The sequence below is a fragment of the Alexandromys fortis genome, unplaced genomic scaffold (assembly GCF_014885135.2).
Source record: "Alexandromys fortis isolate MF-2015 unplaced genomic scaffold, M_Fortis_MF-2015_v1.1 scaffold_39, whole genome shotgun sequence".
NCBI classification, from domain to species: Eukaryota; Metazoa; Chordata; class Mammalia; order Rodentia; family Cricetidae; genus Alexandromys; species Alexandromys fortis.
Window position 1 is genome coordinate 11,699,928 of NW_026067918.1, and position 113,982 is coordinate 11,813,909.

Sequence of the window (113,982 nt, forward strand, 5' to 3'; positions counted from 1 at the left end):
ACATATTCTTTAAACGTTCTGAGGTTATCTGTCTGCACAGGGAGTCCAGGGCAGACGTCCAGAGCTACTACTCCCTTAACACACATCTTTATGTTCTACTGCACTGGCCCGGTGTCCTGTGAGCGACCACCAGCCTCAAGTGGCTATTTGAATGTCAATGATGTAAAAGGAAATACAGTTTGAAATTCAATCCTTCAGGGTCAGGCGATCGCCAGTGCCGACCTTCATGCCCAGAGCCTGGGCCAGTCTTGTCAGACAGTGGCTAAGGACTCGCTTCCGCATCTAGCGGGAAATGCAGAGTAGCTGCTAATGACATGAATGAAAAGAATCAATCCTAACTCACCCTACTAATGCCAAAGCTGTGAGTCAGAAACACCACAAACTCTGAATCATACACAGGCTACATCGATCTCATGGCTGCATTCCAGTCAAGTCTGTGGTATTTGTTTCTCCAAATTAATTATCTTAACTACTCCATCTGGGTGTCCAAGGTTGAATAGATGGGGTGTGTGACAGACATACTTCAGGGAAGGGAACTTTTTCCCAGTATGTTCATATCAGACTCTTGGCTACTTCTTAGCAGACAAAAAGAGAGGAAGAGAGTTGTATTTTTTTAAGTTCTTTTTTGTTGTTGTTGTTCTTAAAAAATAAGCAATTGTGTTGGTTCCAAAAAAGGAAAGTGGGAAAATTGTAACAGTAAATGTTACATCCCCCTGGAATCCTGAAGCACAAACAGCAGCTGAAATGGATCCAGCCATTTATAGGATTACAATAAACACACCTTTGTACCCGCTCTACCATTTACTGCCCAGATGATCTGAACACAGACAAAAAGAGCTGGCTGCGAGACTGCAGCGGCTTCCTTCATGTTTGTTTCACCCACTACTGCACTGAAGCCCCTAAATGAGCAGTCATTGCGCTCTCCAGGAAAATGTCCCTTTCCCTGCCCCCTCTGTAAACAGTTGCGAGATCTCTCCAAAGCCTTGAGTGAAGGTGGCTGGTTTAACCCAACATCTAAACTGAAGAACACCCCTAAATCCCAGCGTGGCTCCCCGATGTTTCTTCTTAGGGCAGAAAACTATTACAACCAAAACAAATGTTTCTCCTCCGCAAATAAGTTCCCCATTACGTGGAAAGACGTTCCTACAAAAAAACGAGGCTGGATTTGCAGCTGTGTCCAAGAAAGAGGCAAAACCAGAAAGTGGATTTTCAATGGAGTCTACTTTATTGAGAGAACGCCTCCTTCGTCAAGACTTGCTTCAAAACTTACAAAGAAGGCTACTCAACGGAATTCATGTCTAAATGAGAAAATAAAAGAGCAACCTGGAAGGACCCGGGCCACCCCAACTTCTACCACTGGAAATTGATCCAAAGAACTTTTCTGGCAGAGCCTAGCGAGTTGTGACAGAATCCGAGGTCACACCCAGGTCTGCACACCGTCCCCTACAGCCCACGTCGACGTCACCAAAATAGTGAAATAAACTAAGAAAAAGAGCAAGTGGGTTGTGCCCCCATGCACACATTAAAAATCGAGGGTTAGGGGTCCCATTTTTGCAACTCTTTATTAAGAACTTGGAGTTCAGTCTTCCAGAGACCTGCTTTTTTTTCTCTCTATAGCCTTGAAGAGAACAACAATCGCTTTTTGGTGTTCCCCACCCCAACCCTGTATTTTTCTTCCACCCCAGATCCTGTAGTTTCGGGATGCACTTATAGAGGACTGGTGGGGAGCAGCGTCCCTCGCTGGTGGGGGCAGGAAGCGCCGCGTACTCCCCGCTTCGCCGCTCTCAACCCAAACAATGGCTTCCCGCGGGGACGTGTGATCCGAGGCGGTTAGACCCCAGGGTCCTCGGAACACGCAGCCTCTCCACGCCGCGCAGAGTGCGCCCAACCCCACGGACCGCTCCTCGCCGCCGCCACCGCGAACAATGCGCGCCCCGCCCCGCGCGCCTATTGGCGGGGTAGCTCCGGGGAGCCCAGCGCGGGCGACTGCGACGCGCGTGCGCGGGGCGGGGCGCGGCGGGGGCGGCGCTTTGTGTGCGACTGTGGGCCGGGGTCTGCGGGGCGCGGGCCGCGGCGGGCGGCGGCATGGAGGAGCTGAGCAGCGTGGGCGAGCAGGTCTTCGCCGCTGAGTGCATTCTAAGCAAGCGGCTCCGTAAGGTGCGTGAGTCCCCGCCCGCCCCCCGCGCGCACCCGGCGCTCTGCGCGGCTCACCGCCCGCTCTTCTCTCCCCGCAGGGCAAGCTGGAGTACCTGGTCAAGTGGCGCGGCTGGTCCTCTAAGTGAGTCCTCGGTGCGCGGCCGCCTTCCCGCGTGCGCCTCCCGGCCTGGGTGGGAACAGCGCGGGGACCCTCTCCTCTCGGGTCCGGGCGGGAAGTTCTGTGGCTCGAGACCCGGAGGACGCCGGCCGACAGCGATGCCCTTTGTTTACGAGCCCACGGGGAGCGGGCAGGGAGGCCTCCAACCCCGGTTCCCTCGGGCCCGGCCCTCCTCCTCCTCGCCGCGCGCTTCTGGCGCCCATTTGTTGCATGCGCCCCCGCCCTGGAGCCGGCCGTGGCAGGCGCGGGACACGGCCCCCTCCCCTTGCCCAAGTTACCCCGCTGTAACCTGAGATTCCTACTGGTAGGCGCCCCCCTTCTTCGCTCCACTCCGCGCGCTTGCTTTCTTCTTAATGAAGGGAAGGGACCCGGCCTTCCCCGGAAGGGGCTTCTGCAGCTGCCCCGCAACCTTCCTTTCTGGACTCCATCCCCTCCCGATGCCCCCCTCAAACCCCATTGCTCTGCCCGCGCTCTCTGTGGTGTCCGCCACATTGTTCTGTCTGCTTCCCCAGCTCCCCCTCCCCTACCTGTCTTCCCTTCCCTCTCTGGCTCAGGGCCAGGCTCGGGGGATTCCCTCAGCAGCTTTGCTCTTTGTTGGGTTTGTTTTCTTCCCAGGCGCTGACTGTTGAGTCCCCTTGTGGCCTGCTGGGACTTGGGGCTTGAGGTGGCAGTTTGCCTGTGGGTTTGAGGCCATGATGCTAACTAACTTCAAGGGCTTCTGGGACCTCAGAGGACTGCCTGGGCTTGGTGCCCCTTGCCCCCAGCAGGACTGTGGGAGCTGTCCCTGCAGCCCAGTGGATGCTGCTCACCAGCCCTGGTCTTTGCTTTTCCAGGCACAACAGCTGGGAGCCAGAAGAGAACATCTTGGACCCAAGGCTGCTGCTAGCCTTCCAGAAGAAGTGAGAACTTTAACAGCTCGGGGGGGGGGGGGGGGTGGAATTGACTGGTGACATGGTGGCCTGGGGGCTGTGGCATGAGGCCCCATAAGGAGCCTGTGCCTAGGCTTACTTGAGCAGCTACAGAGGCAGAGCACTTTAAGGCCCCCCGCAGACAGCCGGGACTTCCAAGATGAACCTTTGGGCAGACTCCAGTTTCTCTTGGCCCTTTCTGTGGAGTAACATCAGTGCTGATAGCAATTGGGGTTGCAAGCTTGCTGTAAAAAGTAGGCCTGTCCCTCTGTCCCCACCAGGATGGGTTGTGGCCCAGGAGAGGGCCCAGAGGGGCCTGAAACCCACAGTTCAGAGAGATGCGTGTGATGTTTTGCTCAAGCCCTGAAGCAGTGCAAGGCTTCTCTAGGATCTGCTTCGTAGTTATAGTTGACACTTCAGCTCTTAGGTGGGAGACAGAGGGTTGGGTGGGTTGGCGTCGGGAACGGTGTGTTATGGTCACCATCATCTGAGTGCCGAGGTTCAGGAACACAGCACCATGTGGGTGGCAGCAGAGACACCTTCCTGCTGCAGAAGCTGGCTCTGTCAGTAGAGGCAGATGAATGGTTTGCTCAAAAGCTTCTCCAGCTGGGGTCAATCTAGCCGGCTTGTTCTCTGGGAGCCCAGCCTGTGTTTCTCACTGTAACAGGACATTTTGCAAAAGGGGTGGGGAGGGGGTAGGTTTTGGCAAGGATGAGTGAGTGCTTGCACTTATGGGAACTTAGAAAGGAGTAGTAGTGTCAGTGCCTTCTTTTAAATTTATAGCTTGATCCTCTGAGCCCTGGAGGGATGGCATCCTTGGGCCAGGTGTTACTGCACACATCTGCAGCCCCTGCTGATAGAGAAGCTGAGGTGGGGGGGACCACTGGAGCAGGTGGGAAGCCAGCTTGACCAGTGAAGCAAGAGCCTGTCTCAAAGGCGTCGTCCTGAGGCAGGGACCTCTTTCACGTGGATTCAAAAGATGCCATCATGGGAATAGGATCTTTTACAACATGGGACAGAAAATCAGGATGGTGCGTGTTCTGTCTCTCCCTGCATCCAGACACATCCCTCTGGTGGTTAACTTCGTGGTCAGGGAGGAACCACTGTGTGTAAGGAGGTCAGAGTCACAAAGAGGATAGATAGGTGGAGGTCTTCCAGCAGGGCCTGGAGATGCCCCTCAAACTCGCAGTGGAGGTTAGCCTGGGGGTTTTCCTGAAGGTCTGTTCTATGTGAGATCACTTTCCAGGGCTCCAAGGAGATGGTGGTTGGCTATTTTATTTTGCATGTGTCTGTTTGCTTGGGGGAAGGGGGGGGGCAGGCATGTGCCATAGGCCTGAGTTGTTCTCAGTTTTTTTAAACATTTTTAATGATCTATTTATTCTTATTTTATGTGTGTCACTGTGTTGCCTGCATGTCTGTCTTTGTGAGGGTGTCAGATCCGTGGGAACTGGAGTTATAGACAGCTGTGAGCTGTCATGTGGATGCCGGGGATTGAACCCAGGTCTTCTGGATCCACTGAGCCATCTCTCCAACCCCCTGTTGTCTCTTTTCACCGTGTGGTTTCTGGGGATCAAAGTCAGGTTGTCAGGCTTAGCAGCGCGTGCTTTACCTGCCGAGCCATGTCACAGGGGTCTTTGTCACCAGGGGTCTTTTCAGATATACCCAGTGGGATAGCCTGAAATCTGAGCTTCCGTGACTTCACAGCCTTAGCCCTGGGTTGCAGGGGTACAGACTCTGAGGCCAGGTTGATGGGGGGCTTGATAACTTCCTCGCAGAATGCTGGAGGTGTGTGAGGAATGCAGGAATGGGGTGATATAAGTGAGCGAGTTGGCTTCGAGAAGCCTGACAAGCAGGTGTTAGCCACACTGGAGCCCTCAGCTTCTGGGCTAGCAGGTCATAGAGGGTACATACTGGAGGGCAGTCTTCATGGGAATGGACACATTAGACAGCCCCAAAGGCGGCTTTAGCTCTGTTCTCCTGTCCTCAGCTCCGTTTTAGCCAAACATGAGTGAAATGGATTGCCTGCAAAGATAATAGGGACCAACACCCCTGAGCCAGGGTCTGGACCTCTGCTACGGCTTTCCAATAGGAGTTTGCTGCAAAACTGATGATAAGCTGCTGCTAACTGGAGCTGCAGGAATCCCCCGGGAGCTGAGGGTGGAGGTTGGAGCCAAGGTTTGCAAGCAGGGCTTCTCAAAGCTGATTGGTGCTGTGTCTCCAGGGAACATGAGAAGGAGGTACAGAACCGGAAGAGAGGCAAGAGGCCCAGGGGCAGGCCAAGGAAGCACACAGTCATGTCGTCCTGCAGCCGGCGCTCTAAGCTCAAGGTGAGTGGCCATGGGCATTGTGCTCCTTACCCACCCATGTTTGGGTAGAGGTTCTTCAGGGGAGCTGTCGAGGTAGGCAGGCCTCTTTCCTGTTGCCCCTTCAGGCCTCTGCCAGTGGATGGCACCAGCAGGCAGCAGAGTGCATGTTCCTCCCATCCCGGGGCCTCCGTAGGTGCTTCCTGTCTCAGCCCAAGTCCATTCTGTAGTCTGGCCTCCCGGATAGCAACAGCAGACTTGGTAGATGCGCCCAACACCCTCTCGCTTTGGAAATGCTCCACCGGGGAAACCTGTGTGCAGTAAGTGCTCCGGTTTGTGTAGGAATTATGGACAAGCCGGGCACATCCAGGGCACCAGGCCATGCAGGGTCGACAGACAGGCGGGGGGGAATAGGGGCAAAAGCAGTGATGCTAAGCCCCTATTCTATGCTAAGCCCGTCTCGAAATGTCCTGTTGACGCTCCTTGCTATGATGATAGACAGATGCCTTCCACATACTTGGCATCCTCCCTCTTGCCTCCCCCGCCCCGTGACAGTTCAGGAGCGGAGCAGGACAGGGAAGGGGTTTCCGTCCATAGGCTCGAGTGTGCTTTTGTCTGTTACTCGGACTTCATTCCACAGGGCTTCACCTCCTGTCTAGCCTGACACCACACCATCTTTCCTCCTAGCAGAAATACGTCAGCCAGAGGGGGCCTGTGACTGAGAAGACATTTCTGTGGGTTGATGAAGCTGAGGGAGGGGGTCTGCTAGGGAAGCCTAGGGCCCCAGGGTTTGATGGGATCAGCCCCGACAAGCGTGGTCACTCCTCCCTGCCTGCTGGGACCTGGAGGACCCTGGTACCCTGGCTGCAGGACACCTGGTGCTACCCAGACAGATTTGAATTGCAGCCATTTATCTTTTCAGGAACCAGATGCTCCCTCCAAGTCCAAGTCTAGCAGTTCTTCGTCCTCCTCCACGTCGTCCTCCTCTTCTTCGGATGAAGACGAAGATGACAGCGATCTGGACTCCAAGAGGGGTCCCCGGGGCCGTGAGACCCACCCCGTGCCTCAGAAGAAAGCCCAGATCCTGGTGGCCAAGCCAGAGCTCAAAGATCCCATTCGCAAGAAACGGGGACGCAAGCCCCTGCCCCCAGAACAGAAAGCGGCTCGGAGACCCGTAAGCTTGGCCAAGGTGCTGAAGACCACCAGGAAGGACCTGGGGACCTCAGCCAGCAAGCTGCCCCCTCCACTTAGTGCTCCTGTGGCAGGCCTGGCAGCCCTGAAAGCCCACACCAAAGAGGCCTGCAGTGGCTCCGGCACCATGGCGACCCCAGAGAACCTGGCCAGTCTCATGAAAGGCATGACCGGAAGCCCCAATCGTGGTGGCATCAGCTGGCAGAGCTCTATTGTACACTACATGAACCGCATGAGCCAGAGTCAGGCTCAGACCGCAAGCCGACTGGCACTCAAGGCCCAGGCCGCCAACAAGTGCAGCCTCGGGCTGGACCTGAAAGTGAGGACGCAGAAAGGGGAGCTGGGGGTGAGTCCTCCGGGAAGCAAGGTCCTGAAGGCCCCTGGCAGTGGGGCTGCAGAGCAGCAGAAAGGGGGCAGTTCAGGGGGCCCAGGTTCCCAGCTGGCCCCCACTCAGGAACTGAGCCTGCAGGTCCTGGACTTACAGAGCGTCAAGAACGGTGTGCCTGGTATGGGCCTGCTCTCCCGCCACGCCACAGCCGCCAAGGCCATTCCAGCCACCAACCCAGCCACAGGGAAAGGTCCTGGGGGCGGCCCCACAGGGATAAACATGACCGGTACACCCACAGACACCAGCAAAGGCGAAAAACTGGCCTCCAAGGCTACAGCTCTGCCCACCCCTTCTATCAAGAGGGACAGTGTTAAGTGCGTCGCCGCCTCCGGTGGGCAGGAGGGCCACGCGGCTGCGGGAGAAGGCCGCAAGGCCCCTGCGCTGTCCGAGATGAGCACGGGAGAGGAGAACAGTAGCTCCGACTCGGACCCTGATTCCTCCTCGCTCCCCAGTGCTGGGCAGAACCTGTCGGTATCCATCCAGACCAACCAGGACTGGAAACCTGCCCGCAGTCTCATCGAGCACGTCTTTGTCACAGATGTCACGGCCAACCTCATCACTGTCACAGTGAAGGAATCCCCCACCAGCGTGGGGTTCTTCAACTTGAGGCCTTACTGAGACCGTTGCCGAAGTCCAACCCACCTTCCGGTCTCTGGTTTTGCTTTGATGCCTGACCCGGGGGCCTGCTCTGCCCTGTCTTGAGACTCAGGGCTGGGAACTCGTTTCTCTGGTGATTCTACCTCTCTGGGCCTCCATTCTACTCTGTCCTGTTGCCTCAGGAAATCTGGTTGGCCACTGGCTCAAGACTGTCTGCTTGAACAAGGCCTCATCAATATGTATCCGTCCTTGGCCTAGTGAGACCCTCCCCCACCTTATTAGCCCAACTACTGTCAGGTGGGTCTGGGGAGGGCCTTCTGATACAGCCCCCTCCCCAGCCCTGTGGAGGGAGAGACAGGGCAGGCCGGACCTTCTCCCAAGCCCAACAGTGACAGGGCCTTTGTGGTGAAGTGGGGATTCTGTTCTTGGCAGATGAGACACTGACCTCATCATAAAAGGATGATCGTTGTGAGATTTGATTCAGGGACCCTGCAGAAGTCTACAGAACCCTGTGTGACTCTTCGAGTTTCTGTCCCTGATGCGGGGTCGTTCCTGACCATAGCTGTGGCCCCAAAGTCCAGCCAGGGTTTGAAAGGCCTCATCCCAGCACCCAGATGTATCTCCGTGCTACTGGGTTTGGGAAGAGTCCAGTGCGGCTGCCTTCCCGCAGGCAGGCCCGAGCCCCAGTGAGAAGTGACCCTGTTCTGCTCTGGATCCAGACCTGCACCCCTGCTTAGGCCCACTAGAGTGCATTCCTCTGGGCTGCAACCCAGAGGAGGCTGAAGTAGCAGTTTGGAGTCCTGGGAAGGCGATCTTCCCCACTAGTTTGATTGCTAGGGCCAGGTAAGGCCCCCTAGTAGCTGCAGTGCAGGAATGCAGGTGCGCCTGCAGGCTTGCCACCCTGCTGCCTGGCTAGACTGGTGTCTCTTAGACTGTCGGGCAGACGTTTTCTGTAGTTGAGTCTGGTGCAAAGCCCTGCCTACTGAGTGGACCATTCTTGGGTACCATTTTCCCTGACAATCCACTCCCACTTTCGGGAGCTTGTGTTTCCTTCCTAGCTGAGAAGCAATATCCCTGTGCCATTTATGTGATGGGACAGTTTGACAGCCCACCTGGCAGGGGGGTCCTGATTCCTCCCCTTTCCTCCAGTTCTGAGCCCCTTTCTAGATGCCTTCTCCCTGTGCCCCTTCCCAGGTAGCTGTCTTAAAACTACCTTGTCAGATTGCTGGCCAATGTCAGGACCTCTGTCCTGGAATATCACCTTGTGGCCATGACAATCTGGTCAGTGAGTCTGTGATGCCAAAAAGTGGGGGTGGTGTGAAACCCTTGTTTCTGCTTCTGCCATTGACTGGTCAGCCGGCAGGTGTGGTCTCCTCATTCCTGTTGCCTTGAAGGGAAATGTCCCCTTCCAGAACCAGCCGAGACAGTGGGCTGTGGTGTCTGGGACCTGCCACACTTTCAAAGTGCCCCCCCCCAGTAGTTCACCCCACACACACCAAATAAGAGATGGTCTTTATGCGACCAAACTGACCTCAACACTGTGCCTTTTGGAACAGACCCATATCCATGGCTCCTGAAAGAGGCTCACGATATGCAGCCTCTGGATCCAGCACCAAGGGACCTTGCTACTGCCAGCAAGAGCTGTCGCTGGAGAGACTCCAGGGCCAGGAAGCAGGTAGCAGGGGGAAAGAGTTGCCTGCTGGGCCATTGGCCTCTCTCCCTGTCTTCAGCCAGGGTCCTCTGCTTCCTCATCCAAGGTTTGCAGCTTCTTTTGTACCACACACTGCCTTAAAGGCACCTCCATATCTTTTGGGGGTTCCGTGAGCTGTTGGAGAAGTGACCATGACTGGGGATCTAGTTTGACTGACTTTGTTCCCTGCTGCCAGGTCTCCAAACCCCGATTAGGTGCCTTTTATTTTTACCAGCTATTTCAGTCCCAAAGGTGAGATCTACAAATACCTTCCTCCCAGCCACTTTGCCTTCTTGTGGTGTTTTCCCTGGTGCTTGTGACTCCAGTGGTCGATTGTTACAAAGCATATGTGTGTAGTGTGCCCACATGAGAACCCGCTGGAGAGGCACACCACATGCTCTGGGTAGAGTTCTCGTGTTTACCAATCAATAAAAGTAGTTGCTTTTTAATGGTTTTTTATTTGCTGCTATCTTGCCCCTTTGTGTGTGTGTGTGTGTGTGTGTGTGTGTGTATAGCTAGCGTGAGTCCCACATCTTACAAGATTCTAAGGGTCCCAGATGTTCTGTGCCACATTTTCATGCCAAATGGATGTTTTAGTCCTTTCAAGACAGGGTCTCTTCCTGCCCAGCTTGTCCTTGAACTTCTGGCAGCCCTCCTCAGTCTCCCTAGTGTCAAGAATACAGGCACCTTTTTGTCTGTTTCTGTACCTGGTAGGAAAAGTGACCAGCCTGTCTTCCTTGGGAGTATTGGTTTAAAAAAAATAATAATCTTTGGTACCAAAAACAATGCCCCTTCTTGGGTATACTCCAAATTCCAGTCTTGGTTGGAGAGCTCTGGTCCTGAGGTTTGTCAGGAAGGAAATGTTGAACTCTGAGCCGGTGTCAGTCATCGGCTTGGTTTCTTTAGACGGTTGTTTATGTATGCCCCCTTAAACGGGGGGGGGGGGGGGGGGGGCTTCCTTTCNGGGGGGGGGGGGGGGGGGGGGGGGTTGCTACCTTTCCTAGGGAGTGAGCAAAGAACCCTGGGAAAACTTAGGATCTGTGGTGTTGGAACAGAACAGTCCAGCTGCCAAGGAAATACCTACCCCCAGGAAGTCCCTCGGGGTGTAGGGTGGAGTGCGGCCCGGTGGTTCCCTGATAGCCATATTTAGCCAGATGCATCTCACAGTTTTCGGGTTTCTAGTGGCACTAGCCTAGATTATAGGGACTTTGGACCGGTGTTAATTTATTTTGCCAGGGAAAGACGGTAAATGATTTAGGAAAATTCATGTCTTTTTGCTATTCTTAGTATTAATAAATATTTTTGTAAACTTTTGACTTGGTGTACATTGTAAGTAAACAAAACAGTCCTTCGCCCCCCCCCCATCATGGGGCAAAACGCCCATCTGGACATGCGCAAAGTGGTAGCATTGGAGGAAAGAAATGGAAATGGCTTAGCCAATCAGAGGTGGGAGGGAGAAAAAGGGGGAAGGGCATCCTTGCAAGGAAGGGGCACTGTTTCAAGAGCAAATACCAGCGCCTGTGATTGACTGCGAGATCGCAGGCTGAAGTGTCTGGAGAAAGTTGGCCATGACGAAAGGTGCAGCCTGCATCTAATGCATAGAAACCAAGAGTGCCGCTTGGCGGTGGTGGTGCACGCCTTTAATCCCAGCACTTGGGAGGCAGAGGCAGGCGGATCTCTGTGAGTTTGAGGCCACCCTGGTCTACAGAGCAAGTTCCAGGACAGGCTCCAAAGTTACAGAGAAACCCTCTCTTTAAGTAAATAAATAAATAAATAAACCAAGTGTACCACACAAAGTTGTCGCCATACAAAAGTCCAGTTTCTCGGAGCATCCAAGAAGCTAAGTTTGAGAAAGCCTGGTTTAGTGGGAAAGATGATGTATAATTTTTGCCCACTAATAACACTACTGGTCAAAATGAATGCTACAGGCCTCCAGCCAATACAGGGAGCGGCTGTGCTGTGCTCTAAGGAAACCAACAGCCTTACCTCCACCGTCCCAGTGAGGCCAGTTGGGAAGACACCAGGAAGAGCAGGAGGCTTTAATCCAGGAACCACTTAGGCTCCTAACCCTAAGGAAGGATGAGGAAGGGGATGGGTGCTTATTCCCTACCCTCCCTAGTTCAAGACTCTCCTTTCTCTCTTCGGCATGAACTTATTCAGAATTTCCTCTGCCCTCCCAGGAGAATGGAGTTTTGGAAGTCTAAGGAAGATGGACCTGCAGACCCACCCCCGGCATAAAGACTGTTGGGATTAGGGTTCTCTGGACAAACTACTGACAGAAAAGCAAACTTTGCTGCAGAAAGACCATTGTGTGTGGAACCCAACTCTTGATTCTTGCAAAGCAGGCGCCTGGCAGTTTGGTTTCTCTTTTGTTGTCTTCAGTGCCTGTTTCATTTTGGAGAAGGTGGACTAGGGCAGTTGGATCCCATATCTCTCCTAGGGGAACAAGCTAGCAGGGCAGGAGCAGGTGCTGGCCCTGGTTGGTCAGCTGGGCTCTTTGAGAACCTATGTCTAAAAGGACAAGGTCTCCAGACCAGAGTTAGGGGTGAGGCTGGTCAACATTGATCATTATTCATTTCTGTGCTGATTTAATCAATCCACCGCTAGAATTAATGGAGGGGACCTGGGAAGATGGGTGCAGCAGGGCTCTGGACCAGGGGACACCACCTTCCCGCTCTCTACCCGTAGTGGTTGAGGCGGATTCCCAAAGGCACAGAGATGATGCCCCGTGATGTGGCGATGCGTGGTAGGTGGAAAGGAGGCTTTTCTTTGCGCCTATCCGGAACCAGAGAGGGGGAGGGGTGGCACTAGGGACAGGCGCTGAGACCGTCGCCTGTAGAGGGCGCCCGCTTCCCACGAAGTTCGGCCCGGGATTTTGAATGTTGGTGGGGAGGAAGGAAAATGTGCCCGCTGTCCTAGACTGTCCGGAACTCAGTTGCACACTCTACAGCTCTGCTGCTCCGAGCAGCCCCCAATCGACTCAGTCTCTGGCCGCGGAATGAAAGCCCAGGCTTCAGCCTATGGCTTCTCACTACTGTCAGCCAAATTTCCATCTTTGATGGCACCCAGACCCTTCGGGCTCCCACTCACTCCCACCCTGGGCTCCGCTGTATCCGAGCCACCTCTGACCTGGAAGACTTTTTGGTGAAACGAAGAAAGCCGTGGATTCACCCGCAGAGAGCTGGGGCAGGCTTGTAAACCATGGGCGTCCAGGGCACAGCACCGGGCCTCCATCAGAGCTGCGCACTATGAGCATCAAAGAGTCCGAATAAAAACGGCTCTTTGCAGAGCCATAAGTATTCCATTCAACCAGTGTTTGTGTTGGGCCAGGCTCAGCTCCTGCAGTGGCTCGAGCAGGTCCTGCCAATGAGGACATAGGGAAATCCGCCTGGGCAAAGGCGGTCGTGGGCCAGGGGTCCCCATACCCGGTCTTTGCTCTGCGGGAGAATCTGCCCAGAAAATTTGCTCTGAGTCCAAGTTAAGGTTGGCGGTGACCAAAGAAGGGCAAAATCGTGCAGGGTCAGTGAGGGTCTCATCCCTATATTCAGGTGATAACAGTGGTGGCCCCGACTGTAGGGCTGACTGCTGAAGTCACTAGACCCGGACCCAGCCACCCCACTACTTTCTTGATTCCCTTATAGCCGTCGCCTTCCGGTGGGCCCTGAGCGCCTTGAGGTGGCCTAAGAAATAGACCTTGGACCTCTTGGCGTCTGAGACCCTGCTCGACAAGCTGACCGCTCAGAGTCCGAAGGGCACTCGATGCTCAGTGACCCCGCTGAGGCAAATTCAGACCTCAGGCGTCCACCCAGGGCCTCCCACGCAGGCCACTGAACTTGAGAAGGGAGCCGACAGGGCTCTGCCAAAGGCCTGGCCACTGCTTACTGGGCCAAGGGCAAAAGATGTGACCTGGCCCCCATCGGGCCTCCCCTTGGGCTCTGCGGGTTCTGACGGATTGCGATGGCTTCTTCGCAATGGAGCGACGTCTGCCCGGGAATATAAAGGTAAAACCAGGTTCACTGTGAGGTCCTCTTCGGGAATCCGGAGTCGTGTGTGCAGCCACCTTGCCCCCCCGCCCCCCCCCCCGCAAGAAATCTGCAGCCTAGAGGATCGAGAACACCCACCACGAGCATCCCACTCTGTGTTCCCCCTCGACAGCCCCTCATCCAACCTTGGGGTATCTTCTGGAAAGAAACCAGGGTCTAAGAAGCCTTAAGGACTGGGGGTGGGAGCGCAGCGCGGGACTGAGGATGGCGGGCGGCTCCGGGTTCACTAATCACATCAGCGCGCTCTGCGCCGGCTCCAAGCAGGCAGTTGCCTAGCAATACCCGCGAATTCAATTCCTCAATCAATAGATAGAGGCTCCGCATTTCGGGGACCTCTGGCGAGGCTGTGGAGGTCTGGAGCACAAGTCCCATGACAGCATTGGGGAGCAACGCTTAGATAGCCAGCAGTGAGTCTGCAAGGCTCTTGGGTGTCAAGAGCTATGGACCGCTGACACAGAAGCGGGTGTGGTGTTGGGGAGCAATCCTCCATCAGGCGGAGTAAAGGAGCCCAGAGGTAGAGCATATCATCTCAGGGATCCCCGAATTCTGTCTGGGTCCCAAAGAAGTACAGCCAGTAGTGAAGACAGCCTCCCTAGAGAGCTGAGAACAGTCATGACTCCTCTCCCTCTGCAACCCACCTCCCCTCACACTCCCACAGAGTTTCCTAATTGGGAAAGGGCCTTTTGGGGGGAATCCAACCCTACTTTAGAGTATGGGGGGGAGGTAGGGGCACCAAGTGGGTAGTGAGAGAGGAGGCAAATGTCATTCCTTTCCAGGAACTCTACTCTGTTTGGGGAGGAATGATAGATAGATAGATAGATAGATAGATAGATAGATAGATAGATAGATAGATAGATAGATAGATAGATAGATAGATAGATAGAAAGAATAATGAAAACCAAGACCCATGTTTATTTACAAAGTATATATTTAAACACGTAAAAAGTGATACTGGATACAGACACATTCACAACCCAAGAAGAAGATAGGTACCGAAGTTTCACTCTTGAGCTGAGTCGCGATCAATTCGAGATTTGTATATATCTGAAAATTCAAAAACCCAACACGTGCTCTGCCCGTCTGCATTTGCAGACTCGGAGCCATGTGGCCCCAGACCCCTGTCCACCCCCCACCCCCAGGTCAGCCTCTCAAGAGCGAGCTAAGGAGACACACACAACGGCCATGAACAGATGGCAGGACGCAGGGCAGTGAGGGCAGAACCAGGAATGCTGAAGGGAAGGAAGGTGCCAGAGTGGGGAAGGAGAGAGAGGAAGTCGTCGGCAGTCAGGTAAGGGACTCCTGTCCCACAGTTACGGTCCACGCGGTCACAGATGTGCCCTCCAAAAGCAGGTCTACCTGAAAATAGGGTCGACATCTAGACAGACACACGGTCAACGGCGCTTCTTTATACAAAGTCGAAAACACCAGTTTTACAAATATGAGCAGATAAAAATCCCCATTCCAGGGGCTTCTCTTTAGGCGCAGTTTGATTTTCAAAAACAAATAAAAACACATAGAATACACCGGGTTTTTTTTTTTTTCTTTTTTTTTCCTCCCTCTATTTAAAGGCAAAGAAAGTCTGGCGGGAGGAGAGACTGAGACGCTGGAGATGGGGAGCCAGGATGAAGGACAAGGCTGGGGTCTTTCTCAGTTCCTCCCCATTACCAAGTTCCTCTAACCCAGCCCAAAGCCCCCCCTCCCCCCGCAAGTCTGTGCTTTGTCCTACAAGCAGAGCCTCGCGCCCCTCCCTCCAAAAACCCTAGAAGTTAGATCGCCTCCTGGCCCTTTAAGGGCGGGGAGGGCGGAGAGGCCGCAAGATCCCTGCTGAAAGGGGCAACCGTAGGCTGGGGGACGGATTTGTGCTTTTGAGTCCGAGCTGCTGCGCGTGGCGCCGTCCGGAGTGGGCCGAGACCAGGGTCGCAGAGGGTGGAGGGGCGCCTCGTGTCCCCAGCCGCGCCCGCTCCACCTCGCGCTCCCCCGCCCTCTTGGCCGAGTCTGAACGTCGAGTTCACATAGCGAGCACTCCGAGAATCGAAAGGGACTATAAATTACAGCTTTTGCTTTTAAGAAAGAGGAAAGGGGGGGGGGGTCTAAACTTCTAATGCACATTCTTGGATGGGATCCCTTCCACCCAGAGCCCCACCTGACCAAGTTCCACTTAGGCTGCCACCCCGGCGCTCAGCTCAACCGGCCGGGTGCGCAGCCCGCTGCCAGCCCCGCGGGGTGGCCTGGCGGCCGTTCGTCCTTCGGAGAGCAGGGCCCACCCTCACCCGACGAACCAGGCTTGTCCAAGTCTTCCTGGGAGGTGGGGCCGCCCTGTCTTCTGGCAAAGATAGAGGACGCGCAAAGGAAAAGTCCACCCGAACATTTTTCTTGTAAAACAACTGTCTGGTGCTCTGGGCACTGACACGCAATCCTCCCAATTTATCCTGGCATTTCGGGAATGTAAACAAATTCGCTGGATTTCTTTTCCTCTCTGGAAAGCAAGGGAAGGAATCGAGGGAACGGGGAGATTGTTGTCCACATGACACACACATACAATCCTCGTGTGCGGCACTCACGCCTCCCATAAAGTGCTTATCCTTGTGTGGTTATGGGAGAGCTGCGCCCCACCCGCTCGTGACTTTTTCTACCTTCAACGACACGCGCGAAAAAGTTATTTAAGTTAATACTTTCCCTCTAATTGACCACTGAATCGAGAGAGAGAGAGAGAGAGAGAGAGAGAGAGAGAGAGAGAGAGAGAGAGGAAAATAGAAAAAAAAACTGGGCTGACCCCACCCCCCTTTTTCTGATTGGGAAGCCAACCTTTTGTTGGCCTAGCTGACCAATGGGAAGGAGAGCAAAAATACAGCCTGGGTGCTAGGAGCCTGGCACTGGGAATCGGCGGGCCGGGCCAGCTGAGCCCCAATGCATACCCTCCAGAATCCCAGCACCCAGGCCCCCAACTTTCCTAGTGTCCTGTACCAGCTCAGTCTGTCTGCCCCTACCAAACCACAATCTCTCTCTCTTTCCTTGTTTAAATAAAAGAACTTCAAGAGTTGAAATATATATATTTAGATATTTTTCTTAAATAACATATTTACATCTAATAGAAAATAGAACTCTAGATAATTTTCCAACCAGAACTGAGGACGGAGGAATGAAAGGGACTCCAGGGGGACGGTGTGAAGTTAAGGACAGGACCAACCAGAAGGCCACAGCCACTCAGAAATAAAAAAAGCACTAAGCCACATTGGAGCTCACTCTCCCCTGCTCTGGTCCTGGGCTCCCCGTTCCCAGCAATTCATCTTTTTTCCTTAAAGAAGCCTTGGTCCGTGTTACTCTCCTTTATGGTGACGGTCAAAAAGTTTGAGGTCACATCTGTGACAACCACCTTCTCCAGGTTAGTCAGGGAGGGGCTCCAGGACTCTTCTTCTGGGTCCCCCAAGATTCTGGCCACTGGGATCCTGGCGATGAGGGAGGGCCTTCCCCCTTGAGCCCCCATGTCCCGATACAGGCTCCCCACTGAGCCTGGGGTACCTGAACTATGTCGGACCCTGGGGCCACCAGGATCCAGGGCACCTTGGCCTTTGGCCTCCAGGAAAGCAGCCCTGTGTTTTATCACCCTGGCTGGAAAGGTGTCCACAGCCAATTTGCCTGAGGCCTCTGCCGAGCTAGGACTGGTCACACCGTATTGTACCAGGTCTGAGTCCTGCCTTCGAGCAAGCTGGATCACGCTGTGGCCGGCTGGGAACTTTCCTGTGGCAGAAGAGGTGTTATCTAGCTTCCGGCCTTTCAGGTATTCTCCAAGGCCATCACTGGGCTCTCCCAATGGCCTCTGGGAAGGGTCTAGGAGCTCCTTCCGGGGCTTGGGTCCTCGCTTCTTGGAGCTGTCCCCTGGAGAGTTGGGCTTGTCATCTACACGGCTGGCACCTCTTTCTCGATCCCTGTCCCGGTCCCGAGGCGGATCTGCCCTGCAGGCACTGGTGCTGCTCCCTGGTGGGGATAGACCTGTGTTCCTAAGGCCCTCTCGGGCCCTGGATGTAGATGCCAAGTCCTGGGGTGATCGGCCTGGGTACGGGATCCGGATGCCTCTGGCGGAATCACTTCTGAATTCATAGGTTTTGGCTTTTGCCTTGGCCTGGGCCTGCAAAGAGAAGGCAGTGAGAAGAAGGAAGCAGAGCCCCGCCCCCCACGTCCTCCAGTCTCCACTGCCCAACTTCCCCCAGATGCCTGGGAAATTCTAATTGGGGTGGGGAGGTGGGCTTAATGGTTGTAGTCTGGGGGAGGGGAAAGGGGGTTTGTCTGGAAGCAGCCATTTGCAGCCAACTTGTAGTTCATTATAGGTCTACTTGGGATGGTTGGAGGGAGAAATAAAGGTCTTCTGGTGCGGCTAAGTCCCACCTCCCTGATGCTGCCACTGACTTGATCAGAAGACTCCCAGGTCACAGACAAGCATAGGGTATGGACACCCACTGATCGTTTCACAAGCCCTCCAGGTCCCCTTTGAATGTCACACTCCACCGCTGGAGACTACCACATACCTTGAGAAGAAAGGTTTTAGGCTTGGGTCCTCGCTTTTTGGGGCCATAGAGCTCCATCTCCCGTTCCCTAAATAAAGAAAAGGGAAAAAAAGGGGGTGTGTCCTGGCGGCACCGAAGTCAGCCTATATGGGTTCCAGGGAGTAGCTGGGCTAAGGATCTGTACCTTTCTTCAAAGGCTGCAAGCAGGCGAGCATCCAGGATATTTTCTTCGGGCTCCCACGTGCTGTACCTATAGGAAACCAGGAAGAATCTGGCATCAGTCCCTGAAGCAAGGAGAGAGAGAGGAGGGAACAGAGGGCGTGTATGTGTGTGTAACTTTTCCGGCTGCCTTGTGTTGTATTCCAGTGTAAAGGGGGAAAGAGGAAGAAAAGAACCCTCCTCAATATCAGCGTAGGGTTGCGATGGCATATAACCTACTTACTTCTGCGACCAGCCCTTCCATTTCACGAGGTATTCCATGCGTCCCTGTGGATGCAGAAAGGAAAATGTATGTGTGTGTGTGCATGGAGAGGGATGCAAGACGAGGACACAAGAAATACACGCGAAAATGCATGCACCAAATGAATGCTCCGAACACTACCGCCAAAGGCACCAGCCCGCTGCAGCACCCCTGCAGAAACGCTGCACAAAGTGTATGCACCGGCATTCATTCCCCCACCCCGCCCCCCATCCATGCAATCTGTGCACCGCTGCAAGTCTAAGAAGAGCGCAGGGGCTGAGCCGCCGCCGCCGCCGCCGCCACGGCCGCGGCCACTGCTGGGACCTGGGGGAAGGGAGGCTGGGCTGCAGCAGGGGGAGGGAGCCCGGGCCCTGGTAAGGGAGGGCCCGCCGCGCCGCCGCCCGCTGTCTCCGTCACCTACTTTGCGAATACGCCGCTTCAGGAGGGCTTCGGCCGCGAACACCCGCTCCCCCACCGCCGAGAGCTCCATGTTGACTCGCCGCTTCCCCCCTCGGCCGCTTCCAGGAGCAGAAAAGCAGCAGCCAGCGCTCGACAGCCCATAATACTCTCCCGCTGACGTCAGTTCTCCTCCCTCCCTGCTCGCCCTCCCTCCCTCCGCCCCCGCCCGGCGCTTCCTCCCGCCCCACGTGTTGCTAACGACGTTGCTAAAGCCGAGCGGCCTAGGCCGGTTCTGCAAGCGCTGATTGGACCAGCGCCCGGCCACGCCCCTCTCCCCGTCTCCCCCGCGTTGCTACGTGACCCGCGTTTCAATCGCCAAGGGGCGGAGTCTCCGGCCACTCCAGAGACCAGAGGGAGGTGGGGGGGGGGTTGCCGTCAGCGGAAGTGACGCGAGGCAGGGCGGGCTGGGCCGCTGTCAGTCTGCACTGCTAGCCAGGGGGACCGCTGCCCTAGGCTCCGGCCCCCGCCCCCCCCTGCCCTGCTGCCCAGCGGTTCCACGGGTGCGTGGCGTGTCCCCGCCGAGCCCTCTGGGCTCCACGCTTAGGTCCCAACCAGGCGCCGCCCTTCTGCAGACCCAGACCCTCCCCACCGGCCTCTGCCCTGGCCGGCGACATCCCCCCCCCCACACACACACACACATCCCCCGCCGCTAGTACAGCACAATGCACAGGTACAGGAGCGCAAAGGGCGCGCCCGAATCCCCCGACCTACTGCGCGCTCGCGCCGAACCCACTGGTTCCCTGACCCCTCCCTTGCGGCCGCGCACCCTCGGTCTCCATGGCAACGCCCCCTCCCTCTATCGCCAGCCCCATCCCGCTAACAAATCGATGTACCGGCTCCGGGTCTCCAGTCGCACAGCGTTGCCCGCGCCCACCCTCCGGGCCCGGCGAGCCAAGCCGGCGTGGGCACTTCCCCGGGCTCAGACACCCAAAGCAGACTAGTGCCGACTAGTGCATTACCACCTGAGCCCACCCTGGGCTGAGACCCTGCAGTAGGGGTCGCGTGCCTCCTCTTCCCACCCCCATTGTCCCCAAGTCGCAGCCACCTGCCCCTGCCCCAGCCTTCTCCCGCCCACTCCACTCCTCGGCTGTGGGAGAAGCCAATCCTGAGCACGCCTGTCCCGACTTGGGTGGATTTAGTGCACGGATGACCACCGAGGCAGAGCGTAGAGGTTGACTAGTTCGGTGGGGACGAGCTGCTGGGGGCGCGGAGGGCCTGCTCCAGACCTGGGTGCATAGCTAGAGCACTTCCTGTCTCGGGCTCTTCTCGACGACCTGCGCAGAGGACACCCGACAAGAAACATCGACGTCGAAGTTGAGGAGAGTAGTGGTATCTACTGCGGCCTTGAAGAGAGGGTCCCCCACGCGAAGATGACGAGTCCCTGGTAGGAGGCGAGGGTCGCGCAGAAGTGCCTAGTTCCCTCCCGCACGTGCATGCACTTGCTGACCCCTCATCCTAAGCTCTCCTTCCTCCGCGCTTGGTAACCCCTGTTGAAGCCTGGAGGTTCAGCAGCAGCTACCCCCACATTTCACTTTAACCACCCAAGCTCCAGATCACAGAGCCCGACTCCTTGGAACACACAATTTAGTTAAATCGCGATTATCAACTTAACAGCAAGCAAGTTTCCCCCCCCCCCCCCGGCCAGGGAGGAGAGAGAAGAAAAGGAGAGAGAAAGAAGAACGATGAAGACGGTAAACCAAGGAGCCAGAAGTCTGGTTCGAAGGGCAGGAAGCCCAGAGCGCAAAGTTATCCTCAGGTTCAAGGCGCTGCGCACCTCACGCGCGCGAGGGTGCTGGCCTTGGGGCAAGCGCGGAGCTGGGCTCCCTGCACGGCTCCTCCCCAGGGCTCCTCTTGCCTCAGCGTCTGGCCTCCAGTTTTTGGCCTCGCTCCCTGACAGTATAAAGTGTGCTCAGGTGAGGAGTCCCATCTCTCTGGTTCTTAACGAACAGCTCATCCACGAAGCCCAGATCGCCCCGGTGACCCACTCCCGCCGCCTTCAAGAGGCCGCCGACGGCCGCGTCCTTAATCATAAAAAGTCATTCCCGGTAACAAATAGTTTCGTCGGCCGGTGCCAGCGATACAGCTGTTTCTGTTTAAGCTTAAATACTTTCCAACAGTTTGGGCAGTAAAAATAAAGTCGGCCTCAGCCGCCTATAAGTGTCTGGTTTCCCCGCCCAGAGAAAGCCCACCCTAGCCCTCGGCCCGGGTCGTTCTAGTCGCTCCGCCTGCCCGCGCTAGGAATCCGCTGCCCGCCGCGGGCGTTAGCTGTCGGGCCACCCTAACCTTGAGCTTAGCGGGGGGCCGCGGCTCTGCAAGTCTGCTTCGGGGCCACCTTGAAGCGGGAAGCAGGGAACTGCGTGGAGGGGTGAGGGGGGACGGAGGTCGGGGGCGGGAGGGGATCAGCTCGCCTCATCGCCTTTTCCCACTCCTGGGAAGTTTGCCCGACAAGAGGAAAGTAGTGGTTTCCCTTCAGCTTGGGTTTCAAGGAGAACGCTGTCCCCAGGTTGTGCGTGCCCTCCAGTGCCTTCCCGGACCCGGGGTTTTCAGGAGGCTCATCGGTTGCTGGTTTCAGTTTCACCGAACAATCTCCAGCTCTCTTTCGCTCCTGTTGTTTCCCCCCTCCCTCCTTTCTCTCCTCCCTCCTCCTCCTCTCATTCCCTAAACTGTACTTCTTTACTTAATTAACCTGAGAAGTTGACATGAAGGAAGAAAGTCCCTGGCTTTTGCTTCCCCTGATGGAATAGTTAGTGATTACCTTCTTAGCTCCATTTTCCCCTAGTCTTTATGCTTGATGGTAATTCTTGCCCAACAGCTTGCTCAGTACAAAATTAGTGCTTGGAAGTTGTCTGGGTTGAAAGCCTGGGGGTTCCCGCAGAGCCCATTGCAAAGTTGGAGCTGGATTCAAGAGCAAAGGAAAGGCACAGAATAATCAGAGGTCGGAAGAAACTTGGTTCCTGTCTGTAGCAGAAGAGTATGGTCCTTCAGCGGATCTTCTCGGAGGAGGTGGGGTGTTACTTTTGCACGGATGCAACCGTGCTTCCAACTGCAGGAGCTGGAACAGGGTTGCAGAGGAGTCAAATCAGGTCTCAGGGTGGCCTCACCCCTGGACAGTTTAGAAACAAAGGGAGAAGTGGATATCTGAGGGATGGGGTCCGGTTAGGTAAGAATGGGAAGATGCCTGTGTGTGCCAGGAGGGGGCACTAGTATATGCCCTCATTCCAACCAAGTGTGGTCGGATTTGGACAGCTCAGCTCTTAGCGCCATCCTTGGAGCCAATGCAAGAAGGCTTGCCCACAGCCCACCTTTTTCTTTTTTTTTTTTTTTAATTGAAACCTCCCCCACCCACCGGCTCAATGCTCCACACCTCCTCTCTCCTCCACACAAGGCCTTTTCTCTTTCAAGTTAGAAACTTGTGCACCTCCCAAAACTAAACAAAAGTTTCAAAGAACAAGAACCCGCTGCTGTTAATCCCACTTCTAGGCAGTTGCTGCTGCCAGGTTTGCGTGCGCCGCCTCTGCAGTAAATAAGGTAACTGCTTCCTATTACTTTAGCCCATATGGCTGCAATTTGAGTGTCTTTGGAGACAGTGAGTGTGTAGGAGCGGGGAGGGGGAAAACCCGAGGGGGGGAGTGAAAGTGGAAATCAAATGCTCTTAGATCGCATTTTTAGGAAGGAGATTGTCTGCGAGTCTCTTAACAGCCCCTGGCTCCCAAGATGAACTGCCCTGGTTTTTTGTTGTTGTTGTTGTTGTTGTTTACGGAATTGCAGGCACCCGCTTGCCTGGGGACACCTGCTACCGCGACATACACCATACACACACACACACACACACACACACACACACACACCCCGCCCCGAGCCTATTCCTCACCGGTTTTGGTGGCTGAGTTTGCCACTGCTCTTCTCCCCCACCGAGAGCTCTTAGTAGGGACAGGGTGCCCGCCCTTCCATCCTCTCCCTCCCAGCCCACTGAAGTTGCCTAGACTCCCCTAGAGTCCAACTTGCACTGCAGGCCTGCGTCTAGGGCCACTTAGGCCTGGATGTGTTCGCTGTCCAGCGACTCAGCCTCCCGGGAGGAAAGCCCGAGGTTGGTGCGGTCCAAGGGAAGATGGGCGCGCCGGGTTGGGCGCTCGGATTCTGGGTCCCCGGCCAGACCAGCAAGCCCCAGCGCGTCCTGCAGCTTGAGGCTGAGGCCAGGCCTCGGCTAGTTCTTTGGGTACGTTTCAACTGCGCGGCTTGGCGGGCGTCGGACCTGCTCAGTCTTGGCCACGCGCGCACTCGCGCGGATTTGGAACTGTGAAGTGAGCAAGAGCGGTTCTGAGGCGTGCCCATGTGGAACATGGCCTCTGCAGGGCCCATGGCCCGTGGCTGACCTCCTGCCAACCTGGAGCAGAGCTTGATCTGCCCGCAGCGTCCACTCCTGCCTTGCAGTCCCACAGCCAGGGCTGTGTGCCTGCTGAGTGGATTGCCGCCTGCCGCCTGAAAGTGGTAGCGACTACCCGATGCTCTAGACAGAGGTCCGAAGGCCTAGTCTGTGCAGGCTGACTGGGATTTCTGGGGGAAGCTCGTTTTTAGTTACCAGAGCAAATCTGGCCTTTTTTGTTTTTTTTTTTTTTGTTTTGTTTTGTTTTTTTTTTTTTGGTTTTGGTTTTTTTTTTTTTCTGTTCTACAATCTCTCTCCTATCCCAAACTCCTAGGGACGAAGAATGGGCAGTGCTAAACAAGAAGGGTTGACCACCGATAGACGGGGCCTCCACACACAACCTTTCACACACACACACTCACACACACACGTACATGGGCACTCGGACATAGAGACATCCAGACACACACATAACCTTTCCATGGGAGAAAGCACCACAAATTAAGCCCATCTATTGAACAGTTGCTATGGCCCTAGCCCTTGCCCCAGCCACTCAGGGAATCCAGGGAACTCAACTCTCCAATCCCTACCTATAGGTAATACTGAGGCATGCTCAGGACAAGACACATGGCACAAAGGTGCTGCTTGGGGACTCCTAAGATGGGTAGCTCACACCCCCTGCACAGTAGGGTCTTGAGGACTCCTAAGATGGGTAGCTCACACCCCCTGCACAGTAGGGTCTTGGAACTCTTGGGACATTGTAACTCCCCCTAGGCTTAAGGAAAGAATTGGAAATAAGAAAGGGCTTGAGGTCAGGTCCTGGGTTGGTCGCACAAGCCCCTTAGCAGAGCCCTCAGCCATAAGGTGAGAGGTTCTAGAAGCCAGCCGATCAAACTGGAGGCTGGATGTGACAGGAAATCTTCAGAGCTGCAACTACTGTGGGCTCTGAGACCAGTCTACTCTGCTAGCTGTATGCCTGTGTAGGCAAGTTATTTGATCTGCTTCGGCTTCTAACAGTTATTTCTGGAGACAGAGCTCTGCTGTTTTGCAGTCTGTAATCAAACTTGTGATCCTCCTGCCTCAGCCTCCCAAATACAGAGATCACAGGTGTGTCCCACTATATAAGGCTCTCACTAAGGTTTTTATGTTTGGTTGGTTGGTTTTCAGTTTTTTGAGACGAGGAGGGGGGTCTCCCTAGCTGTTCTGGAACTCGCTGAGTAGGCTGTCGTCGAACTCACCAAGGTCTGCCTGCTTCTGTCTCCGAAGTGCTGAAATTAAAGATATGCCACATCAGCGTGCCCTGGCCCTCACCAAGGTTTTAAAAAGCGATGTTAGCATGCTTGCCCAACAGGGTGCACAGAATGGTTGGTTACATGGGATGCAAAGGAAGGATCACACTGTCGGACGCAGGGAAACACACCAAGACATGTTTATCTGTATGACGACTGCGGCTGTTACTGCTGTTCTAAAGGCAGGTGGTAGCTAGTTGCCAATGAGGGTCACCCACCCTTCTTGGAATCTGTCTACGCACCTCTTGGACACAGTTTAGATTCCCCGGGGAAGGTGGCTAGCCAGAAGAAAAACTGGCGCTTCTCCTTCGAGTGCCTGACCAGCGCGTGCTCAGGATTGGCGGCGAGAGCACGCGCACAGCGGCTAACCCAACACGCATGCGCGATGTGGGGCGGACCCTCCGCCCCCCTCCCCCCAGTCTTTTCCCGGGAAAGCAGCCTAGCTGGCGCTGGTTGCGAAAGCCGTCCCTTGAAAGTCGGAGGCTCCCTAGGCGTTCTAGAAGAGGCGGCTCAGCGGCGGCCGGAGGAGTGGCCGCACGCCACCCACGTGCTAGGAAGGGCGCCTGTGCTTGAGTCTGGGCCCTCTGTTCCCACCGCCTAGGCACAGGGGTTTAGACGTGACGCTGTAGAGCCAAGTCCAGGGCGAGACCGTTAGGCGAGGAGGGGGTAAGGCGGTGAAGTGAGACGACAAAACAATTTGTGACAAATGGTTTGGATATAGTGCTTCTGAGTCCCGTCTAAGATCAGAAATGTATCCGAAGCCACTTTCCCCACCTGTGATATGACTCTTAGGCTGTCCCTAACCACCTAACCCTTTGACAGCAAGCAGCCTGTGACTCAAGGAGCCCCAACTGTAGAGTGACCTCAATTCTGTTTGCAGAGTCAGCCTTCACCCTGGTATGCGTCATGACCGGTGCCCATTAGGAAGGTAACTCCCACCATCCCATGGGAAAACAGAGTTGGAAACCTGGCCAGGGATGCTGGCACCAGAACTTGAGCGCAATCGAAACGTCTGGCCCTCTGTGCCTCCTCAAGCCGTAGTTTGGTCACAGTGACACTTCAGCAGCCAACTACGCTGGACGGTGCAGTCCAAATACCACCTCCCCACACACACCACCAACTCCCAGTTGCCACACAGGCTCTGTGTAGTCCCAAAAGAGCTCCAGAAACGGGTGAGGCGGTCTGCTGCGTCAGATTTTCTCTCTTCCTATCCCGCCCCCAAGCGGAAGGAATTGAAGTGACTTTTTCCAGAGACGTCGGAGACCTGTTCCTGCCAAGTGCCACTGCCTCCAGAGGTGGTTTGCATAGAGAGCCGACGTCCAGTGTCCTGTTTTAGAGGTCAGAAAAATCGAGGTGCTGGAACTGCCATTCGGAGAAGCACAAGTAGTCGGTACGAGGCTGAGCTTTCTCAAGGTCACGCCGAGCAGCTGGACCCGGTGGCCTCCCGCCAGCGGCGACGTAGGCAAAGCTACTTGGGTCCACGGAGACAATGCAATGCTTTCCTAGAGGGCTTCGCAAAACCTCAGCCTCCCACACTCTTCTGCATCATTCCCTGCGCCCATGAGCAGGGTTTCCATAGAACTGCCACACACGTTGTCCTAGAAGGAGGAAACACTTGGCGGGCGTCGAGGCCAGCGCTCCACTTCCCCCGAGCAACCTAGATAGTTCCAGAGTTGCCAGAACTCATTGGGCCAGCGATGGCTTCCCCTTCCGCTCCGGGTGATTCGGTCCTCCGAGAAAGACCTAGAAAACCACTCGGGCCAAGAAGCCCTGAAACGAGCCGCCCATCGCCTCGCTTCTTCCCTGGGCAAAGGAAACCTGCGCCCGCCCCATGCAAATACACGCACACACACATACACACCCTCCCTACTCTAGTAAATCAGATTCAGGGAACGTAGTACCGTATTTACGCTCTCTGCCTCCTCCCTTGACATTTTGCACTCCCGAAGTTGGGGCAGAAGTAATTATGCAAACATCTGGGGCTGTCCTGCGTGCCTACCCGAGCCTCTTTCATTCACTCGGTGAGCCCAACTCCCTGATTTGCATATTAATGGCTTATCTGAAATAAGACACCAATCAGGCAAATTAATTTTTTCTTCGACTCATCCGTGAGACTCTAGAAACAAGCTTAGGGCTACAGAAGCTGATTTTGTTGGGGTGTCCGGTTCTTAGGACTAGAAAGAGAAGAAGTTTAGAAGCAAGGTTCCCTGCAAGTTTCTGTGTTTTTCAAGTTCCAACCTTTCAAAGCTCAACTACTCCATAGACAAACGGTGAAGGGCGCAGCCACTGGAAGAGTGGCCTATGACCCCCTGTCCATTGCTCTTTCTACGATGGAAATTTCTAATCGGGGTGTGGTTCCAAGACAGAATCAGTGTGCTTTGTGCATGGGCAGGGGTGTTATAATTAGACACTGAGTGTCAAAGTGGCCTGATGGGAAGGGATGGACTCAGAGTCTGTCGGGAAAGGATGAGAGAGGTGTCTAGGGACTAGGGCGAGGTGCCCTGTCTACAACCTCCTCAGCTCAGTTTCGCACTCTTTGAACAGCTGGTTGGGGATAGTTACCTCTTCCACTGTGGCAACAGGAGTCCTTGGATTCAAAGCAGAGTAGACGGGTGTGTGGGCGGTGATGGGAGCATTATGGGAAGCAACATCTTTTACACATTAAAAACCTTCTTGATCTTTCTAAATATGAAGAGGAGTGGGAGGGGGAAATCCGCAAATAAATAAGGTAAATGAATTCGGACCAGAATTGTAATCCAGGGCCACTTGGACGATTCTAAGGGTTGCTTCTCCTTCTCCTCCTTCCCCTTCATCTTCCTCCTCCTCCTTTTTCTTCTGCAGAACTCCTCCCCTCCACAGCCACTATATTCCCCTCCTCCCCTTGGCAGTAAATACTAGGAGGGGTAAAAGAGCTGGAGCGTCATTTTGCCTCCCTGGACCCCTACTTCTACAGAAAAGATAGAAGTGTTGTGTTTAATGACGGGAATGCCCACAACACAGGCTTGCAACAAGAAATCAGAGATGATTCTTAAGTTCCTCTAAAATCAGTGTCATGGAAGTCATTGTTGGGGTGGGGAACACACTGCAGGATGAGATGGGAGGCAGGAGGGAATTCGGCAGAGGACAACGGACCCACCATGGAGGATGGGTCCTTTGAGTGATTGTGGGAGCAAGGAAGGAAGGGGGCTGGCTGCAGAGCTGGCATGGAACTGTTTCCCACATCTCCTTTTGCAATGACTTCTTGATGTTTGCCTGGTTGGTGCAGTCTTACCTTGTAGAAAGGGAACTGAGGGGAGAAAGAGGGAGGGAGGGAGGGAGGGAGGGAGGGAGGGAGGGAGGGAGGGAGAGAGAGAGAGAGAGAGAGAGAGAGAGAGAGAGAGAGAGAGAGAGAGCTCACTAAAGCACATTACCACAATTTCCCTAAGAAGAATGGTATTCTTGGGGAAGGGTACCTTGGAATACTGAAGCAAAAGCTCCAAGCCACCCCCAAGTCCTGACCTACCCAGAAAAATGCTGGCTGAGTTGGAAATTGGGACCCTCAATCGCAGACAGGTTTCATCCTTTTGAAAGAGAATACTCAGGATTAACAGCAGAGGGGTAGATAGAGGGGTTCTGCGGGTTTCTATTCTCCCAGACCAGAAACTTCTCACATCTGCACGACATCAGCACATAACCTAGTTCTCTTAGCTGAATGTTCCTGGAGTCTCCAGGGCTGTCCTCCCCACCTCCATCCCAAGCTGAGCCCAGTGGTTGGCCCTGTCCTAGTATGTGGGTACCACCCAACCTAGGACCAGAACAAGTGCTTCATTGCCCCAGAGCAGGAGCCAACTGAATTCAGCCCAAGAAAAAGGAAGAATACTCATGGGGAGGTAGATCACAGGCTGACCCTGACCTCAGGGCAGGGCTGGGAGCTAGAGGTCTTCTGTACCGGTCCTCACTGTAGCTTCCCGGAGAAGGCAGCGGGGTAGGTAGGCAGGCTTCCTTTTCAGCAGTAGAGAACCACTCAGTACAAATCCCTGAGTCTTGCAGGAGAAAAGTTTGTGCTCAAGTTTGGTCAACACTAATAATGCCCAGTAGAAACAGAAATGGAAAAGGCGAACACAGGTTGATAGACACTGGCTCTGACCGGGCTTTCAGGCTGCACTCTCTGGGGAGGGAAGGGCATTCAGAAACCATGGGGAGCTCACAGACAAAGTCAATGTGTGGCATGAGATCCCGGGACAAAGGATGATTAGCTTTGGGGGAGAGACGATATCAGAGTGTGTGTGTGTGTGTGTGTGTTGTGGGGTGGTGGCAGCAAGACAAAGCCACTTTCTCTACTCTTTTAAGTGCGTTAACCTTAGTGCTCTCCTCCGCCGCCCCCCCCCGCCCCTCTGCAGATTAGCGGCTCTTCCTAATTGTAGGGTTCTAAACTCAGCAAAATCCAGGAAGAACCTTTAGTACTAGAACCACCAGGTCATGTTCCCATCTCCCAGACCTGCAAGCTCTTTTCCACTCTGCTGCTGGGACCCATTCTCCTTGGGTCTGCAGTAAGCGTTCTGAATCCCAGAGACTGGGGTCCCTTCACACACACCTTTAAGTTCCTACGCTGAGCAAAAGGGTCTTGGGCTCAGCTGCCCTAGAACAACACAGTGCTTCTTCTAGCTCAGACACTCCTTTCGTTGGAAGGAAGCTCCTGGAGCTACCACAACAGCCCCGAGGATACTATAGAAAACTCACACGGGAATGTGGGGGCCGTTGCAGGAGCCAGCCAAGGAGAGGGGAGCACAAGTAAGACAGGAGGAAATTATGGAAGAGTGAGGCAGTGGCCTGGCCGAAGCTGATACCCATCACCACCTTAGCCCCTTAGCAGGGAGAGCTTCTAAGGAGTGCTGAGTGCCAGTGCCCACAGGTATTCCCCCAAATGTGGCATACAGCCTGGTAATAAGAGGGTGTGCCGGAGAGGATGTCTGTAGCTCCCATCCCTGAAATGAGGGCTGCTCCGTCATAGGTTCTGTGTTCCATGCATTCTGAACTCGGCTTTTATTCCTCATTCCGCCCTTTGATAGGTGCTTGTTAGCCGTGTTAAAAAGGAGAGGAGACGCAGAGAGTCACATAACTCACTGGTGAGCACATTAATCTGAGACACAGGCTTGGCCAAGAAGTGAAGGGCTAAGATGGAAGTGTCAAGGTGGCTCTGTCTGCTATGGACCGATCTAGTGACCGCCAGCCTCCTCATGGCTGTAGAGAACGACTGGCTGAGATCAATGGTGGAAGCCACCTTTAGTCCCTAAGCTGGGGTTCAGGCCAGCCAACATGCCATGTTGGCTCAGCCCGCACATCTCTGGCTTGCTAAGTTGTTCTGGACGTATCATTTTGTCGTGATCTCCGTTTCTCCCTCGGAAATGAGCATTTGGAGCAGCCCCGGCTCCATGTGCATCAGGGGGGCATGTAGGCAGGTTTATTGGTGCCCCAGAGAATACTTGCCGGCGGTTGGCTGCTGACCACAGAGGCACACAGAGCAGCATACAGAAACCTGAAACATGGGGATGCCTAGTAGGAGCAACTTATCCCTGTCCGAGTTGTCCCAGGTACAGGCGTCACTTTCCCCCAACGATACCTAGCCAGCTGAGAGCTGCCTACCAAACACCGAGAAGGAAGGGTCCAGCAGGAAGTCCAAGTGGCCAGATCACCTGCTGTGTCCGAAAGGGCTACTCGGAGAGGACCATCCCACCCCAGCTCTACACTACCGCTGGTGGCTAGCTCAAGTCAGGCTAATTCCAGGTGTATGCTATAGGTGGCATCGTGCTACTGGAAATGGCCTCAGTGGAGGATGAGGCTCTCTCTGAGGCATCTCCAGGCACTGGGGATCCTTGGGGAGGTAGATGCGGCCTCAGGCAACACGACAGAGAGAGGGAATGTGGAGAGCTTCTGCAATATCTATATGGGGACCACATCCTCAGGACCACTAGTCTCCTGCAGTGGCTTCTCCTGGGCCACCCGCCAGTGGGGACCGGAGAGCTGGGAAATCCAGGAGTGTCTGCTGTCAACAGTGGGAGGGGAAAGCCCTCAGTCCGCACTAAGAGGGGGTGCTTGATGACCTACCTCAGATCTTTAACAGCATTTAACACTTTCAGGTTTGCACGGGCTGGGTGGGAGAACTGGGCTAACTGGGCCCAGTTAGAAATCCTTCTGCCTGAACGCAGTCCTTGGACACCCTGGCTCCAGACCGGTCCCACTGTCCATACCCTCCCTTCCGATTCCTTCCAGTTGGAGTAGGCAGAAGTCCTCCCTGCTGGAGCATGGATGTCACCAAGCAAAGCAGGCTCAGAGGACGAGCAGGGTGTGAACGGGATCCACCTGGGCCAACTGCCTCTTCTTACCCTGCACCATTCCTGTCCAGGTGGCCTACTCCCTGAACTAGGTTCAGTAGAGCCTGGCTCACCGCAGCTCACCGGGAAGTAGAGCTGCCAGAGCAACAGGGAAGGGAGGTGTGATGGCCACACCTCTTACTTCTTCCTTCTAAGGCCTGACTGGCTGCAGGCCTTCCCTACCCTTCCCTTGGCTCAGTTTCTGGCCTCCTCAAAGTGGCAGCCACAAGTAGCCCTTGCTGTTGGGCCTGGGCCACGGCCATCAGACAGGCCTGGAGCCAAGGGACTGGAAAGGTGGGGTGTTGGGACTCATGACAGAGGGACAAGCCAAATCCTAGGAGACAGCTGAAGGGACTCTGAACCCCCAAATCCAGAATTAGCCCTCCCCTCTCTCCAGGCGTTTGGCTAGATTTCTGGGACTCAACTCCCACCTCCCACCTCGCACGCAGATTCGCTCCCCCCCCCTTTTTTTTTAAACAAAAGCAATTAGATTTCAATCCTGATTCATTTGCATTTGCACCTCAGAAACCCGGTGCGGGAGGGAAGGCAGGAGGGGCGGGGGGAACCGCACCACAGCTGGCCGAGCTGCCACCGGGCCGGCCACATCTGGCCAAGTGCAGTGGCCACTGCGGGCCTCCCGCCGCCAGCTCCCAGAGCCTGCGCACCGCAGCCGCTCGGCGGCGCCCTCATCGATCGCCAGGCCCGGAGCGGAGAACAAGGTATAGCCTGTATTTAGGTTCCTGCCCTTATATGGCGATGTGCACGAGCGCCAGCAGAGCGGCCGCACCATATAAGGACATGCGGCAGGCGCCAGGCTGAGCTGGTGCGCGCTCATTGGCCGGTGCGTCTCTCGGCAACCGGGCTCTCACGAGTGGAAAGGAGCCAGCCGCCCCCGCCCGCTCCCCGCCCCCTCCCATTCTTTCTCCCTTGGCATCCCGGCTTCTCGCCTCGGCACCCCTTTTCCTTGCCTAGCCCTCATTTTTGCTCGAATCTTCTTCCCAATTTTTCTTCGCCCGATTCTCCCCTCCCCCTCGCCCTCGTTGTCACTCCTCCTCCGGGGTCCGTTCGGCGTGTCTTCGCCCAGCCCCCCCCCCGCCCGCTTTGCTCACATCCACAACGCACGAACCCCCCTCCCCAAACCCAGAGAGCAACGGGGATGGGCGGGAAGCCCCGGATGCGGGAGGGGAGCTGGCGTGTGCGTGTGTGTGCGTGTGTGTGTCGCTGGCGCAGTAGCTTCTGCAGCATCAGGTCCACGCATGCACACACGCACCGCGCTCTGGGAACAGTCCGAGAGCAACCCCCTCCGCTTCGCTGCCCCCCATCCGTTAATCAGAGCAATTAGCTTCGGAAGAAAAACGCTTGCGGGGCTAGCGGTGTGTAAACCCACAACAGCAGTGGGTACCACCAAATTAGCATCTCCCAGGGCATCCCTTCGGGCTGGATTTCTGAATACAATCATGATAATGATAAATCGATGTCTCATTTAAAGGTTACTTTAAAAAAAAAAAAGCCTGCCAATTGTTAGGGGCGAAAAAGAAACCCAGCGAATGGGAGTAAAATGGACTAGAAGAGGGACTCTCGGTTTTGCAGGGAAAATGCAGTGGAGAAATGATTGTGGGATGAAGGTCAGGTGCCCAGCGCTGGGCCCACTGTGGGATGAGAACTGGCAGAAGCAGAAGGTGTCGCTATGTAGCTAATCCTCTAGGGACGAGACTCCCAATCACCTCAAACTCAGGCAGAAAAGGGACCTCTGTCTAAGGGCGCTTCGCCCCCTCCCCCATCCGCACGGGTGCGCGCACGCACGTACAGGTGTCCGGTTGACCCCCTCCAGGGCGATCGCTAACGTAGGGGAGGGGGGGCTCTTTTAAGCATGCCTAAATGCTGGAACTACCCTTCGGGATCCCACTTTTGTCCTGGGAAGAGGAGGGACCCAAAGGTGACATCTAAGACAATGGGTGCCCTAGAGCCCTGGGGACTTTGCCTATGATCGAGCTCGGTTCTAGGGATGCCCCCTACTGGACAGCCTGCTCTAAAAAGAGCAAGCAGGTAGGGTCCGCTACGGGGAAAGATGGGCAGCGAGGACAGGGAAGGATAACCTGCCCGACCTCTAGGCTTGGGAGGTCCTCCCCAACTCCCCCTCCCTGCCATCCCATCTCAAATCTTTCAACCTTGTCGCTCCGGAGGGAGGGTGGTGACGGAAGTGGGTACAGTCAGGGAACACAGGTGCGAAATTGGGGAGGGCGTTGCCCGCTGGATCGATTTAGCTTTGGCCCTCGGCGGCCGCCTCTCTGGTTTCTGCAGAAGGAAACAGTGCTCCGGCCCCACCGGCTTCGGTGCCAGCTCTGTCCCCTCTCTGACCTTGCAGGTGATTTGCCGTGGAGAGGCTGAGGGTGTCTTAGGGCAGAAGGTTTGTTCAGGTCTGAGCCCAGCTTCAGACCGCTGCCACTGATGAAAGAGGTCTTCAAACCTGGGTTGTAGCTTGAGTACCCCCACCCCACCCCGGGCGCACACAACCCACCACGCCCTTCACCTGCGGAAGCCCATTTAGCGAAAACCTTTACATTAAATCCCCCAACCCACGTTGCTGCGTGCGTGGACAGTACGCCCAGGTGTGTGTGAGGGGGTGCGGAGAACCAGATCTCCAACTTCTCCCTGGTCAAGGACGCGTTTTCTTAAACACGCTTCTTCTCATTTGCTGAAACCCCAGCTGCAAAGCCGATACCGAATCTAGAACTGCCTGCTCTTATAACCTGTTGGCTCCTGTTCTGGCCATTGCTCTCTTATTCCTGGACTTTCAATTTCTCAGTCTCTGCTTGGTGAAATCGACAGACGTGGAGAACGCGGCTGGCGGGAGGGGTAACCGGAGAAACTTACAGATAGGAAGGAAAAAAAATCAAATTCACACACCTCTCCCAGTGCGGCCCAGCCCGCTGGGAGCCTGGATATTTTTCGAGTCAGGGGACCAGGGGGCTACAGATTTGCGGAGCTAGGTCAAGGAGTCCGAACTCTGTAGCCCGACCCCACCCACGGAGCCTTGATTCACACTTTTCGTTTATTTCTGAGATCTCAGTCTTGTAGCACCAGGGGCAATTTTCTCCCCTTCCCTGGTGAGCCTATCCAGAAATCAAGCCCCTAGCCAGGACGTCCAGCTCGCCCTAAGCGCCCCTCCCCAAGATTTGGACTCCCCTTGACGCAAGGAAAAGGGTGTTTGAGCCTGGCGGCCGGGCAGAGGTGGTGTTGTCAAAGGCACCTCCGCGGGGGCCAGTGGTTTCCTGCTGTGCTCAGGCGGCGGGGGTCGGGTGCAGCCGCCCGCGGTGAGCGTGGTGGGCGCAAGGCACCTGCTGAGCTGCCGCCGCCGCTGTGGTTCATGGCGCCCCGGGATCCACCCGGATCTTGTCGGCTTAGTTCCGGGCTTGGGTCGTTCTGTAGTCTGTACACACGCAGCTTTATATATATATATATATATTTTATTGCTATTTTTTTCCCTTCGGGCAGCATTTGAGCTGGCCAGACCTTTTCAACGCCAAGGGCGCAAAGGGTCTGGAGGATGGGGGTGGGGGAAGTAGCGCTATCTAGATGGGTGGGGTCCAAGCGGTCACTGAGGTCCAACGCCCCATTAACATTTCCCCACCCGGGCACTGCGACCTCACGAGGACACTGGACACGTTGGTGGGGGTGGGGACGCGAAAGTGCCCTTCCCGTACTGTCTCCCTCCACCACCCCCCACACCCGGTAAGCCCTCGCCGGCAGGTAGACGCCCTTCCCCCTCCATCTCGCCCCCACGCCCCGGAATCCGCGAGGGTCTGGGCTTCAGACGAGTCCCCTAAAGGGGGCGGGGAGCAGGGTGCAGGACTGCTGCGCGCCCCCCGCCCGGGGCAGCGTGGCGACTGGCGCCGCTTTGGCAGCCATTTTCTGCAGCTGCCTGGGTCGGGGCTGATCGGAGCGAAGCGCGCGCAGGCGGCGGCCAGCCGGCGCTGGGTCCGGGGCAGGGGGGCAGCTGGGACGCCAGGAGACCCCGGGACTGGTGCTCGCCCCCGCCGTGGCGCGGGTGGAGCGGGCTGCTGCGCGTGCAGAGCGCCTGCGATCCCACCCTTTCCCCGCCATCTTGTACCCCGGCTGGCGCCTTCCCAAAGAGGAGCAGCGCAGACAAAGCCGCGGCGGGCCGGCGGGGGCCCCTGCAGCCCACCCAAGCTAACCGGGCGGGCCCGGTGACCCTGGGGCCAACACACTTCCCTACCCCTCCCTCTCCTGAGGCCGGCGCCCCCGGCCAAGGGAGGCTCCGCGTGCTGCGACCACAGCCTCCGAGGATGGAGGGACCGGCTCCCTCCCTCGCCTCCCCCCGCGCCCCGTCACACCAGCTGGCCATGCTAGACCCGCACCTCAGCCCCAGCCTACTGGGGTTGCGGGAAAGGGGTCCCACAGCGTACAGAAATGAGGACTTGTCACTCTGGAAGCTCCGGGTCCTTCGCTTTCTGATAGGGTTGAGTGAATCACTAGTCCTAAAGTCCCTACAACCCGTTGTAGTGACAAACTAGGCTCCTCGGGTTGATTTCTCCCCCCCCCCCCCCACACACACACCTAGAAACCACAAAGAAGATAGCAGCAAGGGAGGCTTTCAAGACAGCTCTCAGCCCTGCTCCTCAGCCCCTGCAGACCTCAAACTCGGTACTCCATTTTCTGCGATAGCAGTGTTACTGCCTCAGTCCCTTAGCCTGCTCAACCTTTTCTCTCGACGCTCCTACACTGGGACTCCAGACCCACGACGCGGGAGTGGGTCAAGGGAGTTAGGGACCCCTTTCTCCTTCCAGAAACACCCACAATGTTGGCACTTGCCAGTCTTATGGGTCAAATGCTATGCTACTTCTGAACGGAGAATTTGCTCCTTAAGACTCCATTTTCCTGTCTGCAAGTCTCCAAAGCCTAGCAATGGGATGGGAGCGCGGGGGACGTTCCTAACCCCTCGCTGGATTTCTTCCAAACACGGAACACTGGTGAGCATGGACACTGGCTCTGGGCATCCTCCTCCCTCCTTCACTGACCCTCTGAAGTTCCCATCCCCCAGGCTCCCAGGAGTATCTACTACCAGGGACAGTGATAGATGAAGAAACTGAGGCTGAACGAAGGGTGTGCACATGGCTAGGGTGAGGTCTTCCTGCAGGTTAGGACAGAACTGACTCTTCTACCCAACCCCCAACCCCAAGATCAAAAGGCCCAGGCTCCAGGGTACTCCCCAGTGTTAGAACGCGTGTCCAACATTGCTGAGCTGGTGGGGGCTGGGCACAGCAGCGGGTGTGGGGAGCGGCCAGTCTACTGACCCACACTTGAAAGCTGTTTCCCTATCTCCATGCCTGCCCTTCTCCTCACCCTAAGGGGTCGGAAACAAAGCACCCCAGGGTGGCCTGCCTGTAAGCCACCCTCAGGGTTCAGTCCTTGCCACCAACGCCTGCCAGCCCGCGTGGATCCCGATTCTGGCCCGGAAACCAGTCTGACCGCTTCGCCTATTTCCCAAGCCTCGGTAGAGGGTGGGGTGAGCCCGGCTCGGCTTCGCCTGGGCTGCCCTGCACTGAATGGGTTTGCCCAGAAGGCTGGCGTCAAAGCGACGCGCCCGCCTGCGCCGCTGGGAGCCTAGGGCCGCTCCCCCATCACGAAAAACAACCATTTTCCGCTCCACTCCCGACCTTCGTTGCCTGACAGCCAGCTCCAAGCGATTCCTTGCCCAACGTCCTGTGCTCACCTGCGGAAACGCAAGCTGCCCCAGCCATACTTACAGTGTGTGTATGACTGAGCTGAGTCGGGAGCAGAGTGGCCGGTCATTACAAGGCAGCCAGACCCGTTGTGGAGGCTGTGTGGGCCCAGAGTGCCTCAGTGAGTCCCGGGCCGCCGAATTTGGAGGAACTAGGGGTAGAGTGGCGGAAAATAACCGGTCATTGGCGCATGAGTTGAGTGGGAAGTTGGACATGTGGCCTCGCAGTCCACTTGTGCACGTCTTTTGATGGCCCACGGGCTATGCTGCGCGTCTTTACAAGAAAGCAACTGAGCTTCCACACCCAGCAGGAGGCTCCTGTCCACATGAATCGCCAAGCTGCCCGGGTCGCACCCACTGCGTGGTCACTGCCTTCACTTTATAGGTCACACGCTAAATCCCTAAAGATCCCGGATGGTGCGTGACCGCGGTTGGGGGGAGTAGAGCAGGCGGCCGCGACAACATGCGGGTCTGAGTCCTGGCGCCACCAAGACCAAGAAGGAAAATGGCTTGATTTTCCCGTCGCCAGGGCTGCGGGAGGACAGGCAGGAGTGTCCAAAGCGGGGGCGCCAGTCTTTAGGACACAATCACACGGGTTCTGCTACCCGAGTGTCCCATTGGACACTGGAAATCAGTCTGCTTAGTTAGTAAGGACCAACGCAACCTGCTGGGCTTCCCCTCCCCAGAGTTCCATCCTCCTCCAGCTTGGACCTGGAGGACCAATGTCTATATTCTGGAGACAATAGAACAGGCTCCCCTCTAAGACAGTGTTAGGGTAGGGTTTAGGATCCATCTCCGATGCCTTCCCTTCCTCTTCACTTGGGAAAGGTGCAGAAGAAAGCTACCCAACGACGAGGTAGCCATCCGGTCTGCAGACATCCTTGTAAGCAGGGGTATAAAAATGCTTTAACAAGCAGCTGTGGAGTGGAACAAACCACGGTAAGCGGGGATACTGTCACTCCACGCTAGGCAGAGGCTGCTCTTCCTTCTGAAAAGGGTTGCCAGGAAATGAAACTTGACAGGCTGTGTCCAAGTGACGGCTGGGTCACCTGCCAAAGCTGTCTCTCCTCCAGCAACCTGGTCAGCTCTCAGCCTGGCCAGGAACACACCTGGATGGGAGGGGGCAGAGGAGTCGAATGTGACTGAGGAAAGAGGAGCAAGCAATCAACCCCTGGAATGACCCTGGGAGATATGAAGGATTTGGTGCTTCTGTAGGAGGCTGACCTGACTGGCTCCCAGCGACTCCACCCAAGGCCTCAGAGTTCCGGGAAACCAAAGCAGTGTGGGTCTGCAGGCATTAAGAGGATCTGTGTTCTCCAGGCTTTGCTGGCCCCGTCTGCACAGGAAGGACACACGGAGCCTATGAAACGACACCAAGGTTCCTGACACTTGAGTAGGCACTACACTAGTTAGTGGCCTGAGGAGAGCCTCATTTCCGCAGAGAATCCCCGTCCCATGTCCCACATCACTCCCTGTACTTACTTACATCACTCCCTGTACTTACTTCTGCTGGTGGCACTGCTCTGGCTTCTGCACTGAGGCCTCAGAGGGCACTACAGGGTCTCAAGCACTTCCAGCCCTGATGAAGCAGCAGAACCCCCTCTCTTCCGAGACTCCTCCTCCACTCCATCCTTTGCTGTCAGTCCGTCCAGCGTTAGCTAACTATTCCCCTACAGACTTCCTAGGAAGGTCAGTGTTGGCCAAACATTCTGGTCAGGTGAGGGGTGTTTCCTTCAGGGGAACCAATTCAGCTTCTGCCCTTATCTTACAACCTGAGCTGGGAGGAGACCAGAAGCCACGTTACATCATGGACAGCTGAGAAGTGCCATCCCAGGGAGCCCTGTTTGCTGTTAAGGGCACAGAATAAGTAGGGCATACCTGGAGGGGGTAATAGAAGTAGATGACCAGCCACATAGGAGATGCCTGGCGAACTCAGGCACTGGCTAGAACCGTAGGGCCCACCAGATCAGACCTAACAATAGTGTTCACAGAATAGCACACTAAATTGACCAAGATTAGCCAAGATTAGTGACAAGCACACTAATTGTAGCCAAGATGGCTAACAATACATTCATCAGCTAAAACAAAATTTAAAAAAATGAAAACAAGAACAAAACAAAAAACCCACCACACGTAGGGGCTGAGTGTGTAGCTCAACTGCCTGCCTAGGTGTCCTGAAGTCTCAGCACAACCACACACCTCCCGGACAAAAACCCTCCCAGGTTGAGAAGGGACAGTGTCTACTCTTAATGAGAATGCTAACAAAAGGCATGTGTCACACAGTGAGATGGCTTGCAGTTTCTCCTGGAAGCCACTCCACCCTGGAGTTGAGCACACCCTGCGAGGCTTACAGGGCCTTGAGTTGGTTTCGAAGCAGGTCTCAGCCAGGCCTTTAGCAAATCCATACCACGGCTCCTGGGCTCAGGGAACAAGGCTGCTTATAGGGCAGCAGACCCTAGCCAGCCTCTATAAAATGAGCCTCCTCCCCAGGGCTTTTGCCAGTTCCTTTTTGGAGGGAGGTGGGTTTTGTTGTTGTTGTTGTTTTGTTATTGTTGTTGTTGTTGTTTTTCGAGACAGAGTTTCTCTTTGTAGCCCTGGCTGTCCTGGAACTCACTCTGTAGACCAGGCTGGCCTTGAACTCACAGAGATCCACCTGTCTCTGCCTCCTGAGTGCTGGAATTACAGGCATGCACCACCATTCTTATGTTGACCCTATGGCTCTGGAAAGCTATGCCCGCTGTGGAGTTCACCTTGGTCAGCAGCAGAAACCCCTGACAGGCAGGCATTGATGGCTATGCTGCCCCTCTTGCCAGGGAGGCATCATAGTCGGCACAGGCCTTCCATATAGACTCCAAGTGGCAGCTGTGGGCCACTGCGGTTAGGAGCCAGCTTCCTCTTCCCCAAGCTCTGCTACTCACTGCCAGTGTGGAGTCTCGACACCTTGTGGTTGGGAAACTAATGCAAACAATCCCAATGTGCTGCCAGAATTGGAGGAGAGAGAAAACCAGCAACGACACACGCATGGTGCCTGGCTCAGGGGTCCGCCTGCAGTTATGAGTGACGGGCGGGAAAGGGGCACAGAACCTGGGCAGGAGTGTGCGTTGCATTTGTTACCCTGACGATGAAACCGTGAGCACGAGATGCCATGAGCAGAACACTCCACATGCTACAACAGGAGCTGCTTCCTAGTGCAAGAAAGGTAAAGGATAAAGCAGACAGAAGAAATACAAAGAGGGGGGGGGGCATTACTTGACGACTCCAGGATATTCCCTGGTAGGTGTGTGCCAGGAATCTGCCACATGTAGTCCCCAGCCGCTGGGATTCTACTCTTTCCTACTCTAGCAGTGGGGACTAAGAACCTTATCCACATGCCTCATTCTTTCTTTATCTACCCGGGGTTTCCCACACACTGTGTTGTGCAGGCCTTATGGAGAAAAAGACACAGCCCCAACAATGAGGATACTGGATCCAGCAGTCTAAGGGAGATAAATGCCCTGAATGGTGTGAGGGAGACGGGGCAGGGCTTTTCCAAACACAATGCCTAGGTTTTGAATCCTAGACGCTGTCCTAGTTTCTGGGTGGAGGTGGCACACTAGCAGGAGGTTCCCTGGGCCATTTCTGAGCAGCTGCAAAGACCACGGAGGGGTAGAAGCAACCCAGTGGCTGTGGAGAGCCAAGGGTTCTCTATCTGAGGGCAGACTCCTCTACCATGGGTTTCTAGGAGACTGGACAGTGCAAGCAGCTCCACAGGCAGTGCAGAGAAGCCATCCATCCATGCATGGGTCCTGTTCTGTCTTCTTTGTAGCTTGGACTCTTACAGTTTACTCTGACAATGCTGGGTGGTGGTGGCACACGCCTTTAATTCCAGGCAGAGCTCTGTTAGTCTGAGGCCAGCCTGGTCTACAAGAGCTAGTTCCAGGATAGACTCCAAAAGCTAGAGAAACCCTGTCACCAAAACCAGAACCAAACCAAAACAACAAACATTTACTCTGACAGGGAGAAACCTAGCAAATTTGTTCAGTTTCAGGGAATTCCTGAAGCCTCTGCTTAGTTATTTTCCTCTCTGCTAAAGGAACTTCCAGCAGGATGCCATGTTTTAATCCTGGAGGAAACTGTTCCACAATATTCTACCTCTTCCTCTGGCTCTTACACCCTCTCCTCTCAGAGATTCTTGAGCCTTGAAGGTCACTGTAGATGTCCACCTAAGGCTAAGAAGTAGGCCACCATGGCACAATAAGAGTCACTTGTTCTCACTTGCTTCACCAGTGGTTACGAGTTGATGCTGATAACACCAGGGGCCTAGGGGTGTAAACACGCATTTAGAAGGCAGCCAGACAGGCACATCACATGCATCTAGTAGAACCACAGACTTCGTTTCCCCGTGCCCGATCCAGCCACAGGATTTTGTCTTGGTACTTTGTCTTCCGGTACCAGATATAAACTCTCTCTTGCAGAACAGGACCTTAAATCCAATTGGATGGCTGCTGGTTTTACCCACAATAGCTGAGCCGCTATTGCACAAGCAGACACAGCGTGCCCAGCATGTCAGCATTTTAACATTCAGATCCAGAGCCAAGCAGGACTGTTGGTCACAGTTTCTCCAGCAGCAGCCTGCATGGTTCCTCTGGCACCACGAAAGCCAGGCATCAGGGTGGGAGTTTCCAGTTTGGTCCCAGCTTAAAAATCTCCATGTCCTGTAGTCAAAGCAGGCACACGCAGTGTCTTTGGGATCTGTCTAGTTCTGGCATACTACCAACAGCCGTAGTAATAGCCTTCGTGGTTTATGGGGCCTCGGGAGCTTTACAGCTTCACAAGGAGATAGCCCGACCCTGGCACTGGGGTTTTCATTCAGTAACCTTACAGCCTCTAGGCGTGTCTTTCCCACCTATGTACGGTACACCCTTCTGGATTTAAACTCTGCACTTTGTAGCTATGGTTTTAACACATTGTTCCTTTTAATTAATTGGCTCAGGAAGATTGTAGGTGGGGAGAAGTACCGGTGTGCCTGTCTGTCTCTCCAATGGCTTTCCAAATCTGCAAGATAGTCACAGGTTAGCATCATCTATACAACAAAACCCTTTGCAGAGGGTGGGCGGAGCAAGGCAGCATCCTGAACCCCCAACACACAATGAATAGTGGGTTACAAAGGTAACCATGGGGAAGCACTCTGAATGTCTGTGGTCACCTGTCCTCGGCAGTGTCAGGTGACCCCAGAGGTCCTAAAATGGAACATTACAAGGTCCAATAGAGCACGGGAAGGTTCCATCTATTAGTATCAATTGCTTTTTCTGCACATCAAGCCTGGGCACGAAGCATGGACAGGCAGTGCTAACTTACTTAGCTCCCTGTAACCCTTGGTGACTGTCTCTGAGCCGTTAAGTTTCCTCATCCTGAGCTCTCCCATGGAGCCGCCCTGCATTTCTCCACACCTGGAAAACTCAGCGGACTTGACTTCATTTGGTCATATCTACTCAGGGTCAAAGGTGAACGTGGCTCTCTGCCTTCCCCTGTGGCACATACTGACTCCCTGGGTCAGAGTGGCCCTTGGGTTGGCTCAATTCACCAAATCTGGCCATTCGGGGAGTTCCTGACTGGGCAAACCACCTCCACATAACCTTTAGCTGGAGGGAAATGTACCCTCCTTGCCCTGAGGGAGAACTACCTGCCACTAAGACAGGCTTGATGGTCTGTCTCCAGACGTACTGTTCTACCACGGGTGTCTTTTGTGAACTGCTTCTCAGGCTCCAGAAACCTCCAGAAGTTCCTCAGCACACAGCCTGGCAATCATTTCCCGCCTCAGGATCTTCAGCTTGACATAAATCTTGCCACAGTTGTCTTCAAATAGCGCAGGCAGATCTCCTCCTCCTCCACTTACCCTTCTGACTACCTCCTCTAGGTTGTCTCGCTCTTTAAGAACTCTGTGTGTGTAGTCTAAGCCACTGAAGTCTGCCAAAGCCTTTCCTACTTTATAAAGATCTTGTCCCACCAACAGACTCAGCAAAGCCACCGATGCTCGTGGGGTTCCAACACAGCTTCTCTGAATCTTAGCTCCCTCAGTAGTGCCTGCCCTTCCTCTGTGGTTCTCTTGCCGTTTACGGGGAGGCCAGATGGAGAGAACCAAGTGTTCCCAATGGCACCGATAAGCCAGTCCGCCAGAGACTGATTTCTTCTCTCGGGTTATGCAGTCTTTGCCTTAAGGAGGGGTTGGTAATTACATCACTTGTGTTCCTGCCTCCACAGTGGCCAGACTGATCCCATCACTCCCATGTCCCTCAGCGTCACGAACCAGGCTGCAGGAGGCTCTTCCGTTGCTTGCTGAAGAATCTTCCCCAATTCTAGCAGCGCAGATGATGACTACTCCCTTATTGCCATAGTTTCTTGCACAGGACCATTGTTAGTGCCCCATCTGCAGGCTGGATTACAGAGTTTCCCTTCCTTCTATCCAAGGCAGGACCTAAAGGGGATCTTCTATTGTTCTTCCATATTCTCCTCCTCCTCAGTCTCTCAATCTTCCCCTGGGATCCAACTCTATGGATTCCAGGAAGGGCTTTTGAGCACAGGTCCAACTTGAACTGTCCTTTTCCTTCTGGCTCCCATGCTGTCTGTCTGTCTGTCTATCTATCTATCTATCTATCTAGTATTATTATATATATTATATACAGATTATTTTTATTTTACATGCATTGGTATTTCACCTGCATGTATGTACGTGTGAAGGTGTCGGACAGATCCCCTAGAACTGGAGTTACAGACAACTGAGCTGCCATGTGGGTGCTGGGAACGGAATCTGCGTCCTTTGGAAGAACATTCAGCGCTCTTAACCACCTCTCTAGCCCCGTGGCCCCCAAGCCATAACAAGCGGCAAGCCAACACCTCCATCTCAGCCTCTCATTTATCTAATTTGCTTGCCAGATCAAAAACTAACATGGAGCTTCTTGTTGAAATTGCTCTTTTACACAGACGAGTTCCTGTCTGGCCACCATCTTGGCCTCAGATGCATGTCTAACTACACACAGCGGAGGCCAGGCAAGCCCTCCGCCGCTGCTGCCGACAGTCTTCCTCTTGTGCAGTAATCTCAAAGACTGGAAAATTTCCTCCAAACCTTTCACTGTTTCCAGGGTATCGACCCTACTCACCATGCAGGAAGACTGCCATCCTGGGAGTCCTACAGACATTCCTAATCCTGATGGCTCGGCCTTAGTTCCATGTCTTACTACCATGCAGCAGCCGGGTATGATGAGCACACCTTTAACCCCAGCACTTTAACCCCAGACACAGGAAGGAGGATGTCTGAGTTCGAGGCCAGCCTGGTCTACAGAAGGAGTTCCAAGACAGTCAGAGATACACAGAGAAATCCTGTCTCTAAGGAAAAAGGAGGAGGAGGAGGAAGAGGAAGAGGAAAAAGAAGAAGAACCATGCAATTGCTGCCATACCAAGTTGCACTAACACACACAGCATACAGCCAAGGACAAGTCTAGCAGAATGTCCTCCGAGGATGCTCCTCTCGGGCTTCTCAGCCTCAGGTGAACCCCCCCTCCTTGCACTCACAGAGCTCCATCTGCCTCTGCCTCCTGAGAGCTGAGTGATCGAAGCCCTGCACCACCATTCTGAGGTTAACCCTACAGCGAGGACCACACACTCCCTCTTCCCCAACTCCCCTTTGACGTGCTCCTCCTCGGGTACCGGTTATGTTATGTGACGACACTTTTCCTGGAGAGACAAGACACACTCCTCTACTCACCTCGGATAGGGAACCCACAACAGGCCAAAGTACAGGAACCACCAAAGTCCGACTTGGAAAGCCAATGAGTTCTATTGGACTTGCAGGAATATGGGTGAGGGGTTAGCCACAGGGGCAGACCTGACTCAAAGGCAACTGCGCGGTCAAGGGCCACCCCAGCAAGGGTGACAGCTCACCAGTGTTGCAAACCTGGAGCACACCGCACAGCCTGCAGGCAGGTCTAGGGTGTCCTTTCCAGATGCTTCAGTTGTCTTAAATCTCTTCTAGGCAGCTCAGTTTCTGCAGCTTTGCTTGCTTCAGAGCGTGGATCTTAGTAGTTATCTGAGTCTTCTTTGCTGCTGGGCTCTTATTGTTTACTCTGGCAAGGAGGGGCCTAGTAAGTCTGGTCAGTTTCAGGGAGTGCTTGAAACTTTTTTTTTCTTTTAAAGTTGTTTGCATCCCTGCTTAAGGAGCTCTCCTGCAGTATGGAATGTTTTATCTGAGGAAACTTACTCAACAGACCCCAGGCTGCTTTAGGAAGGCCCCTGGAGAAAGCGACATCTATAGGTCAGCTAGCCCGTGTCATCTTGAGGACCAGATTCAGGAAACCAAGTCATATGTTACTTACTTCCTTTGTCAGCGACCCATTCAACATAGCAAACCCCACACCTGCCGCACGTGGCATGGCCACACAGAAATGGCTTGCCTATACATGCCCAGCTGAGCCAAGAGAAGTCACGGTGTGGTTTTCTGCCCAGCTTGGGGGTGGGGTGGGGGGCCAGAGAGAGCAGCAGTAGCAGACTAGGGGAGAGCCTCCAGAGTTGTCAGAGTTAATGTGGCTCATCGTTGCAAAGAGCCAGCTCTGAAGAGCTCGACTGGCGTGTGTGTGTGTGTGTGTGTGTGTGTGTGTGTGTGTGTGCTGCCATCCCTTCTTGTGTGCATTCAGACCTTCCCACTGTGTCAGGGGGCAGGCTGGGGCAGCCATGGACAAGCCTACGTCCCCAGAGGCTTCTCTTCTCCGAGCTCTAGGCAGCTCCCTAGCTTGGGTTCTTCTCTTGGGTCCCCCCGACACCACACACACACACCACACACACACACACCACACACATGGCTGGTGGGAGGCATTCTATTTGAAGCATTCAGTTTCACGCTGTAGCACTGATTCTCAGGGAGCTGGCTTCTGAGGGACCCCAAGATCAGGCTTAGGCGATCTTGTTCAGAGTTTCCAAATAGTCCATGTGTCTGGGGACAGTCCTAACCAGAAGCCACTGTGTCCTGTTCTGCTGAAGCATGCCATTCTTTCCTCCCTGCAGCAGCTGCCAGCGCCCAGCAATCTACTGATTTTCTCATTACCATTGCTGCTTTCCCACCGCGGGAAGCTAGTGAGGGAGTTAGGGTGGCCAGCTTCAGAAGGGAACACTTAAGCACAGGCCTGCAGAACTGGGGGCCTGGGGTGCTCTGGCTTTAAAATCTATTTGTGGGGGCATTTGTTTCTGGGGTCCATGCCATCTTTGGGAACTGGCCCCATACTTGGTCATATTACAACAAAAAAAATTCAACCCTTTTCATATACCCTTTCTAAATGAAACAAAAAATGATCAGGTGGCCACATTGGATGGAGACACCAACACCAAGCAGGAACAAGCTTGCTAGGACCTACTCTGGGTCAAAGTCTTTATGTCTGTCCAGGGCACACTGTGTGTGAAGAATCTGGTAAAAGAATTAGGGATTCCCCTCCCTCCCTCCCTCCCTCCCTTCCTCCCTCCCTTTCTCCCTCTTTCCTTCCTTCTTACCCCTTCCCTCTTTATTTCTATCTTCCTTTCTCACTTCTTTTCCTCTGCAGATAGCTCATGAGGATCTTAGCCGTTCTAATTACGGAGACTGCTGAGTGAGACCTACTGGGATTTGCTCTCTGTGTTTATGTTCTTAGGGGCGGTGGGCAACTCACCACCTCAGTTGGGGACTAGGAAGGGGGAACCTCAACTGAGGAGTTTCTGTCGTCAGACTGACCCATAGGTAAGCAAACCATTTTATTGACTAATGATTGATGGGGGAGGTCCCAGTCCACTGTGCATGGTGCCACCCACAAGCAGGTGGTCCTGGGCTATATAAGACAGCAGGTTAAGTAAGCCATGGAGAGCAAGCTAGGAAGCAGTGTTCTGCCAAGGCCTCTGTTTAAGTTCCTGCCTACAGGTTCTTGCTTGAGTTCCTCTTCTGGCTTCCCTCAGTGATGGGCTGTGACCTAGAAGCCCAAGACAAACCTTTTCCTCCACATGTTGCTTTTAGCCACAATGTTGATTGTAACAATAGAAAACTATCTAGGACGAGGCCTCCCTCTCCAATGAAAACACAGAAGCTAATAAAATAGAGTCTACTTTAGGCCAGGGGTGTGAGACAATTTCTCTCAAGAGGCTGAATTCTGGAGACTAAATGGCAAGATCTGAGCCAATTTTAGGGAGCTCCTGGGGCCGGAGTCATGAGCCCCAGGGCACAGAGCTGTCGAGAGCAGAGAAGACACACTCAGCCGGTTTACCTGGCTCACTAATCCTTGCTCTGCCGCATCCTGATGCTTTCCTGCGCCAAAGAAGAAGGTTGGGCTCAGCTAGATGGGAGGAGCCAGGATTGCCAGGGTGGTGTAGAATTAGGCCATGTACCCACCTGGACCCTGATTCTTCTGTCTTGAAGTCATGGGGTGAAGGGCAGGAGAGCCTGCTCCTCTGGGGGCTGCTGAGGAGTCTCAGGCTGATGCCTAAGCTCTGGGTTCTCAGCTTCTCCCAAGTAGAGTTCTTAATGACTTCTCCAGTTAGTCTGTGAGGTTCCAGGGTCAGCGCTCGTCCCCAACCCCAGGGACTCCTTAGAAATCTCAGTCCAGGGCTGGAGAATGGCTCAGTGATTAAGAGCTTCTATTGCTTTTGCAGAGAACCTGGATTTGGTTTTCAGCACTGGGAGAATGGACACCTCTGGCTTCAGAGGGCACCTTCATTCATGCATACAGACACAGATACAGAATGTTAAAAAATAATAATGGATAATGAGCCAGGCAGTGGTGGCACACACTTTTAATTCCAGCAGTCTGGAGGCAGAGGCAGACAGAGCTCTGTGAGTTCGAGGCCAGCCTGATCTACAGAACTAGTTCCAGTACAGCCATGGCTGTTTCATAGTGAAATACTGTCTCAAAAAAAAATCCAATAAAATAATTAGTAATAATAATGACAACAATTTCTTAGAAATCTTAGTCAAGAGCCAAGTGTGGCCACGCACACCCTTAATCCCAGCACTGGGGAGGCAGAGGCAGGTGGATCTCTGCATCTCTGAGTTCAAGGCCAGCCTTCTCAACTACAGAGTGAGTTTCAGGACAGCTGGGGCCACACAGAGAAACCCTGTCTCAAAGGGAAAAAAGTAAGAAAGAAAAAAATCTCAATTGAGTATTTTGCTAACTTATAGAAAAATGCAAAATTGGTAAAAGAACATCTATTCAGTGTTGTTTTGTTTGTAAGGTGTTGGGGAACCACCTCAGGGCCTTGAGCTTGCTAGGCAACTGCCCTATCACAGAGTTGCGTGCAATGCATGTTTTGTTTTCCTTCTATAATTTTATTTATTGTTGTGTGTGCGTTCACATGTGTGTGTTTTAATGTATATGTGTGGACACATATGTCATGGCATGTGTGTAGAGGTCAGAGGACAGCTGTGTAGACTTGGCAATGCACTTCCACCTTTATGTGGGTTCCAGGGATTGAGCCCAGCTCTCCAGATTGGTGTGCTGTCTTAGTTATTGTCCCATTGCAGTGAAGAGACACCATGGCCAAAGCAACTCATAAAGGAAAGTATCTGCTTGGGGACTGGCCTGCAGTTTCGGAGGGTGAGCCCGTTATCATCATGGAAACAGACAGGCATGGCGCTGGAGCACCAGCCGAGAGCTTTATAACCCAGTCCACAGGCCACAGGCAGAGAAAAAGGCTGCAGGCATTCAAATTATAACCCTAACGGGACCGTTCGCCCACTGAGGCATCTCATCGACCCCAGTGTGTGTTTGGGTCATACATATACATGTATAATAATACATGTGTGCTTGCGTGCGTGCGCGCGCACACACACTACACACACTTAAGTAGTTGGGAACTTGAGTTTTTGCTGTTGTTTCATTTTGCTTGGCAGCAGGGTTTTGTTCTCTTGCCCAGACTGGTCAGGGAATTCTCAGTGTCCTGCCTCTGTCTTCTAGAGGGTGAAGGGTTAGGATTACAGGTGTGTGACATCACATCTGTCTTCAGTCGGGTACTTTTGCTATCTTTTGCGCCTAGTGGTTTCAAAGCTCAGAGCATTCTCCTGGGGGACTGTGGTACAACTATTAGAACCTAGCTGTTTGCATCCACCTGGTGCTCCCAAGTTACCCCAATTCATATTTAAAACATGTCGGTCCCCTCAGAAGCATCCATTGCTGTTAGTTCTATTCCCGCGTGCATTCCCAGAGCCGGCATGGTGAGTATCCCAGCTCCCTCCACTGGGCAGGGCCTTGCTGTCTCTGCCTTCCCCATCTCTGTGCAGGATCTTCATGCCTTTCTCTGTGCATGTCACCAGGAGGCCCAGGGTGCTGCTGGCTGGTTTCTACACGGCCTCTTGGACCCTTCTAACTCATTTTACTTGAATCCCCCTGTTTCTCCCTGCCCTTGCTTCAGCCTCTGGACCTCCTGCCCAGCCTGCTTTGGTTTCTCTTCTCGCCTGTTCCTACCTCTCTCTTTAGGTTGGAACCACACACCGTCTCTTGTCCTAACTCCAATCCGTCCTCCCACCTTTTTATAAAAGGATTTTATTATGTTTTACTTAGGTATTGTATATGTGTGTGCATGCACACACACAAACACAACCAGTGGGGCGTCTCAGCAAGTGGGGTCTTCAGGCTTGGCAGCAAGCCCCTTTAGCCACTTAGCCATCTCACCAGCCCTCCCTCTTCCCTCTCTTTTTCTCCCCCTCCCCTCACCCCTATTCCCCCTCTTCCTTTTCTTTCTCTGACTCCTCCTGGCTTACTTCTCTCCAGGCTTCCTCTGTCCTTTCTGTGTTTTGTCTCATTCTCTTCTCTTCGCAGTCCCTCTACAAAATCAAAGACTAAGCACCACTTAGACCAAGCCTCAGGTCAGGGCTCCCATAGCTGGCCACTTCACCAAGTACAATCTCTTGGTTATATCCTTTCTTGGGGGTAATCAAAGGGAAATACAAAGCCCCCTTTTGTCGGGGTCCGATGCCCCAACATAAACCACTCTTCCCCTTTCTGGACCGGTGTGGAAGCACGGGAAAGCCTACACCCTTTAATAGCAGGGCCTTGGTGATGTAACACCTGCCCGAGGTGGAGTCGCACAAGCTAGGACCTCATCTCCTGGCACAGACTTTAGGGAAGGCCCCCTTCCCCAATCCAGCTGTCATTTGCTCATCCATTGATGCTCTCTCACCATAGAGCACACAGACTCCCAGCTCCCCTCTAGGCTAGGGCCGAGGTTCACTATCGCTTCGTCAGGGCTGAGCGAACACTGTGTTTCTCCCAAAGCCAACTGACTCAAGACTCTGAGGTTAGTAGGGCCCTCAATCCCCCACTTGGTGGTGACGAGATTGGAAGAAGCCCAGACCTTCACACCTGCTCTTTAGGTTAGGGCCCAAACACAATCCAGGAAAGAGAATCTAGTCCAGAGTACTGTGTAGGCACATGTGACCACTCACTTCCCCCGTGACATTGGACTTGGAGTCCATTGCTTATCTTCTTATAGACGTATCATATCCCCACACAGCCGTGTTAGAGGGAGTGGACCCAGACAGACACTTGTACACAGAGAATGGTCTCTTGGGTGATACGAACAGTTCACCTTGCTGTAAACTTTGGTTTTGGAGAGGCTCAGTTTCCCCATCTGCAGAGTGAGGGGCTTGGAGCTGAAACTCCGAGGACTTCGCTTTCTAAGCTTCACCCACCACCACAGTCAGCGGGGCTGGTCCTGTCTCCCCCGCAGTACAGATGGCTTCATCTTCCCTCAGCAAAGCCGATCTTGCTCTGGCCTGCTTGGGACTGATCATTCCTGTGTTTGTGTGTGTCTCTCTCCTGGACCAGCCTCGGGGACTTTCCACCCTTCCTGTTCCTCTGCAGACATATTTGTTTTCATCTGTGGAACGAGACAGCATCAAGGACTGTGCTGAGCAAGAGACAAAGGAAAGGAGCATCCCGGCCACCCAGCTAGTCCTTCCTGCTGGCCCAGGGCTGGGCAGCTTCGGGCTCCCCAGCAGGAGAGGTTTACCAGGGAATAGCCCAGAGGCCAGGGTACCCTCTGCTGTGCCTTCTTGGGTGACACAGGCTCAAGAGATATGAGAGCCACCAGCAAAGGCCAGGAAATCGCACACCCCACCCAGTCTCTTGTTCTGCAGCTGAGCCATCCCAGGCCCCAGGAAGGGACACAATGGCCTCTGCAGCATCAGAGCTGAGACTCAACCCCAAGGCTTCTGACTTCCACTTCGCTGCGTCTTCATCTGTCTCCCTTGGATCCCCAGCTTACAAACTGGATAATTCTCATCCCCAGACCTGTTGGCAGGCCAAAGGAATAACTCACGTGAATCAAAAGCAATTTGCAAACATAAATAATTTTTAGTGCCAGCAGAGGAGCCGGCGGGAAGATGCATAGAAAGGGGAGGTGATCACAGCTGGTCTGGACTCTCCTTCACCCTGCAGGGTCCTTCCCCTGCTCTTTTCAGCTCTGGTGGGAGGCTGGGGTGGATCAGCGTAAACAAAGCCGGAAATAGCTATCCATGCTTCTACGCTGTCCACAGGAGGGGCTCTGCTCACTGGTGTCTACCCTCCCTACCCCTCAGCCTTTTCATGTTTTGTAGCCCTAGCATCTCAGAGGCTCATGGAGGCATAGATGGTTCTCTGCACACTTAGGAACCCTAGGCTTCCTCCCCAAAGGCTGCAGATTCCTTTGTCCTCAACCCACAGCAGCTCACAGCCTAAAAGAGTAGAGGAAACACCATAATGTGTGGCCCCCCTTTCCTCGCAGCCTTCTCTTCCAAGGGAATGCGCTCCACGGCTGCTCGTCCATTTGGAGCCTGCTTTGGGAAACCGAGTTGATAGCATCTCTAACTGTAGAGAGCTATTTGCTTCTGTCCTTAGGACAGGATGGCCCATGCTGCCCTGGCAGTGGCGCAGCCTCTCTTCAGAGGCTCCAAGGACAGCAGAAGAGGGTGTGGAAACGAGCGAGCGAGTCATTTTGGAAGGCCCAGAGCATTAAACACACCTTTCCAAAGCCCACCCCGAGAGGCTGTCTGAGCAGAGAGAAACAATGAGAAACCAGACACCATGGCATTAGTGAAGAATTTCTCAGATGAAACAGGAAAGGGAGGAAATCCAGGGAGGTTTACAGGGCACCTGGCGCAGGTTGAAAGGACGGGGGGGGGGGTTGGTGATATTAGGCTTCCTGATATAGTGCATTTGAAAGGGTCCTGCACCGGGCCAGAGAGGGGAGAGGCGTTCCTGCCAGTGCAGGTGGTGGCGCTGTCAACCCTCCTGCAGCCCAGAACACACACACACACACACACAGGTGTGCACACACATGCATGCGTGTTCATCATTCTAGAACATAAGGAATCTCAGCTCCCTGCCCCAACCTAGATATAAAAACTTGCAGACAATTGCAGCTGCAGTGTAGCGAGCTCTACGTTGCAGGGTCTTGTGCACACAATTCGTAAGGATAGCAACCCAAGTACAGAAGGATGTGTGTGCATATCTGCACGGAGGGAGGAGCATCCAGCATCCTGAGTCACACATTCAGACTCCATCCGTAAGGATGAGATGGCTGCCCTGCTGCGTGGAAATTAAACTATGGCACTTCCCGCATCTTTCTCCAGGACTCTCCTTAGGGCCTGTTTCCCTAAATCCGATTACTACATAATTACCTGGAGCCTCCAGAAATCCTGACCAACCACTCAGGTGGAGTGAGCGGGTGGTGGGACCCAGAGCTGCTGAGCACAGCATGTCTGCTTGGCTCCTGGTGGGGAAGAGATGGGCCTGGTGTCCTTGGGGAGCTGAGCTGCCTGAATCCGGGCTCCTGGGCAACCTTTGGATCAGGATGCTGTTAATGGTTAGCAGCGCAGGCGTCAGTGTTATTGTCTGAGGCCCTGTCCCATACACACAGACTCATATTTGAGGTGTCAGCATCTAAGGGGTCCCGTTAATAACTGTGTGCAAGGGCTGGAGAGATGGCTCAGCAGTTACAAACACCCACTGCTCCTGCAGAAGACCCGTGTTTTCCCAGCTCCCAACTGAGACAGCTCACAACTGCCTGTAACTCCAACTCTAGGGGATCTGTGCCTCTCTCCTCAAGCTTGGCAAACACTTACACTCAAGCGTGTGTGTGTGTGTGTGTGTGTGTGTGTGCGCGCGCACATGCATGCGTGCACACACACACACGGTTAACAATAAGAACACATTATTTCAAAGAGCTGCACACAAAGGGCTGGGGAAGCAGCTTAGTTGTGGGAGCATGGACACAAAACCCCGAGTTTCGCCCCAGCCCATGTGCTGGCCCATGCCTGTAATCCCGACATCTGAGATGTAGAGACAGGAGGATCAGAATTCAACAGAAGTTTAAGGCTACCCTTGGAGCTATAGTGAATTTGAAGCCAACTTGGGTTCCATGAGACCCTGTCTTAAAGAAGAAGCAAGAGAAGACCTTGAAAAATACACAGAGAGCACAGTACCCCAAGGCAGTGTTTCTCAACCTTGTTGGGTCCAGACCTCTTTGGGGGGGGATGTCAAATGACCTTTTCACAGGGGTCGCCTAAGACCATCGGAAAACATAGATATTTACATTACGATTCCTAACAGTAGCAAAATTAGAGTTATGAACTAGCAACAGAAATAAATGATTTTATGGTTGGGGCATCACAACAGGAAGAACTGTATTAATAAAGGGTCGCAGCATCAGGAAGGTTGAGAACCACCGCCCTAAGGGATGTGAGGCCCAGAGAGAGACACATGGAGGTTGGCAATCGTTTGGCACCTGCCGCTGGCTGACGGTAGTGGACAGTGAACAGCAAAGATCTTAGGAGCGCCAGTGGAAGGCGCTATGTTGGAATAACATCGCCTCTACAAGTTCAGAGAGGCGATGGAATCTGGGCCTGCCTTTGAAGCACCCATTAGCAGACTCTGGGAGGCAGGTGTGTAGATTCCTGACTCTTAGCCCACTGTCTGGCTCTTGGACTCGGGACAGGTTAGCCACCAGGCTTTCCTATTACCACCTGCAAAGCAGGGATAGGACTGCTTCACAGAGGTGAGGGAAGCTGACGCAATAATCCCCCGAAAGGCCACTGTTCAAGAGCAGCCAATACTAACTTATCATTTACTGTGGAGGAAAAGGCCAGCGGTGGGCAGGGAAGGGGTGGGTTTCAGAACGAGGGGCCACCAGAAGCAGACACTGGTATCCAAGAATAACAGTCTTCAATAGCAATTTCCTCTTTAGAGTCTTCACCTCAGATATACAGCAAGTACTCTCAGGGGACCACAGAATCCACTTGCTTCAAAAACCATGAGGTTCTGGCTTTGTTCTAGGGCAAGTTTTCTATGAGACCCTCGTCCTGAGTCCACAGCCCCAGTGACGTTCTTAGACATCCACTGTGAAACCAGGAGGGTTGAGATCCCCAAGATGTCAGCAATTCACCCTGAAGGGAATGAGGTCCGAGCTGGGGTATGAAGCTACATCTCCATCCATCTGTCTTTCGGTCAAGCTGGGGCTGCAGGCAGAAGCCCTTGAGAGACTCTGCTTTGACATGGGCTATTTAATTGTTCCCTGGCCAAAAAGTGACCTGAGTGTTTATGTAGGGTAGGGTATTACAAAATGCTCAAAGCTGCCTCCTGACATACTTCATCCTCTCCCTGCATAGTTCAGCCTTCAAGATGACATTTTTAAAAAGGCACAGGAAGGTAAAAAGTTTTCGATAAAGACTGTAGGCACAACCAGTAGATCTGCTGTTCTCGTCGGTGTCCTGGGTGTTTGCTGACAAAGACCAAGTGTCAAGTCTTCCCACGCCTTTACCTTAGTGTGCCACAGACCCAGAGAATGCCCAGCTCACCTGCCCAGACCACTCGCAGGTGAGGGCCCCATGCCACCCAGCAATCTCTCTATGCCACTTAACTACACAGCCGAAGTCGTTATTATAACCACCTTACAGGACGGGTGGTTTTCGGGCCCCTGTGGGTAGGGAAGACACAGTGATTATTCAGGACTGAAATAAGAGTTTCCACACCACACCTAAGGTACTCAGCTAAATTTCATTGTCACCTAAAAAAAAATACAACATTTTCCTTTGCTTTAGAAGTCTCAAATATTCCATGGGACATATATATAGTGCTGAGGATGTACCTCAGCTGGCAGAGTACTTGCCCAGCATGCAGTAAACCCTGGGTTCGGTTCCCAGCACTATCACAAGTATGATGGGTATGACTGTGATCTCGGCGTTCATGAGGAAGGAGGAGGAACAGCATCCCAGGGTCATCCTCATCCTCTGCTAATGAGTTGGAGGCCAACCCCCCCCCCCCCCGTCAGACACACACTTCTAGAGGACCAGGTTTGGATCCCAGCACCCACATGACAGCGTGCAACCATCTGTAACTTCAGTTCTGGTACCCTCTTCTGACCTCCACAGGCACCACGGTGGTGAACAGACAGACATACATGCAGGCAAAACACCCACACACATACAATAAAAAGAAAGACAAATAAACCTTTAAAAGTATTTATTTATTTACATGAATTCATATGCATATGTTATTCAAACTGAACTGAGAACCCTAGATTTTTCATTGGCCTGGTCCTGGCCACTCTGAACCCAAACTATGCTGGACCTGTGGGACATCCCCAACTAGGGTGTCCAAGGATGGAATAAATTCTGTGTGGTTGAACTTGGTTCTTCTAGAAGTGGGCAGCTTCAGACAGGAGGGTTCACAAATAACCCTGCCCTTTGCACGGTCAGCTCATGTGGCTGTGAGACTTAGCCCCATGAGAAAGGCTCATTTGGAGAAAAAAAAAAAGATATTTGGGTGTGTGGAATGCAAAGCTTTCCTTTTCTATCTTGAATTTGAATTCTCTCCCTCAAAGAGAGGGTTTGGGACCCTGTTGTTTATAAAGTGCTAGGGAGGGCTGGACCTTCTGAACCCTCCCTGCCTGAATGCCCTTGGAGGAGGAACTCTTGTCAGGGCCCTGAACTCTGTTTCTGTGCCTTGGACATGTCTTCTAAGACTAGTGCCAAGGGCTCAGAGGGCAGAGTCCTCTGCAGGATTGGTCAGTTTGGTTCCAGAATAAACACAAGAACCAGGCAATGCCACCAGTATGTCAAACCTGTGTCATAGAGAGCTGTCCTCTTGGGAACAACGTAGGCCAAGTTAGGTCAAGTTGCCTACAAGAAACTCAGTAAATGACAAACTCTGTCCCTTTGGGGACAGATGGGGGTCTTGGCAACCAGGCTGGGCACCTTAACTACTCCCTTGGACCTCTACACCACTGTTTACCGTGGGGCTCCAGATTTGCCCAGATCACCCCAAAGACAAGGCATCCATACCCAGCTTCCAAGGCTCCAGGGTACCTGCAGACCAGGCTTTTCCGGAAAAGTAGTGGACCAGTGTCTGTCCCTATCTTCTAGGAGTACCACCTTCTGCCTTTTCTCTCCTCTCCCCAGGCGAGGCGGGGAGGTGGGGGGCACACTGACTACCAAGGCACCACCACTGCAGACCTGCTGAGGAGTGCCCGCAGCATCTGGGAGTTTTCAGTTCTCATGAACTGGAAAAGCAGGGGCTGAGGTTCCTGCCTGGCACGGGCCTTTGTGCACCCGCTAGTGAAGGACAGGCCCAATTCTAGCGCTTAGCAGGCAGGTTGCCAGAAGCAAGATCAGCCTCCTCCGCTCACAGGGTGGCAAAGGGCGTTCATTACAGAGGGGAGGGGTGTTTAACTCACTCTGAGGGGGGCTCCCGGGGATGGGGTAGTGGGAGGGACAATTCACAAAAGCCGGGGCTACAAACTCCCAAAGGCTTAAAAAAAAAAAAAAAGCGGCTCCCTCCCCCTCCTCCCCTCCCCCGCCCCGCACCCCTCCCCCAGCCCCAGCCGCTGATGGCCTGCAGCCAACACTGGCCACTCTGCGCATCCAGCCTCCCGCCCTCTCGGCCTTCCTCTCCATCTCCCCTAGCCTTCCCAACTCTGTCCCTCAAGCTACCTCAGCGCACACACACACACACACACACACACACACACACACACACACACACACTGTCATCTTCCGCCCTGGTGCCACTTTAGGCTCGGCTCTGGTTCCGGACCCGGGCTTTGCAAACTGGGAGAGTTCTGGAGCTCACTAGATCCCCAGGTCCTAGGCCCCAGGGCCTGCTTAGCCACGGGAACCAGGAGAAAGATCGCTGTGTCTGCAGAAAGTCGGCCGCTGGTGGTGGCTTCCTGGCCCGCTGAGCCGCACCCCTAGCCTAGGGGCCATTAACCCCTTTCTTCCCTCTTCCCACCACACCTAGCACCTCAGTCTTGCCACCGCCAAGGAGATGAGCAACCAGTGGCAGCTCACGCAGCTAAGGAAGTGAGGGTATTAGACCAACCCGCCTGTCACCCCCTCCCGATCCATCCCGCAGAAGGCCCTCGGTCCCCCACAAAGCCGTTCACTTGCTCCAGCGGTGGCCTTTGGCCTGGTGGTTTCCGGGGAGAGAGCCAGGCAGAGAAAGGGCCTCCGCTACTTCCTTGGAGGGGCGGGGCCGACAGTGTGTGTGGTGGGAGACAGGACAGGGCCCTACAGAGTGGGGTCCGCTCCGCTAGTATCCTAGTCCGTGACAGGGAAGGTTAAGGAACTTTCAGTCTCTCTAGGACCTGGCTTGGGGTGATCCCCAGTCTGAGAAACAAGATCCAGGAAGCGGGGGGTACACCAGTTACTCACCAATTGATCACCCCTGCCTGCACCCCTCCTCCACAACCCAGACTTCGAAGAGTTTGCCAGGTAAATGGGAATCACCAGCCAGAAAGTTCTAGGGACTAGGGTGCCTCTTCCTCCACCCCAGTCTTCCAGTCCAGCCCCTCTCAACTCCCCCACATCGTGTCACCAATGAGGGTGCCTCTCTGGAGACACCAGACCCCATATTTGGCTTGAGCAAAGGCTTAGCTCAAGGACAACAGGCTTTCTCCATGTGATCTAGGCAGAAGTGAGGTCCCCAACGTCCCATGTCCCCGACTGAGCTAATCTCGGACATCGTATCACACTGTCAACATTTCCATTTAATATTTACATTCAAGCAGGTAATAATTGGAAGCTTATAGTTCAGACATTTCTATAGCAGCAGGTTCTAGAGAGCTCTTTAGCCTTTTTAACAAACTTTTTTTTTTTGCACATAGAAACAACACACCCATGTGTACAGTATCAAAAAATATATACCAAGGTTACTGGTGTTGCAGTTCCTGGAGAGGAGGAAATGAAATCGAAATACTGGATGAAGGGAGAAGGCCAACTGAAAAGAGTTTGTCTGATATAGAATATAACATGATCTAGAGGAAACTCCATAAATCTAGGTTTTTATATTTCAATATATAAATACCTACAAATAAATATATATATTTATATATATATATCAGCCCGAAAGGGGGTGGGGGTTGGTCGGGCTTTCTGAGCTCAAACAATACATTTCAAGAATAACACCACGTACAAACCGGGGTAGAAGTCAGCACTTGACAAGTTAGCACGGTTAAAATATAATACTATAACTCTGAGACCACCTTGGGGCTTCAGGGTCAGTTCTGGAGGTCCATGGGGAGGGCTCAGGGGTCTCCTATAGGAAAGGGGAGGTGGCGGCAAGACCGCAGGCACCGAGTGGACAACTCGAGTAATCGGGATCCCAGGGAGTGGGCAGAGAGCCCTGGCCAGGCGGCTGGGGCATCTTCTCCTTGGGAGCCTTCTGCAAGATTGCAGGCGCTGAGTCCCAATGGGTGCGACACCTTCCCACTACACCGTTACATACTCCTTGAAAGTGACCGTGAGGCAGTTCGCCGTGACGTCAGTGATAATTATATTCCCAAAGAAGGGCTTGAATTCGCTCAGGGGCTCCGCGGGCTCGTCCTGGGCCTCAGCCGGAGGCTTCTCTGCTGCAGTGGTCGGCGTCACTACTGCCGCCACCGCCGGAGCCTCAGGCTTCACCTGAAGAGAGCTGGGGGGTTCCCCAGCATCGCTACGCATCTTGACACAGCGCAAGTCTATGGGCTCATCCAGGTCTGAGTCCAACAGGATGACCTCGGGCTGCGGCAGAGACGTTGCAGTGGGGGACACGTTGACGGGGTGTTCGGAGGCTGGGCTGCCACTCAGGCAGGTCGGCGTGCTGATGCTGCGGGCAGTCAACCGCTTCTTGCAGGGCTCACGCTCGCCATGGGTCTCAGAGAGGCAGCGCTTGCGCGCATGGGAGAGGTTCAGGCCCACCGTGTGGTGGTGATGGTGGGTGGGTGGGTGTGAGCTCCTGGCTGGGTCCCAGGCCAGCAGGTCTGGCTTGGTAGTGAGCTGCAGCGGCTGCTCAGCAAAGGCCTCCTTGGTCGGGGAGCGCTTTCGGGACCCTAGGTCCTGGGGCTGAGGGTCCCCCGACACCAGAGCCTCCTCCTCCCTGCGTTTGCAGGGCACTTCTGTTTTCTTCTCCTCAGCAACACCGGTGGCCTTTTTAAAAGTCCTGTCGGCCTGGGGATGGCGCTCCTCGGCAGCACGTTTCTTGTGGCTGGGGGAGCGCGCCTCGCTCTCGGCTGCCTCACCCGACTTTATCTTCACCGCCTGCATTCCGTTTTCCATATACTTGCTCATCACGATCACGATGCGCCCATTCTTGTTCTTGTTCTTGACGATTTTCATCTTGCCCCCAATGCCATTTCCGGTCACTGCCTCCTTAGGGGCTGGTGTCAAACCGTTGGGAGGGCCCTTTTCCGAGCCCTTGCCTGGAGCTCCTGCCCCTCCCCCCAGGGGCTTCACTGCCCCGAGGTAGCCTTTGGCTGCAGCTCCGTGGGCCCACTTGTCAGGAGGGTGGCTCTTGGCGCCCAGGTCTGGGCAGGTGGGGCTGGGTGCCTCCTTGTGGCCACCCTGGTACTGCAGGTCGTACATTTTGGGGTCTGGCTGGTAGGGGTGGTGCTTTTTGCTGTTTAGCTGGTAGTAGTACTTGCCGCTCTTCCCTGGTGGCGGTGGTTTACCCGATCTTTCCTTGCTATGCGGCTGGTACTGGTGGTGCTTCTTGCTGTTGAGCTCATACTGGTGCCCCTGGCCCTTGCCCTGTGTGCCCAATTCCAGCTTGGCACGGTTGTCAGCGGAGGAGTCTTGAAGCCCCGTCAGGACATTGGAGCGTCGGGCAAAGGTGGGTACCTAAGGGGGAGAAAAGAGAAAAGAGGGGAAAGGTTGGCCCTATAGCATGCCGGGAACATCAGGAATGCTCCAGCTCCCACAGGTGGAAATTGCATCATAAGGGGTGGGGCCAGGAGTTCTATAAGAAATTAAGTATAATTGGGGTGCTCCCTCCAGGAACTTTAAGTAATTTGGGGAGTAAGGTCCAGGGAAGGGCTTGTGCTGGGATCCCAAAGTATTCACCTGCACCACCAGCGGTTTGGGCTTGGGCCCTCTCTTTCGATATCCCATCAGCTGCTCCTGCCGCTCCCTGGGGAGGGAACAGGGTCGCAAGGTTAGTATCCTGGCTTCCCTGAGGTCTATAGCACCCTGTTCCCCCATGCCTCCTTCCCTGTGCTACTGAAAGGAAGGAACCAGCTGGAGGCAGAAGGTGGCCAATGTTGCCAGGTGGGTACCTTCCTTGAAGTCCCACCCTTACTTCATCTGCTGAAGGGGTCCTACCCTCTCACATGTAAATCTTCTCCTTCCTCCCTACCCCCCCCCCCATCCCAAATGCTGCAGCCCAGTCTTTGTGTCCAGAAGGTTGCTGCTTGGAGCTGACTCGCCAAGCCAGGGCAGAACTTTGGGTCCGGGGCATGCTCTTCAGACACATTGCTAGGTTTGGGAGTCCGAGGAACAGGAGGTGTGCGCTGACCTCCTGGTCCTTCCTGGTCAGAAGTGTGGACGCTAACTGTCTCATTAAGACTCAGATAAAAAGGGCCGCCAGTTGAAGGGAGGGCTCCTTTTCTCCAAAGGCATCAAAAGCGGAGGAACTGCGCCCTTGTTTACATAGCGGCAAATAAGCCAATTAGGGGCTGGGGATGACTCGGAGGCCAGGCTGGAGCCAGGTTCTCAGCCACCTGGTGATCCAAACGTGGCACAATTCCCCCCTCCCATGAGCCAGTGGGTGGGGCAGGGGTGGCTAGTAGAAGGACCGCCTCCTTAGAAGAGCAAGATCCTTTCCACGCAGATTTCCAAATTATCACTACAGGTCAAGGGTAGGGGAGCACTGGTCACTATTACCAGGCTTCGCTTGGTCTGACCACCTAAGGAGTGATCGACTGTCCCAGGCCCTATCCAGTCCTCCAGGATTCCACCACCCCTCCAAAGTTGTCAGATTCGGGATCACAGACCCCACTCTTCAGCGACCCGAGTTGCCATCCCCACCCCCAAAGCCCCTGGGCCAACCCGGGGGAGTTCTGCCATGCCCTGGGGCTGAGCTGGGGTCTGATTCCGACGTTGCACGGCATTGCAACAGCCTGGATTATAATTCTTCGGGGACCCATTATGCAACATGGCATCAGCCGCTGACATGGTTACAGGGTGGTGAAGTCCCAGGTGAAGTCGGGTCAGGTTCCCTGTCTTACAACCCCCGTGTCCCGGGAAAGCACCTTTAGCTCTCGGGATCTAGAGTTTACAGTTTTAGCGGCAAATGTGCCACAGGAAATACTTCAAAATAAAAGGATAGAAGGCTGCGGGGTGGCGCGGTTCTGAGGACTCTTTCCCCTCCTCCACGCCCTTCCCCCTCTACCCTCTCCGAAACAGAGAACCACAGCTACCAGTGGTGAATCCAGCTGCAGCAGCTGCAGCGTGGCATCTGTCTGCAGGAGGATGGGCACCCCACCCCACCCCCAACCACCAGGCAGCGCTCACTCATGCCCCCTGACCTGAAAGGGCAACTTGCTCCACCAAATACAGCAAAGAGGGTTGTAAGAGCTCAGGCTCCAGGCAAGCATCAATTCCCCGACACCCCCAGCTCCCTGGGGGTCGGGGGCGAAAGGCCCCGTCAACTTTTATTCGGCCGCCAAGAGGTTAAGTTCAGTTCCATGACGTCTGGGGCGGTTTCACAATGCCAGCTCCTTCAGAGCTGCCCCGGGAGGTGCCCGTGCCAAGCGGGCAGTGGCTGCAGGAAAGCAACACCTAAGCTCCGGGGGTGGGGCTCTAAGGTTGCCAAGGAAGGGGGCCACGGGGATTCAGGCACAGCTCGGAGTTTTCCAGGGCAGTCCCAGGGTCATCCACACACTCTTGCAGCAGTTTCTCCAAAACACAAGCCTACCTTCCTCGGCCCTACCCTGCCCCCACTCCCAAGCTGCAGCAACCGCCAAGGACACTGGTTAGAGAAGTCCAGGCCGCAGCCTTGCCCACCCGGGTTTGCTGGGGGTGGGGCTCCTGCATGCCCCCTCCCGTCCCTTCCCCCTTTCCTATTACTGCGACTAGTCATCCACTTTACTATCCCCACCTATGGCCAGGGCAGCAGGCTGCTAAGGAAGGGATGCTCACCTGTTCTGGAAGGCGATCAGCAGCCGGGGATCCAAGATGTTCTCTTCTGGTTCCCACGTGTTATATCTTGCAAGTAAAAGAGGAGGGGGGAAACGGTGTAAAAAAAAAAAAAAAGAGGGGCGCCGGTTGGGGAATGACATAAGGCCCTATGTGGTTTCCTGGGCCAAAAGCTGTGATCTGGAGGGTAGACAGTAGGTTTCTGAAGGCCTAACTCGGTTCTTGGTTCCCCCCCCCCAAATTAAAATAAACACACAACGGCAGGAAGAAAGCGGGTGAGGAAAATGAAACTAGCAGTTTATTTGGTAGTCATCAAGAATTCTAAGCATGTTACTGCGACGTGTTCCAAGGCCACTGTCCTCACCAGGAACCCTTCGTGCAAATCAGTCCCAATGCAAAGTCGCAAGCAGTCCCCTCCTATCCCCAGCCTGAGTCTCCACTAGGGCTTCAACCGGTCTGCAATGAACCCCTAATCCGATAACCCACGGTCCAGCGGCCCCCCCACACCCCCTCGAGGCCCAGAAGACTGCTGTCACTGACAAGCAAACCCCAAATACTCAGCAGTGCAAAAATATGCCTCTCTCTCTGAGTGTGTGTGTGTGTGTGTGTGTGTGTGCCTGCGCCTGTCTCCATCCGGTGCCTTCGCATTTCAAATTAAAGAAAAAATTCCCCTCCGAAAGAGCTGCAGTGACAGTTCGCAACATTTTCTGCCTTTTTTCTTCCCTATCCTGCACCACTAGGAGGGAGGACGCACACAATTGCATTTTCGTCGCTTTTTAATTTTTTTTTTTTTTTTTTTTTTTTTTTGGTTTTGCAATATGGAGCCGTTCGGTGGAGGGAAAGGGGAAAGGAGCCATTTTCTGCTGCACATCAGTCAGTGCCTGCGCCCTCCCTCCCTCCGCCGGCCTCCCGGGCTCGGCCCCGCGTCTCTCCAGCTCCTCCGGCTCCTTTTAGCGCATAAATTAGTGATGGCATTTCCCGGAGAGCGGAGCACAACACAGGGCGCCCGGCTCAGGCTCGGCGGCTCGGCTTCCCAGTGCCTGCCACCGACTTCCCCACCCCCTCCTCCCTCCACCCCACCTCCACCCCGCCTCCCGTCCGCTCCCCCACCACCCCACCAGCTACACGGGTCCGCCGGCCTGGGGGCCCCGTGCCCTGGCACTCGGCCCCAGCCGCCACTTACTTGGGGGACCAGCCTCTCCATTTCACCAGATACTCCACTCTACCCTGTGGAGGGGTGGGGGGGAAGAGACAGCACTCCATCAGCTTCCGCGGGATCCCCGGCTCCGGCCCGCAGCCTCCCCACCCCCTCCGCGCCTCTCGCTCGTTGCTCCCGCGCCTCGGCGCCGCCACCCGCGCGCCACCCCTACCTTGCGGATCCGCTTCTTCTCGATGCTCTCCACCGCGAAGACGTGCTCGCCAACAGCTGGCAGCTCCATGGCCGAACCCGAGCGCGCCGGGACGCGAGCGGCCGGTGCGGCTGCAGACACAGCTGGCTCCCGCAGGCGCCCCGATGTGGTCCTGCGCAGGGACCTCGCCACACGCTCTGCCCCCGCCGCCTCTACTCGCCCCTCAGCAGCCTGGCTGCCACCGCTGCCCGCACCAGCCGGCTCTCGGCTCGCACTCGCACAGACAACTGAGCCCGGGCCGCCGCTGCACGAGAACTCATGCAAATCCCGGACGTCAGCGGGCGGGGCCTCGCAGGGCCCAGCTCGGCGTCAGGGGGCGGGCCGCGCCTCGGATTGGCGCAGCCCGGCCTACCGGAGGCCCCCGGCCTGGGCGGCAGGGGGAGGAGAAGGGCGCAGGAGGAGGCTGGGGAGGAGGAGGGCGCGGGAGGTGCAGGGGAGGGATCTGCGAGCTGGGAAAGTGAGCTGGGGCCGCGGAGGAGAGGTGTGTCTGCCTAGGCGCCCAGGGTGGGCACCTCGGCTGGACCTACCTTGATCCGCAGCTAGACACTTGGGCCTCTCCCCAGCCCACCCTCGGCCGCTGGTTTTCGGTGTACGCGGCCCGGCCCGGGGATTCCTGCTGGGGGCCACAGAAGCATTCACTGCACTTTACAGTTGCCACCAACTACACCCCGTTCGAGCGTCTAGAGGCATAAGGGAATCTCCGGCAGGGGGCAGAATCGGGGTGGGGACAGATCGCGCCCCCACCCTTGGTGCCCACCGCCCCGCCCCGTCAGGCTCCAGGCATTTAGGAAGGAGAGAAAGAGCGAGAAGACTGAGGACTTGGGTGAGACAAGGAGCACGGAGAGTCAAGGACAGGGACAAAGGAGCAGCTGGCCCCCTCAGCAAAAAGGGGAGCTGAATCCGATCCACCCAGCATTCTGAATGACTTCTAATTTACACTTGGCCCACTCATTCGCGGGGAAGGGGCAGTTTCTAGCAAGCCCCCAAAATGTGAGAGGCTGGAATGAGAGAGAGAGAAAGAGAGAGAGAGAGAGAGAGAGAGAGAGAGAGAGAGAGAGAGAGAGAGAGAGAGAGAGAGAAGACATGGGGATGTATGAGTCTACCTGGAGGCCCAAGCAGACTTCGTGGGGGTTCATGGGATTCCAGAAAGGGCCTCAAAAGAGAGTGGAGAGGACCGGGAAGAAGCTGAGGCTAAAAGGTGGTGGATGAGTGGATCGCGAGAAGAGGAGAAATGGAATGGCCAGGGAAACACGTATTCTTCATGAATTCCTGTCCCCTAGTATCTGACAGCCAAGCCCTGCTGACGCGGCCATTGGAGCTCGGGAGTGTGAAGTTTAGCACCTCGGAGCCCGGCCAGCCAGCACGTTCAGGGGTGTTCAGTCCTAGCGTCCGGCTGGGGGAGCTGCTGCGCCAGATGTGACCTTCTGAGGGCGCCACCGGTGGGCCCGCGCGATCTGTGGGGTCGCAGTGGGCAGACCTGACCGAGAGCATGCCATTCTAAGTGGGAGAGGCAAGGGTGCGCCTGGCCTGCCTTGTGTCCGGGCCCCAGCTCAGGGCTCCTGAAGGACATGGAGCAGGAAGCTTGCGCAATCCCTTGGCTGAGCGTTCACAGAGACAGAAAAAGCGCAAAAGAGGAGAGTGGATCGGGGGAGGGGGAGGGCAAGGAGCCATCCGAGTCTCTTCTGTCCCTGCTTTTATTGCAACCCAGAATGCCTGGTGAGGACACCGGGGAGGTGATTTTGGGAGGGCCAGATGCAGAAGAGAACCCCCAAAGTCTGCCAGGGCTCGTGTTCTCCCAAGAATCTAGGAGAAGTCTGCAGACCGTTTGGTGTTGCGCACACACGTTGACTCCATGCACCTCCACTTTGCAATACCCGGCTTGGGCTGTTGCTTAGCGGCAGCTGTCTGGGTGTTTACTCTCTAAGGAATGTTGGGGTGGAGGGTCATCTTCTGGAGGCAATAGAGAGGGGCTCACTGTGTGGCGACTGGTCTAACTATTCTGAGGCCCAAATCTAAGAGTTCCTAAGAAGAGAAGAACCGCAAGATGGGATGTGGGTGATCACTCTCGACCCAGCTCTTGGGGCTGGAGGGGCACTGGAAAAGGGCCACCCCCTCCTGTATTTGGATGTTCCCTCTGCCCCTAAGGTGCCTAACGTGTGCTTAAGAGAAACTGTTTGTGGGACAGCTCAGTCAGAAAAAGAGGGGTCCTCGAGGTCACTTGGTGTAGATCTGTCGACCAACCGCACCCACTCATGCTTAAGTTGCCCAGATCGTCTGCACAGTCCATCATTCAGAAGATCTGCAGCAACCTTGTGTAGGCCAGTCCCTCTGTCTGGGAAGCTGAGTTTCCCGACATTGCCGGTCTCTGTACTCGAAAATCCCCAGGAAAATCTGTTTACTCTGGGTGTTTCCGCGCAGCCCAGAACCCGGGCTCAGGGGAGGGCAGACAGCCGATGCAGCCTTCCCGCCACCAGGGGCGTTGGGCTGTGTGGCAGCCTGTTTGGCTGGTTGGGTCCAGGGGCCCAGATGTGGTCCTTAGGGGCCACTGAGGGAAACTTGGTGCTCAGACGCGGAGTTTGCGCAGAAAGCACTCTGCAGGCTGGGGAAGAAGAGCTAGCGCTCTCTGGCACAGAGACTCTTTTCTGGAGTTGCACATGGTCTTGCGAGAGGAACCTCCAGACTCCCTCAACTGCGAAAGGGGCCGCCTGGAATCACCTCAAGCGCCGAATGCCACCCGGCACTCCCCGTGCCTCCAAAAGCCAGTTCTGAAGGTGCCTGAAACACAGAAATACCCGCCAATGCAGCAACTCTCTTCTCTCTGTTATTTACCCCCGTGGGGGCTCCGATCCCTGTCCTAACCAGAAGGCGGGTTCTATACCATTCCTCATCTGACAGCTGGCATAGGGGCAGCTCAGATCCACCAGCACGACTAGAAGGCTGGGGGGTTGGCCGGACAGGAGCCCGGGGTCAGCCATGAGGTCACTTGATGTGCCCAAGTCCTTCTTAGAAAGCCTCCCCTGGGGCGGCCCCTACCTTTCCACACCATGTCTTGGCCCCTGCGAGGAAATCACAGGAGAGACTGACTCCAAACCCGGGATTCCCAGAGCCTTCTCCTGGGGCCCCTGTCCTCAACGGGAATGCCCGGGGGGCCACGGGAACCTTTATAAGATTCCTTAATTCAGTGAATTTGACACCGCCCCCTTCCAAACAAGGTGGGTAGTTCGGTCGTCTGTCTCCGCTGGGAAACAGAAGCCCTCCTAATACCACCGTCTGCTGGGGCCCCTAGGGGCCTTCAGGGGCCCCAAGAGAGGAACAATGTTCCTTCGTCCAGTCGTAGGCTCATAGGGCAAAGGAACAGACTCTGGAGAAGCCGAGAACTTTTTAATGACCGAAGTTTGGAGAATGGTTACTGAGAATCCAGTCTTGGAACAGGCATGACCCGTGCCGACCGGGGGAAAATAAACTTCTTAAAGGAGCCGTTTCGGTGAATGGGTTCTCCGCCCAAGGGAGTTTGGCACCGTTGCTCCCTGACCCCAACTCTCGCCTCTGTTGGGAAGAGGGAGCCTGAGGCTTCCCGGACTAGCTGCTCCCGGTGGATTTCAGATAGCTGAGGGGATTTCAGTGGAAATGGCTACCAAACTGCAAGGGCTCCTTTCTCTGCCACGTCCTTAGTAGGGAAATCGTCTTTGACTGGAGCGCTGACGTTGGTGAAACTGTTTTTAAGCGGCAGCTTAGCTTAGGGGGAGCTGACCCGGTGAGGCTGCTGGGGGGGGGGCTGGCAGCACTCCTTCCCCTGCACGCTACAGGAAGAGCGGCTTTGTTTATCAGGGATCCCCTCAGCGCGTCTCCCCCACCCCCATTTTTGCCCTCTATCACACCACCCGCGAAAGATTTGTTTTCATTTGAACCGCGAAGCCCCCGACGTCCCCAGGTTCCACTCCAAGAATCGTGTGGTACTGGAGTCAGGGGTCCAAGATAGGCTAGGGCTAGCAGTGTACATGGGTGGGGCCACGGGCCCAGAGTGCCGGGGCAGCGAGGCGGTGGCCCTTTGGCAGGACCTGGGTATCCTCGGGGCCACAGAGGCCCTGCAGGGCCGCGCCTCCGCATTGCGGCACGCCGGGGTCGCGGGGCGCCGAAGCGAGACGCGTGGGGAACTGCGACGTCCGCTGGCCCATTTTCTCCCAACATCAGGCGGCAGCCTCAGGCTGGCCTGGAGAAGCCCACCCGTCCCCCGCCCCAAGCTCAGTCGCGAGGCTTCGCCGGCCTGGAGATCCGCGCCCCCGGGACCATATTTCATATATGATCTTTGGAGCCGACACAACCGCCCGCCGCTGCTGCCATCACGCGCGCACAACGGCCTCGGCGAAACGTGTGCTTTTTATTTGGGTTTCGTTAGCCCACGGTCTGTCCGAGGGTTCCCTCTGGCCTGGAGGTGCGCCCTGACACACCCACCCCTTACATTTTGCTCCCGGGTGCCCCCCGTCGCGCGTGCAAACCCAGCGGGGCCCACACACAGGCCAGATTTCTTTCTTCCTTTTTTTTTTTTTTTTTTTTTTTTTTTTTTTTCCCTTTCCCCAACCAGAGCTAGCTGCTGCAGCCAGCCCCGGAATGAAATGAAAATCGCTCCGGCGGACCCCGAAGTGATCGTCAGCCGAGGCACCACCGCCTCCCTGCCCCCACCCGCCTCCCCTGCTCCAGCCTCGCGGCGTGCACAGGGCTATGCGCGCGCCCGAGGGGGTATTTGGAGCCAGGGTGGGAGAAGAGGGGGTGCCGGGCGCGGCAGGCAGAGTAGCTGAGCTCGCTTTCGTCTGGTTCCCCCAAAACCCGGGGCAGAGGGGCGGGTCGGATCGGAAGGGAGGATCCGCCTCCCGGGCTGGCCTGGAGCCCGGTCTGGCCGCGGCCCGGAACCGCGAGGACGCTGTTCTGAGGCCGCGTCCTGCGCAGCCAGAGCGGGGGAAGGGGCGGAGGCGAAGGCTGGGAGCCGGGGCTGCGAGTCGCTGCCAGCCGATCGATCCCCTGGGGCGGGAGCGCCGCAAGCTACGCTGAACACCTGGGGGTGGGGGGTGGGGTTGTCCCTGAAGGACCGAGGACCGAACAGAGACCGTGGTTGGGGATCTTATGGCGTTGAATGGAGGATGGTAGGGCCCAGCCTGCTGCCTGGCCTGCGCATAACACCTTGGGCACTCCCCCATCCCCAAATTCTACTTTGTGTTTGTCGAAAAGGGCTTTGGACACTTCTACAACCTAATCTGACCCCGGTGCAACGTCGTTCTTCCTTGTGGAGTGCCCCCCCACCAACCCGGGTCCGGGCCCCACCCCCACGCGCGTTCGACGAAGTCGTAGGACGTGGTGGCCCAGTCCAATCATCTGGCCCTCCTGAATCCCGAAATGTGTGGGTGTCCCATTGGTTCTACCTCCAGAAAGAGAACCTCGGTCAGGAAGTCCCCTTCCCCAGTTCATTTCACAAAGATGTTTTCCTCGGGGGTCCCTGAAGACTCCTGGGACATCCGTTTGGCCCCTCACCTGCAGCTGCAGGGCTCATTCCTGCGAGCTGGGGCAGGGGTGCAGAGAGGCCTGCACTTGCTGAGCCCTCCCCTAGGGGGCGGGCTCCTCCCGGGCTGGCCCCAGGCTCCGAGACTGCCCCTGCAGTCCTTAAGCCTCTTCGAGGGTCTGCTGGGCCCTGTGTGAGCCTCTCTGATGCTGGGGTGGCTGAGGGGTCTTCGAGTGAGCGCCCTGCCTCCTGTGCTCCACCCCGTCTTTGTACTCCTAAGCCTTCGGATAGAAACTACCAACTTCTGAGGGACTTTGAACCCTAGGAGCCCCTGAACACCCAGGACGAAACAGGTCACAGGTGAGGGCCATTGTTTCTCCTGAGAGGCCCCAGGGCAGTGACCTTCCAGACAGGAGTCTCCTGAGAGGCAAGCATTGTTAAACTGAAAGCATTTTAAAGGAAACCAATGCACCACAGCACCCCTTGTTCTGTTCGCAAAAGAACTAGGAAGAAGCAGAAGGCTCCTGAGGGGAGCCTTGCAGCCAGAGGTGGGGTCTTGCGTGAACTAGAAAAGGTTAGCTCGTACCCTTCTCAAAGAAACCCGGAAGGCCGTGGTGGCACCTATCTCTAATTTTCGCAGTTGGAAATTGAGGCTAGGTGAGCTGGAAGTTCAAAGTCAGCCTGGACTATGTGAGATGCCATCTCAAAAATAAAGTGCCTCTATTTTCCCTACCAATGGCTGCTTCCTGCTGGCTGTTATTGAGACCAATGCCCCAAGAGATACTCTAGGTAGGGGGAGGTGACCCCAAGACTTACATGAAGATAAGATATGAGCGGGCCAGACTTTGTCTCTTTTATGGTTTTTATTTGTTTTGAGGCAAGGCCTTATGTAGGCTGCAAACACCTAATCCACTGGCCTCCACCTCCTGAGTGCTAGTGTTACAGGCCTGGATCATCATATCCAGCTACGGATTAGGTCTTGCATATTATTTATAGTCACTGGGTGGCCTTCTAGATAAAGCTCCGCCCCCTAGTCATTGGCTGGAGGAAATCCTGTGAGTGTAGCTGAGTGTGGTTGAGACACGCGTGGAGCATCCTGCAGGTCTCCGTTTCTGGGGCAGTGTCCACTCTGCCTTTCCTTTCCTTTCTTTTCTTTTTTTTTTTTTTTTCCCAGACACGGTCTCCTGTAGCCCAACCAGACCTCAAACTATGCAGCTGAGGATGATCTTGAACTCCGGATGATCCTGCCTTTGCCTCCTGAGTGCTGGGATTGCAGGCATGTGCCACCATACTAGATTTGGGGCAGTGTTCAGGATCAAATCCAGGTATTTGTGCATGCCAGGATAGCACTCACCAGCTGAGCTACATACTCAGTCTTAATTTCTTTTATTTTTTCTTTTACTTGCTTGTTTGTTTTTTATTTGTTTTTGTTTGTTTGTTTGTTTTGAGACAAGGTTTCTCTGTGTTAACAGTCCTGGCTGTCCTGGAACTAGCTCTGTACACCAGGCTGGCCTTGAACTCACAGAGATCTACAGGCCTCTGTCTCTCGAGTGCTGGGATTAAAAGTATGCGCCACCACCATCCAGCCTGTTTGTGTTTTGCTTTGTTGAGACAAGTTCTTGCTAGGTAGCCTCAGCTAGCCTGGAACTCCCCATGTAGAACAGCTGGCTTTGAACTCACAGAGATCTTCCTGCCTTTAATCACCCCCCTGAGTGCTGGGATTAAAGTGTGTGTCACTACACTTTCATAATTGGTCATAAATGGATCATAATTTATTTTTAAAATTATATATTTAAAACTTGTGGCGATCTCAACATGATGGTCCATGCTTGCAATCCCAGCTACGCAGGAGGCTGAGCCAGGAAAATCTTTTTAGTTTGCTTTCTTTTATGTGTGTGTGCCTAGGTGTATGTATATGCACGTTCTCTGCCCACAAAGGCCAGAGGAGGAGCCCCTCCAGCTGAAGTTACAGGAAGTTGTGGGTCCTTGATAAGGGACCTTAACCCTCGTCCTCTGGAAAAGGAGCATCTGTTTCTTAATCACCAAGCCATCTCTCCATCCCCTGAGGCAGGAGACTCTCAATCCCCACCCCAGACAGGGTTTCTCTGTGTATCCCTGTGACTCCTGGAACTCACTCTATAAACCAGGCTGGCCTAGAACTCAGAGATTCTCCTGCATCACCCACCTGAGTGCTGGCATTAAAAGTGTGCACCACCACCGCCCTTCGAGAATCTTAACAAGGCCAGTCTTGGTCACTAGACATCTGCTATAAAATAAAGAAATAAACACACACACACACACACACACACACACGTGAACCACTAGGCTGAGGACATGGCTCAGTGGTAAAGCACTTCCAGCACATAGGAGTCCCTGCATTCCATCCTGGCTGTGGAAAAAATGTGGTAAAATACATAAAACATAAACTTTACCATCCTCATTTTCCAATACACAGTTAGTTATGCCAAGCTGATGTACACTGTTCAGCGGGCTTCTCCGTGCTCTTGTAGAGGCTTTCATTTCCCCACGCAGAAACCCTGTCTTCATCAAATACGCAGGGTCTCCTCCTTCTCCTCCTTGAAGCCCCTATTCTTCGTGTCCTCTGTGAACCTGACTATTTTGACAGATTTATTTTAGCTTGTGTGCGGTTCCTGTATGTGGTTTGTTTGGTGTGTGGATGTATATGTGTGTGTGTGTGTCTGCGCTGTATGTGTGTGTTTCTGTGCACACACGCACACACACCAGACTTGGTATCTTTGGAGGTAGGAAGAAGGAATTGGATCTCCTGGAACTGGAATTACGGATGATCGTGTGTGGACACTGGGATATGAATTAGGGTCTTCTGCGAGAGCATGCTAAGAAGAGATGGCCTTAGTCACTGAGCCATCTCCCCAGCCCTGCACCTGACTGTTTTAAGGCCTCTAGAGGGGGGATCCCATAGCGGCGTCTCCCTGTGTTCTGGTTACAGCACCCGTGGTCTTCTCCCTGTTGTAGCAGGTGTTTGAAACCCCTTCCTAAGGAAGGCGGAAAAAATATTCCATCATAGGTAGATATGTTTTCTTTTGCATCAGGAGCACAAATGAGGTCAAAGGGACTACTATCGCTTTCACTGTGACCTGCTGGTGGCCATGATGCTAACAGAGGTGAAGGGGTAAATGTTTTTTTAAAGACAGGATCTCTCTGTGCCACCCTGGCTGTCCTGGAACGTGTACACCAGGCTGAACTGAACTCACAGAGATCTGCCTGCCTCTGCCTCTTGAGTGCTGGGATTGAAGGCGTGCGCCCCCACGCCAGCTTGGCGATGGCATATTTAGTGCTGTTTCATGAGGGCTGACAGACTCGGAACCCACGAAAGTCATAATGCAGCCCTGGCTTTGGCCAAAGAAGGATATCTCTCCAGCGATGTGGTGAATCAGGCTCCCAGCCTGGTCCACGGGCATTGCCTGGCCATTTCCCCTCCCTGCGGAGCAGCAGAACGGGCCAGGCAGGAGTGCCAGGCCTACTGCTCTCCCGACCCCTCACAGAAGCAGCTCTGCCAGTACCAGTTTCTCCCGGATGTCCGTCTGGCCTGTGTCAGCGAGCTGACTGCCCTGGGATTTGACAGTAATGATTATAATGGGGCGATTCTGTATTCTTTGACTCGTTTGAATTGGAAGATTCAGAAATGGGTCTCCCGCCCCCACCCCCTTGCCTGAAGCTGGTGTTATCTTCTGCTAGAGAGAATGGAAGTGCCGCGGAGAAGGAGCACCACAGACAGAAAAGATCCTTCGAGTTTCCAACCTGCTGGTGGTGACTAGATTTTACTTTTTCACCCCAGGGACCAAGAATTAGTACAATAGCCAAGGCATATTGCATAGAGCCACAAAAACCTTCCGCTGGAGCGGGTGTGAGAGAGCAGGCTCTCTTGGAATTCTAAAAGGCAGCCACAGCTGTGAAGTACACAGAGACGCCGGCCGAGGATTCTCTCCCACGCTGCAGTGGCTTTTTCATCCCCCTCTCGGTTTCCCAGCGAAGGTGCCTTCCCGTTTGTGCCCCACCTGCCTTCTGCCTTTTTCTCCCCAATTAGGATCTTGACAGTCAGACCTGGATTCAATGCTTGACAGTCAGACCTGGATTCAATGCTGTATGGAGCTAAGCTACTGAGCCATGGGTACCTGGGCCCAGATGGTTTGCCCCTTGCTCTTTAGGCTGATCCAGGGGTCAGAGTCATACCTGCATTGCAACTTGCAGGCATTGAAGGGTCAACAAGGAAATACCTCTGTGTGTGTGTGTGTGTGTGTGTGTGTGTCCTATAGCATACATCCCATGCTGCAGGCAGCCCTGCTCCTCTGTGAGAAAAGGCAACATTTGTGCAAGCAGGCCCACGCAGCCCTGTCCGCTGCTCTGAGCAGCATTGATTAGCCACTGTCATTTTCATGTTTCTCATTAGAGGGCTGATTAGTAGTGACATACGTCAGTGACTTCCACCTCAGAGCAGCCCCTCTGGCCTTCAGATACCACCTCTAGAGCAGCCTGGTCTTAACGCTGAGCATCCACTTCAGGAAGCATGGTTAGGGGTTTTACCGTGAGGTTCCTGGGCCTTGAGAGGGCTGGGGGGGGGGACACAAAGGGGGCCTCTTTCTGCAGACTGGAAGTATAGCTACGGATGAGGAAGGGAGGGGCCCCCACATTCTGCCCCTGCTTGGCCCTGTCCTCTCTCTCCCCGTCTTATGGAGCCTCTGAAGATGTACCTTTAAGACACAATACCACCGTGAGGTCGCCGTGCTCTTGAGGAACGGGCTTCAGGTTGCCAAGGTGAATTTGTCAATAGAATATCGAACAGGCCTGGACTGAGCCGCCACAATTGTCTGCATCAAGCAGCCAGCCAGCCTCTGTTCCTCTCACTGTGCAGAGGACCACAGCGTCAAAAACTGTGCCCTAGACTCCATGAGCCCACTGGAGACCTATATCTTGAAAGCCCCAAAACTTGGGGTTCTTCTCCGTCGTTCCCACCCCTGTTTGGTGCCACAAAAGACACATCACAGCTCCCCAGAATCCACCCATGCAAATACTTGGAATGTGACCTTGCCCCCCCCCCCGTTTCATTTCAGTATTGGGAACTGTGCATGCTGGGCAGGCTTCCTGTTACTGAGTTATGTCCTCTGTCTCCTTATCCATTCTTTGTCCATACGACCCTGCCCATGGGGAACCCACTTGTTAGATTTTTCTCCATCTCCTGGTCAGACAAGCACAGGCAAGGGCTGTGGGTTCATTTTGCAAGGCACGATAAGAGTGTGCAATCCCACGTATGTCAAGCTTCAGGAATGACTTCAAGATGGCTGTAGGTGAAAGCAGAGTGCGACCAGTCCAGGGGGTGGGTCTCACCACCCATGACGTCATCCTGTCCTTCTGCTAGGCGGCAGTGTTCTCCTTACGCCTGTCCGTTGCCTCTCCCTGTGTGTGACTTCATCCCTGTCTGCTCTCTGCTTCCCTCTGTCTCCGCCCCCCACAACACATACGTAAGGCATTTCAGTCCAGCAGATGTTCAAAGCGGGGAGGCTCCCCCATGGATTTCCAGAAACTCTAGTGGTGATCCCGACATCGGGTGCCTAATTCTGGTCCTGATACCCGTGGAGCTGCCCTGTGAGTTCTCATATAGAGGAGTGGAGAGTCTAGGGGCTCTGGCCCTTCTTGGTAGGGTGAATGGGAGGAATGGGGGCCTGTCGACCCCTACTGGCAATCCTGGGCATGGAGACAGGAGTGTCAAATGGTTAGAGTCAAGGCAAGCACCACCCTGCCTCCCCTCAAATATGTGTTTTTCTTTTTTTGTTCTGCATTTTAAAATGATTTGTTATGTGCATTCACGAGTGTTTTGCCTGCATGTATGAAGGTGTCAGATCCCTGGAACTGGAGTCACAGACAGTTGTGAGCTGCCAGATGAGTGCCGGGACTTGAACCCAGGTCCTCTGGAAAAAGCAGTGGATGCTCATCACCCTGAGCCATCTCGCCAGGTCCAAATCTGTGCTTTTCACAGTCACCTCTGTGAACTGAGACCTCAGTTTATCCCACTGCAGAACAAGGAGATAAAGACCTTGGCCTCACACCCTCCAGAGCGCCATCCCAGCCCCTTCCTGGTTTCCTTCACCGCACGCCCCATGGCGGCCACTAGGGCTGCAGCCGCTTCACTTTGGGCCTCAGCACTACTGGTGCCTACAGCTTGGAGTGTTCTTCCTCAGGTGTCTGCAGGGGTCCTTCCTTTTCACTTAAGCTTTGCTCTGATGTCTGTCTGCCTTTTTATTTATTTTTTTTTTTGTTTTTTGTTTTTTGTTTTTTTTTTAAAGAGAGTCTTGTCGTGTAGCCCAGGCTGGCCTCCAAATTGCGATTCCCTTCCCCCAGTCTCCTGAGTCAGTCATCTTTTCCTGGAGCATGTTATTCTCCTGCCTCTGCCCTGCTTCCACTAGTTTTTCCAGATCCCTGCCCCGTCACCAGAGTGCGTTCCCACTGATGGGGGCAGAATCATCTGCAGGCTGACAAATCCCCTGTATCTCTCCTGGGGCAGAGCGAGGCCAGTCTCTGGTGTGTCCCCAGCCTCTAGGGCTGTGCTAGGCATGCACTAGATACGGGCCAGCGGGTGCTGGATAAGCAGGGTTTTGTCCAGGCTAGGTACATATGTAAGCGTGCCAGCCTGGCACAGGCTGGGCTTGTAGGAGCTCATGTCCTTAAAGGCAATCAATTCTAGAAAGTAAAATCTTTAGATTTTCTATTAAGTAAGTTATATGAAGAACAAAATAAGACAGACAGTGATGGCGCACACCTTTAATCTCAGCACTAGGAGACAGAGGCAGGTGGATCTCTGTGAGTTCAAGGCCAGTCTAGTCTACAAGAACTAGTTTCAGGACAGACTCGAAGGCTACAGAGAAACCCTGTCTCCAAAAAAAAAAAAAAACAAAACAACTCACACCCCCCCCCAAAAAAAAACCAAAATAAACAGTGTTCAAAAACTGAGACTGGTTAGGAGAACTTCCTGTGTAAGTACGAGACCTAAGCTCAAATCCCCAGGACCCTGTTGTGCAACCAAACTTTTCATGGGGAAATGCAATACACATGGGCACTTAGCTTAGACTGGGAGCCTACAGCAGTACAAATACCGCTGAAGTCCGACTTGGTGAACCAATGAGTTTTATTGGGGTTACTCACAGGAATATGGGTAAAGGGTTGCTTTCAGGAGCAGAAATGACTCAAAGACAGTTTCATCACCAAAGCCCACCCCAGCATGGGAGACAGCTCACAGAGCTGGGAACCTGGAGCTCACTGCACAGCCTGCAGGCAGCTCAGCAGGTTGGAGAGCGTCCTTCCCAGGTGGCTGTGTTGGCCTGAGCTTCCTGCAGGCAGCTCTGGTCAGGTCTCTGAGTCTTTTTTGCAATTCAGCTTCCTTCCATTTGTGGGAGATGCTCAGCTTTTATTGCTTACTGAGGCAGGGAGGGGCCTAGTGAATCTGGTCAGCTTCAGGAACTTCCTGCTTAAGAAGCTAACTGCAGGGTGGAAAGTGTTCATCTCAGAGGAAGCTGTTATAAACAGACCCATATAAAAAGCTGGGCACATGTGTTTAGGTGCCCGTGGAAGTAAGAGAGGAAGGCTGATCCCTTGAGCTGGAGGGTTCAAGTGGCTGTGAGCTCCCTGACATGGGTGCGAGGTCAGACCTCAGGTCCTCTGCAAGAGCAGCAAGCACTCTTAACGGCTAAGCCATCTCTCTAGCCCCATTAGATGTGGTTGTGTAAAGCCTGCTTAGGTTGGATGGGCAGGGGCAGCCTCCTGGACGAAGCTAACTGTCAGGTGCATCTTTATGGGGAGGCAGTGTACCAGGGCAGGGACAGCAGGTGCACAGGCCCTGGGGCCAGCGTGCGATGCCTGAGAACCAGAGGGAGGCAGAGGAAGGGAGCAGATGACACAGATGGGGGGTGGGGAGCCTGGGCGATAGAAGGGGGGGCAATAGCCTGAGGGGCTGGAAGGGGAGTGTGGGCTAGAAGACCATCGCTGCTCCTGGGCCTTAGAGAACTGAGCACCTGCTGAGGGCCGAGAGCACCCGCTCTGCTACCGTCATCAGCGGCCCCTTCTCCTTCTGTCATCTTCCGGTCTCCGAGAGCATGGGTCAAAGGGCAAAAGGAGGAGCTGAAGTTAGACTGTGTAGGCTCGCACCCAGGTGGGTCTTGAACTCACCCTGTGACCTCAAACAACTGGCCTCGCTCTCTGTGCCTCAGCTCCCTGTGCTGATAAGACATCGGATAGCCACAGAGGTCACTGAACTCACGGGCTCACAGACCCTGACAGGAGTGAGGTACCACATACACAAGCCGTCCTTGGGAGTTCTGGTTTGATTTTTTTCTTTTCTTTTTTTTTTTTTTTTAAATTCTATTAGGACAGTGCAGCAAGGACTGGAGAGATAGCTCAGTGGTCAAAGTGTGTACTGCTCTGGCAGAGGAGCTGGGTTCTGTTCCCAGCACCCACGCATGGCGGCCCAGCTCCAGGGGATTTGGCCCTTGCATGCACCTGTGCACATATTCCTCAACCTTTACATCATCTAAAATAAAATAAAACCTTAAAAAGGGACAAAGGTCTGAAGAGATGGCTGAGCAGTTGAGAACACTTGTTGCCCTTGCAAATAAATGACCTAGGTTTGGTTCCCAAAACCTACGTGGTGGTTCACAGCCAATAACTCCTCTGGTGAGTCATCAGTGCCCCAACCTTAAAAAAGATGGGTCTTCCTTACTCCTCATGCAAATGCTACTATCCTTCTTTCAGAATCACCCGGCTCAAAGGGGAAACTGACCAGCTGGGCAGCAGTGAGCCAGTCAAGCTGACTCCTAAAATTAGCCATCACTGAAACACCCCTAAAGGTGCCAGCTCTAGTGAGCAGGAGGGCGGGTCACTGAGTGATGGCTGGTACACTGTGATTAACCGTCCTAGAGCCAGAAGTGATAGCTCTCGTCTCAGGAGGCTGGAGCAGGAGGATTGCTGTTAGTTCCAGATTAGCTAGGGCTACACAGCGAGACTCCTGTCTCCTGTGAGGGAGGAAAGGCCTGGGGAGACTGACCGCACGGGTCTGGACTGCTTCTTGGCCCTCCCAGGAATGACCTCCATCTCTGAATAGCAGGATTGGGTCATGGTACTAACTAGCTTCTCTCCGCTTGGCAGTTTTTCCTGCTACTCTGCCCAAAGCATTCCCTCTCTTGCTGGCTGCTTGTCCAAGCCCAAAGGTCTCTGCACCACTTCCCGTGGGGAGCCCTATGGCAAGTGGGCAGCACCCCCACAGTTCCTGGTCTGCTCCCATGTGCCTCTTTCATTTCAGGAAAAGGAAAGAGGGACAAACCTGTGGCCCTTTGCTGTACATTGGCCTCTCCTCGGAACGTCAGTCTTCAGCTCGTCTCTCTTTGACCAGTGGGGAAACTGAGGCCTGGATGCTGACTGTGGCTTTGCACAGCGAATACTCCGCCCTATCCCCACATCACGAGCCCTTTGAGGCCATGTGGGCTGGCTAGTTGCATCACTTTGATAGTAATGCTACCTAAGAGAAAAATGGGAACCAGGATCACGGACTATGGCTGTGGCAGATCTGACAATGTTATTTTGGAGGGGATTGTGGAAGGACTTTGGAACTTTGGGCTAGAAAATCACTGAGTGTTGAGAGCTCAGTGGGCTGTTCTGTAGGAGGTTGGAAGATGAGGATATTGAGAGCAGTGTAGAAGATGGAGGCCTGGCCTGTGAAGTTTCCGAGGGAAGCAGAGGCTCTCCCGGGCCATTTGTGTGAAGCATCTGTGGTGTCTGGTCTGCAGGAGCTGAAGAATCAGCTGTGATTAACAAGGAACCAGAAACAGCGTTAAATCTTGGCTCGGCTGGAACACCAGCAGCCTAGCTTGGGGGTATTAGGGTCACCGGGGTGGTGCTGACTGTGAAGGACGAAGGAGTCACGGGGAGCAATGCAGGCTTGGCACTGTGTGTGACGGGGCTGGAGTCCCCAAAGAGAGCCAGGCGTTTTGGAGATGCCAGTACCAGGGAATGATCCCCCGAACAGCAGCAGTGGCGGAGTGGAGTCAGCCAGAGCCTAGAGGATGCTCAGGCAGAGGGCAGAGCCAGAGCAGGGACCCAAGCTCTTTAGAGGATGAAAAGATCTCTAGTGAATTCCAGATACTGGACGCTGGGTGATTTACACAGTTTAAAGTGTTGGTTTTGCTTTGACTTGATTGTGATTGGACCCTAGTTCTTCTCTCTTGAAGTAAGAAAGTGTTTAGTTTATTGTTGATTGTATAGGAGCCCACAGTTGAGCGAGGCTGGATTTTAAAAGAGACTAGATATTTTAAAGAGACTAAAATTGTAAGTGTTTGAGTTTTTTGAGGACTGTGGGGCTTTTAGTATTTTTAATGTTTCTTATGTGATGTTGATCAGGTGTGGCTCAACAGTGACACAGTGGTGTGTTTGTGTGTCAGGCTGACAAACAGTCGCTTGGGCTGGCTGTTTTCTGTTTGTTCAGAAAGCAGGTTGAGCAAGCCATGGGGGCCAAGCCAGTAAGCAGCGCCCCTCCGTGGCCTCTGCATCAGCTCCTGCCTCCGGGCTCCTGCCCTGTTGAGTTCTTGTCCCAGTTCCCTTTAAGGATGAACAGTGCAGTAGAAATAGGAGTGGAAGCCAATGAACCTTTTTCTTCCCAGCTTGCTCTGCTCGTGGTGTGTCATCACAGCGGTGGTGACCCTGTGACAGACCGTGGAGCTGTGCCATGTGCCAGGCATGTGGTGTCAGATTTATTATGCTCCAGACACATCGTGCCTCTGTCACCTGCTCCCCTAGCTCTCTGGCCGCTCTGGAGGTGCTGCTGGGGGGGGGGGGGCACTTGTCTCTCCTTGTCAGCTCACCTGCTGCTCTGGAGTGGACGTGGTGTTTGGATGGTGGTGACCGAAACCTCTGTGTACACTCGTGCCTTATCTCCTCCACTCGGCCATAAATCCTGGGTGGAGGTGGGGGACGTGACGGTCGTGTCTGCCCTCCCTCCTTGGCTTTCAGGTATGTGTGTGGCAACTGCTTTTGTAGGAATAGATAGAACATGCAGAAAACCCTGGAGACAAAGCTACAGCCCCTTCAGGCTGGTGTGCCATGGACTAGGCCCTGGCGATGCAGAATGTTTTACAGAATGCTTCATTAATGCTAAGGCAGGCAGGGCATGCACAGGGCATGCTCCATCCACACGTGAGGCTCAGAGAGGTCGCATGCATGACCTGTTCAGACCCCAAGCGTGAGCATTAGAGATGTGTGCACTTCTCTTTAATTAACAAATTTATTTTATCTTATGTGCATTGGTGTTCTGTCTGCAAATATATCTATGTGAGTGTGCTGGATCTCCTGGAACTACAGACAGAGATGAGCTGGCATGTGGGTGCTGGGAATTGAACCCAGGTTAAGAGCTCCTTAACAGCAGAGTCATCTCTCCAGCTCGTGTGCACTTCTCTTAAGGGGACAGATCTTCTGATGGAAATGCCACCCAGCACCTGGAGGTGCTGAGGAAGGAGGATTCTTCCAGCCAAGAAGTTTGAGAACAGCCTCGTGGCCAACATAGACCCTTCCTGAGATGGAGAGGGAAGGGAAGGGAGAAAGAAAAGAGAAACCAGGGCGCCTTTTTCTATCTGGGAGTAGGCAGAGGCGACATATGCCTGCCCGTGACGACCTCTGTTTAAACAGACCTTTTTCTTTCTGTTTTCAGCATTGGCGTCGCACCCTTGCGCTTCCCAGTTCTTGGCAACTGTGTTTAGTTCCTTAATGCAGCTCTCGGATTTGAACCTAGTGGTCACACATGCCAGGCAAGTACATCACTGTGAACTAAAACACCATACTAGCAGGCTATAACAACATCATCACATCATCAACAACAAAACTCAACAGCTTTGAAGTCAACCATGTGGTGTGCACCTGTAAACCCAGCACTCGAGAGGCAGAGGCAGGAGGATCTCTGTGAGTTCAAGGCCAGGCTTGTTTACAAGAGCTAGTTCCAGGACAGGTTCCAAAGCTACAGATAAACCCTGTCTCAAAAAAACAAACAAACAAACAAACAAAAAAGAACGAACAAATGTGTGCTCTCTCTGGGGTTTAGTTTATCTTGGAACAGTGTCTTGAACTCCTAGGTTCCAACCGTCCCCACCTCCTGACTTTGCCTTCTGAGCTCTGGGACCAACATGCCCCCCTCAATGATGTGATTGTTTTGTTTGCAACAAGATCTTTCTTTACAGTTCAGGATGATCTGGAGCTCACTATGTCTCCCAGGTTAGATTCACACTTTCAGCAATCCTCCTGCCTCAGTCTCTGGAGTGCTAGGATTATAGGTGTGAGTCACCTTTCACATATGACTGTGATGTTCACAATTCTGCTAGCCACATTTAGAAAGAAAGAAAGAAAGAAAGAAAGAAAGGAAGGAAGGAAGGAAGGAAGGAAGAAAGAAAGAAAGAAAGAAAGAAAGAAAGAAAGAAAGAAAGAAAGAAAGGGGGATGGGTGGTAGCTAGAGAGATGGCTCAGTGGCTAAGAGCATTTGATGTTCTTGTAGGGGGCCCAAGTTTGATTCCTAGAACACACATGGGAACTCACAACCATCTGCACCTCCCTGGGCAACTAGCACACATGTGGTTCACATACATACAAGCAGGCAAACATTCATACACAAATGAAATAAATTAATAGCGAAGTCAGCACGGCAAGTGTTAATACTGTGTTTATTCTCATGTCTCCAAATATTGCTGCTTCAACATGTGTTCAATGTAAACATTGAGGAGCCTGCCTCCTTATTATCGTGGCCCTTCTAAGCCTTGGAAATCCCTTACGGATTTTACCAGTCTGCACTTTTAATAGCTCAGTGGCTTGTGGCCTCCTTCCTGTCCACTGTGGATCTGGGGCTTCAGTAGCCAAAGTCCCGAGGATTATGTCAGAACCTGGCCCATTCCACACCACCTCCTTCCAGGTCCTGTGGTCACTCAGCATGAGCCACAGGTATGGGGGGTCTGAGTGTCAGCGGCCACAGGCTTAGTGTGTGACTTCCGGTCCCTTACAAAACTGAACAGAGCAGGGTGGCTCCAGCTTGCCTCTGCAGGTGGCTCCAAAGGTGGACTCAGAGAATGAGGCAGGATGGGAAGTGATCTTCACGTGCCTCCACGGCTATCAAGTTGGTCCCTGGACCTGGAAAGCCACCTCCGGAATGTGTCATTTGCCCAGAAAGGCTCTCGGCAAAACCTCACTCAGAAGATAGCAGTTTCTGGTGGGCTCTGGTACTGCCTGGCGGTCTGCAATCGGCTAGCTCGGTTTTCCTCCAGGGAAGGGCCTCTCCTTCCTGGCGGTGCATGGATGCTTCTGTCTCCGGCAGCAGAGCCGCTGATGTCAGCAGGAGCAGGCCCACCTCGGAGGTGTCTGTGGGCTGGCGCACCTCCCGCCTGGCTTGGCTTATCACTGACGTGGATGCTGTCTGTTGGCAGCGGAGGGTAATTATGGGGCTTGTCCTCGAGGACCAGTCTGCGCATGCGTCTCTCACAGAGCCGGTGGCCTGGCATCCGGCAGCTGCTCCATTCCGGGCAAGGCTGGGGATGCAGGGCACTGTAGCATCTGTGGGGCTGTCCTGATGAGGCTGACCTCATCTGGCTCTGTCTCCAAACTCATAAGACGTCCAACACGTCTCTCTCTATTCCTGCCCTCGCCACTGGCATCAACACCCCTTGCTGCCCTGCCCTCTGCTTCCTAGAGACATTTCTAGGCTGCCCCTGCACACCACACTGAGATTTCTCATCTTGTCTTGGCCCAGTACCGGGATGAATAGTCCCCAAACACATGTCCATTCTGGAACCTTGATAGGGACTGGATCTTTGCGGTGTCATCCAGTTAAGCTGAACTTGCCCTGAGGGCGGAAGCTTGATCCGGTGTCATTGGTGTCCTCAGAGGACGAGAGTATCTGGACACAGATACGGACCGCCCCGTAGTGCAGTGATGGAGGTAGGGATGGGAACAGTGCTTCTGCAAGCTGAGAGCTACCCAGGGCCACTGCCGAGATTGCTGAAACAGGCAGTGAAGAATTCCCCTGGCCCCCAGCAGGGTTCAGCCTCTTGGCTCACATCAGCTCACACAGGGACGCCAAAGAACAAGGGAGTAGGTCGCTGATGCGCCATTTGGTACAGCAGAGGATCCCCATGCAGCCCTTCCCCCTGGGCTCTACCCTGTGAGCAAGGGAAGACTCCCCCACTGGCCCAGCTCCTTGACTGGGCACCTCCAAGCCCCAGCAGGCTAGGCTGACACCAGCTCCACCGGCAGTCTCCCTTAGCCACACACATTTGTGGGGTGTGTGTGTGGGGGGGGGGATAATGGTCCTCAGGATTCCAAAGGATTTATCTGAGCTCCAAATACGCTGATCATACCGAGCTGGAACCCTGCATTTGACAAGTGAGGCGATCAAGGCGCCACTCCTGACGGTATTCTCAGGAGATTAACCTGGCAGATGAGGTGCGGCGGACAAGAACAGGCAGCAGAGAGCATGTTATTGCAACCTCAGCATCCAACACGGGAGTCAAGGTGATGGCAGGGCTAGGAGTAAGATCCAGGCCTCACACAAGAGCAGAGGGCTCCCTAGTGAAGGAATGCTGGCCGGGGGGAAAGGTCACAGGCACGGGTAGAGTGGCCTGGGCAGCGGGCAGCCATGGGGTGGGCACTGTGTACTCAGAACTGGCTCTTTCCAGATGCAGGAAGGTCCCAGATCTCAAGTCCTCGGGTTGTGACAGTCATTTGTAAAGCCCCACACAGTGCCCCACGCCGGGCTCGGGAGGATGACAAGCCGTGGATTAAGTCGCCCGTGGGAACACAGAGAAAACCCTGCAGAAGGCCAGTGGCAGTCCTTGGGGGAGTGTCCCAGGAAGGTAGTCATAGAGGGAATGGCCACAGGCCAGAAAGTCCTCAAGGACCAACAAAGGCAGATGGGAGGAAATGGAGGACTTTGGGGCACCAATTAGGAGCATAAAGAGGGGCTCTGGGGACGGCCCAGGAGATCTTGAATAGAGCAGTTTCGGGCAGCAGGGAATCCTGGAGGGAAGGATGGGCGGGGACACAATAGGCTCTGAACAGAAAGGAGCAACTGGCTACGTCGGTGTGGACAGAGACCCCGGAGGGGAGGAGGAGCTGGCAGGAGGACCAGCAGAGGCGTGTGTGTGACCGTGTGGGTGGGCGCTGGAGTGGAGGGGAGGGGTGGTGGGTTCACCGTGGAAAGGGGAAGGGGGCCAGTTTGATGGAAAGGGTAAGGTGTGACAAGGTGGCCTCCCTGGCTAGCTCACGGGTTGGGCGCTGGGCAGAGAGGCTGCCTGAGATTCTGGGTGATGCAGGCTCTGGAATCCTCCCCGTCCCTCTACAAGACCTTCTGTCTGCCACCGAGTGAGGAGACAGGAGCTCAAGATGAGAGCATAAATCCAGCTCCCAAGGTCTGGGTGTTCTGTACGTGGTTGGCCCTTCCCCTCCCCCACTGGAGTTCTAGGGAGAGCTTCTCACGCAGCCAGTGTAGTGATGTAACAAGCTCACAGCCTCCCCGAAACTCGCCCTCCCCATGGCTGCACACAACTGCCTGTCACCCTGGTTCCAGAGGTTCTGGTACTCTCTTCTGGCCTCCAAGGGTAGTGCACACACAGCACACATACACACACATACAGCACACACACACACACAGCACACACATACACAAACACGTTAGCAAAATAACATACTCATAAAAATATTTTTAAAAGAAAGGAAGGGGAGGATGTTGGCCACAGTACCAACTCCTCAGGACACTGATGCTGGAGGATTGAAAGTTCAGGGCCTGGGATGGAGAAGTGACCCAGCCATTAAGAGCAGCGGCTGCACCATCTGGGCCCAGGCTTGGGGAGCTGTGTGCGCCCAAGGTACAGGTGCAGGGGGTGGGGAAGGAGGAAGGAGGAAGCCCGCAGTCTGCCAGTCACCCACAGGCTATGTGAGAGGCACTGGGAGGGAGGGTGTCCATGAGAAATAGTTTTATTTTTATTTTTCCTGCTACTTGCTCACCTCATAACAGGAGAACATTTATAAGAGGTTCTTTGTAGAGATGAATTTTTTAAAATTAAAATAATTATTATTGCGCGGTGTGTGTGCCATGCCACAGTGAGCGTGTAGGGGGTCACAGGGCAATTTTGTGGAGTCAGTTCTCTCCTCCCACTCTTCCAGAAGTCCCCTTCCATGTGTGTGGCTGAAAAAACATGTTTATTATAATAAGTACGCACTTACTAAACATGTTGAAGATGTGTGTGTGAGAGAGACAGACAGACAGAGGGACAGTGAACAGGAAGAGAGGGGGGAGGACAACCTTCCCATCTTTTCCATCTTGCCTGTCTCATCCCAGACTTGCTTGGCTGGTCTGTGCCTGAATTTTCTCTGTCTGAATGAACACACATTCAGCTTTGTAACAAACCATGGTGACGATACGCAGGCAGCCCGTATTCGGCTTTTCACGTAGCTGCTCTCTCCTCTATACCATTCTAAGGCTTAAATTATGACTGAAATGAAAACCCAAACACCCAGTTACTTGACACCGTGGTGTTAAAGTTTGCACAGCTTATCAAATAAAAAAAAAAAAAAAAAAGCCCAGAATGCACTCTGAGCTTCAGAATTGGGCCATTCTGGTGCGAAAGTGGCCCACCGGTGCCTGGCATTCCACTGTGGTTACCGCCTGCGAACCGTCCCAAGGCCTACCCACCCCCCTGGGAGCTGAGAGGTAGCCGCTGGGCCTCTGGTCAGTGTCCTGCCTCTAGGGTGGACTCTAGGACAATGTTTATTTCTCAGTGGGGACAGAATGGTTCCTGCTACCTGCTGGGCACCAGGCCAGGTTGTTCCTTTAACGCTCTGGAGAGCAGTGCAGATTCTGCCTCAGGCCCATCCTGCCCTGAATTGCTCAACCTGGAAGAGGTTCTGGGGCTGCAGAGACAACTCCAACTCAGTGAGTAAACTGTTCTCAGGGAGTTAAGTTCCAGGAACCGGTGTGGGGGGTGAGAGGAGAGAAAGAAAACAAACAAACAAACAAAAATTAGCTAGTTACGGATCACATTTGTAATCCCATCACTGAGGAGGCTGAGACAGATGGCCGTGGGGGGGGGGCGCTGGCCAGCCTAGCCTGTATGGTAAGTTCCAGTCCAGTGAGAGACCCTGTCTCAAAATAAAAAAAGGGGGTGGGGTGTGGACTGGAGCTGGCTCAGTAGTTAAGAGCACCGGCTGCTCCTCTGGAGGACCCAGGCTCGATTCTCAGCATTCACGTGGCAGCTCACAACTGTCTGTAACTCTACTTCCAGGGGATCCAACACCCTTTTCTGGTCTCTAAGGATACCAGGCGTGCGTGTGGTGCACAGACGACACACCCACACACATCAAATAAAACGACAAATAAAAGTCGGTGGCTCCCGAGGAGCAACAACTAATGTGACCTCTAGGCTCTACATGCGTGTGCACATACATAAACACACATGAACATATACTCACACACAAACGCATATACAAACACTTACAGAACATGTAGATGCGCACGCGCACACACACACACACACACACACACACACACACCAGGTTCTGGATACATTCTGTTCGACTGGACCTCCCTTAGCTGAGCACATTAGAAGAAAACTCAGACAGGCATCAGTGTGAAAAGCCTGTGAGACCAGGGGTGCCAGCGCCACTAGCCTGGGGTGTCTTCTATAGCACGTCAGGGTCTCTGAGATGTGTTGAGGCCCCCAGGGACGCTGGCACCCACAGCTTTTGGATAAGAAAACCCCTCTTGCCCTCGGGGCTGGGGACCTCAGGATTGCTGGCAACCGTGTCTCCTGAGCCCTCAAAGGGCTCTTCAAAAGGGTTCAAGGACCTGGTCCCTGGTGGGAGAGGTTAAGCAGCAGAGATGAGGATTAAGCGCTGGTTTGATTGTGGGCGGAGCTGTCTTGGTGGTGGTGGTGGTGGTGGTAGTGGTGTGTGTGTGTGTGTGTGTGTGTGTGTGTGTGTGTGTGGTGTGAGCTAGGGAAGGTTTTGAAATCAGCTACTGTTTCCCTGCCCCCCTCTACCCTCAGGCCCTGCTAGCTTCTGGCTGTCCTCTCCAAGGGACTTAGGTGTGGCCATGCTTATAGATCCTGGGCACTGAGTGTCTCAGGGAGGCCTAGGGCCTGGTCTTAAGAACCCTGTGTAGACCATCCCTGAAAAGGGGGTAGAAAGAGGGGAAGAAGTGACAAGATTCCTTCTTTAGGGACATGCCCCCTCCCCCAGTCCTGAGAACAGAAGTCTCAAGGGCCACAGATGCTTGGGAGCACAGGGGAGTCCGGGCCTGGCAGAGTCTGTGGCCAGGCCTCCTCCGGGCCACTGCGGCAGAGGCAGGTGGAAGGGTCAGCTCTGTCCACCCCTCCTGACCTCTCAAGCACAGCCATGTCCTCTGGGAATCCCCACTTAGGGACAAACGGCATGGGAAGGACACTCACAGGTCAGCATCAGAGCAGCACAGAAGGAGGTTCTGGGCTTGCTCATCCCACTCACCCCGTCCCCTCTCCAGGCCTCCACAGGAGATGGTAGAATAGGGGGAACCTTAAAGCAGCCCCTTGCTGGGGCTGGGGATGTGACCAGAGGTAGCGGCTGGGCCTGCTAGTCTCATCTCAGTGTGACTCAAACCACAGTCACCAGAGAGGAGGGAGCCTCAACTGAGAAAACAGCACCATGATATTGGCTCTAGGGCATCTTTTAAATTAGTGATCAATGGGGGAGGGCCCAGCCCATTGTGGGTGGTGCCATCCCTAGGCTGCTGGTCCTGGATTCTATAAGAAAGCAGGCTGAGCAAGCCAGTAAGCAGCACCCCTCCATGGCTTCTGCATCAGCTCCCGCCTCCAGGTTCCTGCCCTGTTTGAGTTCCTCTCCCGATTTCCTTTGATGAGGAACAGCAATATAGAAGTGTAAGCTAAATACTTTGATCATGGTGTTAAATCACAGCAATAGAAACTCTAACTAAGACCGTGCCTCACGTGCTTTAAGGCCTGAGTTCCATGCCCAGCATGAGGAGTTGGAGAGGGAGTTATCCAGGGTCACAATAATGTAATCTTTTTTCTTTCCAATTTATTTATTTGTATTTTATTTACACTGCTGTTTTGCCTGCATGTATGTCTGTGTGAGCGTGTCAGATCACGGGGAACAGGAGTTACAGACAGTGGTGAGCTGCCATGTGGGTGCTGGGAATCAAACCCGGGTCCTCTGGAAGAGCAGCCAGTGCTCTTAACCACTGAGCCATCTCTCCAGCCCCTCTTTTTTCTTTTTAGTTAAAAAAAAAATTTTAAAGAAGACTTTCCCATACCCAGGCTGATCATTGTATAGTTGAGCCATCAGTTACTTTTCTATTTCTGCACCAAAAAACTTATAAAAGAAAGCACTTAACTGAGGGCTGACTTACAGTTTCAGAGGGTGAGCCCATGACCGTCATGATGGGGACCATGGCAGCAGGCAGGCATGGAGCTGGAGCAGCAGCTGAGAGCTCACATCCTGGTGCAAAAGTAGGAGGCAGAGAGGGAGGTGGGGGGCGAGGGGGATGAACTGGGAATGATACGTATTTTTTTAAACCTCAAAGCCCATTTCCCAGTGACACATGGCCTACAACAAGGCCACTCCTCCTGATTCATCTCAAAAGTTTCACCAGCTATGGAATAAGCATCCAAGTATGGGCCATTCTCATTCAAACCACCACAATGACCCTGAGCTTGTGATTCTCCTGCCTCCACATCTAGAATGCTGGGATTGCAGGCACCACCATGCCCAGTTCAGGCGGTGGTGGAGCTCTCGGGGTCTCATACACACTAGATAAGCAGTGATCTGCAAACCTAGCTATATTCACAGCCCTACCTTAACAAATCACCCCAGGGCAAGATCGGGGGGGGGGGAGATATGATTTAGAGAGCCAAGAAGGACTGCCCTGTTCTTACTTCCACCAAGCAGGCTCAGGCACCTTGGCCAGGTCTCTCCAGGTCACCCAGGATGGTAACTGCAGCAGTAAAATCCCGGCGACTTCTGCTCTGATCGACTACAGGCAGCTGGGTTTCCACGGCCCTACAGGCAGCTGGGTTTCCACGGCCCTGCCCCTCTCTCTGTCTTTAGACACTGGTACCTGGATGAGTTCTGGCTCAGGGTAACAACCTTTGCCGGGCAGTGCAGCATTCTGAACACTTTGCTCTGAGGCCACAGGGTCTGTACCCATAGAAAGAGGGAGCCCCTTATAATGGGCTATGCCCCCCAGGTAGAGCCAGGCCATACATTGTGCCCTACGATCTGATGGAGCTCGCCCCATCCCGTGGCCTGAGTGTGTCCTCTGGCTCAGAGTTACAGACTTTCGGGGCACAGAGGACTCGTTTACCCTCTCAAGCTTTGGGGTGTGTATTCTGGTCTTTATTCAGCTGTTCTCCTTGCTCCAGGCCCTGCCAGCTCCCTGGGGTTCTAAAGTGCCTGCTGAGTGACTTCTGGGTGAGCTGGGATCTGGAGACAGGGAGATTCCAGACTTCAGGGCGTCGATGCCCCAGCCAAGGCTAGCCCAGAGTGGGTGACCTCTGGGGACAGGGCTCATGTGCTTGAAGTTTGGGCCTACTGGAACCCCACCTGACAACCGTTCACACCTCAGACACGGCCACAGGAAATACATGTTCCAAGGGTGGAGCAGATGGGCTTCAGTCAGGGACGAACACAATCCTCTCATTGGCATTCAAAGTCTGGCTTCCATGCTGCCCCCCCCAAAGGCAGGTGCCACACTCGCTCAGCTCAGAAGGGCACGCAGGGAACACCATAGTCACAGTTCAGGGGCAGTGGGAGCACATGATGAGAAAATGCCTCCCCCAGATCTGCCGCCGCACATTCCATGAGACCCTGAGGGCTGGGTACCTGTTGCCATAGCGATGGCAACCCCGTGAGTGAATCATCTCTGCTCTCTCCTTGCTCACCAGCTCTGGCTCCCCGGAGCCACTTTCTAGAGAGGCATCTGCCAGTGGAGGCTTCCTTTGGGGGAGAATCCAGGATAAAGTGTGACTTTGACTTTGGTGACATATTGTCAGTGAAGGCTGGAAGGGCAGGGAACAAAGGAATCAGGAGGGACCTTTGTCCCTGACATTGGTGGTGGCAGTTAAGGGCAGGCAGACAGGCAGACAGACAGACAAAGTAAATCTCTGTGCTACGGTCTTCAATAAGGTGACAGTAGGTTCATGTTTTGGTTATTATTATTTTTAAAAATTTATTTTATGTGCATGGGGGTTTTGCCTGCATGTATGTCTGTGCACCATGTGTGCGCCCTGGCCCACGGAGGCCAGAATAGGGTGTTGGATCCCCTGAACTGGAATTACAGACAACTGTGAGCCTTCATGTGGGTGCTGATCTGGAATCAAACCCAGGTCCTCTGGAAGAGCAGCCAGTGCTCTGAACTGCTGAGCCATCTCTCCAGCACTCATATTTTTAAAAAATGAAAAAATGATTATGCTTTTCCCCAGGATTCAGGAGGTAGAAACAGAAAGAGAACCTCAAGTATGAGGAGAGCCTGGTCTACATAGCAAGTTCCAGGTCAGCCAGGACGACTCAGTGACTCCCGGACTCAAAATTAAACAAACAACCAAAGGCAGGTGTGGTGGTTCACGCCTGTAGGGGGTGGAGAAAGGAATGTGAGGAGTTCAGAGTCATCCTTGACCACGTGTTGTATTCAAGGCCAGCCTGGGCATCATGAGATCCTGTCTCCAGAAACATTCAGTGATGGGCTGGCAAGGTGGCTCACCGGGCAAAGGCATTTGCTGCCAAGCTTGGCAACCTGAATTCAGTCCCTGGGAGCCGCGTGGCGAAGGAAGAAGCCCACTCCTGAAGCTGTTTACTGGCCTTCACACACGTGAGCACACTCCAATAGACGTGATTTTGAAATTTAGTCCTTTTTTTTTTTACTTGTGAATTTACAAGCGAATAATTGTGCACTCACTCGCTGTAGTAAGACAAGACCCAGAGGGGCCGGACAGGCGGCTTAGTGGTTAGGAGCACTGACTGCTCTTCCACAGGACCCAGTCCAGTTTCCAGCACCCGCACTGCACAGCTCACATCCACCCGTAAACTCCAGCTCCAGGGGATCCAGCCCTCTCTCCTGGCATCTTTTGGCACTGCTCAGATGTGAAGTACGTAAGCAGGTACATATACATCTAAATAAAAATAAGAAAGTAAACTGGGTGGAGGCGGTACACGCCTTTAATCCTAGCACTTGGGAGGCAGAGGCAGGTGGGTTGAATTTGAGGCCAGCCTGGTCTACAGAGTGAGTTCAAGGACAGCCAGCACTACACCAAGAAATTCTGACTTGGGAAACTGAAATAAGTAAATAAATAATGAAAGTAAATCTTTAAAATGTGATTAAAAAAAAGAATTTGGAGTCTACTTTAAAAAAAAAAGATAATAGCTGGGCGGTGGTGGCGCACGCCTTTAATCCCAGTACTCGGGAGGCAGAGGTGGACGGATCTCTATGAGTTCAATGCCAGCCTGGTCTAGAAGAGCTAGTTCTAGGACCAAAAAAAGCTACGGAGAAACCCTGTCTCAAAAATCAAAAAAAAAAAAAAAAAAAAGAATATAATCCCTTGCACCTGTTTTACAGCACCCTCTGAGGCGTTTTTCTCTCCCTGTCTTTCTTTCTCTTCCTTTCCTCCCATCCCTTTTTCTTCACCCCCAAAGGGCCAGAAAGATGACCGTGGTTAAGAACTGTCTGCCCTCCAGAGGACCCAGGTTCAATTCCCAGCACCCACATGGCAGATCACAACCATCTTCACTTTCAGGAGATCTGCTGGCATCCACAAACACTGCAGACACATAGTGCACAGACACACACAGGTAAAACTTCACACACATATATAAAAATTACAATAAAGTAAAAATGGACAAAAGATTCCCCCTGCTCATCATTTCTTGCCTTTTTGTTGCTTTCCAAAGTTTCTACCCTAATTTTTCTTTCTTCTTTTCTTTTTTAAAGAAAGCAAATCAGCCGGGTGGTGGTGGCGCATGCCTTTAATCCCAGCACTTGGGAGGCAGAGGCAGACGGATCTCTGTGAGTTCGAGACCAGCCTGGTCTACAAGAACTAGTTCCAGGACAGGCTCCAAAACCATAGAGAAACCCTGTCTCGAAAAACCAAAAAAAATAAAATAAAATAAAATCATTTTATTTATTTTTATTTTGTATGTGTGGGTGCAAGCATGTACACAGTTGGAGGTCTGCAGACAGAACACGTGTGGATTTTCAGGCACCTTCCTTTGTTTTGGGGGTGGGTGGGGATGGGTTCCTAGTTAACTTGGAGCTTCACCTTGAGGCTCACTGACTGCAGAGCTCCCGAGATCTGCTTGCCTCTCATCTCGCCATTTGCTAGGACGACATCGCCACAGCTTCTTTTGGTTTCATTTTTGAGAGGCAGGGCCTCCCTCTGAAGCCAGACTGGTTTAGAGCTAGCTATGTAGCCCCTGTTGGCCGCAGCCTGTTGGTGATCTTCTGCCTCAGCGTCTCAAGGGCTTACAGACGTGAGCCACCAAACCTGGCTTCTATCTTGGTTTCTCCTGTCTTTCTTTCTCTGCCTCCTTCCTTCTTTTCTTCTATCCCTCCCCCACCCCTTGACAGGCTCTCAGGTCTCCCAGGACGACCTCAAACTTGGATGACCTTGAATATCTGATCCTGTGGCCTCTGCCTCCTGGGTGTTGGGACTACAGGTGTGGAGCCCATGTATAGTTACAGCGGTGCTGGAGCTGGATTCCAGGGCCTCCTGCTGGCTGGGCACAGCTGGCTAGCCCTCCACCAACTGAGTCCCAGCCTAGCCCCATCTTCATGTTGTTATAATGACCCCGAGTGTTTCCATTTGTGTCCTCTTCATAGCGTTTCTAGGTCTCCTGGTTTTTCTCCCGTGGTTCCAGGGGGTGGAACCCAGATTTTTTTTTTCCCCTGATGGGCAAGGTCGCCATCCCTGAGCTACATGCCCAGCCTTGGGTATTAGAAAAACAAAAACATTGGCGACAGACTGCATTGATGTTTTGTTGCCTGGAGTGGAGTGGGCAAGTCTTTGTGCCATTCCGGTTTCTGGCCTCCCCCACTCTGTGTGTGTGTGTGTGTGTGTGTGTGTGTGTGTGTGTGTAGGTCAGAGGACAACTTTGGGGAGTCAGTTCTCTCCCTATGCCTTTGTTTCAGTTCCTAGGATTGAACTCATGCCGCCAGCCTTCACAGCAAGCCTCTTTACCCACACAGCACCTCCTATCCCTCCAGTATTCTTTCCGCCTTGCTCTTCTCTGCATTTAGAACTCTGACCGCTCATATGCTGTGCTCGCTAGGTCCCAAGGCTTCATGGGTCGTTTCCCTCTGATCGCAGGTCACTGGTCCTGGGCCCGATCACCTCTGCTCTGCTGTAGCGAGACTGGGATTATCAAACCTAGTTTATCATTTCCCTTTGGTTCTTTGTGTAATTAATTATGTGTTTGCAGAGATTTCCTGTTTTCATTCATTTCAGGAAGACTTGTGGTTGCTCAAGTTGTGCGCGCTCCCTCCCTCACACCTGGGACTGCACTTGGAGCACTGAGCCCTTTCTCACTCACTGAAGCACTTTCAGGTCTCAGTATGATTTTTGTTGTCCTTGGGTTGTTTAGCCGGTTCTATTAGGAGGCTCTGGTCCTCTTTGACCCCTCCCCTCTGAGCCGCAGTTCCCTTCGGGCTCAGCATGTAGGTCCTGGTTACTAAGGGCTGCACTCACAGCACAAAGCTGTCTGGGTGTCAGTCAAAATGAGCTCTCTGGGCCCATGAGGACGGCTGTGGATCCTTGCTGCGTAAGGGACCAAATGTCCTGAGCCTGGCTCAATGAGCAAATGATGCACCTGGTGGGTGAAAAGGGGCTCCGGCCTGCAGAGTCAAAAGACTCTTGGTCAGGGAAGGGAGTCTCCGGCTGGAGTTCTGAGAGGTCCCCCAGTTACTGTGAATGCCAATGGGGCTTTAGCTGGGTCCCCCTTGCTGTGATCACTCACAGGTGTGAACATGACGCTCATCTACTCAGGAGGGACACAAGTCCCCCCTCTACTGGGACAAGGCCTATGAGACGCTAGGTACTGTCATGGCTCTAGGCCCAGGTTCCAGCCCCCATTCTTGTACTCTCAAAGCCCTTCTATGGTTGCTCTTAGTACTGCTTGCAGGGTCTATGGTTGGGGTTTACAGGGAAGAGTAGGGAGGGAGCCTCAGGTAGCAAGTTTTGAAGCCAGTGGAAAAGACTTGATGGCTGGTGGCTAGGGAGGGTACAGGCCTGAAAGGAAACCCAGAACAAGGCAGTCCCCAGGGCTAGGTGGCCTCTGGCTGCCCATACCAATGCCTACTGTGCCCAGCACAGGCTGGACCTGCGGACAACACTGCATAGCCAAACCTAGCACAGCTCACAGCAGAGGGGGTGTTCATGACGGTGACAGAGGAGAGGCTGAGGAAGACCCCTAATGGGCACTGTGTGATGCTGAGGTCTGGGGGCAGGGATTGCTGAGAACACACAAGAGCTCAGCGACAGTCCCACCCCCATCCTACCAAACCTCCCTGCATAACCCTCTCCCTGGCTCAGCCCTGCCAGGCTCTGAGAGCTGCCATCACTCACACCTGCGCACTCTCCAACCCCAGAGCCTTCTGCAATTAAAGTCTTAGGAGCGAGTCTCAGAAGCAGGAGGGGAAAAGCAATTTCCCGCTCAACGTGTCAAAAGCTGCTCATCCCCAGCGCCCCAAGGAGACATCAGGCAGGAAGAGATGCGTGTGGGGCTCCCCAGGCATGCTCACAGGGCAGCAGGGCCACACCCACTCCCCTGCCTGATGTGACAGTCCCTCTCTATATTGGGGCTGGGGAAACAAGGTGTTGTAGGCAGAGATGCAAGTGCCATAGGGTCCACAAGATAGGTGTCAAGAGGCCGAGAGCACACCATAGCAGGTGCCCCAACCCTTTCCAAGGTCCTCGTGGGCTGCTGTCATCACTGGCCCATCTGCCTCTTCTTTGTCCCCATGACTCCTGATGGAATGTGCCCTTAACACATCTGTGTGCGTGATGCATTCGTAGGTGTGCATGTGTGTGAAGGCATGATATGTGTGTTTATATACTGTGTGTGCGTAAGTAGTGACGATGCAAATGTGGGCGGGTGGATGTGGATGCATGCAAACAGGTAAGGCAAGTATGTGACTCATGTACAGGGGTGCATGTCTACATGATCTGTATGTTCATGTTTAACTTCCTCAGTGTTCCAAAAGCGCATGCATGCTGGTGCTGCAGCCCAGAGCAGAGCATGTAGCATGTCTGAAGCCTTGGGTTCCATCTCTAGCACCACCACAGAAGAATAAAGGGGACAAGGGGACAGTGAGATGCTCAGCAGGTAACAGTGCCTCCCATGCAAGTCCCATGACCTAAATTCAGTCCCCGGTAGGTCCAACGGTGGAAGGAAAGAACCGACTCTCAAAAGATGTCCTCTGACATGGATAATAATAACTTTTTTTTTTTTTTTTTGGTTTTTCGAGACAGGGTTTCTCTGTGGTTTTGGAGCCTGTCCTGGAACTAGCTCTTGTAGACCAGGCTGGTCTCGAACTCACAGAGATCCGCCTGCCTCTGCCTCCCAAGTGCTGGGATTAAAGGCGTGCAGCATCACCGCTGGCTAACATTTATTTTTTTATGAGAAAAGAAAAAGGAACTGGAGAACTGACTTAGTAGGTAAAGTGTTTGCTACACAAGCAAGAGAATCCGAGAAGGCGTGTACAAAGCCAGCGCTGGTGGCACACACCCTTAATCCCAACACTTGGGAAAGCAGGGGAAGATAGAGCTCTGTGAGTTTGAGGCTAGCCTTGCCTACACTGCAAGTTCTGGGCTAGCCAGGGCTACATAGTCAGATTCTGTCTCAAAAATAAAAAAGAAAGTTGGACACAGTTGCACAGGCTGCAATCCAGTGCTGGGTGGGGGTTGGGTATGTGAGGATAGCAATAGTCAGTTTCCCAAAGCTTGGCCAGCCAGCCTGGCCAACCAATGAACTCCAGGCTCAGTGAAGACACCGGCAGGGATAAAAAAATAAGAGGAACTGAGAAAGAAGTTTGACTTTAATCTCTGGCCTCCACAGTCACACACATGCACCTGTGCACATGCTCACGTGTGCACACACACACATTCATAAGCTACACACACAAAGCCTAACACATTTTACAAGTAGACAATGCAACAGAAAGACAGGCAAAGACTATAAAGAAGAATTCAGAGAGCAAGGGATTCAGATAAAGCTCACGTGAAAGTCCTCAAAACATGACATATGAACAGAGAGACACAGTGACGGAGGCCATCAGGTTTGGAAGCAGGGTCTCAAAGAGATGCGTGCACACCCAGACTCATAGCAGCTCTGTTCACAATGGGGTACAAGTGTGTGCAGGGGGCAGAGGACATCTCTAGCTCTCGTTCCTCGGGAGCCATCACCTTGCTTCTGAGATGGGGTCTCTCATTGGCCTGGAGTTCACCCAGGCTGGGATTATAAGAGCGGCCACCAAGCCTGGCGTTTTCATGTGAGCTCGCTCAGATTCGTGCAAGGCAAGCACTTTACTGAGTCATCTTCCAAGCTGCCTGTATGCTTATTCTTTACCCATCTTTATGTATTGCTCTGCCACTTCTGTTGGCCTGAGCCAGGTCTCACAGAGCCCAGACTGGCTTTGAACTTGGTATGTAGACAAGGCTAGCCTTGGACTACTGACTCATCCTTCTCCCACGTGCTGGGATTTCAGATGTATCCCAAGGTAATGAATGAGCCTTTCTCTTTCCTGCCTGCCAGCTCCCAACTAATGACACAGAGACTTCTTATGAATTATGAGAGGTCAGCCTTAGCTCAGGCTTGTTCCTAACTAGCTCTTATAACTTCAATGAACCCATTACTTTTCATCTACACTGCCATGTGACTTGTGGTTTTTACCTCTCCTCCTGCATGTCCTGTTTCCTCTCCCTGTCCTCTGGCATCTCTCTTACCTAAAGTCATCTCCTCTCTTTTCTCTCTGCCTGGAAGCCCCACCTAACATCTTCCTGCCTAGCTATTGACCATTCAACTTTTTGTTAAACCAATCAGAAGGCACCTTGGTAAAGATGCATCTTCATTGTGTGGAAAGGTTATTCCACAACATTTCCCCCTTTTTGTCTAAATAAAAAAGAAAGGTTTTTAACTCTAATGGAGTAAAACTATGAGTAATAATCAATTATGAAGTAACTACATTTACAATATCCAGTCCATTAGTATTTGGCAAATTCAGAGGAAATACTCTATTATCTATCTTATCTTGGTACACCCAAAGTTTTGTACCTAATCCACTTTCGATCCTAACTTGTATTACCAAACCAAAACTAATTTTTAAACCTCAAAACATTTTCTTAGATTAACAATTTAAGCTTTTATGTATCTCAAACTTATACACTTTACACCTCTTTTTTAATTTCCTTTCAGAATTTGATAACAAAGAAAACTGTAACTATAACTATCTAGTCTTCAATTCCATCAGAGATCCAAGAAAAATATATTACCTGGGCAAACAGGAAGTGTAGAGCAAACAACTTCCAAAACTATAGAAATGGCAGAAACAGTTGGCTGCCTGGACATTCACCCAAGATTTCTCTGGAACATCGGGGTATCCATCTTTGGCATACAGGCCTAGACTATCTGACAGACTTTTCTGTGAAGCAGGAATTTTGAAGGACTGTCCTACCTTGTCTTTACAAAGTTTAGTAGTTGCTTTCTTTTGTGTTCTGTTTATCTAATTTGGATACCATATTGTCAACAGTTGAGGCAAGGACAGTTTCTTGCTCAGTGTCTAACTTTGCCACAGAGAAAGCAAACTCCATAAGGAGATTCTTCAATGACCATCATTCTTTTTTGAAGTAGATCGGTGCTTCCAGGAAAAAAACGTGTCTCATTGTCACAAAAAGCCTTATGTTATTAAAACAGTTTAAATGTCATATTCTGTATGTCTTTGAAGTGTTTTAAGACAATTTATATATTTAAAATATATCTCTGCATGACCTTGAAAACATACCTAACCTGATTATATGTTTGATTGTTATAGATGACTATTAACCTGTATTACTTTATTAATCTCAATAGCTTTTAAGGACTAAAACTTTACATTACATTTTAGTTTCTTTCTTTCTTTTTTTTTTTTTTTCGAGACAGGGTTTCTCTGTGGCTTTGGAGCCTGTCCTGGAAGTAGCTCTGTAGACCAGGCTGGTCTCGAACTCACAGAGATCCGCCTGCCTCTGCCTCCCGAGTGCTGGGATTAAAGGTGTGCACCACCACCGCCCGGCTTTACATTACATTTTAAAATGAGCTGCACAGGTACAGTGTCTTAAACAAGAGTAGAAACAAAATATATGGTATAACAAAAATAACTTTAAATTTGTATCAATATACAAAAATCCATAACAATGTAAAAATATTTTAGACTAGTGATTGTTCAAAAGTAGACTCAATAATCCACCCGTCGGTTCTATTCTATATCTCCCCTTTTTCCCTTCAGAAAGAGACCCTTGAATCTAATCTTCTTTTGTTTAGCTTTCTCTCTGATCATGACCAGTAATAATTTGTAACCAATCCCCCTAAATGATGACAAACATCCATAATCCACCGAATAACCAAAACCACCCAACCCACATCTTGGGAATGTGAGCATTGTGTTCTCTAGACTGCTTCTTGTTGTCTCTGTGTAACAGCATCTTTAGTGCACCCTGAGAAAACGGAGACGGTGGTCAAGTCCTGGGGAAACTAGCCATAACATTTGTTGTCTAGTCTCTGTGCAATGGGAAAGGGTAAGGCTTAGCTGTAGTCCTGGCTAGAATAATCTGTGAGGCTAGACCATCTCAGTCAGCAGCCTTGAAGCTGTTCTCCATGCAGAACTCTGAGGAACTGCAACAGAGGTGTTCTGATGGGTCTCTGTGAGTTCAAGGCTATCCTGGGACACATGAGATTGAATCAGCCTAAAAGAGAAACAGAACCAAATGGTGGTGGCTCATACCTGTAATCCCAGCACCAGGGAGGAGAAGATGGGGAGTGATGTGGCTGAGCGGGAGAGGAATATCAGGCGGGAGGAGACAGGAGCTCAGGGCATTCAGTCTGAGGATTCCTAGAGACAGGATCTTGTCCCATTCAGTCTGAGTGTTTTGTAGAGTTAAGAACTAGCGTTTGACTGCTCTGCTCCTCTGATCTTTCATCTTTCACCCCCTAATATCTGACTCTGGATTTTCATAATTAAGAACAACTAGAAATCACGCTACAGGTTTCCACGGCAGATTCTGGGGAGGCCCTACAGGGAACAACCGGCAGAGCCCTAACCGAGGAGAAGATGCAACCTACTTAGGAAGTCCTGAGGCAGACCCCTCCATCTTAGTAGAGCCCTGAAGGTCAGGTGTCCTGAGTTGAGGGTAGAGGGCTGGCTTTATATCCTGGTCTCTGTTGTGGGATGCTAGCTGCCCTTCCCGCCCTAGAAGGTGCACCCTCCTTGGCTGTGGCTCTCCTTTGTCAAAGGACGTCTCCTATCTCCCCACCCACCCCCACCTCCAGCCTCTGCCCTGAGGATTGGTAGTGGAATAAAGCCTGGTCTAGAAAATCAGGCCTTGACTTGAGAGGTGTCCTTGTTGGCATTAAAGACCTCCCGGTGAGCCTTTCCATATAGGCAGGCCTTTCCCGGGGGTCCTCAGCTTGGTCTGACTGCTCACCTCCCTGGACACAGCCCTGCTTGCCCTGCTCCGGGCAGACCCTTGATACAAGGCCATTCTAATTCAACTTACAGACACACTCATCCCATGCACAGCCATACCACCCTACCTACAGCCATGCCCCTCCTACACAGTGGGCACAGTCCTGTCCACTCTACCACTAGATATACCCACCCCCCTCTCAGGTCAACCTGCCCTGTTTAGGACTATGACTGTCCTACATAGGCCATACTCGCCTCAGCAGGTGGCCACATAGATCCCACCCTGAAACCCCGGGACGCTAAGCCTAACCTTCAGTGGGACCCTCTGCCCCAGCCCCATTGCAAGTTCTGTGGCTAGCAGAAACGCCTCCGGCTCCCTCCTGCTTCTTGCCTTCTGCCCACCAGTATCCTGTATGTTTCTCACATGGACACAGGAAGAATGGGCAGGAAGCTTCTAGCAGCTGGTTCCTAGCGGGGTTGGCAAGGAAGGTGTTTCTGTGAACTGGCTCTTCCCTCAGCTGTGCTGGCAGAGGCACTGAGGGTAGACAGCTTCGTCAGAGTCCCAAGCTTCCAAGGATTTCAGGCAGCTCTCGACCTTCCTGGAAAGAGCCCAAGGCTTCTGGGTCGGGCTTCCCACAGCAGGCCTCTGCCTGATAACCAGTTCTTTCCAGAGACTGGATCCAGTCTGGATCTGTAAGGCCTGTCTGTCACGCCAACCTCACTGTAGCCCACACTCCAGGTCCTGCACTGGAAGCCCTGAAGAGGCTCCATCCCCTTGGCCCTCTCTACAGCAGACCATTTAGCATTTTATTATTTTATTTATGTATCGAGGCAGACAGAGTCTTGCTATGCTGCCCAGGCCGGCTTCAAGATGCCGGCCTCAAAGGTGTTTTCCTGCCTCAGCCTCCTGAGCAGCCGGGTCTGCAGTGGTGGAGCAGCTGGCGTGCTCCCCCGAGGGGCCCACCGTGCTTCTGATGCCAGAGGCCAAAGGCCTGAGAGAAGCGGCTTGGGGTCCATGTAGGTCGGGGAATCAGAGCATCTCCCAAGGACTCCATTCTCCAGGGATCTCAGCCCTGTTGAGTGATGGGCACAGGGTGGCCATCCGTAGTGATATGATGTTATGCTCTCTGGACTCTTTTGGGGGTCCACCACCCAGCTCCCAGATGAATCACACACGGAGTATAAACAAGCCTTAGCTTGGCTGTGTCTTGCCCACTTTTCTTATATTATCCCTGTCTCCCTTTTGGCCTCTGTGTTCTTCCCGTTCTCTCGCTTCTTCAAGTCTTACTCTTTCTCTGTGGATGTCTGTGTACCTGGATGGCCGCCTCTGATGTCCTTCTACTTCTCGGGCTACTACTCCAAACCCCCTCCCAGTTTTCTCCTTCTGTATACTCTCTCTGCCTGCCAGCCCCGCCTAGCCTTTCTCCTGACTCACAATTGGCCATTCAGATCTTGATTAGACCATCAGGTGTTTTAGACCAGCAAAGTATCGCAGCTTCACGGTGTTAAACAAACGCAGCATAAACAAAACAACACAGCTTAAAGTGATTTTCCCAACAGCTACCCCTGCCCTTTAGGAAGGAGGAAAATAGAAGGGCTGACTCCACAGAGCAGACCTGGTTGCCTCCTCACTGTCTCTTCCTGCTGGCCAGGCCTCTCCAGGAAGTAAGAAGCCCAGGAATGGAGCTGGGGTGGACCCTTACATACCCACCCTGTTCTGACCTCCAGGACACGGAAGACACCAGCTTGGTTATAATACTGGCAAGGGCTCTTCTGGGGCTACCAAATCTCGAAGAGGGGACACAGTAGGCAAAGTATGAAGGGGAAGCCCTATGAAGTCAACAAAGGCCTGGGGCAGAACCTTCCAGATCAATAAGAAGTTGCAACTTATCTAAAGGGATCAGGGCCGAGTGTGCAGACTGGAGGAGACTCACCCCTAAGGGTGGACCCTGAAGACAGAAGATTGGTCAGTGAAACTCATGACTTAGTCAACCACCCAGAAGGATAACAGCTGGTGTGTGTTAGGCACAGATCCCAAGCTCACACCTTGTCACCCTGATAGGTCCTACAAACCCCTGAGACATCAATGTTTTTTAACCTCATATTACAGAATCAGAGAGGGAGGCAACTCTGCTGAGGACACACAGCCTCAGGAAATAATTGGTTTCCGGGCTCCGTCACCACCTCCAGTTATATCTCGGTGCTGAAGTGTGCCTGTGCTTCTGCCAGCCCAGCTCTTCCGGTCCAGTGCACACCACTGGCCACATCTGTGACAGGCTGGGTTCCCTCGGGTTCTGGGAACAGCAGGACTGCCCTTCCTCTCTGCTGGCTGGGATGACTGTGCTATCAGCCTAATCGCTGGCCCTTATTCGTGGTCACATCCTGCTGCCTGTACAGCCGGGGACTGAGCAGGGGCTCACTGGTGGCTGTGTGGGTGTTGAGTGGCTTCAGGCACTGGGACTCTCTGCATCTCTGTCCCTAGTTATCCCAGACCTGGAGACTGACCCTGTGATATAGAGGCCCTGTTGGCTCCAAGCCCTGTGTCCAGAGTTCTATCCAGTGACTCCAGGGACAGCCTCCTGCCTTCTGGGGGCTTCAGGGGTTAACCCACTGCCTTTGGGAGCCCCTACCCCAGCCTCTGACACTTTCCCGCTCCCTCCAAGGCTGAAGGCCTTTGCTAATGGTCCTCACCACACACCCCCCTCAACCCTCCTCCCCCAGGCTCTCTGCCTCCTAGTCCCAGCTCCACTCCAACCTCAGATGGCTTCCTGGCCAGGAATAACCAAGTGACTCAGGCTGCACCGGCAGTGGTGGTGACCCCACCATTTGCACTTTGCCTTACAAGGTCACCAGTGCCTCCTGCCAGCAGAGGGGACCTGCAGGACTCCATCACACATTCCACGTCCGTCCATCCATCTGCCCGCTGTGTATCTGTAAAGCCTGTGTGTGTGTGTGTGTGTGTGTGTGTGTGTGTGTGTGTTCAGGCAGCTGGTCAGGGAGGCAACAGTGAAAAGTGGTAGAAGCTGAGAGGCCTAAGGACAAGGTCAAAGGCCAGGAGGGAGGCAGGGAATAGAGGGGAAAGGGCCTGCTGACCCTTGAGGGTTCTGGGATGTCCTCTGAGTGGAGTTGAAGGTGCAGGGAGCAGGTCAGGAAGCTAGGAGCAGGGGTTGAGGGCTTGACAGGGCCCAGAGCAGAAGTTGGGCTGGGCCCTCCTGCGAACCCTGATGATCTTCCTCTTAGGTTGGTGCTGCTGCCTGGCCAGTCACGTGGAAACCCTGCTGAGGCTGACACTGGTTCATCTACTAGGGCAGGTCTCTAAAAGAAGGAGGGTGCCAAGCTCCACCTGCCTTGAGGCAGCTGGCTATCCTGGAACCCACAGGCAACCTGCCCACCACACCTACCCTGCCTGCCTGCTGCCCTGCCTGCCCTGCCGGCCCTGCAGCATTCCCTCCCCAGGGAGGAGCTGACCCTGGCTGCTTGGTGCCTCTGCTGTGAGTCAGAGGGCTGGCCTCGGGCAAAGAGGGGCTGGTCCAGGGGCTTGGCCTTAGACGTCATCACAGCCAGTGGACTTTGGGTTGATCCTGCCCCCTGGCTGTTTGCACATAAACTGTTGTATGATTCTTTTACCCACACAAAGCTGGTGCTAGCGTCCGGTGTGTGTCCTGCTGGTCTTTTTATGATGCATTTCTGTGTGCGCATTTTTAATGAGGCAGAGATGCAAATGCACCCAGTGATGCTAGCCTTAGCAACATTTCCCCAGGACGCTTAAACATGCAACAGCTTTATTGAGGTAAGACAGCAGACCGTGAATTCTTCTCTAGAACGGAAAAAAAAAAGTCAATTGTTTTTGGTAAATTTTCAGCTGCACTGTGCACTGTAATCTAATTCCAGAACATTCTATTAGCTCCCCAAAGCAGCCCTGTGCCTGTTAGCAGCCATTCCTTGTTCCCCTGCTTCCCCAACCCCTCAGGGCAAATCCCGTCCGTCTACTTCTCTGTCTCTGTGGATCTGCTTTGCTGAGTGTTTCCTGTCACACAAAGGCCCTTTGAGACTGCAGATATTTTGTGAGCCCCCATATTAACTGGTATTGGCGATCGGCGGCTAAGTGGTGGTTTGGGGTAGTGGAGTTTTGGCAGTTTGGAGCCTGTGCTCTAACTAGAGGTCGGAGCATAAAGGGATGAGACAAGACCACCTGGTCCTGTGACACATGCTTCTCCCCAGGGAGAGAGCGTGTCACTTCTTCTTGCAAGACAGCAGGGCCCTTCCTCCTCGACTGAGCTTGCAGGGAGTCCCCAGTGAGGGCAGCGGGCACTCGGGGAACACTGGATGGTAGCATACAGGTCAGACCTGTTTCCACACTGGCAGGCTCAGCTCCGCCTGTGGCATGCCTGGAATGCCTCTGCCATGCCTCAGCAAATGCCACCAGGACATCCTTCCTTCCTGGTATGAGGCTGTCATTCCGTCCCTGGAGTTGACATTGGTGTGGCCCACCGAGTGATCATTTGTCTAGCATGTCCAGCTATCTAAAAAGGGAAGGCCCCCAGGAAAACAAAACTGGCTGCCGGAACCCACGGGGCCCCGTTGGCATCTGAGAGCAGCTCTCTCAGCCTCTCTTTTCCAGCCTGCTCAGAGAGATTTGCATTTCATCTCAGCCACCTGGAAACCGCTGAATGACTCAGAACGAGGGCTCTCCTGGCTCCCCCCCTCTGCCCACATTTGAGAGACAGGACTCCTGGCATGTAGAACATCCACGCCGGAACTTTCTTTTTTTTTTTTTTAAATTTATTGATTAAATATTTCTGTCTCTTCCCCACCTCTGCCTCCCCTTTCCCTCCCCCTCCCCCAATCATGTCCCCCTCCCTCCCTCCCGTCCGGTGGGAAGTCCAAGGAAAACCCTCCTCTGTCCAGGTCTAGTAAGGTGAGCATCCAAACAGCCTAGGCTCCCACAAAGCCAATACATGCAATAGGATCAAAAACCCATTGCCATTGTTCTTGATGTCTCAGTAGTCCTCATTGTCCTCTATGTTCAGTGAGACACGCCGGAACTTTCTGTGATCTCTTGGTAGGAGCCATAGGCTGGGTGGGGCGACTTTTCAGGACCCCTCCCATAGTGGCCTCTGCCAGCCCCCAGACCAGCTCAGTGAAGAAGTAGGTGGTGTCTGCACTCAGTTCCAACTGTGCGTAGCTCTCTTGCCCTGGCCACTCCTGGCTGGGTACCCTGTTACCAGAGTCCACCATAGCCCAGCCTGGCCTACCCCCACTGGCCCTGCCCACAGCTGTCCGTGCTGTTAGGAGGTGGGTGTGAAACTGCTAAGGCCCAGGCAGAGCAGGTCCAACTGCACCTAGCAGCCTGCCCTAAGATCACTGCCTATAACTCCCCCACTCCATCGACCTCTGCGCCCCCACCTGTGGCACTGTGCCAGGCCTTACTCACGCACGACCAGTGTCCAGGCCTCTCGGGAGGCAGGCAGGGCTTTGGTTTCTAGGCACTGTGCCCAGGGCAGGTCCTGCTCTCTGATACTCAGCCTCCTCTTTCCACATGCCCAGAAGAAGAGCAAGAGAGACTGAATCTCAGTGGCCTGGGTTCCTTGGTTCCAGCCCAAGCTTGCAGGCTACTAGTGATAAAACCTAGGCAAGCCATGGAGCCACCCTACCCCTGTCTCCCCGAAAGGAAGCACCTGCTTCCCGGAGAGGAGGCCTCTCCCCATCTTCCTGGGGTTTCTGCAGGAAAGGAGAGTCTGGGTAGCGCAGGTTGAGTGGGAACATGAAGGCACTCACCTCTGCTGTCTCTCCGAAGTGCACCCGTACTCACCCCGAGGCCTGGAGGAGCAGACGGGCTTCCAGCCGTTTTCCTATTCCAGTGGGGAGGCTTTCATGGGGTGAGACTCGGAGTGGCAATCTTCCTTACCTGGCCAGGCCCTCCCCTCCTCACTGCTTGCCCTCACACAGCATGGGTCTCAGCTCCCCAGGGGGGCTTGTACCCCAATGTCTCCTTGGCAACAAGAGTGTCTCCCAGCAACCTGCCACCCCCATGGCCTGCATTGCCCCTAGGAGAGAGAGGTCCCCCAGGAGTGTGTGTGTGTGTGTGTGTGTGTGTGTGTGTGTGTGTGTGTGAGATACGCCTGTGTCAGGTGATGGTAAGGACACAGTAACGTCAAGGCACAGATGGTGAACGGAAACCCCAGTGCTAGCCCCAGAGTTGCCTGGGAGGCCCCTTGTTGGAGCTGCTGGGGGAGTCCCTAGGTGGCCACAGGCCAGCACCCACACAGAGGGAGATGGATTAGCCTAAGCTGGGTGGGGCCTGTTCCTCCCAGACCCAGCGGCCACCACCCACCACCCGTGGAGTCCAAGGCTGTTGCTGTCACTTGGCTTGTTTGGGTCCCTCTTCCCTGTGGGACCCTGCATTTTAGCAGGGTATAAAACAATTGGGACACAGACCCATTTAGCATCTATTCAAACATGCAAAAACCACAGCATCAGCGGCTTCAAACCTCAAGAGTACCAAGTGCAGGTGTGCAGCCCAGAACTTGGAGAATGGTTCGCACCGAAGTCATGGAAGCAGGCTCTGAACAGCCTTAGAAGGGAGACATAGCTTTCTGCAGTGCTGGGCCCAGCTGTGCGGGGTTCCAAGTCAGCAGCAGGCCTTAGCACGGTGTGCTATCTCAGCTCCTGCAGGTAGGAGCGGTGGTCCTTCCACCAGGCCCCTGTGTGAGGACAGGGCAGAGCTTCAGGGAGGGGCGAGGACAAGCCGGGACTGGCAGGATGGGGTCCCAGTCACTCTGCACCCCGTCCCCCTGCCATGATGCCAGTCTTCTGTGCCTGCATACCCCAAAACTGAAGAACACCCCACCCTACTGCCACAGCTCGTGGGAAAGGCTCCCTCCCTCCGGAAGCCCCAGCCTGACTTCAGAGAGGCTCCACATGGCCTTGGGTGGCTTTTCAATCTCTCTGGGACTCCCTTGCTCTGTGAAATGGGGACAGCACAAAACTTCCTGGGCACTCACAGACAGGACAGTGGCCAGCGGTTTCTCTGAGTCTCCTCCGTCCTGCTCTTCACCACTGGGCCTCCGGTGTCTCTTCCGACCCCTTCTGGCTCCATCCCTTGGCCCAGGTTCTTCTCTCTCAGTTTCTTCCTGTTTCTCATTTCTCCCCCGCTGCTCTCCGTGCTGTTGGTTTTCCAAACGGTGCAGAGGCCATGCCCTGCCAACTGCCCCTTCCCCAGGGTTGCCTTCCGGCGATCCCGGTCTGGGGGTGGCTGTGCTGACATCACAGGCGGGCGTTTATCTCCTGCTCCTCACCTAACGCAAATTTCATCCTCGTCCTCTCCGAATCAATTTACTTTTATTGCCTCAGCTGCTCAAAAGCAATTTTTCAAGAGCAAAAAGGTTAGCACGTCCAACACTAATCAATTCTCAGAGAGCTCCTGCAGCCAGCCGCCAGGGGAGCCAGGACCGGGATGGCAGTCCCAGCCCTTCCCGCCGGTCCCCCACCACACGGACCAGCCCCCGCCCACCAGCGCTATCACTTTTATTGCTTCATGATGCCTGTCATTAGCGGTGTGTTTGAGATGCCCCACAGTGTTCTTACAACATAAAACCTGGGTGACTTGGGGGGGGGGGGTGCTCGGAGCGTTTACAGCCGCGAGCTGGCTCTGGACAGTAATAGCTGAGCTGATGGATGGCTGGGAAGGGGAGGCGGGACGGGAGGCATCCAGCCACCTGTTTAAAGCTTGCTGGTAGCCAGAGGACACAGTGGAGGTTCCAGGCCCTTCCTGCCAGCCCCGGGTATAAACTTTCGCTTCATGCCCTGCTACCCTGAACGTGAACGTCTTCTAGCTCCTTCGCCCTGGCCCACAGCTGTGCAATAGAAAACATCTTCTTAAGTGCCACCCCCCCCCCCGTCTCTGCCGTGGGCTCTTAGAAGTCATTCCATAGGTGGGGAAACTGAGGCTCAATGTTCTGAAAGCTAGATGGGGCAGATGTAGCCTTGGAACAGGTGTGTGTTTTGTGTAAAGTCACCCCTGTGCACCGTACCCACCAGAGAATCAGGCTCAAGTTCTTTGTTGCCCCATATCAGCTTGACCCTTGACCCTGGAACACTAGATCCTGAAATGCCTGGGGACTCCCAGTGACAGACACTACGTTCAGCTGTCCCCATAGTGACCCTCTTGTAGGCACTCTTACGAATTCTACAGTTAAGGAAGCTGAGGCAGGAGATACAGCTGGAAACACACAGTTCACACAGAGTCAAACTCACTAGAGGTTCCAGGCCCTTCCTGCCTTCCCCAAAGTCCGAGTGTCTTCTCTTGGCTCTTTTCACGTCTCTAAAAAATGCCGCAGGAGGGGCTGGGAAGTGGCTCTGTGGTGGAGCACTTGTACAAGGCCCATTCCACCCCCAGAACCGCAAACTAAGAACAAAAGCAGCCAGGCAGTGGTGGCACACGCCTTTAGCCCCAGCACTCTAGAGGTAGAGACGGGTGGACCTCTGAGTTTGAGGCCAGCCTGGTCTACAGAGCAAGTTCCAGGACAGTGAGGGCTACACAGAAAAGCCCTGTCTCAGAAACAAGCAAGCAAAAAACAAGACCAGCAAAAAGGAGCAAAAGCAATAATCCTGGAGAGATGGCCCTATGGTTATGAACATTAACTGTTAATGCAGAGGACCCAGGTTCAATTCCCAGTACCGCATAGGGGGCTCACAATCATCTGTGACTCTAGTTCCAGGGGGTCCAAAGCTGACTTCTGGCCTCTGTGCTTAGCAGGCACGCATGTGGTGCACCAAAGACATCAACACTATCAACCCACAGAGGACCTGGCTCGGCCACGGGCTTGCCACGCAAGTAGAAGAACCTGAGTTCGGAGTCCCAGAACCTACATAAATCTGTCATCCTCATGCTGGGGAGGCGAAGCATGGCAATCACTGGCCATGCTGGTCAACCAGTCTTGCCCAATCTGACATGAGAGGAGAACACAAATGGAGACATGGGACATTGACCCTTGGCCTCCACACACTTGTGCACCAACACACAAACACGTGTCCATGCATAGGCCACACACCCACCTCCAAAAGAAGCTGAACAAGAAGACGCAGGGTGTGAACTGTCCAGAACGTGGGCTGACAGGTGCCGAAGAGTGGTGGGAACAAGGCGGACGGCCCATGGGGACAAGTTTCCTTTTAGGTGACGGGAATGGTCTGCAGGTAGACAGGCGACGGCCGTGCAACCCTGGATGTGCATGGGTGTCTTGAATAGACACTTGAAAATGGTGAGACTATGAAGTGAACTCCCCAGGGACTGGAGAGACGGCTCGGGAGTAAAGAGCACTTGCTGCTCTTACAGAAGACCTGGAGTCCATACCCAGCAGCAAGAAGGTGATTCACCAACATCTGTAACTTCAGCCCCAGGAGACAGGATGCCCTCGTTTGGCCTCCACAGGCACCAGGCGCGCACACGCGCTGCACATATATGTTGGAGAAATGCCGGTATACATAAGACAAAATACATTGATCTTTAAAAAAATATGAAGGAGGCAAGACAGCAGGTGGCCTACCAGCTCTGGGCTCCGCAGAGGTGGTCCGTGGTCACGCTCCTGAAAACAACGTAACTATAACGAAGTGCTGAGATATCTCTCACCAGCGAGAGAGCAGCCTCCCCTCGGAGGCCTTCCCAGCAGGCACCGCCTGCCGTGGTGGCCCCCAGACACCACTGTATGCTCCACACTTTGTTTGAGCCATCTGTCTGCAGTTGGCCATGAACTGAAGTAAGAGGTTCCTGGGTATTTACTCTGAAAAGCCTTCTTTTGGGCCAGTCCCCTGCCTCATCATGCATGGCTCCATCTAGCAGCTCTGGCATGATACAAACAGGTCTCCTGGCTCCCTCAGGCCCTGGACCCCTCTTGGCAGCAGCTCCCACAGGTCTAAGCTGAGCTTTCAGGGCTTTCCAATGTCACCTGGTAGACCCTGAGCCTGCTGGGCTCCTGAGCCTCCTGAGCTTCCCTGTGCTGCTTACAGATGGGAGCTCATCGACTCTTGGGTCCTTTCCTTGAGCGACTACAGAGACCTCCCATCGGTTCCCCGATTATATGCCCTGTCTATGAAAGGCTGAGCCTGTCCCTGTATCCAAGACAGACAGACCCTCCTGAAAAGCCTGTTCCCTGCCTGTCCTGTAGTCTGATAGGAGCTCCTCACTCAAAGCATGTCTAGCAGGAGGACACTCTATCCCATTGGCCTCAGCGTCCTCTTTGGGTGCGGAGGTTTAGCAGTTAGGGCTGTAGGAAGGTTTCCTAGCTCATGCCTGCTGGCAGGGAGTTGAGGGTACACATGAGCAAGTTTACTTTCTTCAGTGTAACCATACCAGAAGGCCCAGTGAACCCAGCAGACAAAGAAGGAGGAGCTGATCAATACCAAGTCCCCGAAGATATTGCTTTCTTCTGCTTTTTCTGTCCCGGGCATGATGTTAAATTCTTCCACCAGGCTCTTAGTTAGCCGGGGTTGGCCAGTAGCAGAGGCTCCCTCATCGACAGGCACCAGGGAACAGGGAGGCAGAAGTCGGTGGCAGTCTCTTCCCTCCTGCACCAGGCACGGGGACCTGGATGGTTGCCCTATTCTGGCCAAGCCACCAGGGCCCCTGCCAAGTCCTCTGGGTCATTGCCAACTCCCTCCCAGCAGCAGCAACTGCAGCACACATTCTGAGAAATCCCCCTGTGGGGTTTTCTCTAGAAGCCTTGGGAGGCAGGAAGTGCCCCAGGCTGAGCTGAAGTAGCAGGTGGCACCTAGAACTCTGGGGGGGGAAGAATAACTCTCTCCACGGGTCAGGCCAGTGACCGGAGATAGCTCAAGAGGTCCAGCCAGTGCTTCTGCTTGTGGTCACACCCCCTGGCTGGCTGGATTCCACCTGACCTATTTACAGAGTACAGAGCTGGCCTCCTCAGAACGAGGCACCAGGTCCACAGGGGCTGGACCAGCACTAGTCCAAGTCGCTGACTTCAGGACACGGACGCTAACTCCCACAGCAGCAGGCGACGCCCCAGAGGTATTATCTGACTGTTTCTGCCGCTTCCTACCCAGAAGAATCTCCATCAACTCTGCTACGGTGGGGATGATAGTTACCAACTTATTCTAGGTCATCAAAACTGAATAAAAAAAAAACAAAAAAAAGAAACATTTTGCCTAAGGAGAAACTGAACATTTAAATCAGTCAGGAAGCAAGACGCCTCCAAAAGAGAGGAGCAGTCACACTCTGAAGCTCCTCTCACCTCCCTGGTTACCTTCAGGGTCGGGTGAGGGCTCCTCTGCCACTTTCTCCCAAGCCCCCACTGCCCTTCGACTCAAGGGGCCACTCCGTCACCTGAAAAAAATGAATCACAATGGGATCCATTATAGTCCTAAAGCCATCAAAGAAAGAGAGAGGGCTGGGGGGTGTCCAGCAGTTCTGCCGCACCCGGGAGGAGCACAATCAGCCATTGTAGCAGAGCTGGAAGTCCTAGTGATAAGGAGGGAGGAAGGAAAAGCAGCTGGGCCTCTTGAACCAATTACAAAACAGAATAGAAGGTTCAAGGACCTGAGATAGCAGAGACCAGGGTAGGAATAGCCCCTCCACCCCCATGGCAGCTCCATGGATTGCCCTGCCTATCTTCCCTTACATCTTATGCCCAATGGGGGGGGGTCAGGACCCTGAGCTGGCACTAGTCCAGAGTCTGTCTCCAACTCTAAGTTGGCAGCCACTCACTCCCTGACTACCCTGTATCCTATCTGCATCCAGTATAGACAGGAAACTGAGGCACAGGGATGGCTGTCATTCCTAAGATCTGAGCTTGGAGCCACGACTCCGGGCTCCATCTGACTGCGCTATTCTGGTCCCTGAGGCTGTCTCTTGGGCCGTCTGATATGTGGGGACAGAGACAGCAGGCCTCCAGGCTTCTTGCTCGGTCTTCCATGCCCACCTGAACACCTCTCTCTCTTACTCCCTGGGGATCCCAGCCTGAACTTCAGTGGGGATGGTCTCATTTCTTCTTCCAGTTTCAGGTGACCTCACGAAAGCTGCCTTCCCTTAGGGTCTAGGTCCCAGGAATGGTCAGTTTTTCTAGGGACGCCTGTTCTTGTGCTGAAAATCTGCCCCGATTTGAATCCAGCTAGCCAAGGGCACCACCACAGCAAATCACTTAGTCTCTCTGTACCTTAGTTTCCCAATCTGGGAGATGGGGGTGAAAACAGCCCTCCCTCTCATGGCCGTGACGAGGAGAGACTGAGAATTCTCGTCTAGGTTCTATATGTCCAGGTGTGTTCCTAGCCCTTCATTTTGTAGGCTAATGCCACCCTGGGATCCTGTCTCCTGTGTTCACCAGTGCTGACGATCTGTAAGCTCCTATTCTGGCTCTCCAGCTCTTCCTGAGGGCAGGTGGCAGCTGGACTTCGAGATGGCTGCTGTCGGTGCCGAGGTCTTGTCCTTCACCTCTGTGTATGGCTGAGGTGGGGGTGGGGGCTGCTGGCCGGCAGCCAGTGAGCTCTGCCAACCAAGGCCCCAATGCATTCCAGTCTGCTGGCTTGGGGCTCCAGTCTGTCCCTCCCCCTGCATGGGGTACCTGGTCAGGAGTCCCTGTCACTCTTCATGTCTCTAAGGCTCTCCTCAAAATAGAAGCCAGAAACCAGCAGCCCCCCACCCCAATCAGGGCATTAGATCCCCCTCCTCCTAAGAATCTTTCAGTCCCTACAAGGCTCCAGGGAGGTCCTTCCCCTGGTGGCCACTCCGGAAGCCCATCAAGGCCACTTGCTAACTCTGACACCTCTGCCCCTTGGCTGAGAACTAAATCAGTTTAGGGGAGACATAATGACATCACATGTGAGACTCTGCCCCTGTTGGGACCGGCATCACTCAGCAGAAGGATCAGTCTATATCCAGGGCCTTCTTGCTCTTACGCCCCCGCCACCAGCCAGAGGACGGTTCTCTGGGCACAGGATGGCACCAATGGAGACCTGAATGTCTTAGAGTCATAGAGGGTGGCAGTGTCCCTGGCTGGGTCGGGCTCTGGTGGCATTCTAGGTCTGAGGGATCTCCCATTCTATCATTCTGTGTCCTCACCCCTTGCTGGGCAGAACCCTTGTCCCTGCAGTGGCTTGACTATGAACTGGAGCTGAGCGACCACACCATTCCCCACTCTGCCCCCTCTGCTCATCTGAGAGACACCCTAGAGGTACGGATGGCCAAAGGTTGCCAGAGAAGGATGACCCGTGCACACAGACTTCCCGACCCTGCACCCGGTCACACCCCTTCTCACGCCTGTGATCAGATTGCCTCAGCATGCGGTGATGGAGGCGTGGGACAGTATTGTGTTTTGACAAGCCTCCTAGCCAAACAATGGCCACGTTGGGGAGTTTGGTTGTGTTCACTTGCAAAAGATCGTCTCAGCTGGGTTTGTTGGTGGTTTATACCACCCTCCTAAGGGCCGGGCAGGGTCACCTGAGTATCCAGCCGCTCCCTAATGCTGCATGCAGCACCACCCCAACTGTGCGTGGGAAGGGCTAGGGTATATAGGCCGAGGAAGACTAAGGGAGGCGAGCTCTATCTATGTAGCTGTGGGAAAGCCATCGTCCCTTCTAAGGAAAGATTTCCCAGTGCTGGCTTTTGGGGGAGGAACACCCACACCCCTGAGGTAACCCCTCGTCTGTGCTCTCTAGAAAACCCAATAAACTCATTGGTTCCCCAGAGAGAACTTCAGTGGGATCCTGCCTGCTTAGGAGGAGGGGTAGATGTTGTTTATGGGTCCCCCGGGAAAGAATTTTAGCAACAGATGGAGACACTTAGGGAGAAATTCATCCAGCCCCTCTCTCTCTCTCTCTCTCTCTCTCTCTCTCTCTCTCTCTCTCTCTCTCTCTCCAGGGCGCTTTTCAAGGACTCAGACTCTAGTCCCCTGGCTGCCACAAGATATCCCTGAAAGTGGGCACAGGGGACAAGCTATGAGTTCGTTCTCTGTGCTCTAGAAGCAAGTTGGAGAGCCAGGTGCCATTACTGTCCATATGTAGATGCTTCCTAGGCTTGGCTGAGAGTAGAAAGCATCTCCCATCTTCCCCAGTCTCCCTTGATGATCTGCGAACAGACTCGGTCGGGGAGTTGGGGGGGGTTCTTAATCTTTTTTTTTTTTCTTCAGACAAGGTCTTATATAGACCAGCGTGGTCTCAAATTTGATATGAAGCTAAGGATAATCTTGAGCTTCTGATCTTCCTGCCTCTACTTCTCAATTGCTGGAATTAGAGGTGCACTCCCCACCTCCTTCCTCCCTAGTTCATGGGCACTGGGTATCAAACCCAGGGCTTTGGGCATCCCAGGTAGGTTCTCTACCATCTGAGC

At 53.7% G+C, this 113,982-nt stretch overlaps 3 protein-coding genes across 6 annotated transcripts; 1 reads left to right on the top strand and 2 right to left on the bottom strand.

The window, feature by feature from the left end:
• The first annotated feature begins 1,968 nt into the window (after positions 1-1,968).
• Positions 1,969-10,335, top strand: Cbx2 (chromobox 2). 2 transcript variants are annotated; one of them, XM_050140451.1, is made up of 5 exons: positions 1,969-2,157; positions 2,235-2,278; positions 3,148-3,213; positions 5,444-5,549; positions 6,448-10,335. In XM_050140451.1, the coding sequence occupies exons 1-5, from the start codon at positions 2,086-2,088 to the stop codon at positions 7,720-7,722; spliced, it is 1,563 nt and encodes a 520-aa protein (XP_049996408.1). In that variant the 5' UTR covers positions 1,969-2,085; the 3' UTR covers positions 7,723-10,335. The 2 variants fall into 2 exon arrangements, with proteins under 2 accessions (XP_049996408.1, XP_049996409.1); XM_050140452.1 differs by having other exon boundaries at positions 2,108-2,157; positions 2,235-2,289.
• A 6,129-nt stretch (positions 10,336-16,464) lies between these two features.
• Positions 16,465-38,231, bottom strand: Cbx8 (chromobox 8). 2 transcript variants are annotated; one of them, XM_050140343.1, is made up of 5 exons: positions 38,105-38,231; positions 18,379-18,422; positions 18,121-18,186; positions 17,958-18,024; positions 16,465-17,560 (listed from the first exon to the last, which is right to left on the bottom strand). In XM_050140343.1, exons 2-5 carry the CDS (start codon positions 18,414-18,416, stop codon positions 16,718-16,720), a joined length of 1,014 nt encoding a protein of 337 aa, XP_049996300.1. In that variant the 5' UTR covers positions 18,417-18,422; positions 38,105-38,231; the 3' UTR covers positions 16,465-16,717. The 2 variants fall into 2 exon arrangements, with proteins under 2 accessions (XP_049996300.1, XP_049996299.1); XM_050140342.1 differs by lacking the exon at positions 38,105-38,231 and adding an exon at positions 18,818-18,968.
• A 19,354-nt stretch (positions 38,232-57,585) lies between these two features.
• Positions 57,586-63,631, bottom strand: Cbx4 (chromobox 4). 2 transcript variants are annotated; one of them, XM_050140340.1, is made up of 5 exons: positions 63,376-63,631; positions 63,189-63,232; positions 62,009-62,074; positions 59,933-59,999; positions 57,586-59,710 (listed from the first exon to the last, which is right to left on the bottom strand). In XM_050140340.1, the coding sequence occupies exons 1-5, from the start codon at positions 63,442-63,444 to the stop codon at positions 58,325-58,327; spliced, it is 1,632 nt and encodes a 543-aa protein (XP_049996297.1). In that variant the 5' UTR covers positions 63,445-63,631; the 3' UTR covers positions 57,586-58,324. The 2 variants fall into 2 exon arrangements, with proteins under 2 accessions (XP_049996297.1, XP_049996298.1); XM_050140341.1 differs by lacking the exon at positions 63,189-63,232.
• Positions 63,632-113,982: the final 50,351 nt, after the last annotated feature.

What these genes read in the sequence shown, in the direction of transcription:
- Cbx8 (XM_050140342.1), bottom strand. Translation starts at nt 18,886, where the DNA reads ATGGAGCTCTCGGCGGTGGGGGAGCGGGTGTTCGCGGCCGAAGCCCTC. An exon ending in TGAAGCGGCGTATTCGCAAA is followed by an intron (nt 18,423 to 18,817) that starts GTAGGTGACGGA and finishes CTGCATCCACAG; the next exon opens with GGACGCATGGAATACCTCGT. An exon ending in CTTGCAGCCTTTGAAGAAAG is followed by an intron (nt 18,025 to 18,120) that starts GTACAGATCCTT and finishes TTCTTTATTTAG; the next exon opens with GGAACGGGAGATGGAGCTCT.
- Cbx4 (XM_050140340.1), bottom strand. Translation starts at nt 63,444, where the DNA reads ATGGAGCTGCCAGCTGTTGGCGAGCACGTCTTCGCGGTGGAGAGCATC. An exon ending in AGAAGAAGCGGATCCGCAAG is followed by an intron (nt 63,233 to 63,375) that starts GTAGGGGTGGCG and finishes ACCCCTCCACAG; the next exon opens with GGTAGAGTGGAGTATCTGGT. An exon ending in TGGAGAGGCTGGTCCCCCAA is followed by an intron (nt 62,075 to 63,188) that starts GTAAGTGGCGGC and finishes TTTACTTGCAAG; the next exon opens with ATATAACACGTGGGAACCAG.
- Cbx2 (XM_050140451.1), top strand. Translation starts at nt 2,086, where the DNA reads ATGGAGGAGCTGAGCAGCGTGGGCGAGCAGGTCTTCGCCGCTGAGTGC. An exon ending in CTGCTAGCCTTCCAGAAGAA is followed by an intron (nt 3,214 to 5,443) that starts GTGAGAACTTTA and finishes CTGTGTCTCCAG; the next exon opens with GGAACATGAGAAGGAGGTAC. An exon ending in GCCGGCGCTCTAAGCTCAAG is followed by an intron (nt 5,550 to 6,447) that starts GTGAGTGGCCAT and finishes TTATCTTTTCAG; the next exon opens with GAACCAGATGCTCCCTCCAA.